General features: G+C 43.8%; 4 protein-coding genes and 1 pseudogene across 4 annotated transcripts; 3 read left to right on the top strand and 2 right to left on the bottom strand.

The window, feature by feature from the left end:
- The first annotated feature begins 8,960 nt into the window (after positions 1–8,960).
- On the top strand, positions 8,961–9,326 carry LOC107539244 (translationally-controlled tumor protein-like; annotated as a pseudogene).
- A 13,065-nt stretch (positions 9,327–22,391) lies between these two features.
- NHLH1 (nescient helix-loop-helix 1) lies at positions 22,392–22,793 on the bottom strand. The gene has a single exon (XM_016215660.2). The coding sequence runs from the start codon at positions 22,791–22,793 to the stop codon at positions 22,392–22,394; it is 402 nt and encodes a 133-aa protein (XP_016071146.2).
- An 11,238-nt stretch (positions 22,794–34,031) lies between these two features.
- Positions 34,032–48,313, bottom strand: NCSTN (nicastrin). The gene is made up of 17 exons (XM_016214776.2): positions 48,195–48,313; positions 46,898–47,002; positions 43,375–43,498; positions 42,820–42,941; positions 42,236–42,381; positions 41,338–41,488; positions 40,912–41,021; positions 40,516–40,668; positions 39,751–39,855; positions 39,496–39,573; positions 38,443–38,615; positions 36,943–37,045; positions 36,631–36,726; positions 36,259–36,346; positions 35,858–36,012; positions 35,405–35,617; positions 34,032–34,837 (listed from the first exon to the last, which is right to left on the bottom strand). Exons 1-17 carry the CDS (start codon positions 48,277–48,279, stop codon positions 34,715–34,717), a joined length of 2,130 nt encoding a protein of 709 aa, XP_016070262.1. The 5' UTR covers positions 48,280–48,313; the 3' UTR covers positions 34,032–34,714.
- Positions 48,314–48,441: 128 nt separating this feature from the next.
- Positions 48,442–94,683, top strand: COPA (coat protein complex I subunit alpha). Its single transcript, XM_016214765.2, has 33 exons — positions 48,442–48,533; positions 51,998–52,111; positions 52,312–52,385; positions 55,969–56,049; positions 56,387–56,463; positions 57,193–57,302; positions 62,407–62,516; positions 63,965–64,064; positions 71,649–71,784; positions 72,566–72,648; positions 74,016–74,166; positions 75,102–75,168; positions 76,294–76,369; positions 78,500–78,582; positions 79,233–79,372; positions 79,942–80,027; positions 80,143–80,281; positions 85,172–85,334; positions 85,437–85,583; positions 86,747–86,936; positions 87,061–87,156; positions 88,866–88,954; positions 89,111–89,234; positions 90,089–90,178; positions 90,350–90,459; positions 90,839–90,916; positions 91,053–91,121; positions 91,679–91,815; positions 92,082–92,268; positions 92,357–92,467; positions 92,788–92,949; positions 93,587–93,781; positions 94,047–94,683. The coding sequence occupies exons 1-33, from the start codon at positions 48,494–48,496 to the stop codon at positions 94,104–94,106; spliced, it is 3,675 nt and encodes a 1,224-aa protein (XP_016070251.2). The 5' UTR covers positions 48,442–48,493; the 3' UTR covers positions 94,107–94,683.
- A 4,195-nt stretch (positions 94,684–98,878) lies between these two features.
- Positions 98,879–104,829, top strand: PEX19 (peroxisomal biogenesis factor 19). Its single transcript, XM_016214756.2, has 8 exons — positions 98,879–98,960; positions 100,405–100,514; positions 100,928–101,093; positions 101,530–101,615; positions 101,828–101,989; positions 102,825–103,001; positions 103,239–103,283; positions 103,445–104,829. Exons 1-8 carry the CDS (start codon positions 98,891–98,893, stop codon positions 103,526–103,528), a joined length of 900 nt encoding a protein of 299 aa, XP_016070242.1. The 5' UTR covers positions 98,879–98,890; the 3' UTR covers positions 103,529–104,829.
- The last annotated feature ends 5,496 nt before the right edge of the window (positions 104,830–110,325 follow it).

Here is a 110,325-nt window from a genome sequence, read left to right on the forward strand (position 1 = left end):
ACTCTTTCTTGTCTGTGAAGTTCTTTATCTGTCCTTCAATTCTCTTTTTTAAACATCTTTATTGTTAAAAGTATTACAGAAGTCCCCTTTTTCCCCCATTGATCCCCTCCATCCCACATCCACCCTCCTCCCAGGCCTTCATCACACTATTATCTGTGTTCATGGGTTATGCATATATGCATATAAGTCCTTTGGTTAATCTCTCCCCACCCACTCCCCCACCGCTGCCTTCCCTCTGAGATCCATCAGTCTGTTTTATGCTTCTATGACTCTGGATCTATTTTGTTCCTCAGTCTATTTTGTTTATTAGATTCCACATATGAGTGACATCATGTAAAACTGAATCAGGAAGAATCGGAAAACACGAGGAGGCCAACAACTGATGAAATCGAAGCAGCAACCAAAAAACTCCCAGCAAACAAAAGCCCCAGTCTGGATGGCTTCACAGGAGAGCCCCACCAAGCATCCTACTTGGAGTGGGGTTTTTTTAGTATATATATTTTTAAATATATCTTTATTGATTTCAGAGAGAGGAAGGGAGAGGGAGAGAGAGAGAAACATCAATGATGAGAGAGTCATTGATCGGATGCCTACTGCACACCCCCCACTGGGGATGGAACCTGCAACCCTGGCATGTACCCTGACCAGGAATTGAACCTCAATGTCCTGGTTCATAGGTCGATGCTCAACTGCTGAGCCACACCGGGGGCACCATTCTACCTCTTACTGCAGCTGTTTGTTTAACATTACCTGTAATGCTGGTTTGGTGGTGATAAACTCCTTTAGCCATTTTTTGTCTGGAAAGCTCTTTATTTCACCATCTATTTTGAATGATAGCCTTGGTGGATAGAGTAGTCTTGCTTTCAGATTCTTGCTTTGCATTACCTTGAACACTTCATGCCATTCTCTTCTGGCCGGTAGAGTTTCTGATGAGAAATCAGCTGACAGCCTTATAGGAGCTCCTTTGTAGGTAAAAAATTGCTGCCTTTAAGATTCTCTCTTTGTCTTGAAATTTTAGCATTTTAATTATGATGTGTCTGGGTGTGGGCCTCTTTGGGTTCTTCTTGCTTGGGACTCTCTGTGCCTCCTGAACTTGTGTGACTTTTTCATTGACAAGGTAGGAAAGTTTTCTGCCCTTATTTCTTCAAACAGGTTCTCTAACTCTTGCTTACTTTCTACATCTTCCAGCATTCCTTTGATGCAAATACTGTTATGTTTCATGCTGTCCCACAGCTCCCTTAAACTGTCCTCCTGTTTTTTAATTGTTTTCTCTTTTTGGTTCTCTGATTGAGTGATTTTTTTCTACCCTGTCTTCTAATTCATTGATCCTATCCTCAGAGTCCACTAATCTGTTGTTTATCCCTTCCAATATATTCTTTATTTCTGCTATGCCTTTCTTAATTTTCTTCATAGTTTTCATTTCTTTTCTCATGTAGTTGAGCATCTTTATAATCATTATTCTGAACTCTATATCTGATAGATTGTTTATCTCCATTTCATTTAGCTCTTCTTCTGGAAATTCTCTTGTTCTTTCATTTGGGAATAGTTTTTTTTATCTTCTGTTTTGGCTGCCTGTTGTGGATTTGTTTCTATGTATTAGGTGGATCTGCTAGGACTCCCAGTCTTTTTTGGGAGGGGGGCGGTCTCTGGTGCAGGCCAATGTCAGACACTGTTTGTCACTGGCCTTGAGTACTTTGGAGCTATCAGCAACCCACACCTTGTGGTTCCCTCTGCTGAGGCTGGATGCATTTGGAAAGGACCTAGATGTGCACCAAGATCTGCTTTTCCAAGCCCTGGTTTCAAAAGCAGATCAGGCAAAGACTCAAAGCACCCAGGGATCCACTTCTGCCTGCAGGCTGATTGTTATTCTCAATCTCTTAATGAGTCTCAGGCTGTAGACCATAGCAAGGCATAAACTCCACAGGATGGGTGAGAGGTTTTCCAATGGGTGGGGCACTTGCTTCCCCCCACCCAGGCAAAAGCTGCCTGATGGTAGAGGTCTGTCTGAGAAATATGTCCTATGGAGGAATGTCTCAGCACAGGAATCCAGATGGCTGCCCTCTGAGCTCAGTCCCCCAAGCCAGCACCCCTAGATTTTCCTCACACACTCTAGTCCACTCTGCCCTTCCTCTGTCAGAGCCAGAGGTGAAGGTGCCTGCACATGAAACTTTGTGTGTTGGCCCTTTAAGAGGTTGCCTGCATTACCAGATGTCTCTCCCTGGCAGACAGAAACCCTGCTGCTTTTCACAGCCAGTTGTTTTATGGGTACCTTTCTCAGTTCTTGTGCTCTGGGCCAGGGAACACAGGGTTGGGTTTAGACCCCAGAGTTCTCAGTGAGACCACCTACATCTGAGATCTCCCTCCAGGACTTCAGCTACTGCATGTGAGAGCCTGGCCAGCCCTCTCGTGCCTCTGCACTTCCTGCCAGTCTCTATGGGGTCTTCACTTTTCCTCCTTGGTTATGAGGGTGCTCCCCAGCTCATTTCAGTTGCAATTGATTATTCAAGATGTTTTTTCTATATTTTAGTTGTAATTCCAGTTTGGTCCTGGGAGAGTGTCAGTGTAGCTTCCACTTAATCTGCTGCCATCTTAGAATCCCTTTTAGGTCATGTTTTCTTATTCATTCAGCTACCCTACGTCTTTTTATTGGGGCATTTGACCCAATTATATTTAAGGTTATTATTGATAGGTACTTATTTATTGCCATTTCTATTCTTTATGCCTATGTCCTCTCTTTCTCTCTATTTCTTCTTCTTCTTACAACAGTCTCTTTAGCATTTCTTGTAATGCTGGCTTGGTGGTAATAAACTGCTTTCACTTTTTTTTGGTTTGGAAGCTCTTTATTTCACCTTCAGTTTTGAATGGTAGCCTTCCTGGATACAGTAGTCTTGCTTTCAGATCCTTGCTTTTCATTACTTTGAATACTTCATGCCATTCACTCTGGCCTGTAGTGTTTCTGATGAGAAATCAACTGACAGCCTTACGGGAGCTTCCTTATAGGTAACTGAGTCTCTCTCTTGCTGCCCTTAAGATTCTCTCATTGTCTTTAATGTTTGCCATTTTAATTATGATGTGTCTTGGTGTGGGTCTCTTCGTACTTATCCTGATTGGGACTCTCTGTGCTTAGTGAACTTGTGTGATGTTTTCCTTCACCAGGCTAGGGAAGTTTACTGTCATTATTTCTTCAAACAGGTTCTCTATCTCTTGCTCACTTTCTTCTCCTTCTGGTACCCCTATGATGCAGATGTGGTTCCATTTCATGTTGTCCCAAAGTTCCCTTAAACTGTCCTCATGCTTTTTAAGTGTTTTTCTCTTTGCTGCTCTACTTGTTTTCTTTTATCTTGTCTTCCAAATTGCTGATTCATTCCTCTGCTTCATCAAGCCTGTTTTTAATTTCTTCCAGTGTACCCTTGATGTCAGATATAGTATTCTTCATTTCCAACTGATCCCTATTCATGGTTTTTACATCATTTTTCATGCTGCTATAGTTCTCACTATGTTTCTTGTAGTTCCCATTAAGTTCCTGTAGTTCTCACTAAGTTTCTTGAACATCCTTATAACCATTACTCTGAACTCTATGTCTGGTAACTTGCTTATCTCCATCGCATTTATGTCCTTTTCTGGAGATTCCTCCTTTTTTTAAATTTGTAGGTTGTTTCTTTGTCTCCCCATTTAGTTGTCTTTGTTTTAGTTCTTTGTTTTTCTATGTATTAGATATACCTGGTATGACTCTCAGTCTTTGTGAGGTGGCCTTTCATAGTAAATGTTCTGTGGGCCCCTATAGTGCAGCCTCCTTGAACTGCTAAGCTGGATGCTCTAGGAGTGACCCTTTGTGGGTTATTTGGGCTCTGTCATTGTAATTGGGTCTTGATTGTTGTTGTCCTGTTCATGGGTGGGATCTCCTCCCAGGCTGGCCAACTGTGAGGCTCAACCCTGACCACCTTTTGCAAGCTGTTGTACGGGTGATAACAGGAAAAACACAACCAAACAAGACAAAACAGAAAACAAACAAAAACATACAAAAGAACCCAACAGCAAAAGCAAAAACAACCACAAAAGGAACAAGACTTAGGAAAGGGAAAAGAGAACAAGAATAATAAACAAAACAAAAAAAAAAACAAAAAAAAAAAAAAACACAAGAAAATAAAAATAAGTTAAAATAAAAGGAATACTAGAAGAGAAAAGAGAAAGAAAAAAGATTCTGAAAGGAAAGAAGGGAGAGAAAAAAATAAAAGTAAAGAGTAGGAAAAGGAAAATGGTAAAAAAGAAAAGAGAAAAATATGGACAGATAAAAGGATAAAGGAAGATAAAGCAAAAGAAAAAGAAGAAAAAGAGAGTATAAAAGATGAAAGAAACAAGAGAGAAAAAGAGAAAAAAATAACAATAATAATAATACCAAAGCAATAAAAAAGAAAATAATAGAAAAGAAACCAACTAAGTGAAGTTCAACTTGGCAGATTTTAGTGCCTACTAGGATTTCCCATTGGATCATGCTCTTATGTTCTCTGAGGCTGTTTTGTATGCTGATTTTGGGCCTCCAGGGATGTACTTTTGTGCTGGCCAAGGTCACAAGCTGTCCAAGTTTGGTTCTTGGTGCCTTGTTTGAGGCTTCAAGCACTACACAGCTTACAGCTGACTTCACTGGGCTTGGCTGCCCATGAGAGGGTCCGAGCTGAGCTCCTAGGCTGGGTTTTTAGCAGCATGGAGCCCTAAGGCAGGGTAGCAAACATTCAGACTTCAGGGAAAATGGTGGGTGTGTACCCAGACTATTTCCCTGTCCTCAGCCGGGTGGCCGCTCTCTCAGGCAGGCTGGGCTGGGCTGGGCTGCTGGAATCCAGGAATTTCTATCAGCTCTCCTGTGATAGGGAAGCACCAACCATTTTCCCAGGAATGTGGGGGGAATGTCCCCACCCCAAAGCCAGCCACTGCTGCTCCCTGAGACTGCTGCCTCCTCAGCAAGGGTCAAGATGCAGGGTAGGGTGCACTGGATTCCAGAGGGTGAGGCCAGCAGTATTCTGGGGGTGGGTATTTGCCTTTCCCCAGGCTTCTGAGGTTGGGAGGGGCTTGTGTCTCTCAGGAAAAATGGCCATTGCGATATTGGGAGGATGACTCAGTACAGGTCTCCCAGCAGCTGCCCTCCCCTGAGTCTTCCCAACTCCTTTCACCCCTCTCTTTCCTTAGGCCCTTCAGTCCATACCACTCTCCCTCCGCCAAAACCTAGTGTGAGTGTCTGGGAACAAAAATCCTGTGCACCAGCTCTTTTAAAAAAAGTGGTTTTGTCTCCAGGCAGCTCAGCTGCCCCTCTGCTAGAAGCCCTGCGGCTGTTTGCTCTGTTTGCTGCTTGGGCAGCTGTTGCCAGCTCCCCCTGTCCCTGCTGGAGTGCCCCCCTTGGGGGCCAGGCCTCCCTCCTTTCTGGGAAACCCTCCTCACCTTTGGCCTTCTGCTCCTGAGAGCTGGGCCAGCTCTTCTCAAGACTCCGCCCTTCCCACCAGTCTAGAGGTGGTGTCTGCCCTCACTTGTTTAAAAGTCTCCTCTTCAGCCAGTCCTCAGCTGGTATTTCAGGGTGAATATTCCCCAATTTAGTTCTAATCCAGTTAGATTCTGGGAAGAGGTGGGAAAAAGATCCACCTACTTCAACCACCATCTTCCAATTCTCCCTCTTACCATATTTTATATTTTGAATTTCTGCTAGGTTATTTTTTAAAGGCATAAAAAGAGGGAAAAATAAGACAAATGGCACAAATAGATAACAAATATCAAGATGGAAAATTCAAACCTGAATGTATCAAAAATCACATTGAATATAACTGGTCTAAACACCCCAATTAAATGGCAGAATTTGTCACATTGCATTATAAAAGCAATATCTAACTGTACAAGAAATACCTTTAAATGTAAAAACATAAATAAGCTAAAAGGAAAGGGAAAATATATATCATGCTAACACTAATCAAAATAAAGTTGAAATAGCTATATTAACAGTAGACAAAGTAGATTTCAGGTCAAAGACTATTATGAGGAATAAAGAAGCTCATTTTATAATGACAAAGAAGTCAGTTCATCAAAAAGACACAACAATTCTAAACACTTATGTACCTAATAACAGAAATTCTAAGTACATGAATCAGAAACTGACAAAACTGCAAGTAGAAATTGACAAACCACAATTATTATCAGAAATTTCAATACCCATCTCTCAACAATTGATAGAAAAAGTAGACAGAAAATCAGTAAAGATATAAAGGACTTGACCAACATTATGAACTAGCTTGATTTAATTGACATTTACAGAACATACCACTCAACAGCAGCAAAATGCACATTCTTTTCAAGTGCACATGGAACATTTACCAAGTTAGACCATATCTTGGACCATAAAAGAAATCTAGATGAATTTTACAGGAGTCAGATCATACAAAATATATTCTCTGACCAAAATGCTATTAAATTGCATGTCAATAGAAAGAAATCTGGAAAATCCCCAAATAGTTGGAAACTAAATAACGCAATTCTAAATAATTGATGGGTAAAAAAAGAAATAAAGGGGAAATTAAAAATTTTTAACTGAATAAAAATAGAAACACAACATTATAAAATTAGCGGGATGTAGCTAAAGCTTTACTGAAAGGGAAATTTATGGCTCTAACAGCCTATATTAGAAAAAGGGAAAAATCTCAGGTTGATGACCTTAGCTTCTACTTTACAAAATTAGAGAAAATGCAAATTAAACCCAAAATGAGTTGAAAAAAGGAAATAATAAGGATCAAGCAGAAATCAATAAAATATAAAACAGAAAATCAATAGAAAGAAATCAATAAAGCCAAAAGTTGGTTCTCTGAGAAAATAGGTAAAATAGATCAATAGAGCCAGACAAATCAGAAAAATAGAGGAAAAACACAAGTGACTAATATTGGGAATGAGAGAGACATCACTACAGATTCTAGAGATATTAAAAGAATAGTAAAGAATATTCTGAATGGCTTTATTCCAATATAGTTTACCCTTTAGAGGAATATGAAAATCCCTTGAAAGTAACAAAATATCAAACTCACTCAAGAAAAAATAGATAATTTAAATCCCCCCATTAAAGAAATTGAGCTGTAGTTAAAGTTATTAAAATATTTGAGCATAAGTCTGACAAAATATGTGCACTAACAACTATAAAACATAGGTCATGAAAATGAAAGAAGACTGAAATAAATAGCAAGATATACATTGTTTACACATTGGAAGACTCAATATTGTGAAGATATCAATTCTCCCAAATTAATCTAAAGATTCAACGCAAATCCCAAACGAAATCACAGCCATCTTTTTTTTAGAAATTGACGGTCTGATTCTAAATGTCAAATGGAAATGCAAAGGACCTAGAACAGCCAAAACAACTTTGAAAAAGAAGAATAAGCTATCACCTCACACCTGTCGGAATGGCTATCATCAATAAATCAACAAACAACAAGTGTTGATGAGGACATGGAAAGAAGGAAACCTCGTGCACTGTTGTTTGGATTGCAAATTGCAGCCACTGTGGAAAATGGTACAGAGGTTCCTCAAAAAATTAAAAATAGCTCTAGCCAGTCTTGCTCAGTGGTTAGAGTGTGAGCCTGTGGACTGAAGTTTCCCAGGCTGGATTCCAGCCAAGGGCACACACCTTCATTGCAGGCTCATTTCCTGCCTAGCTTGGGGCTCGTGTTGGACGCAGCCAATCGATGTGTCTCTCTCACATTGATGCTTCTCTCTCTTCCTCTCCCTTCCACTCTCTCTGAAAAGCAATGGAAAAAATATCCTCAGGTGAGGGTTAAAAAATAATAATAATAAAAATAAAACTACCTTATGACTCAACAATTCTACTTCTGGGTATATATGCAAAGAAATCCAAAACACTAATTTGAAAAGATATATGCACCCTTATGTTCATTGCAGTGTCATTTTCAATCAAGATCTGGAAGCAACCCAAAATGCTGATCAACAGATGAGTGGATGAAAAAGATGTGGTACATTTACACCAGGGACTACTATGCAACTATGAAAAAGAAGGATCTCTTACCCTTTGTGACAGCATGGAGGGACCTGGAGATTATTATGCAAGTGAAATAAGCCAGTCAGGGAAAGACAAGTATCACATGAGCTCACTTATACGTGGAATCCAATGAACAAAATAAACTGATGAACAAAATAGGTCCAGAGACATGGAAGCATGGAATAGACTGACAAATCTCGGGGGGGGGGGGGCAGAAAGAGGTTAACCAAAGAATTTATATGCATATAAGCGTAGCCCACAGACAATAGAGCAGTGAAGGCCTGGAGTGGGTGGGAGCTAGGTGGAGGGGGCAAAGGTGGAAAAATAGGGGACATCTGTAATAGTCTCAACAATAAAAATACAATTAAACAATAGATGAGTGGAAAAAGAAGAATGTGGTACATATACTCAATGGAATATAACTCGGTCATAAAAAAGAATGAAATCTCACCATTCACAACACGGATGGTAGTTACAAAATAGTTATGGGGATGTAAAGTACAGCATAGGAAATACAGTCAATAATATTATTATTATTATGTATGGTGCCAGGTGGGTACTAGAATTATTGGGGGGATCGCTTTGTAAATTATATAAATGTCTAAACACTATGCTTTATATACCTGAAACTAATATAATATTGAATGTCAACTGTAATTGAAGAGTAAAGTAAAAAAGCAGAATAAATTTGAAAGACATGTTACATAAATTCAAGATATAGTGTAGCTTTTGCACCCACTCCCAACCCCAGCACCACTCTGCCTGCACCACGCTGGCTCAGAGCTCCAGGCTCCAGCTAAGGCAGCGCTGCTGCTGTCGTCTCCTTCCAGCCGCCATCCTAATCATCTACTGGAAGCTCATCAGCCATAATGAGATCTTCTCCGACGTCTGCAAGATCTGGGAGATCACAGAGGGGCTGTGCCTGGAGGGAGAGGGAAAGATGGTCAGTAGGAGAGAGGGCAACATTGATGACTTGCGTATTGGTGGAAATGCCTCCGCTGAAGGCCCCGAGGGCGAAGGTACCAAAAGGACAGTAATCACTGGTGTTGATGTTGTCACGAACCATCATTTGCAGGAACTCAATTCCACAAAAGAAGGGAAACTTGAAAAACAAAGACCTGAAAGAGTAAAGCTTTTTATGACTGGGGCTACAGAAGAAATCAAGCACATCCTTGATAATTTCAAAAACTCCTAGCAGTTCTTTATTGGTGAAAACATAAATCCAGATGGCATGGTTGCTCTGCTGGATGGTGTGACCCCATATATGGTTTTCTTTAAGGATGGTTTATAAGTGGAAAAATGTTAACAAGTTTGGAAATTTGGATCTATCATCTGTCATCATAACTGGATGCTGCTTGTCATCTGCACACCAGGACTAGGACAAATGGGACCGATGTTATCTTGGGCTCTTTATTTATTTTGACCTTGATTTACTTGGAGGGTAGGCATTGTTTTTAAGAAAAAACATGTCATGTAAGTTGTCTAAAAATAAAATGCATTTAAACTCAAAAAGAAAGATATATTATAAAGCTACAGTAATCAAGAGAGTACAGTACAGACATTTAAAAAGACAAATAGGGCCGGGCCGGCATGGCTCAGTGGTTGATCGTCGACCTAGGATCCAGGAGATCGTGGTTCGATTCCCGGTCAGGGCTCGATCCCCAGTAAGGGGGTGTGCGGGAGGCAGCCAATCGATGACTCTCTCATCATTGATGTTTCTCTCTCTCTCTCTCTCCCCCTCTCCCTTCCTCTCTCTGAAATCAATAAAGATATATTTTAAAAAACACACAAATAGATCAATGGAACAGAATAGAGAATTTATAAACAGATTCACATGCATATGTTCAAATGACTTTTTTTAAATGTGTTTTCATTGATTTGAGAGAGAGAGAGGAGGGGAGAGGCAGAGAAAAAGAAACATCAATCAGCTGCCTCCTGCACGAAATCCTGGCATGTGCCCTGACCGGAATCGAACCGTCAACATTATGGTGTATGGGACAACGCTCAACCAGCTGAGCCACACCACCCAGGGCCATATGTTCAGATGATTTTTGACAAATGTACAAAGGCAATGCAGTAAACAAAAGATACTCTTTTTAATATAGAAAAATTAGATATCTATATGCCAAAATAACAAGAAGAATATCAATCTATACCTTGCATCAAGCGTAAAAAATAACTCGAAATTAATCATAAAACTAAATGTAATACATAAAACTTCTAGAAGAAAACATAAGAGAAAATCTTCATTACCTTTGAGTTAGGCAAAAATTTTCTTAGCTATGACACTAAAAGCATAATCTATAAAAGATATAAAATGATAAATTGGACTTTACTCAAATTAAGAACTTCTGCTTTCCAAAGATACTTTAAAAAAAAAAAAAAGTATCTTTATTAATTTCAGAGAGAGGAAGGGAGAGGAAGAGAGAGCGATGGAAACATCAATGATGAGAGAGTCATTGATCGGCTGCCTCCTGCACGTCCCTGAGGGGGAATGAAGCTCGCAACCCGGGCATGTGCCCTGACCGGGAATCGAACTGCGATCTTCTGGATCCTAGGTAGATGCTCAGCCACTGAGTCATGCCCAGCTGGGCTCCAAAGATACTTTAAAGAGGTAAAAAGACAAGTCACAGACTGGAGGGAAATATTTACAAATAACATACTTGATAAAGAGCTTGTATCCAGATTATATAAAGAACTCTCAAAACTAAAAAAAAAAGAAAGACAGAAAAGGAGGGGGAAGAAAAATAAATAATACAGGGTATCCCTAAAACACTTTAACAGCTGATAGCTCAATTTTGAAAATGAAATGTATTTTAATAAACAGTCTTTATAATTATTCAAAGCATATGTATACATTTTTGGGGACACCCTATATATAAGTATATTGAAAATGAAGAGGTAAAATTGTTCTTTCAGCAAATAAAAGATGGACTGTTCAAACATGGTATTGGAATAATTGGGTAACCATTTGAAAAAAGTAAAATTGAATTCTTGCTTCATTTCTTATATTAAATGAAAAGCAGATAGGTCAAAGGGTCAAAGGTAAACAATAAGAACCATAGGATAATAATAATATAAGTATAAAAGAAACAATGGGGTGGGTTATTTCCTTATGATCTTGGAGCAGGGAAGGCCAAGGCCTAAGAAACAGAAGCCATAGAAAAAAATTATAAATTTGATGAAATAGAAATGTTCTGCATGGTGAAAGAGTTGCTGTTTATATCCTGTGGATCCTACAATTCTATAACCCTAGAGATCCCATAATCAATTGGAAAATTCCCAAGAATCAAACAAAATAGGAAAAGAGTACCTGTCACTTTACATCTATCTGCATAGCAACATTTAAAAGTTGGATAATATCAAGTGCTAGTGAGGTGGTAGGAAATAGAGATCTTCAAGAGCTACTGGTGTGAGTATAAATGGGTATGTTTTGTAGGACAATTTTAAAGCTCTTAGTAGGAGATTCCAAGACAGCAGCAGATTGAGTGGAAGCTACACGGACAATCTCCCAGGAGCAAACTGGAATTACAAAGAAAATATTTTAAAAAACAAATATATATATATATATATATATATATATATATATATATATATATATAGAGAGAGAGAGAGAGAGAGAGAGAGAGAGAGAGAGAGAGAGAGAGAGGAACCATCCTGAATAATCAACTGCAACTGAAGACAAGCTGGAGGCCCTGGTAACCCAGGACGAAGAGTGGAGTCTGCGCAGAGATGAGCAGGAAGTGTGGAGATGTGAGAGGGCTGGCTGGGCTCCCACAGGCAGCAGCTGAAGTTCTGGAGGGAGATCTCAGCTTTGGGGGTTTCCCACTGAGAATTCTGGGGACTAAATTACAAACTGGGATTTCCAGCCAAGAGCACCAGAACTGAGGAAGGTGCCCACATAACATCTGGCTGTGAAAAGCAATGGAGTTTCTGTCTGCCAGGGAGAGACGGCTGGTAATGCAGGCACCCTCTTAAAGGGCCAGTGCACTAAGTTTTGTGTGCAGCCACTCACCTTGGGCTCTGGCAGAGGGAGGCAGAGTAGACTAGAGCTGTGTGAGAAGAACTCAGGGGTGCTGGCTGGAGGAATAGAGATCAGAGGGCAACCATCTGGATTCCTGTGCTGAGTCATTTCCCTATATGGTAGAGGATCTCGTTCTTAGGCAGACATTTACCTTCCATGCAGCTTTTGCCTAGGGGGAGAAGCAATTTCCCCACAGTGCTGGAAAACCTCTCACCCCACCCTGTGGAGTTTATACAGCCTGAGGCTCATTAAGAGACTGAATATCAGCCTCTGGATGTTTTGAGTCCTTGCCTGATTTGCTTTTGGACCTAAGGCTTAGAAAAGCAGACCTTGGGGGTGCATCTTGGTCCTGTCCAAATACACCCCAGCCCCAGAAGAAGGAACCACAAGCTGTGGATTGCTGATAGTTCCAAACAGGGTGCTCAAGGCCAGTTCACACACAGCATCTGACATTGGCCTGCAACAAACACCATACAAAAGACTGGAAGTCCTAGCATATCTACCTAATACATAGAAACAAATCCAAATAGACAGCCAAAATAGGGAGACAAAAAACAAGCCCCAAATGAAAGAACAAGAGAATTCTCCAGAAGAGCTAAATGAAATGGATATAAGCAATCTATTAGTTATAGAGTTCAGAATACTGATCATAAGGTTGTTCAACAGCATAAGAAAAGAAATGGAAACTATTGTTACCAGGCTGCCTGTCACTGTGTCCAATTCAACAGAGGCAGGGTTGAATCATATAAGGCATTTATTGAGAAGGTTGGCCAACCACAAAGACAGGGAGCATACAAAAATCAAAACCTGTCTTAAGGAGTGGCCTGAGGGATAGGATTATATAGGGAAATGGGATAAACTGAGGCTGGGAATGGAATGCAGCTACGTGCAGTCCTGGAAGTTCTCAGACGTCATCTGGCAATGTCTCCATGAGATGATATCTTGACTCCTTGTTGGGTCGGCCTGACCATGCATGTTGGTCATCTGGTGATGTCTCAATAAAATGATATCTTGACTCCTTGTTGGGTCAGCTTGACCATGCATATTGGTTGTCTTAATAAGATGATATCTTGACTCATTGTTCATAGCTGTGTCACCTCCTTAACTGCTTCATCCAGAATCAAGGAGAGTGTATGGGAGCAAAAACCTAGGAGAAAGAAACTCAAGGAAAAAGAAACTTAAACCCCTGCTCATATAAGTATATGTGTTTTACAATTTATAAGTAATATAATTATATTTTGGATTAATTCAGATGCTCAATCTTTGGAAATTATAAGTGCCCCTATCACTATGAAGGAAATTAAGAAGGACATAGTAGAAATAAAAAAACATTGCAAGGAATAAACAGCAGTTAGTGGAAGCTGAGGATTGGATCAGCCAATTAGAAGACAGGGTAGAAAAAAATCACTCAATCAGAGAACCAAAAAGAAAAAACAATTAAAAAATAGGAGGACAGTCTAAGGGAGCTATGGGACAAAATGAAACACAATAATATTTGTATCATAGGAGTGCCAGAAGATGTAGAAAGTAAGCAAGGGTTAGAGAATCTGTTTGAAGAAATAAGGGCAGAAAACTTCCTTAACCTGGAGAAGGAAAAAGTCACACAAGTTCAAGGGGCACAGAGAGTCCCAAGCAAGAAGAATTGAAAGAGGCCCATGCCCAGACACGTCATAATTAAAATGCCAAGAATTCAAGACAAAGAGAGAATCTTAAAGGCAGCAAGGGAAGAGCAATGTGTTACCTACAAAGGAGCACCCATAAGGCTGTCAGCGGACTTCTCATCAGAAACTCTACAGGCCAGAAGGGAATGGCATGAAGTATTCAAGGTAATGCAAAGCAAGGATCTGAAAGCAACAATTCTCTATTCAGAAAGGCTATCATTCAAAATTGAAGATGAAATAAAGATCTTCCCAGACAAAAAAGAAATGTTCAAGGGACTGCTGTAATAAGAAGCTGAAGTAGAGAAAATGAGAAATGTAACTGTAAAGAAATATAATGGCAATAATAAGTACCTATCAATAATCACCTTAAATATAAGTGAATTAAATGCTCCAATCAAAAGACCTAGGGTAGCTGAATGGATAAGAAAACAAGACCCAAATATATGCTGTCTACAAGAGACCCACCCCAGAACAAAAAGACTCACACAGGCTGAGGAAAAACAAACAAACAAACAAACAAAAAACACTTTTCGAGAATTTTAAAGGAGAGATCACCAGCAATACAGTCACAATAGGGAATTTTAACACCCCACTGACTTTACTGGATAGGTCTTCCAGACAAAAAATCAAGAAAGTAGTGACTCTGAATGACACACTAGATCAGATGGATTTAATTGAAATTTACAGAACATCCCACTCCAAAGCTGCAGAATATGCATTCTCCTCTAGTGTACATGGGACATTCTCAAAGATAGACCACATGTTAGGACACAAAACAAGCCTCTACAAGTTCAAGAAGATTGAAATCATATTAAGCATCTTCTTGGACATTTACACCATGGAATACTATGCAGCTATTAAAAAGAAGAATCCCTTACCCTTTGAAACAGCATGGTGGGACCTGGAGAGTATTATGCTAAGTGAAATAAGTCAATCAGAGAAAGACAAGTATCATATGATCTTACTCATATGTGGAATCTAACGAACAAAATAAACCAATGAACAAAATAGATCCAGAGGCATAGAAGCATGTAACAGACCGACGAATATCAGAGGGAGGCAAGGGTTGGTGGGTGGGTGGGGAGAGATTAACCTAAGAACTTATATGCACATATGCATAACCCATGGACACAGACAATAGTGTGGTGAAGGCCTGGGGGCAGGGGGCAGGGTGGAGGGGATCAATGGGGGGAAAGGGGGACATTTGTAGTACTTTCAACAATGAAGATGAATTTAAAAATTTTTTAATTTCAAATAAAAAATAAAAGCCCTTAGTAAAGTTGCATATGTGTATTAAAGTCTATAATCCAGTTCCATTTTTATGAGTACATTACAAAAATAACCCTGAAAAGGATACATAAAATGTCATATTCAGGGATACTCATTGCAGTAAAGAATTGGGGAAAATCTTATATGATAAATACATGGTGAAATGACCACATGGTATATGTAGTTAAAACTGAACTAATTCACCACATATAGTGTTTTAAATTCAATCTCGTATATTAAAGCATAATATAATCTTAAAACACAAAGTTTAGTAAGGAGAAAAAGGAAAAGAAACAGGATGAGATGAACATCACAATATTGGGGGCATGCAGGAGGCAGCCGATCAATGACTCTCTCATCATGGATGTTTCTCCCTCTCTCCCTCTCCCTTCTTCTCTCTGAAATCAATAAAGATATATATATATATTTAAGTTAATTGCAAAAAAATAAAAAGGAGATTCAAAGAAGTGCACTAAATAAATGAGTAGATGCCTCTGGGAGGGGTGGTAAGGAAATCAGGGTCAGGGACGGGAAAAGAGGCAGTAATAAAAGGGAAGCATGGACCAATTATTTAATGTGCCACATTAAATAATGTAATTAACCATAGCAGCTCAATTTTGTAAAGAACAAAAAGATATGCCGATATAAAAAAAATGTTTATAATGTATTGTTAACAGAAAGTAAGGAGCAGTAAATATTAAGGTAAACAAAGTCTAACAGTAAATATACAAAAAATTTTATTTTTATGTATTTATTTTTAAAGAATAGTTTATTGATTTTTAGAGTGAGAGAAAGGACAGGGAGAGAGAGAAACAACGATGTGAGAGCACAACATCGATTGGCTGCCTCCTGCTTGCCCCCTACGGGATATGGAGCCCACAACCTGAGCGGGTGCCCTTGACGGGGAATCCAACCCACAGCCTCCTGGTGAACAGGATGACGCCCAACCAACTGAGCCACACCGGCCAGAGCTACAATGCAATTTTAAACGCATGCACCTATATACTTATATATATTTGTAAAATCTAAACTCTGGGAGGATACAGCCCAAGTGGTTAATATGGGTTACTTTTGGGGAGGGGTGTGTACATAATTGGTATGTAGGGGTCATACATTTACTTTTAACTCTGTGTACTTTTGTATTATTTGAATTTATTACAATAGGCATACATTATTCCAGTAATTTTTAAAACTTTTTTAAAGTGAGTAATCCTGTGGCTCGCAGTGAAGTGAGGAGATAAGACACAGCTTCTGGAGGGAAATACCGATGGAGAACCCCATCGGAAATGTCGAATGGATTGGAATATATGAACAAATCTGTGTTCTCGAGGTGCACGGTAGAAGACGAATGTTGGAACAACTGAAAAAACCGAAGTGGGAGATAAGAAAAACAATAATTGTCCTCTACTAACCATGTGCTGAGCTTCGTTATGCACTAGCATGGGCTAAGGGCCTTACGTGTTGTCTCTGATAAGAAAACCAATGCTCAGAGATTTTTATGTAACTCATGCCAGGTCACACTGAAACACGCTGATGATGTCAGTACAATTCTTAGAAAGCTAAGGGGGCCAGGAGGAGCCCAAGAAGGACACACCAAGTCGGGAGGTGTCCTGGAGGAGAGGATATCCCTGTTGTCTTGAAGGATGAGTAGGACTTACCCAGGTGAAGTCAGAGCAAAGCAAGGCTCTGAGCTTTTGATGTCCAAAGTGAGGCAGAATCCGGCAAAAACCTGTAACTAGCCCTGTGGTTGATGGAGCTGGAAGGCAGAAGGAAAACCTAGATGCAAGGAAAGGGCTCCTAGGGGGAGAGAAAATGGAACAGCTTCCAGCCTGGCAGCTGTCACTCAGATTCCTACATAAAAATGCACACAAAAACAACACACTGATGTACACACACACAGCAACCGCAGAAAGAGGCAAGCATCTCCAGAGACAGAACACACACACACACACACACACACACACACACACACACACACACCAAATGAAATGGACAAAAGCAGGAAAAAAATCTATCTGAAAATTATAGCCCTTTAACATATGTGAATGATCTCTGGTTTCTCTTTATCCCTGGTCAGCAATCAGCCCTCATTCACCTTCAAGAGACCTCTCACAAAAACTCTGGATGGCAGGTCCCCCGACCACCCTCTGTCCCCAGAGGGTCTTCTCTTTCAGTGTCTTAGCCCCTCTCAGCCAGAAAGGGGGCAGAGTGAGGACGGCTCTGCATGTGGCCAGCAGGGGGCAGTGTTCAACAAGCAATCAGACCAGGCTCACGGAAACTGGCTTAGGAGAGGGATTGGCCCAGCAAAGACCAGAGGTTGTTAGATCAACACAATTTTCTAGTCACATCCCCAACCCAGGCCTCCCTCCTTTTCTGCTTTTCAGCACCCTTCGTGTGTCTCCTCAGCTGTAGTTTGTCCATCCTCAGTTTAGCAGATTTCATAGTTTGGTTCTTCCCAACTTTCCAGAAAACACTGAACTAAGGGAGCTTCCCCTCTGGTGTTCCCACAGCCTCTCCCACTCTATCTTGGTTTCCAAGGTGATCAGGACTCATGAGTTTTCTGTTGGACTTGTGACTGATGCTCAGGACCCCACATGGGGGGCTTAATTCCAGGGCCCCCTCTCTGGGGTGCGTAGGCCCCCACTAGAGCACAGCTGGCCTGGGGCGCAGGGGCTGGATGGCAGGCCCCGTCGCTGCCCCGCCTGAGCGCCTTGTACAGTTCCCCAGCTGTGCAGCGGGGCGGGCTGGCCTGCAACTCACTGCCCTGAGACGCCCTTTGGTGACCACGGATGGCGCTGAGCAGCACCAGGCTGAAGTCACTCATCCTCCTGCCACCCTCTGAGACAGGGCTTCTCATCTTCCTGGGTTTACAGGTGAGGAAGTTGAGTCCCAGGGAGGCGTGTGGCTCGCTCCTTGTGGCGCAAAGAGCCAAGGCGAGTGCGGAGCGCAGCCGCACAGGTGAGGTGCTCTGTGGGCCGGCTGAGCACCCGCCCCGTCCAGCAGCCCTGCTGCTGCGGGCCACCAGCCTCGCCGCCTCCCTTGTCCCCGTGCCTGTGCCTGCGTCCCCTCCCCAAGCAAGCCATGGAGGACTGTCACCCTCCTGTTAGCTCTTTCTCCTGCTCACTAGCCTCACCCAGTCAGATTTGAGGACCCAAGAAAAAGGCCCAAAGGTGAAGGAGCCTTCTCCAGAGAGGGAGAGGGGGCGACAGCCGCCGCGGGGCTGGGGACAGAGGAAGAAGGAAGCTGGGTGAACCGAGGAAGGGGGCACAGGCAGGGCCTCCATTGTGTGGGCACAAAGGGGCCATCTGCCTGGCAGCTACACAAACTGTGTGTGTGTGTGTGTGTGTGTGTGTGTGTGTAGGAGGAGAGGGGAAGGAGTGGCTAAGAGTCCCCCCCCACCATTCTCAGCCCCCAGGGGTCCTGCTATCTGCTCCGTCACTGGGGGTGGGGTTTGCTGAGAAAGGGCAGAGAGGAGCAATTATGACAGACAGGTCTGGGGGATCCGGGCCTGTGGTAACCCGGGCGGAGGAGGGCATGGACAGCTGGAAGGGGCATGACCTGATGAGAAGGGACTAGAAAAGGAAGGGAGGGGTGAGGAGCCAGAGCCCCCTTGCCTGGTCCCCAAACTGCCCCTCCCTCAGCCCGCTGGCCCACGTGCTGGGTGTTGGAGGGTGTGACCTGAGGGCCCCAAGGTGGCCGCCCTTCCAGCCTGCCTTCCGCCCTCCTCCATGCCTCTTAGCCCTGGCGCCCTCACTTTCCCATCACCCCTCGGCCAGGCCCGGGGACTCCATCTCACTGACAGTCGCCTCTCCAGCGCCGGGTCCCTCTCCCTTCCCCCTCTCACCTCCCACCTCCTTCCTGCCTGTCCTTCAGAGCCCAACGACAGCGAGGCCAATTGATTATCTGAAGAAATTCGGAGCTAGCAGTAGAACAGCTGCAGCTGCCACCTCTCACCACCGCCAGGCCCTCAGGGACCCCTAAGGAGGGGCCCTGTAACCCCTTCTGCTTTCCAGCCAGGCAGTGAAGAGCGAGGGGGGCAGGGAGCTCAGGGGACTATGGCTGCTGTGCAGGGGGAGCACAAAGCACTCAGGGCAGGACTGGAAGAACCAGGGTCCAGTCCCAGTCCCCCACTGTGTGTGAGTCCCATTAGCCTTGTGGACAGCAGGAAAAACAAAGGTGTCTGACTGAATGCTTTCCGCGCTCCCTTCCCCCTCTTGCTCCTTGTAGTCCTCTGATCCTACCTGGCCTCGGTTCAGCCCTCCCTCTTGCCATGTTCTGGGGGAGAGCACATTTCAATCTAACCCAGACGGGGAAGGGAAGAAATTAACTCGCCTCCCTAAGTCTGACTCAAACCCTTCTTGCTGCTGATGTCATTCATTCTGGGCTCACTGCAGATGGAAATGGCACCCTTCAGAAACTGAAGGACGTCTTGGAATTTCCCTTGCGCTGTCTGCCTTCAGCCTTCTCCGGTGACCTCAGGTTTGAAAAGGATCTAAGACCACCTAGGCAGGAATGTGCTCAGTGGTATCACTGCCTGTCTATTTGGATGCCTCCTCCTTGAGACTGGCCCTTCCACTGAGGGACAGCTCCAAGTGTTGCTAAGTTTTTCTTGCAGTTACAATCTCTTTCCTGTGCCCTAGCTGGTTTTGCTCAGTGGTTAGAGCATCAGCCCGCGGACTGACCGGTCACTGGTTCAGTTGGGGTACCCGTCAGGGCACGTGCAGGAGGCAACCAATCGATATGTTTCTCTCTCTCTTTCTCTCCCCCTGCCTTCCACTCTCTCTAAAAAATCAATGGAAAAAATACCCTCAAGTGATCTTGGTTCTGACTCCTTGGACCATACAGAATGTCTGTGTGTTGTTGTTTTTTCAATATTTGAAGATGGTAGCATGTTGCTCCTAAACCTACTCTTGTAAAGAAACACATCCTTAGTTTTTTAACTATTCCTTCTGTGAAGTAGTCTCCTGGCCTTTAGCCTTCCTGACCACACAACTCTGAATACTCTCTAGTTTATCAATGTTCCGTTAAAATATGGAGTCCATAGAGCGCCACCTGTCAGGCCAGGTCGTTTCAGGGAGGCAGAGGGGCCTTGGCAGTATAGAACATAAAGAACCTGGGTTTGAACTTTATCTCTGCCCACAACTAGCTGTGTGACCTTAGGCAAAGCCCTCCTCCTCTCTGGGCTTTAGCTTCTTAATCTGTAAGTTGATTTTAGGTGCCTTCCAGGATCCCTTTGGTATTCCTTCAGCACTCCTTTTATCCCTTTCTGTAATTCTCTTAGTCTTAGGTCCTCCACTATGTTCTCCCCAGTATCGTAAGGTTGGGGATACAAAATGAGCCAAGAACTGAGATTGCAAGGAATGTTGACCCAGCTTAGAGACAATAACAGGGAAGGCAATGTTTCATGCCATGGCTTTTTCCAGGGCATGGGCCCACAGACACATGTTTAACTTGGGTTCCATTGGGACACTCAGCTCCTTCTCAGGCCCATAGAGAGCAGGAGCAGAAGCACATCAGAGAGATCAGAAAGTGTCACTCGATGAGTGCCAAGATGGGGTCTATGGGGAGGTCTGGGACCTGTGTTACACCTTCCTCTGTACCTCTTTTCTTTGTGACCCTTTCTTATTTCTGTCTTCATTTACCCACCAGACTGAGCTCTCATGGCCCCATCAGAAGAGCCATCAAGGCCTAGAGCCCTCTGTGTCCACCCCAGCATAACCTGCAGGCCACCTTCCCAACCTAATCAAATGATCCAAGGCATACCTGTGGCAGAAGAGGTTGCTTTAATATTTCTTTTTGTATGAAATCAGAAATGCAACAAGAAGGATTCATACACAGGACATACACAGACCCCTAGGGCCCACTCTTGGGGGTACTAGGAAGCAGTAAGGGTCATGGGGGGAGGCTAGAGAGAGAGAAGAGGCAGGTGGGGCCGGGTGGGGTTGTCTGGGGATGGAGAGAGCTGAGGAAGAATCTGGGAGCCCTGGAGCTGGGAGAGGGGCACCATCCCAGAGCACTAGGGTGTCGGACAGATGGATCTGAGGAAGGGGTTTGGGTGTAATGAGCAAAGGGGATCCCCACACACACCTGCAGTAGTAGAAGGAGCACGAAAGGGAAGGGAGTAATTAGGGAGAAAGCAAGAGAGAGCTGGCCAGGGCTTCCAGAACCCTCCTCACTCTACCCCAAAGTGCACAACTTGGCAATAAATAGTAATATTTATAAATAAATAAGTAAATAAATAGATGAATAAATAAATACATAAATAAATATCCTTGTAGAGCTAGGAGTTTGGTGTGAGGAAGGAGGAGCATGGTAAGTGCAGTGAGATCCTTTCTTCTACACAGGTTCTAGGGCCCTTGTTCTACTGCTGACCCTAAGCTCCAGTGAGCAGATGGGGCTCAGTTACATGGGTAGTGGGGGGAGAAAGCCTGGAGGGGGGGTGAGTGGGGGTCACTTCCCATGCTGAAGGCAGTTTAAGGAAGGAAGGGGGGAGTAATAAACAGGCCCTTGGGCCAGGAGAGCTGAGCATTCCCAGAAGGCAATGATGGGGCACCCCCCACATCTAAGGGAGGAACTGGTGTGGTTTGCACAATTTCATGGTGGGATAGGATGAAGGAAGCAGATGTGAGATCTGGCCCCCCTGTTCCCTGGGATGAGTTTGGGGACATCATCCCCCACCCCAGGATCTAGGTTTCCCTTTCTCTAGCTCTACGCCCAGGGAGGGAGAAAACCGGGAAGGTAGGAGTGGGAGGGGCCCAAGAAGGGGGCCAAATAGCTCAGAGAGGGCAAGGCACTCACTACCAAGTAAGATCCAAGGTCTGCATCCTCAGAAACAAGATAGAAAACAGGAAGACTTTTCCCCTCATTTCATCTACTCAGACTCCCCTCATGGGCTTATCTCCACAGGCCCGGCTGCAAACTAGACTGAGGTCTCGGAGGAAGAGGCCCACCTCACCCTAAGCCCAGCCTCCCCCCTTCCTGTTCTGATGTTCCCTCCCTACCTCGGGCAGGAGAAGCTGGAACAGGGTGGAAAGAGGAGAGCAGGGGTGTCTGGGCCTCTGAAAATTTGTACCTGGGCTAGAAGAGGCAGCAGCCTTTGAGAGAGCTAGGGGGGGACCCATGTGTGGTAGGCTTAGTAAATCCAGCCAGGACTGTATACTGACCTCCCAGGCAGACAATTCTAACAGCCAGGGCCCAACCACAGACTGCAGAAGGTGCCCATGAGAAGAGCCCTGGGAGGCCTGGGTCGGTAATAGAAAGTTGCCTTCACATCCAGCGGGGGGTGGGACACTCTTCCTGGGCCTGGGGCCTGGGGGTCCCCATGCCAGGGTACAGGGCTCAGGAAAAAAGATGTCAGTTCTAGCCAGTAGGCAATGAGAAGGGACCTAGGAGGCCCGGGGAGGGGGGCATCCAGGCCTCAGACATCCAGCACGTGGTTCAGGTAGGAAATGTAGCAGATGGCCAGGCGCAGGATCTCAATCTTGGAGAGCTTCTTGTCCGGGGGCAGCGTGGGCAGCAGCTTCCGCAGCTCAGCGAAGGCCAGGTTGAAGGCCTCCACGCGGATTCTCTCCCGCGTGGCGTGGGCTGTGCGGTACTTGGCCGTGGCCCGGCGCCTGCGCCTCCGTTCCTCCCGGCTCAAGTGCTGCAGGTCTTTCCTGCCAGGCTCCCCTGGCTCCAGGCCGCGAGCCTGGCCCCCTCCGGGCCCCCTGGGCCCAGGCCCGTCAGGGCCCGCCCCGCTCCCATAGTCGCTGAAGCCTGACTCGGGCTCCGAGTGGGTGGGAGGCAGGTCCAGCTCCATGGTGTCTGAGTTGAGCATCATGATGGACGCCTCCTGCCCTGGGGGGTCAGGGTCCCCTCCCCAGCCCTCCCTCCGGGAGCCTGGGAGCTGGTTGTGGGAGAGGCAGGAAGGGCCTGGGGTGGTGGGGTCTGCCACTGAGCTGCAGAAGTCAGAGCCACTTCAGGGTTCCATGGTCAGGGTTCCAACTGGGAGCCTGAAACGGAGAAGAGGGAATTTATAGGGAGGAAGGAGGGCGGCTCAGAGGTGAGGAGGGCGTAAGGAAGGTTTGAGACGGGCTGGGAGGGGGGCACTGTAAGTGTGGGGGTGAAGGGCAGAAACAAGGGGAGGGGCAGGGGAGGGGGACAGCAGGAGAGAGGGGAGGCAGACACGTAAAAGAGTAGGAGGAAAGGTGGCAAGAAGGGAGAGAGTCCAGAAAGCGAGCCGCAGGGAAGGAGAAGTGATGAGGGGGACATGGGGCAGGATAAAACTGAGAAAGAGGAGTGAAGATCTCAGTGCAAGTCCTAAAGCTACATAACTCCTAGAGGAAAACGGGGGGAAACTTTCATGACATTGGACTTGGCAATGATTTCTTAGATATGACACCAAAAGCACAGGCAACAAAAGCAAAAATAGACAAAGAGGACTGCACCAGAATTAAAAACTTTTGTGCATCAAAGGACACAGTCAACAGAGTGAAAGGGCTCCCACAGAACGGGAGAAAAATTTTGAAAATCATTTATTTGACAAGGGGTTAAAATGCAGAATGTTATAAAGAACTGCTCCTCGACAACAAAAGATCAAGTAACTTGATTAAAGCATGAGCAAAAGACTTGAATAAACATTTCTCCAAAGATGATACACAAATGACCAACAAATATATGCAAAGAAGTTCAACATGATTAGTCATTAGAGAAACGCAAATCGAAACCACACTGAGATATCACCTCGCACCCATTAGGACGGATGCTATCAAAACACAGAAAATAGCCAGTGTTGAGGATGTGGAGAATTGGGGACCCTTGGACCCTGTTAGTGGGATTGTGCAATGGTGCAACCACTATTGAAAACAGTATAGAGATGTATATCCAAAGAATTGAAATCAGAAAGAAAAAAAAAGAATTGAAACCAAGATCTTGAAGAGGTAAGCATCTGCCGTTCAATGTCCCTGCAGCACCATTCCCAGCTGCCGAGATACGGGAGCAACCCGAACGTCCACTGACAGATGAGTGAATGGGAAGGAGTGGCACATACGCAGCCAGCTATTATTCAGCCTTAAAAAGGAAGGAAATCCTGTCACATGCTACCGCATAGATGACTCTTGAGGACATTATGCTGAGTAAAATAAGCCAGTCACAAAAAGACATATTGTAGCCTGGCCAGAGTGGCTCAGTTCGCCGAGCGTCATCCTGGGCACCGAGCGGTTGCCGGTTCAGTTCCCAGTCAGGGCACGTACCTGGGTTGCAGGTTCAATCCCCAGCCAGGTTGGGGTGGGGAGGCAACAGATTGATGTTTCTCTCTCCCTCTCTCTCTCTCTCAACATGTCCTTGGGTGTGAGGAGGATTTTTTTTAAAAAAGACATATTGTATGATTCCACTTAAATAAGGTGTCTAAGCAGTCATCTTCACAAAAACATAAAGTAGAATGGTGGTTACGGGGGGAGGCAGGAAGGGGAGGCGTTCCATGGGTATAGAGCTTCAGATTTGCAAGATGAAAATTTCTGGAGATCTGTTTCACGGCCACGTGAATATACTTAACACTACTGAACTGCACACTTAAAATGGTAAATTTTATGTTGTGTTTTTTATCACAATAATTTAAAAAAATAATAATAACAAAAAAAGAAAAAGAAAAAAAATGAGCAATACTGAAGCCATAGCTCCAAGAGAGGTTGGCTGTGACTCTAAACTTGTACCAGTGAAGGGAGAACTGCAAGCCTTGGCCCTGTGATCCCCTCCCTCCCAGGGCCCTTCTCCATGCGCGTGTGTGTGTGTGTGTGTGTGTGTGTGTAGGGGGGTGGGGCAGGGAGGAGGCTGGAATAAACACGCAGATTGCCCATTGTAGAGTGGACTGGGACATATGGAGCTTGGCACAGCTGCCCCAGCTCAGTGGCTCCCAGCCCACACCCCACTCCCAAACACAGCCACCACAGACACCAGATCCTACCACCCTGTCCACTAGAGTCAGGGGAAAGTACCTCCTCTGGCCATGATCCCCCTGCTCTTTCCTCTAGCTCTGATCTCAATAGCCTCAGACCTTCATCTGCAAGGAAGGCTGGAGAAAGGGGACATAATCAGCTTTCTGCTTGGCACTGTCCCACAGCCCAAGGTCAGTTCAGACATGGCCTGAAGAGGAGGGTGTGGACAGCTTGTTGGGGCCACCATCATGGGCCTTGACTAAGGTTTGCTTGTCCCTAGGATCAGAGGAGGCCAGGGCAAGGCAGCAGGAACACGGCCTGGGAAGGCTGGGGAAAGGGCTCTGCGTTCGGGGGTGTTAAGCTGGAGCAGTGGACCACTTACTGTGAGCTCAGCCAGACCTCAGCCAGAAACAGGAGTACTGAGGCTCCCTCACAGTCACCATCACCCTTCCTCATCAGCCTTGGTTCTCCTGCCTGACAGATATTCTCACAGGGGTCAGGAACCCCCAAGCTTGCCCTACCCCACTGCACAGAAGACAGGCTCAATCGTAGTCGACAAATAGTTACTAAGCTGGGGGGGTGCTGTGCAAGGTCATCATCTGACTGACACATACACACACAACAATAACACAAAACAGAAGGTGGTTAGTCCTGAAATTTAGAACACATTCCATATTCTGGGGTCCGAAGGAACAAGAGGGGATGGCAATAGTGTGGGAGGACCCACAGTCAGCACCTTCCGGTACATGTTCAGTTGCCCAACTCCCCACCCCCATGCTTCAGAGTCCAGCTGTGGGATTCTCAGCACATCTATCACAGCCTGATTCTCGCCCTGTCCAGTGCCCGTGGTCCTGCGTCCCTGATCGCTTTGCCATGCCCTCCCTTCCCCTGTCTGCTCCCAACCTGCCCCTGCCCCACCTCCACCTGGCCCCCTGTCCTTCCCAGCTCCAGTCCTGGAAGCAGCTTCTATCTACCCATCAAGTCCTCACCCCAAGATCCACTTCTGCTTTCAAATTTCCAGGCTCCGAGGATCAAGGACAGCAGCATTTCCAAGCATCCAGGACATGACTTCCTGCCCCACTTCTGCCATCCCCAACCCGGCTGAGAATAGGTAGGCACAGAATCGAAGGGGAGAAGTGGGTAAGAGGAAGGTGCAGGGCGGAAAGACACAACGCACTAGAGAGAGGACTAGAGGGAGGCTCTGGGAGGGGACTTGAGCCAGAGTGGGAGGGACACGCCCACCCCTCCCCGGCCCACGGTTCCCCCTTTACCTAGGAGGACCCTGTGAGGGGATCCAAGCTGGCAGGACAGGGGCAGCGCTGACAGCCCCAGTCTCCTCTGGCTGCTCAGAGCTCATCCGTCTGCAAAGTTAGTGACCAGCTTTCTAGAGCTCTCAGGGGCAGCGTGGCGTGGCTGTACAGGCTCCGGGGCAGACGAGGGGGGCGCACATAGTGGGGATATGGGACCCAGGCAGAAGGGGCGGGCTTGGCCAGGTACTGGGGCCACCAGGACTCACGCGCACACACGCACACACTCGCACGCACTCAGATACATACACACCTGAGCTGGCCCAGCCCTATGTATGTATATATATATGGAGATACACACACACCCCCAGCTCCCCATTGGCTGGCCCAGGCTCCCCCCTCATCAATATTAAACGGGCAGGCCAGGCAGCCATTGGCAGAGGGACCTGGGAACCCCCCCACCCTGGGAGCTGGGGGTGGGGGCTGGCCCTGGGGGGGGCAGGCAGTAGGGGAGCAGGGACATCTGTTCTCCATGCATATTTCATAAGCAAGAAATGGAGAGCTGGGGAAGGGGTGGGGCTGGGGCGAGAGCCAGGGCGGGATCGCAGGCGAGCCCCTCAGTCTCTCAGCAGAGGCGCAGGGACACAGACCCTCAGCAAGCTCGGGTTTAGTGCATGGTCCTACCCTAAGTCCCAGCATGACTTTGACAGCTCCTTCCCATGGCTCCTTTTCCCTGGGACGAAGGCTCTCCAGAGCACTAACGGAGAAATCTAGAGAAGCGTAAGTGGACAGCACTGAGACGCAGAAGAGGCCCAAGAGTCCTTGTCCTCGCCAGTCTCTCACCCTTCACAAAGCTGGTGCCAACAGCCCCCTTGCCACGCTGCCTGTGGCTACTATTCAGGCCCTGCCCTCATCACTGTGGAGCACAATCACCCCACACCTTATTATCCCAGCCCCATTCTCCCACCTACCCCATTACCTGGGCAAGCAGGGTCAGGTTCCTGACAGATCCCGTAGGAGTTTTTCTAGGCTGCCCATCCCAGCCTGACCCACTGGGAATAAGGTACTCTTAGGAGGAAAGTCAGGGCTAAAAGGAGCAAAGTGGAGGAGAGGGGAAAACCCTGGTGGGAAATACACTGGGCAGGAGGGCAGGGCAGCCAGGCAGGCTTCACATATACTGGGGCATCTAATGAGCAATAAGAAAACTAGATACAAAATTATATGCAAATGGGCATTGATTAAGTTCATATCAATAGCTCAGCTGCATGTGCGTGTCTGTGTGTGCGAGGGAAGCACAGAGAGGCAACGGGCTAGGTCACAGTATCTGAAGTTCTCTCCCGCACTTAGCTGTTGAATGTCTTCACTGAACCTTTGCAAGCATCCAGAAGGAATCATGGACAGTGTGCTACAGTGAAGAAGGGCCTGTCAGCTGTACGGCCTCTGACAAATAACATAACATCTTGAGCCTCAACTGTCTTTTTCTGTAAAATGGGGTTAATTCTTGCTGCTTCTTAGGTTGCCATGGAGATTAAGCAAGATAATGCAAGTGACAGGCCTGGACCTTAGTAGGACCAACCCCACTTTTAGGCTATTGGAGGCATTTGTCATTTCCCTTGCTGATCAATCTTTTCTGGGCTTTCTCCAGGGTGAGGCATTCCCTAAGGGGAGCCCTGCAATTCCTCCTGAAACTCCCCCAACCCTTTCCACTCCTAGGTCTGGGAGGTGCCAACTCCCACCTGGGCAGGCCCAGACAGGTGCCCAGGCACCAGCAGATGGGCTGAGCTGGAGGGGAAAGGAGGCTTGAGGAGGGGAGTTGGGGGGGCAGGGGATCAGGTGGCATCTCAGTTCTTGCATCATCATTGCCATGGTGCTGATTAAAAACCAATCTCCACCTAATGAGCCCCCAGCAACAACAATTCTACCTCCCCCACCCTCCTGCCCTCCATCCCGTCCAAGAAACTGGGAGACTGAGAGTCTCAGGCGAGTATACCATGAGGGAGAGGGGAGAAACAGACAAATGGAAGATGGAGAGGAAGCAGATGAAATGGAGAGATGTGGGGAGAGACTGAGACAGAGAAAGAGGGAGGGAGAGAGAGGGAGAGAGAGGGAGGGAGGGAGGGAGGGAGGGAGGGAGGGAGGGAGGGAGGGAGGGAGGGAGGGAGGGAGGGAGGGAGGGAGGGAGGGAGGGAGAAGAGCAAACAGAGTCATTGGGTAACAGTCATGGAGAAGACTTGTCACGCAGACATGAGGACATAGGGGAAATGGAGATAAAAAAGAAAGGATGGGAGCAGAATTGCCAGGTTGCCAAGGCTCTGTGGGAGACTCAAGAGATACAAGATATGAGTGGGGCAGGGACATGGGGAGATACCTGAAAAGAGGAGGCAATTATGGAGACACAGGCCTGGGAGAAATACAGACTTGGAGAAACAGAGATGTTCAGGAATGGACAGTTAGATACTGATCCTGGGAGAGATTCCCGAGGAAAGCCCCAAGACACGGTGGAGACATACAGACATGGGAGAGGCAGAACCCAGACAGTTGGGAGAAACCAAAAAAAATACCCCAGGCGAGAGACAGGGTGGGGAGACACATGAACAGAATTATAGAGATAAAGGCCTGTTACTGACCCCAAAGGGTAAGACACTAAGGGAAACAGAACCCAGAGAGACTTTAGAAGCAGAAGGGAACTGTGGCAGGGAATGGGGTGTGGAGAAGGGAGCAACCAGATCCCTGCACCCAGACTCCCTCCTTTCAGGCCCTATAGCTCAGATCCTTGGACCCTGCAACCTCCAGCCTTGAAATATCCAGCCCATGCTCTCCCCAGTGCAAGCTGAGGTTTAATGGCCCGGGGGGGGGAAGGGGGGTGAGAGTGCTCTGGCACCACCTCCTCCTCCGCATCTGTCATCTCAGGATCCTGCACTCTGGGGCCCCCGACCAGTCATCACTCAGGGACTCCATTTTTGCTCCTCTGGGAGCAGCTAAAGAGAACACAAGTGTGTGATAAAGAGGAGCTGAAAGCATGGAGTGGTGGAACCACTAATTGTACTGAACTTGGGGCCAGTAAACCCGGGTCTAAGTCCTGGTGACCTTGAACAAGTCACTTAACCTTGACTGAGTCTGATTTTGTCATCTGTGAAGTGGGGACAGTGTTCCTTTCCACATAGGGCTTTTATCACACAATGCATGGGAAAGTGCCAGGTGAATTGTGAAGTGCTCCCCCAACCTTTACATCCGTGCACAGCAATCTGAAGGTGGCAAGGAGTTTCCTACACATGTATGCGGGGCATTATGATCGAGGGAGGCTGGGAGGCTCTGAGGTCAGGTCCGGGTGCCAGCAGCCCTGGCTGAGGGGAAAGGAGAACCCTGGAGTTGTGTGGGGGTCTTTGCTGTAAGGAGGCAGGAGGAGCAGGGCCTGAAGAAGGGGGGTGCTGATGGCTCTATGGTTATTGTTATTTTGTATCTTTTAGGTGTCCTCTTTTTCAGCCTAATACAATCTTTTATTGTTGTTAATACTCACCCAAGGATATTTTTTCCATTGATTTTTAGAGAGTGGAAGCGAGTGGAGGGGAGAGAGAGAAAGAGAAAGATCGATGTGAGACACAGTGGTTGCCTCCCGCACGTGCCCTAGTGGGCTGGGGATCAAACCTGCAACCCAGGTCCATGCCTTTGACTGGGAATCGAACCTGCGGTCCTTCGGTGCATGGCCGGCGCTCTAACCACTGAGTCACACTGGCCAGGGCAGTACAGTCTCTTTTCATTTCCACACAGGCTTCAAGGTAGGCTGTTGGGAAGAAAGGTTGGTGTGTAGGGAAGACCCTGGGGCCTAGGCCTGGTCCTTGAGGGTGGGGGGAGGGCCTGAGGAGCTTGGAAGCAGTGGGTTTGGCAGGAGAGAGGGTGACATATGTGGGGAGCCCTGGGGACCCAACCAGGCAAGCGGCTGGCAAGGAGAGCAGACAGTGTTAACCCTTGCTGTGCCACACTGCCTGACCCTTCCTGGGATGGCCCGTGGGTGGGGTGCTGTGCTCTGGGTCACAGGAACGAGGTAAGCAGGAGCACTTGTGTTCCTGGGGAGCAGCTTCAAGTCTTGGATCTTCTTACATCTTCGAGGTTCTCTCCTTGCCTGCTTCCACGCGGTCTCGTCTCTCTCCCTCTCCACCTCTCTGTGCCTCTAGGTGACAGCGGGTCTCCACTCTGGCTAACTACACAATCTGTCAGTCTCTGCTGCCAGCCTGGCTGGAAGCCCCCCTTCTCGGCGCCCGAGCCCCTGAGCCCTCTCTTGCCCCTGGCCCCTAGCCTTGAAGCCTTTGTCTCGTAAGGCAGCTTCCCCTTTCTTCTTTCCTCTCCACTCACCTCTCCTCAGCTCAGAGCCCATCTCAGATCTGATTATGACCTCCGACCACTGCACACACACGCCCAGCCTCTTCTCTTCCCTCCCCCATCCATCTGTCTTCCCTGAAGCTCTCTTCTTTGTGTCCACCCATCTGTCACCACCAGCTCAGGGCCCACTCCCCTCCCAGCCACACCCACCTGGCCTTTCTCCCCTCAGGCTCCGTTCCCTCGAGCACTCGGCCCTCACAGGCGCCTCTCCTCCTCCAGCCCTACTAGGTGTCCCTACTTCCATATCCCGTTTCTTCTTTGTCTGCCTCCCCCCACATGCTCTCTTTTATCTGTTTTTCCTTCTTTTCCTCCAGTTTCTCTAACTTCTCAGTTGATGGGGGAGGAGGCGAGTGAGTGGACTCTAGGGCCTAGCCCCCAGCCCCAGCAGCCAGCCAGCCTGGGCCAGAGGTAACATTCACGCACAGTTGCATCACCGTCTCAGGCCTCCTGAGATGCCTGCTGCGCTCCTGGGCGGTTTCCCCCGGCCAGGAATGGGGGCTGCGGCTTCTCTGCTCCACAGCCTGGGAGTTCCTCCCCCTCTGAGTGAGGATTCAGGAAGGAATCCGACCTGAGCCCATTCAGACCCTGACCTTACAAGGGTCTCGGCTTCCCAAGCAACTCCTGCCAAGTTTTTTTTGCAGATGGGTGCACGTGACAGGCCTCTTTCCTATGGCATTATGCCACAATTCCCCAAATTTCTACTGCCTCTGGGTTAGAGGATAAGTGCCCCTCAGGCCTCCTTCTCCAGATTGACCCCAATACCTTAGACAGTTCATGAATTTCAACCTTTCAAATCAGCCCCTCCCGGAAGAGTTTAAGATGAAAGGGAGAAAGGGAGGCCACATAGAACCAGGCATCAGGGCCAGCAGAGGGACCTCAGAGAGCTCCCGACTCACACTGCACAGATGAGAACCCTGGGACCCAGAGAGGGGGGAGTGCCCTTAACAGAGCCACACAGGGCATAGGGCACGCCAGAAACCTGGCCCTGACCTCTTCCCACAACGGGGAGCTCCTTCTTACTGGCCCCACCCAAAGTGAACCCTCCATCCTCTGGATTCAGGTAGAACCTGTTTACAGCACTGATTTTGTTTTGCAAGGAGCACATGCTGCCCACCTGGTTGTTTTATCTGGTATCATGTCCCTGCCTGCCATCTAGACTTTCAGTCTCTGAGGGTAGGGCCTATCCCATACCCTTTGTGATCCTGGACAGTGCCTCATCAATAGCCATGCTCCATAAATGTTTATTACTGCTACAGCTGCCAGTGCAGATATACAGAATGTTCTAGTCTCAGTTCTAATTTTGTGTGTGACCTTAGGCAAGCCACATCATTCCTCTGGGCCACTGTTCCCCCATCTATCAAATAAGTTAGACCATGCACATAATTTCTAAGGTCTTATTATACAGTCCCTGGAAGAAACAAAGTCCTACTGAATAAGGTGGAATCTTGGTGCAGAACCCCAGACTCTGGGTGAAAAATCCCCTCCCAGGATGGACCTTTAGGAGTCATGGGCAAGAAGAGAAGCCGGGGTGAGGCCAGCTGACAGGAAAGCCATTAGTGTCGATGGACGAGGTGTCCCAGGAGGTATAGGCTGGGTCTTGGGGCAGGGAGCTCGGTTACTAAACCTTCAGCATAGGATGGGTGGAAGAGAAGGCACAGTGTGAGCCATCACCGGGAAGGAGTAGGGAGGGAGGGAAGCCCTGTGGGAAAGGGAGGGGCTGGGAAATGTATTTCAGAAGGCACAGGGGTGAGCAAGGCCTAGAGCAGTGGGAGGGAGGCTAAAGAGTTAAACTCAGGGCCCTAAGATGCTGCCAGTCACCCACCTGGTCTCCAGGACACCAGAGGTACCTGGTGAGGAGCCAAACCAGACTCAGAAAGGCAGCCACAGCAGGTCATCTGAGGGCCTGTACCTTCTACGAAGCCTGGCCTCCCTGAGGGCCACAAAGCCAGCCAGTGTTTTGGTTCCGTTTTTGGGAGAGGGTGGGGGTGTGAGGTGGGACAGCATGAAAGGCAGAAAAGCAGCTCACGGCGAGGACTCTCCCAAGGCGGAGACTGATACTGAAGGCCCTGCATCCTGTACCCTTCGTTCTCACCCACCCTGCTTCCCTTTTCAGCCCCATCACTGGTACCCAGCCACCGCCTTGCTTCCTGAAGCCACCAGCGTGAGGAAGTGGTGCCCTGTCCGCCGGGAAACCTGCTGGCTGAGGGAGGTGTGGAGTCAGCCCAGACGACAGAGGCAGCTGCGCTCGGCTGCCGCCAGCAAGCCCAGCTTCTCCAGCTCAGACTGGGGGGGGGGCGGCAGGGCTTATTTCCATTCCCAGAGCCCCAAACATACCCCTGGGGGAGTCTGGAAAGAAACCTGGAGAAAAACCACCTCCTCTCAGCAGGACTCGGACGGGTAAACAGCCCAACTAGGAAGCTCAGAGGGGAGGGGACTCTGAAAACGGCCAGTTCTTTCCCATCTCTGCTGGCCCCAGGCATGTGGGAGGTAAGCCTCTTGGCCACCGTGAGGGAGAGGGCTGGCTTCAGCACTACTCCTGCCAGTTCTGTCCCCTCAGCTGACTCAGCCACTGCCCACCACTTAGCAGTAGTGCCACACTCCAGAATTCTGCCTCCACGAAGACTCGGGAATTAGTCTCTCCAGAGTCCCAAGCCACTCGTTTTGAGCTACAAAATGCCCACCATCAACAGAAAGCCCACACTCCTTAGCAGGCCACCCAAGGGCCCTTGTGACCTGGCCAAGCCTCTCCTGCTGGCCCTATGGCTGAGGGACACTAAGTCCCATCTCCAAACATGACCAGTTTTCTCCTGACTGTGCTTCTACCTGGTGACTCTAAATCCACCTCAAATGCCACCTCCTCTGTGCAGCCTTTCCAAATGCCACCTCGCTGCCCTGAGTCCCACCGTGTACTACCATGGCACTCTGGGTGTCCTGTAATTGTTCCATTCATCACACTGGGTCACACCTAGTCGGAAGTGTATCTGTCTGTCCCCTCACCCCAACTGAGAGCTACTCAAAGGCTATGTTCCCTTCACCACTATACCCTCACCAGTATCTCAAAGTAAATAAGGAAATGTCTGTCAAGCCTGGCCAGTGTGGCTCAGCAGTTGAGCACTGACCTATGATCTAGGAGATTACAGTTCGCTTCCCGGTCAGGGACATGCCTGGGTTGCGGGCTCAATCCCCAGTCAGGGGTGTGCAGGAGGCAGCCGATCAATGACTCTCTGATCATTGTTTCTCTCTCTCTTCCTCTCTCTGAAATCAATAGAGACGTATTTTTTAAAAAAGGAAAGAAATGCCTGTCAAATACACAGGTGGGAAGAAACTGTGAACACTTTCCTTATGTGACAGAAAACAGGGCTCCACACCACAGAAGCAGCCCTGCTTCCGGGACTCCAGCTGCTGTGACAGGGCCTTATTCCTTGCCCCTCACAAGACCCAGAAGAGAAGACATGAGGCGTCAATTTATAGTGACTTCCAGTATGGGGTCACTGAACAAGGGAGCCTGGGACACACAACAGGTTGTGTGGGATACTCTATTTTAATGAAACCCATTATTTATATATTTACACATACATACACACACGCACACACACAAAGGAAAACAAAACAACAAAAATAGATATTACAGCTTAAAAAAATGACACATGAGCACTGTGGGCTGGAGGTGGGATACCCACCCGGCAGCACACCCGCCCTGATGGGCCATCTCAGGGCCTGGAGACAGGACGGCGGGAGGGAGACGCAGGCTCGGCCCTGTCCTCAGGGCTTCCTCTCAGTTGTTCCTGGCATTCGAGCCTTCCTGTCATTCTTCCTGGTCAGGAAGGTGGATAGGTACAGGAGGTAGGGGGGGGAGTAGGGGAAGGTACAGGACAGGATGGAAAGAGTAGAGACGGGATCCTGAAGGAGATTAAGTTAGGCGGGATGGCGAGGAGTTAAACAGGAGCAAGATGCTTCTGTTTGTCATCCCAGATTCCGACAGGGGGAGAAAGAAGAACCAGGAAAGGGAAGACAGGAAGGGGAGCTGGGGAGGGGAGGAGACTTGTTTATCTCTGTCTCTTTTGGGCAGTTCCACTTGTGTATGTTAATCCCAGTCTGAGCCAGGCCCAGAGAGGTTCCAGTGACAAACTAGTGGTTTCTGTCCCAGTGGGACAAATGATCTAGGAAATGAACCACAGAGCTGGCAGGAAAAGCTGGGGTTCTCCTCAGAAAGACACAGCATCCGGCTCCCGTGGAGCAATGAAAAGGACATCAGCTTTGGCGTTGATGCAGTAGGTGACGACCAGAGAGAAGATTAGGACGCCAAAGCCCACCACCAGGGTGATGATCTGTGGGGGAGAGGGGCGTTCTCAGATTATCCCAGTGCAGTTTGGGGTAATTGCTTGGGGCTGGGAGCCAGGACATCAGAATTCTGGAGCTGGCTCTAAGCACCAAGTACTGAACAATCACAGGCAACATCTCCCCAATCTGGAGACTTAGTCTCCATTTTAAAAGAGAAGCGAAGTACCTCTACTCGTTTCTGTCTTAGATTTAAGCATCTTGAAGGCAGGACCCATAACTCTGATTCTCTAGTGGCAATTACATTACTGACTTACTTGTGACAAGTAATAAATACTGGATTGACTCATCCCGGCTATGCAGGTGGGAATGCCAGTGGGAGGGAAGCTGTGGAAGGGCTACCTGGGACCACAGAGTTAGGTGTCTCCTTGGGTATCTATGAGAGCACATCTCCAGAATGAACCCAGAATCAAACTGTCAATGAAAACAAGCTTCCTAATGGGGCATACTAGCTGACAGGGGGCAGATTTATAGTACGTTTTTGTGGCAAATCTGGGGCAAACAGGAGATGAAAGTGGTCAAATAGATCTCTGCCACCACCTCTCTCCCCATCTCACCTCAAGCTCTTTGCTGGCTATCAGAAATATCCGGGCGTGGATGTCTTTCCAGCGGCTCTCAGTCCATGTAGAGTACTCAGTAGAGCCCCACTGCCCGAGTTCAAAGGCAGGGGACAAGGCCCTGGCCAGTCGTGCCGTGGAACGTACACACCGAGGGAGCCGGTCTGTCTTGTTGGAGTTCAGAGGGCCCTGAACCCACATGTACTCATACAGCTGCACAGGAAGACAGGCCAGGGCATGGGCTGAGGGGACGGCCCTTTCTCACTCACTCCCTTTACCCTTTAGATGGTCCTTTTCACTCAGGCTGCTGCCTGTTCAACACTCAAGTTCAAAAGGCTGCATCCCTCCGCCTCTCCATCCCAAGCCCTTGGGTCCAACTGGGCCTTGGAGATCCTCCAATTTTCCCAAGGGAAAGGGACCCTTGGGGTACCTCCAACACCCGCTACCACTCACATCCTTGTTTTCATTGGGGGATTTACTTGGATCCTGGCACTGCTCGCGGGTAAGGTCGACCACCTTGCCAGTCAAATTTGCCAAGGCACACTGTACAACGTAAGTGGTGTTGGTGGGGCTGGAGACAGCGATGTAATGCTGCAGAGGCCCGTCACCTGATTGGACGCCACAGGGAAGGGAGGAATTGGTGGGGAAAAGGGGCAGTGCAGATGGTAGAAAGAGCCCAGGATTGGCCGGAGCCAGGGAAGGGAAGAGCAGAGAAACAGAAAGAAAGGGAAACATGGGGAGAGGGGGCAGAAAGAGAGGAAAAAGAGAAAAAAAGTAGAGATTAAAGCAAAATGATGACTTTTCCAATATCCCTTTCCTTGGCGAAGGGGCCCATTCCCACATCAGGTACTTACCCAAGTAGGACCTTAGGTCCTGCCTGAGGATAGACTGGAACCATGAGTTGTTGGCTCTAACCAGGAAGCCATAGAGCAGGCGGGTAACCTAGGGTTGGGACAGTGAGAAGAGAGAACTTTGTGACTTGGACCCCAGGGACGGAGTGATTAGTGGAGGTCAAGTCATGGGGTAGAAACTAGAATAGCCAGATAGATTCTGGGGTTGGGGGGACAGTGGCTGGCTCACGAGGGCACTGATGAGGCCCAGTTAAGAGCTCTCTGGGGTGCCAGGTGTCCTTACAGGCACTTACAGGAATGCTGAATTCCAAGGTGTGGGAAACTAGGCAAGGGACATAAATGGACAGAAAGGAGCCAGGGCCCATTTGTTCTTACTGTTTGGGGATCAGCCTGAATAGTGTTGCTGAATTTCGTTCCTCCTGCGAGCTGGTACAGTGCACGTCCCAGCACCGTGGCCACATCTGCAAGGGCCTGTGGTAGGTGAGGAGTGGGGCTGAATGGTCCACCACTTCTAACCCAAACAGTAACATTCTAACCATCTTCACCATGTTCCTCCTGTTCCCACCCAGCCCAGGCCAGTGTGTTCCCCCTGTTCCCACCCAGCCCAGGCCAGTGTGTTCCCCCTGTTCCCACCCAGCCCAGGCCAGTGTGTTCCCCCTGTTCCCACCCAGCCCAGGCCAGTGCTACCTTGGCAGTGTCTGTCACAAAGCTCAGGTCCTCTTCAGGGCTCTGCCACTCAGGGTAGCTCACATTGATGTTCTCAGCGGTGTCGTACATGCTCTCGTAATAGCTGCAGGGGAAGCCAACATGAGCCTTGGCCACACTCAGCTGGGCCCTGCCCCTTCCCTCCCCACATGGTCCTTGTGCAGCAGCTTGGTATTTCATTTCTCATCACTCAGGAAGGGTAGAGAGATTAGGATTCCATACTGAAGAAGGTGTGGAGAATGAGGAGGTAAGAGTGAGGGTGGCAGCGGTTAAATAAAGAGACTTTTCTGACAGATGAGGCAGAAAAGGCGCATGAAATTGGAATGCAGGAATCTCCTCCCCAAGAGATCTTTAAACATAACAGACCCTTTTCTGGCATTTGGGCTGGAGATCTAGGAGGACGGCTAAAATGACTTTCAGGGAAGCCTGCCACACATTATCAGAGCAATCGTGTGATTGTTCCAGTGAACGTTTATATTGAGGGTAGCTGAAAGTAGAGGGGAATCAGCACACCTGTTCACAGACCTATACTACTACACTAGGCCAAACCACCCGATGTTCCTTGGGGAGCCCCAACGAGACAGATCCTAGAAGTACGGCTAAGAGAGCTCCCAGACACAACCATCAATAAATGCCTGTCCCACACACAATCAAGTCAGCCATGTGAGTCCAAAATGTGTTCAAATGATGAATCCCAAAGTGGTATGGATGATAAGCTGGGGGAAGAGAATTGACCCAATGCACCAGAATTGTCACTGCCCAAAATAAGTGAGAAGTTGCTAGTTGGCTGCAGTCAGAGAACCAGAGCTTAAGCATTTTCATTCAGAAACTACTTTGACCTGTTGGAAAAGGAAAGGAGGCTGGGGGCTTAGCAGTCCAGCCTGAGTAAGAAGTTCCCTGTTAGCCCAGGGCTCAAGTTAGAGACAGTTTAGAGGTGTCGAGAACCAGGAAAGAGGTGACTAACAGGCCTCACCCCTTATCTCTGGAGCTCCCTCAACTGTAGGGGGACACTATACCTTCACATTGAACCACATGCACTCACCCCATGGCAAGAACAAGCAACATTTCAGTGTATGGTCTTCGGCGCTGTCGGGGGGCCCCAGACAGTGACAGCTCTGTCTCTTACACCTTAAGAACACTATCATCATCCCAGCACTCTTGTGTGAGATGTTGCCTTCTACCAGCAGCCCTGGGGCATTCAGGCCCTTAGAGAGCTTGGGGGAGGTGGAAGCATGGCAAGGATGACTGTGCAGGAAAGGGCTAAGGTGAGAATTGTTTCCTCAGGTGAACATTAAGTCAAAGGAGGAGACCAGGTTAGATATGAATAGGCCGCTGAACAAACACAAGCTGACCTGAGGTTTTGGAGAGGCTGGTGTGGGGAGAGGGGAGAGCAGTGATCTTCCCTGACACGGAAGACATCTCTCTGCAGACCCCTGACTGCAGAACAGACTCTGAGAAGGGGATGCATGCTAGGTAACTTGCCGGTTATGGAAAACAGTGGCGTGGTCGGCAAGAACAACACCTGAGATGTTTCGAGCTCGAAGAAATCGTTGTAGAGAAGATGGTGGGAGAGGCTGGGACTGGGCTGGCCTCCGGAGGACCACATCAGGGACGCCAGTACCACTCTGCTCCAGTGTGGTCAGGAGATGCTCCACCTGGGGGATGAATGGGGTTAACTCATGGGAAGCTGCGGAATGGCAACTTGGGAGGTCTTTTAGGCCTGAAATGCATTTTACTTCAAGTTCCCAGCTTGGGGAGTTGCTTTAAGCCTCCTAGGTATAAATTCCTCAAGTGTTTTGGGATCAAGGCCCCCTGAAATTCCTGCAGTTCCTACCATCCTTTTAAAATTATGGCGTGAAAATAATAATAATAATAAAATAAAATAAAATTATGGCATGATGAAGGAGAGGCCTGTGTTTTTCACATTTGTAGGTATATCCCACTATTCTCAGAACTCTGTCTTATCTTTAGTAGATGCTTCACTTATTTGTTGTGCAGAATTGGAGGGACAAACAGTAATACAAAACAGGCAATCTAGTTGGTAGGGGCTGTAGGAGCCCAGAGGAGGGATAACACTAAAGCTGCAATGGTAGGAAGAGACCTCATGGAAAAAAGAGACCTAAAGCTGGACATTGAGAGGAAGTAGGAGCTTGAACAAGTAGTGAGGAAAGTGGAAGACACTTTGGGTTGGGAGTCTGACATGCCAGGAATGAGGCAGCATGGCCTGGACAACTGGACCAATGGGACAGCAGTGAGAAAAGGGAGCCAGTCACTACTCTGACCTTGATGGGCAGCAATAGTTGCTCGGCATCAAATGATCAGAGAACTACCCATCCCATGGAACCAGTGACATGAACTGAGCTCGTGGTTCTTGCTGGGGAGCTGTAGCAGCCGTGGTGTTCACCCTTTAACCAATATCTAACTTAAGGTCCTGTCTCACAGGCCCTGGGGCTGGTGGGGATGGGGCCAGGGCAAGGAGGTGCCCATACTCTGAGCCATTGAAAACAGAAGTGAGGGGAGAGATGCTCCGATTACCTGGTTGCGTACTGACTCATTCTTCTGAGAAACAGGGTCTGTGTGCATCCAAAGCTCTAGTGACTTTCTTAAGGCCACCTGGGGGAAAGGTGAGAAGCAACACTTACAATCAGTCTGCCGTTCTGGGAGAAAGGAGTTCTGGGATCAAAAGAGAAGGCAAGGAAAGAGGAGATGGTACCGGCAGTGAGGGCGACAGAACCAAAGAGGAGGAAACTTTAAGTAGAAAGGAAGGGGGTGATGACACATGCTGCACACCTGTCTCAGCTCCACGAACGAGTCAATGTTTTCTAACTGCACAGGAAACTTGCCCTTCTCCATGTCATAGACCATTCTCGAGCTGCCAATGTAGTCAAAAGTTTCCTGAGAGGCAGAGATGGGTGGGAAAGGGAACAGAGATTCCAAAGGGTTAGAGCAGCCTTGGTTCCTCGGGGCTGGATCAAAGCTCTCAGCACAAAGGCTACTGTTTCCTGGCATCTCAAATGCTGGCTAGCTTTTGCAGTCAAGTGACCGTGTCCTCCCCCTACCCCGCCTCCCAGCTATGACTATCCCTCAAATGTACATATCACATGACTTTCTGAGCCTAAAAAAGAGTAGAGCAGCCTCAGTAAGTCCTGAGGCAAACATCAGCTGCTGTGCTGCTTCTTGCCCCTCCCATACCTCCACCAACTCAGCCACAGCTGCTGTTCCCTTATTCCAGGGCCAGGCTGTGGGCAGAGTGAGTCAGGAGCCTCAGGGTTCCTGAGAGGAGGTGACAGTAAAGGGGTGCAGGGAATAAAGTATAAGAATGCCTCAAGTAGATGGAATCAGTGGTGGGGGGGGGGCAGTGCACCACTTCTGGGTCAGGATGCAGAGCATTCCTAAAATGGGGGGCTCTCAAGGGGAGATACTTGCAGACACTTCCAGAAGCTCTCTGCTGAATAACAACTTAAGTATTGAGATTTTCCCAAAATGGTGGCCACTCCCACCTTTGTCCCCCATCCCCCATTCCTGGCCACTCCATTCAAACCAGAGAGCCCTTACCCCTTGGAAGAAGACAAACATGACGTTGCGAGGCAGGGTGGTCACATCAGGTGCCTTGTGCAAAGCTTCAGCTGCAGCCAGCTGGGTGACGAAGGAGGCAACAGCACTCTCAGCCCCGGGCGCCACATTCCAGAAAAAGGAACGACTGTCCAGCTGGGTCCAGTAGAAAAGGCAGGGAGGTACACTTTGAAAATGGAAATTAGGACCAGGCCCCAGGATCCCTCCCATTTCAGTCAAGTGAATACTCATGTCCTGAAGTCCAGAGTCCCACAGCCCAGATCCCTCTCCGTGTGAGGCTCTCCACTGTAGTAACTCTGAAACCCGATATGCGCAACAAAGGCTTGCCTGCCCTTTCTGTGCCAGCCCTGCCCACCCTAGTCAGGGGCCAACACTCACCTGAGTGGCGGCAACCACAACCCTGTCATCAGGCTCTAATGTCCCAGATGTATTTATAGGCTTAAGCATGCTCCATACGTTGTAGTCGGACAGGGGATCACAAACGATTTCTGAGCAGGACACAAACAGTGAGACATCAACTGGTGTAAGGGAGAAGGTAGCTAGCTAAAAAGAAAGCACAGGAGGCCTCTCTGACCAGTGCCCCATGGACTCTGTAAGCCACGATCTCTATCTCCACTGCTCCATACTGGTTTCTCTGCCACTGCCCACTTCAGGGACAGGTTGCAATTGTTGGGAACAGTTTCCACTTCTCCCACCAGTGCTCCCTGCCTGTGCCCACTCCTTCTCTACAGGCCTCCCAACATTCCTGGGCCTGGGCTTCGTACCCCCACCCACTACACCCAGCATGCCTCGGGTCTGTCCTACCTGGGTTGATGCTAAAGGTGCTCTGGATAGAGCTGCGCCGCATGCAGGTGACAGTGCTGATGACAGCGTGCATGTGTGAGAAGAGCTGCATGGCACACAGCGGGAAGGCTGGTGCTGAGCCATTCTGACTCAGGTTGTGATCTCGATAGCACTAGAAGGGGAGATGGACCCCACTGAGGCAGCTGGCTGGGAGTCCCTCCCATACTTCCCAGAATGAGGAGGGCCCCGCTCTATCCTGAAGCCACTCCCACACCTGTCCTGAGCTATAGTTGTCTGGTGCAACCACAGGATCTATAAGGTCAAAGAGAAAAACTCATCAAGAGGTGTGAAGAAGCACAGACTCAATGACTTAGTTGGGGGAAGATGAAATTAATCAGTATCAAATGACCCGGCCCAACCTGGCATTTCAGTCACTGTTTCTAATACGATTTGCTGTAAAGAGCACCGAACTGAAAGACAAACATCAAATTCAGGACAGCTTGGACATTACCTCACCATGTAACTCTGGATGAATCTAACCGCTCTGTTTGTTAAAAAGAAGCTAGACTAGAATTAGAGATTAGAGATGAAAAGAACTTCAGAAGTTACTGAGACAAATCTCTTAATTCCTAGTCCAGTGCTCTTTTTATCATACTCGGGGTTCTTAACCAGGGCTATATACCTTGTTTCACATTAAATATCCTTCACATTTTCTTCCAGTCTAAAAACCTTTAATGCAGTAAAGGCGGGAGAGAAATGGGAGAGGGGAATGTAAGAAAAATAAATTTCTTGGCTCTTCTTGAAGCAACTGTCTTTCAGAGGCTGCACTAAATGAGAATGAGATTCTCTCCAAACAAGGGAAGAACCTAAAAAATAATTCTTTCTAACTGGAATAACTAGGAACTGGCAGAATCATTACCTGCTTGATGACATTGGTTTCATTTTCATCTTCAAGAAGAAATATGGGGAAACTAAAGTCTTCATAAGCCAAGCCATCGCCCAGGTAGTTCCACTGTATTTTTCTGCAGTGTGCAAACTCTGGCCCATAGGAGTTGGAGTAAACACCTGAAGAGGAGGGTGGGGGTAGGATGTTGGGACACCAAGCACTTAGGGACCAAGTGAGGAAGGCTAAGATATTATAGGGTTGGGACTAAGAGTTCCAAAGGAGGGGAACTCAAAGAAGCAAGCACCAACCTGTCATCACCCACAATAAAATAGACACTGGTATCAGGGAGCCCTAGGCTGGCCAATTAGGAATCTGAGCACGTGACAAAAAGCAAGAATGGAAGGTTAGTGGAAGAAGGGGAAGCCAGAGAGGGAAGGGATGAATGGCAAAGACCAGGAAACACTATCTTCTGTTTGAGAGTCAGTTATTCACATTACACACAGACACAGACACGGAAACAGAGATACCTCCCTACCACGCCCCCCCAAAGACATGAGACTTATACAACAATGAGCTCTGGGTGATAGCAGGCTCTGCAGATCGTTTGGGGCTCTTACCAAACCTGTCATTGGGACACTGCACGCTAGGAGAAAAGCCTGAGGCGGGACTGGGCTTGGCCAAGGACACTGCAAGACCAGCAATTCGACTGGTGCTCCCCTTCAGCTTCTCCATCACCTTCCTAGAACAGGGAGGGAATGACATGAAGGAAGACAGGAAGGTGATCAGGCAGCCCAGTAGCCTGTCCCCAAGGATGGAAACTAACGGGGACCTAGGGGAATCAAACTGTTGACTCCCTTCTCGCCTTTCCAGTCTCTGACTTCTGAGAGGACTATGACTCAACCTGAGCCCAGCGCTTAATCTCACCTACCCTGGGTTTGAGTGACCCTGTGCACCCCTCCTTCCTCCCTGGGGTCCTTACTCACTAGAGTTCTATCTAGAAGGTCACCGAGATAATTCCTTTTGATGGTGCATCTTTCCTTGTGAGGAGCAAACCACCCCCGGGCCTGATCAGACCAGGGAAGCCAAGGAAAGTTTTCACTCCCAAGTGTGAGGACTGTTGCCTGAATTTTCCCCTCTGCATGCAGTCTTCAGCAGATGCACACAGTTTTTACCTGGTAAACAGAGTGCCCTCCAGCAGAACCACGTAAGGGGGGTTGGGGCCATCAGTCAACACCCACTGCAGGTCCTCTTCTCTCTCCACTACGTGGATGACCCCCGTGTCCCCGCTAATGGAAGCTGCCAGGACAGAATGGGTCAAATTAAAGCTCCCACAGTTGCCGATTCTGACTCTGCCTCGCTGACTCTGCAGGTCATCTACCCGCAAACGCGTCACAAGACATTTGGGTTAATACAGCCACATGTAGACTTGAACAAAAGCGCTGAAAGGCCTGCTCCACCCGAGGACCACGGGGGATGGAGGACAAGAGCCCGAGAGGCCCATTCAGGGGAGGAGGCCACTCACCAAAGGTCAGGAGGGCTCTGCATGTCCTTGCCCTCTGCCCCTACCTCACTCAGCTACACATACAAGACCCTAGGTCAGCAGGCACAGAGTGCTCAAACCTGTATTTTCTCCAGAAAACGGGGGCCTCTAAATCTCTAGCTCATTGTTCTACCACTGAATCTTCCTCTGTGAAAACACATGTGCAGATTCCATCGGCTGCAGTAGCTTCCCTAGATCTTCATTCCTTTGCCCTATTTGAGGGTAGCTTTTGGCCAGTTTTAGGTAAAGTTCATCATGAACTCTGAGGTCTCTAGAACAGCTTCCCAACTGATGGGTCTTAAGTGGATTAGAGATGTGCTGATATTGATTCCTCTCATTTCTGGGGACCTAGGGTTTCCAAAGGTTACCCCCAGGCAGGAGCGGACTCACCCATTACCCCAGGATGCCCTATAAATATCCATTTCTATACGTGCCAGAATGACATTTTCTATATGTCTCATGACATGACAAAGATTGGAAAGCAATGAAATAGAGAAAGGATGACCCAAAGTCCAGAATGCCTTGAGTTCTATGTAGCAGTACCCCTTAGGTTCCTAGTGATCCACATAGAGACATCGTAGGGTCTCCCCATGAGTCTTCTCCTCAATGAAAATTGGATGTTATTCATAAATTGTTTTAGAGCAGTAGTTCTCAACCCTTGCTGTGTATCAGAATCACTTTGAAGTTTTAAAAAAATACAGATACTTGGGCCTTACCTCAAATCTACTAAATTAAAATCTCTAAAGGTGAGGCCCAGGTATGTGTATTTTCAAAACATACCACATGTGGTTCTTTATTATACACAGTCAGGAATGAGAGTTATGGCTATAGACCAAGGTACTGAAATGTTGTAACTTGAATGAGACAAAAACCATAAGTGCTTTCAGATTGCCAGCCAGGTAGTATTTTTCTCCCACGGGGTCTGATAAAATCTAGACATGGGAGCTGGTCCCCAACACTCAACTATGTCTTAAATATAGTAAACACTTAAGTTCATGTTGATAGTGACAATAATGAAATATAGAAGAATAAAAGACTCTGGAATAACTTTGGTAAAGAAAGTTATGACACTGAACTTTAAACCTACCAATAAAAGTTTTAAGTCAAAACAAAAGACAACAGTCCTTACCATAGCATTTAAAACACGGGAAAATGAACAGCTAGCCTGGCAAATAAAACATACATAACTTCAAGTAGGATAGGAAGAAGACAAGCTATGACACTGAACTTTAAAAACCTGGATTCTGCCCGGCCGGGTGTGGCTCAGCAGTTGAGCATCGACCTAGGATCCAGGCGATCAGGGTTCAATTCCTGGTCAGGGAACATGCCCGGGTTGCGGGCTAGGCAGCCGATCAATGACTCTCTCATCGTTGATGTTTCTATCTCTCTCTCCCCCTCCTTTCCTCTCTCTGAAATCAATAAAGATATGTTTAAGAAACAAACAAAAAAATCTGGATTCTAATCTGGGTTCCACTGAGTGACTCTGTAATCTTAAGTAACTTGCTTACTTTCTCCAGGCCTTCAATGAGAAGAAGTTTTCCAACCCCTATTTATCTCATACTATGGGGACACATTAAAAAAGGAAAGAAAAGAAGGAACTAAAAGAAACATGCATAAGCGCTTTGAGCACTTTAAAACGGTAAAACAGAAACAGAGCGTTATAATTAGAAAATCAAACTGGATCTATTTCTCTTTAATTTTATCATGCTAGCAACCCTAATTAAAGATATTCAGATATGATGAAGGAAGGCTTATAAGTGAATAGGTTGAAAAGGAAATAAGACCTTAATGAGGAAGTGGCCAGAGTCCAGCCCCTCCCTGCTTGTTTCTCAATACTAGCACTTGGCTACTGCTCTGCTTCCCACAGGGCTGCTCTAAGAATATGCAGCAGAATGACTCATTCCCAAAGGTGGTATCTTGGAAGTCAGCTCTAAGAAGACAGGCTTCTAGCTTTTTGTACTAGTGTGGGGTTCCAGCAAGACCAGAAGTCTGATCTCAGCCCACAATGGACCTGGCTCCCGTCTACCCACAGACCCAGTTTAAGAACTAAGTCCAACAAAAATTTTATTTGGAACTGTCTGGAACCAGTTAACCTACTCCCAGCACCTCCTATAGCAGACATGGGACAGTGAACACAGAGTATAGCTCAGGGAAGGATGGGTAGAAAAGTAGTAACTACCACCTTAAGCAAGTCCTTCCCTTCTCAGTGTTCCAGTTTTTCTCCTACCAAATCAGAAGGTTTCAGGAAATCACACAATACTGTTGAAAGCACACTACTTACTCAGCATCATTAATAAACATCTACTAAAGGTAGTTTGACCAGCTTTGTGCAGATATATGCTAATTGTTTTTATAAAAGTGAAATCAGAGGTGACCAATTTGATGACAAAGGAGCCAAGATCTGATTCTGTTTCCTGCTTACCTGAAATACAATCTGACAGAGCTACTTACTATCCACAGAAGAACAAAATCTGAAGATAGCAGGTTAAGCAAAAGGGGAACTGGGATTCAACCTTTAGATCACAATTTTTTCTATAAAACTTTCATAGTTTTATAACCATGTTGTCATGGTACCCTGTTTTGGAACACATTTACAAAGCCTGAAGACAAATCTAAATGCTTTACTAATTCCTCTTGCAATTTATATGGCTTTCTCAATGCCTTCTCTCCAAATAGTTCATTGCCTTTAAAAGGCCATTTTGGTTCCAAAAAGATCATTCAGAGTGCAAGTGATGACAAAATATGAAATTTCTTTCTCCTTAGAAAATAGCATAGTTTTATACTTAACCTCCTGGGTGGTTAAGAGTCCTGACTTAGAACCTGGACCACCAGAACTCAAATCCTGGCTTCATCACTTAATAGCCGGATGATCTTGGAAAAGTTACTCAACTTGTCAGTTTCATCACTTGTAAAGTGAAATAATAGTAGCTATATCATGAGAATTAAATGAGATGCATGTTTAAGTAGTGCGCAGCATTTACTAAATGTTAGCTCTTCCTAATTATCTTGCCTGGTTGGACAAATGATTTGCTACCAGCTCCCACCCACATAGCTTAATTTTGTGCTTAGACTCCCAAGCAGGACTTAGATCTTTACATCTAGGGCACAGACTAAAGTATCAACAGCCACAAACAGAAATCCCAACCTCAACTCACAGTGACAGCCAATCTGATGAGTGGCATTGAGCAGACGGACACAAGGAGCTGTTTTATTTAAAGGGATGTAGATCTTCCTCTCCACTGAGTTTCCTCCACACAAACCTGATCAGAAGATAAAGTGTTAGAAAATAATTGAGAGATGATAGTACTAGCCTCCATCCTGTCATTAGCTCACTGTATGGCTTGGGTATAACATACTTTCTGAAATGGGACTAATGTCCATTCTTCTCACTTCTTGGGCACATTATTGGAACACATAAACGCACCCAGCTATGTTCTTCAGAGGTCTATTACAAATTCTACATAGAGCAACTGACAATGAAGCTAAGAGAGAGAAAACTTCACTTGTCAAAGAAAAGGCAGTTAACCTCAGGTGCATCAGCTTCTGGTTGCATGGGTGACCACACTTCTACTTTTCTAGTCTGTATGTATATTACAAATTAGTTAATAGAAAGGGTTCCAGTCTAAAAATATAGATTGCAATTTTAAAAATCTTTCTGAGACATTTTTCCAGGAGTCTGAACAGAATTGGGAAAAAACTTAAGCCACACACCTGTCAGTTAATGTCATCAGTAGCTGATTTATGTGTGCGCATAGCGTGAGGCGGCTCTAGTTTCTCCTTTGGGGAATCTTTGAAACCAATGTGAATTTGGGGAAAGGTATGGTCATGGTTATATACAGGGATGATTGTATTTTAAGGCTTGACATACTAGAAAGCCAAATACCATTATACATGCCTAATGTTCCTTGAATTATTCCACGGTCTAAACAGTTAAGAGTACCCATATCCATCCCACTTTTGTCTCATTTTACTGATGAGACAAACTGAGGCAAAGCACAGGGACGCGTTTTATGGTGGAATCAACAGAGAAAGAAATGAGGAATCTACTTTCCTAAGAAGTGCTGCACTGTCCCCACAGAAAGGGGCTGCTTTCCTCTTGAAATGTCTAAACGCGTTGGGGAGGAAACTAAACTGATACCTGCCTGTCCTTTAAGATTGTGGGTGGGGTGGCTGGGGCCCTGGGGAAAAGGAGGCATCCGGATAAAGTGGGAGAGAGGCCAGCAGGTGGCCGGCAGGAGGAAATGGGGGGATCCGACGAGCCACGGGGGGGAAGGGACCTTCAGGTCCAGGTGAAGGGGAACTTCTGTCGGGGGAACGAAAGAGAAAGAGGATTTACGGGGTGGGGGGACAGAGGGGTAGCGGGAACCAAAAGGGAGACGGCGGCGATCGCGGCTGGGCCGATCCGGAGGGTTCTCCTCTTAGAGTGGAGCTCACGGGCGGGGGTGGCCTCACCTGCCAGGAGGATGCAGAAGGACAGAAGGCGAAGAAGACCCCGACTTCCCAGGTCCGCCACAGAGCCGCCCCCAGCCGTGGCCATCTTGCCTCTCGGCGGAGCGGAAGTTTCGTTCCTCCGGGTCCGGCGGTGGCCTCTCTAGGCCCACTCTGGCTCCGTCTCGGTAGCTCGGAGTTCCAGGGACCGGAAGTTCCTGTTGGGGGCAGCTTCCGGGAGCCGCGGCTGACGTGGAGGCAACTGCAGGGCAGCGGGGAGTGGCGGGGCTCGGCTGAGGACGTCGGAGCCGCAGGCCTGCAGGATGCTAACCAAATTCGAGACCAAAAGCGCGCGGGTCAAAGGTAGTAGAGTCGAAGAGGGGGAGCGCGGGGGCTGTCAGGGGTGGCGCTGTCACGGGGGAAGAGGGTAGACGTTTCTGCCGAATCGGCCTCCGATACGAACCCAGAGGAAGGTAGGCCAGAGGGAGGTTCGCCCTGGCGGACGGTTCTCCAGCCCGCTCTTCTCTAGCTTGTCCTTGCGGTTCGTGGTCCCCACACTTCAGGAGGTCCCTTAGGCCCGTTCCCTGTTCGTTTCCTTCCCCTCCTCACCTGGGCTGTGTTCAGCTCCCAAAGGCCCTGTACCTGTTGACTTTTTGATGACCGTGTTGCAGGGAGTGTCCCGGGAAATTGAGTCTCGACCTCTGCCATTGGTATCCAAGTCAGTATCTTTTTCGGAGATGAGCAGTGGCTACCTCACTTGAGGCCTGAGCTGCAGCAGATCAACATCGAGTGCCTCCACTGGCTTTCATTTCCTGCCTGGAAACAGGACATAAAGGCCTGTGACCCCAGTAAAGTTGGACTTTTAAAAGGTCGCCAGATAAACAATGAATGCATTTTTTGTATTGTTCGTAGTTTATCTGAAATTCAAATTTAACTGGACATCTTTATATTCTAAATATGTCAAACCTAGAGTTTGAGTATCAGTGGATGGGGTGGAGGGCAGATGAATGAAATTCTAGCAGTAGTCTCTTAGAGTGTTAAAATGGGAAAGGCAGAGAAATAAGGTCTTCTGAAAGTTGGGAAAAAATATGTACCTTGAATATTTAGTGGTTAGGAATTTGGCCTTTGGAGTCAGATGGGCTTGCTTTGGAATACCAAAACATCCATTACCTTGGGCGATTTACTTAACATTTTCTAACTCTGTTTCCTCATCTGTAAAATGTGAATAATTAACATTTTCTTATAGAGAGAATTAAAATGAGAAAGTATATGAAAGGTGCTCATTGCAGTGCCTGTCATAGACTCAGGCTAAAAAACTAGAGGCCATTTTTAATGTGAGAATAGATTCTGAGCAGTTTCTAAATCTTGTGGGAATGTGATCATGACGAGTACCATTAAGAATTCCTGGATAACCTAGCCGGCGTGGCTCAGTGATTGAGCATTGACCTATGATCCAGGAGATCTCCGTTTGATTCCCAGTCAGGGCACATGCCCGGGTTGTGGGCTCCATCCCCAGTGGGGGCTCTCTCATCACTGATGTTTTATCTCTCTCTCTCCCCCTCTCCCTTCCTCTCTCTGAAATCAATAAAGATATATTAAAAAAAAATTCCGGCATGGTTGAAATGGGTCTTTATAATCCTTGTATTTTCTGTTCTCCTAATTTTTTATTGGGCAATAGAGAAGGAAAGTGGGGGGAAAAGGTGTCACAATATTTGAGAGTTAATATCCATTAATGATTGTTCCTATGTATCATAAAGGAAAAAAGTGAAGAATAGACAGTTTTGAAGAAGAAATGTTCAGCCTGGCCAGTGTCATGCAACAGTTGAGCACTGACCTGTGATCTAGGAGATTGGATTCGATTCCTGGTCAGGGCACATGCCCGGGTTTTAGTCTTGATCCCCAGTAGGGTGCATGCAGGAGGCAGCTGATCAATGACTCTCTCATCATTGATGTTTCTGTCTCTCCCTCTCTCTGAAATCAATAAAGATATATTTTTTTAAAAAGAAATGTTCAGCAAATAAATGAAAATATGCACCTCATTGTACACCTAAAACTAATACAAAACAGTATTGAATATAAACTAATTTTAAAAACAGGGAGAAAATTAAATCTTGATAAAATTTTTAAAAAAGAAAATATATACCTCACCAGTAATGAAAGAAGTGTAAAAAAGAAAAAGAAGGTGAGAATACCTTTATTTTTTGGTCTTGGGTAAGTAAAATAAAACAAGTAACTGATAACACCCCATGTTGGTTAACGTGTGTAAAATGGATATCTTTAAAAAATGACTGTATATTTTTTTATTTTTTTAATCCTCACCTGAGGATATTTTTTCCATTGCTTTTCAGAGAGAGTGGAAGGGGGGGGGAGAGAGAGAGAGAAACATTGATGTGAGAGAAACACATCAATTGGTTGCCTCCCACACTCATGCCAACCAGGACTGGGGATCGAGCCTGCAACTGAGGTAGGTGCCCCTGGCTGGAATTGAACCCAAGACCCTTCAGTCCACAGGCTGACGCTCTAACCACTGAGCAAAGCCAGCTAGGACATGACTGTATATTTATACAGTCTTTTTGCAGTCAAATAGTATCTACCAAAACTTTAAATGCACAGCACATACCCTCCTGTTCTGAGCAATCCCACTTCCGGGTCCTTAGCCTAGAGCAGTAATAATGCAAATAGGCTATACGTGTAGAAATTTCTCAATTTGGCCCTGTTTTCTGATAGACAAAAGTGTGAGGGGAAAACTTTAATGCCCATCATTAGAATAATATTAAGTTGATGCATTTGTACCTTGCAGTTAAAATGAGGTTTTGTTTCTATGTACTTAAATGTAGTGAGATCCATGATGTGTAGTTAAATAATAAGTTTGCAGGAGAACATTGTTATCTTCATTTTCAGAAAGTGATACGGTCTTCATTAAAAATTTGAAAGGATACACTCCAAACTGTTAGCAGTTGTTACTTCCTTAAACTTCCATTTCCAGTCATGATGGAGTAATAGAGATCAGGTTTACCTTCCCACCTTAAACAGCCACACAACTGAACAAAATGTATAAAACAAAGGATTTCAGACATTGGATGACAGGCACTGCAGGAGAGTGATTCTTGAGAGAAGGGAAATAAACAAGATGAGTCTTTCGATTGTTTTTAGTTTACTACCTGGAGAGAGTTCCAGGCTGCAGTAGAGAGAGGGGGAAGAGCTTTGTGCTCTCACTGAGGAGGACAGAGTTTAGAGCTCAGGGAAGCCAAAACAGCTAGAATTTGCTGGGCAGAACACTGGAGAAGGGAAAGTGCTCAGAGAACATGAGTTCTGCAGGGAATCCTGTCAGGCCTTGAGTACTAATGCATGTGAGGAAAGGACCCAAAGCCTGGAAAAGAACCACTGGAGAAAAGGCAGAACACTTCCCGGAGCTCACACAGGGCTGGAAATAGTTTGTGTTCTACTAGCCAAGACAGAAAGACTTAATGCTACAAGGCATCATAGAAAGACCTCCAAAGGGTATCGCCTTAACAGTCATGCCAAATTAGACCTGCACTAAAGTCTGCTGTGGATTTATGCTAATAAAACTTAAAAGCAAGCTTTGAAAGGATTAACTGATTCCAAGGAACTTAATTACATCCTAAAGCAAAGCCCAACAATATTTGAAGCAATATAACAAAAATCACTCACCTTATAACAAATTCACAGTGTCTAGCATCCAGTGAAAGGATAAATGAAGCTAGAATTAACCTAAGCTGGTCCTTTTTCTTATCAGAATTGACAGGAGGTGGTGTTGTGGGGCTTGCTTAGCTAATTGAATCATCCTCTGGTTTTTTTCCCCCCAGGGCTCAGTTTTCACCCCAAAAGACCCTGGATCCTGACCAGTTTACACAATGGGGTCATCCAGTTATGGGACTATCGGATGTGCACCCTCATTGACAAGTTTGATGAACATGATGGTAAGATAATAGTTTCTAGGAGGAAGTTAAAGATAGAAGTATTTATTGTCTTCTGGAGTAGTTTAAGCTTTGTTTGACATTAATTCCTTTAGTATTAAATAATGTGGAGGGGATAGAACTGAAAAATCCTGAATAAGAATCACCTTGGAGATTAGGAAACATAGCTCTCTTTAACATATATTGCCTACCTTCTTCTCCAGGTCCAGTCCGAGGCATTGACTTCCATAAGCAGCAGCCACTGTTTGTGTCTGGAGGAGATGACTATAAAATTAAGGTATAGCGGGTCTGTCATTACTGGATTAAAGGACAGAGGATGTGGGGTTTGGGAATTGTGGAAGGGACTAAAATGCGGCAGTACATCTTACTCATACAGAGCTCATGATTTTGACATTTTGCAGAGCACTTATTCAGCAACATTTATTGAATGCTTACTGTGTACCAGACACTTTTATTTTTTGGGAATCCAAAAATAAGTAATGGTCTCTGGTCTTAAGGAGATTTTATTCTAATAGAAGAGATAAATATATACCCAAATAACAGCTGTACAGTTTAGTGAGTAATACAATAGAGATAACCAAAGTGAAATAAGGGAGCGCAATTCAGGTACAAAGACAAAAAAGCATGACATAGCTGGATACATTTGAAAAACTATAGTTAGTATTGTGTGGATAAAATCTGGAGAAAAGGTGACAGAAAGGAGTGATCTTTAATATGAAGTGATCATGGAGTTTGCATGCTCAGGAGTTTAGATGTTATACAGATAACAAGGAGCCATTAAGGCGTTTATATAGAAGGGTGATATCAGATTAACACATTTTTTAAAAAGAGTACTTCAGTGGTAGTATAAAAAAGAGGTTGGATGAATTGGGCAAGACAGGAGGCAGAGATACCAGTTAGGAGACTGTTGTATAAGTCACATGAAGATGAACAGAGTCTAAGCTTAGGCAGTAGCTTTGGAAATGGAGAGAAATATTGATGTGAACACTCAAGGAAATGAATCAGTAAATCTTTTGCATGGATTTTGGAGGGATAGTAAGGGAAAATAAATGAGATTATTTATATCAGGCTTCTAGTTTAGGTCACTGGAGCCTACCATTATCTGGGAAAGGAAAAATAAGAGGAGGTACAGTTTTCTGAAGTGAAAGAGGATGGGGTTTCATCCTTGGACATTAGGATTTCAACATATGAATTTTGGGGAGGACACAGATGAGTAATGAATACTGTTTTGGCTCTGACGTGTTTGAGGTACCTAAAGAACAGTCTAGTGGAGATTATGTCTGCACTGGAGATATATTTGGGAGTTGTCATCATGAAGGAGGGAGCCAAAGCAGACGTAGTTAGAACATATCACTCAGGAGTTACTGAATGAGAAACTCATTTGAAAGGTAGAGGAATTAGAGTTAGTACAGGGAAGAATGATTTGAGAGGTTGGAGATGAACCAAGAGGAAGAAGCAGAGGCTTCTTGGATACCAAGGAAGGACGGAATTTTGGGAAGAAGAAAGTGGTCAGAATAAGATAAACACCAAGTAACCTTTGGAGTGCTTATTTAGCAGGGCATTAGTTATCTTAGCACTTTAGCACTTTAATGTGAAGTGAGGAAGCAGAGACAGAATATAGGCCGTTTAAAGCTTAATTGTGATAAAGGCAAAAGCTGCAGCCAGAGACTTTGAACCTGTATAAAAAAACAAAACAAAATTTGCTCTCTTCCACAAAAAAGTTTTGCCAAAACAATATTTTTAAAAAGGAGTTATTGTCCACTTATGTGAAATGTCCAGAACAGGAAAAAATTATAAAGCAGAAAGTAGATTAGTGGTTGTCTAGGGTTGGGAAGAAATGAAGAGTGACTGCTAATGAGTATAGTTTTCTTTTGGAGATGATAAGTTGTTCTAAAATTGATCATGGTGATGGTTGCATAACTGTGAATGTACTAAAAACCATTGAATTCTATACTTTAAATGGGTGGATTGTATGGGATTTGAACTATATCTCAATAAAGCTGTTATGAAGTAAAGGAATTGTCTTAGCTAGCTGGTGGTTTTAATTTCTGTTTCTCTGATGAAAGGGGGATTATCTAGAAAAGTCATGTCTGTGGATCATTTTAGTGTTTGCTATATCCAGATTTGCAAAGAGTAAGATAGGAAGCTCAGCAAATGGTCAGTCTACAAATCCTATAGGTCTTTAAGGATTTAGAGTTCTGGAGTTTAATAGAGGATTATCAAGGAGCCAAAACAGTTTGAAGCTAGATGTATGAAAGTTTAAAACACTGAACTTTGTAAAAGATAAAAGTCTAATTACAGAGTAGTATTTGTGGTATGACCTAGTTTTTGTGTGAAACTCCAACTCTGTTGTATGCATTTGTATTTTATTTATAGCTGTTTAAACAGATGAAGTGGTAGGTATTGGGATACTTTCACTTTTCTCAATTCTACACATACCTGTTAAGCACCTACTAAGTGTTAGTCACTGTATTATGTGCTAGAGGTATAGTGTTGAGCATAATAGACAAGAACCCTGCCTTTAGGGAGTTTATATTCTTTTTTGAAAAAATATGGAAGAGAGAGGGGGAGAGAAACATCTATCAGTTGCCTCCTGTACACACTCCGACCAGGGACCAAACCCACAACCTGGGCATGTACCCTGACTAGGAATCAAACTACTGACCTTTCAGTGCATAGATGACTCTCAACCAACTGAGCCACACTGGCCAGGGCTGGAGCTTATATTCTTGTTTGGACAATCATCCTGCTTTGGGGTTGTTTGAATTTTATAATTTACCAAAAAATATATATATACATTTTTTTAAATTTTAAGTTAAAAGAAAAAATAGTAACAGTCTGGCCCAGAGAGATTATAAACAAGTGTTAAATGTTAAAAAAGAGACTGGCTGACATGGTTCAGCAGTTGAGCATCAACCTAGGATCCAGGAGGTCACAGTTCGATTCCCAGTCAGGGCACATGCCCGGTTGCAGGCTCAATCCCCAGCAGGGGGTGTGCAGGAGGTAGCCAATCAATGACTCTCATCATTGATGTTTCTGTCTCTCTCTCTAACTCTTCCTTCCTCTTTCTGAAATCAATAAAGACATATGTTTTTTTAAATACTGCTTAAAAAAAAGAGAAAAAAAAGCATCTGACCTCTCTCATTTTTGTACTTTTTTTGGGTAGGAAGCATGAGCTGCCTTACATTTATGGTCCTGATTTTAATGTATTCTTCAGTTGTGCCTATTGATGCCTGGTACTTTAGTAGTTCAATCAACTTTATATCTGAATATGATGTTTTTCTGCTTTGTTCTGCCTAACTGAGCAATGTGATATTTTTCCCTAGTAATGAGTTAAAGTCTGTTTGCATGGTAGATGAGTATAGATCATGAATGTATTGGCATCATTTGCCACCAAGTTAAGAGTCTAAAAGAAGATGATGCCATATGTTGTATTAATGTTTCCTTTGGAGGCATGGTATTTGTCCTACCCTTTTTTTTTTAACCCTGAGTTAAGATGATCAACAAAGCACTGGGATCTGTATTAAAGCTGAGAACAATTATGCAGTAGAAAGAAGAGCTTCAAGTTAAGCCTGAATAAGCATCTTGTCTCATGTTATTAAATAGAGATTGTTTCTCCTTCAAAAAAGGAAAAACATTTTTCATAGTTTTAACTTTAGGTTCTCCCTAGCCTTTTTTTTTCTTCCTCACATGTTATTTGGTCTTTTCCCCTCCAACTTTAAACAAGACTCCCTATCAAAGTTCTCACCTATTTAGAAGTGCCCAAATACAAATCCAAACTTGTCTATTGAGAAACCCAAGCCTTTTAAATGCTCAAGACCCTCAGGACCTATTCTTTTGCTGTATTTCTCTCTTTGCAGGTTTGGAATTACAAGCTCCGGCGCTGTCTCTTCACGTTGCTAGGGCACTTAGACTACATACGTACCACATTCTTTCATCATGTAAGTAGCCATGGTGCCTCTGGTTTTAGAACATTCTTCAGTTTCCCTGTAGGAATCATCTTTTTGTTCCTCAAGAACCCATACATTTATAAAAGAATTATGTTATTGGAGTGACTCTTTTAGGATCTCTGTGGTATTGACCTTTCTGCTTTGTTTTCCTTCTGTAAAAGAAAGCACTCAGGGTTATATTGAATTAAATTAGAAGCAGCACTCCCTTTACTAATATAGTCGAGACATTAGACAATGGAATGTTCCCTCGAAAGAGAGAAGTGGCTACAAGAGCCTGAAAGAGCATGTTCGTTTAATGTTCAAGCCCTTTATCTGGAATATCTTTCAGGAATATCCTTGGATTCTGAGTGCCTCAGATGATCAGACCATCCGAGTGTGGAACTGGCAGTCTAGAACCTGTGTCTGGTAAAGCAGGAAACAGAGGGCTCAAAAAGTGTCTTTATTCTTCCTAGTGTTTTATAATCAACTTCTCTTCAGAATAATCATCTCCCTCTCTAATGGACAGTGTCTGCTGATTAATTACTGATTGTATTTGTAAGATGCTTTTACATACAGAATGATAAATAAAGAGGCAATCTTGTAAGTAATGTATAAATATGGATTTTCTGAACATTTCTTACCAGAGAAAGGAGGTAATATAGCTAGGCTTTTAGAACAAAACTTTTAGCTGGTTTTCAGTTCTGTTTTTGTGAAACCTGAGTCAAGGTCTAGACCTCTGTCGTGCTTTGTGTTTGGCCTTGAGCTTTCCATGAAGATAGATGAAAGGACCATTTTAAATGATGCCCCTTAAGAGGGATGGATATTCCACTAAAATTTAACAGATATTTTCCATTATGAATTACTAAGATTTCATTTATTTTGATATTTTAATATGTCTTTAAGAGGAGAACTGTGCCACCTCAGTTCTCCTGGAATCGGTAATATTAAATACTAACGGACTAGAGGTAAGAAGAGAGCTATTGTTAAAACAGCAGACCTTCTTATTATTAGTTCAGAATTGTTAGGATGACTAGTCTTTGCCTTGAAAAAAGTATAATTGAACTTTTGTTGAACGTGGAGAATGGTATTTAACATGTAGAAGTCTAGTGATTCCTGCTTCTAATTTGATACTGTCTTTTTTTCTTCTTCTTACAGTGTTTTAACGGGGCACAACCATTATGTAATGTGTGCTCAGTTCCACCCCTCAGAAGACCTGGTTGTATCAGCCAGCCTAGACCAGACTGTGCGTGTTTGGGATATTTCTGGTGAGCTGCCCAAGTTCAGAGGAAAACCTAGTCATATCTGGTGCAAAACTGCAATTGCTTAAAATAGTGAGGATAGTTGGCTTGAACAGGAAAATTTAGAATATTCTCTTCTTGTATAATAGCATCCTTGTTTCTGAGGATATTAAATCTGTTTTCATGGTTCTTCATGTTAGAAGTATTTCTTAAGAAAAGTGTTTGCTCTAGAAAATTTATTTAATTTGAAGAAATTTGCACTTTTTAGTTAGATCAGTTTTAGTTAAAATTTATATACCATTGGCAGTATTTGATTATGAATCAAGTTTTACACTAAAATTTAAAAAAAAAAAATCTTTGACAAAAACAAATTTGGGGAATAATTAGTACAGGGAAACAACTCTTGGATACTGTGGCCTCATTTAGAAATTGGAAAATCTTTTATATTTCTTCTAGAGTAAGGAGCATGGGGAGGTGGAACAGGAGATAGGACAGTTGGGCCCTCTTCAGCTAGGGCTTTTCCCATTGCAGTTTTTTGTCAGACTGGCTAGATGTTTTGAAGTACATGCATATGTTACCAGCCATGCCAACAGGAGTTAGGTACAGGCACTGTGAACCTGTGCTCTCTTCTCACTGATAGTGGCTTTTCGTGGGTTTTCACCATCTACACATTCAAAGCACCCTCTCTGTCTCAGGAAATAGGAGCCTAATGGGGTTAGATCCTAGCTTATGCTGTTCCAGCTGATCCAGGGTTATTTATTTATTTATTTATTTATTTAAAATATATCTTTATTGATTTCGGAGAGAGGAAGGGAGAGGGAGAGAGAGTTGAAACATCAATGATGAGTCATTGACCGGCTGCCTCCTGCACGCCCCCTGCTGGGATCGATCCTGAAACCCCAGGCATGTGCCCCAACTGGGAATCACACTTCGATCTCCTGGATCCTAGGTCTATGCTCAGCTGCTGAGCCACACCCAGTTGGGGGTAGTTATTTAGAATAGTCTTTCCCAGCTGGGATTCTGTCAAAGAATTAAGGCTACTCAAATACTTTGACTGTTTTCTCAGTTCTTCTAAGAATGGTATATAGCTAATGCCAAAAAAGCTAATTTGTTATATGCATAAATTGATCCTTTTGCCATTAGGATTTAATTATTTCCTTGAGCACCAGGTTGAGAAGGGCCTTATGGTGCTCTAAGAGTTTATGCCACCTGTTACTAGCACAGCACTTTCCCTGTGGCCTAGCTAAAGCAGTTTGGGGCAGTTAGGTGAATGGGTTCTCCTTAGTGATCATGAAATGCTCAAGGCAGGAAATCCTTTTCCATTTTGTACACAAGAGAGCATTTTTGCATCAGAATTAAGGGCCTTAAATCAGAGAAGAGAGAGAGTATGACCTCAGTTGGGGTTGATACTTGCTCTTAAATGTGTGAAGTGCATGGATTACTGTGTAATAACATTGCAATTGCTTTCTTTAGTATCTGTGCTATTGAATATTTTGTGCTAACTGCTGTACTAATATTAATGCTCTCTTAACCATTCCTATGTGTTTTTCTCTACTCAAAACCATCCTGATTTCCAAAACCCCTTAACCAGAGTGGAAGGAGATGCTTTGGTATTAACCAAATGGAAGGAGCTTTGGGTTAGACGTTTACATCTTTCCTTTTCTAAAAATAAGTATACCCTTTTTAGCAGTTATTTTGTCTGAGTTCCAGTATGTATGAACACAGGAAGAGGAATTATCTTTCAGGTCTTTTAGGGACTGGAGCTAATATTTCTAGGAGAGGAAACATTAGTTCTGAGTCATAAAATGAATACCCTTACATTTAGAGAACTGTTCAAAATTCTAATTTTTGTGAGTATATGAAAGGGGATACTCTAAGCCAGGTAAGCAATAAGAAAACAGATCTTTCAAGGAAAACCTGTCTTCTTGATACCTGTCCCATGAGAATTGAGCGCCATGGTGCTTAGCTTAATCTGAATCTTTTGTGTTAGCCTGGCAAAAAATATTTACAATATAGATATAGAAGATAGGTGGCTTTTTTACCTTAAGCTTCCAAGGAAACTGAAGTTACCTTAATGTGCTTACAACTTTGTGTGTCAAACCCATGCAATTCAGGCTTAATTTTTGCAATGACTATTAAAAAAATATTAATTTGCTGCTAACTTCTGTCCTCATCTGTCTCTCTCTTCTTACTACTTCCCCTGGTCCCCGTTGGGAGGTGTGCGTGAAACTGGTCTATTCTGAGAGTGTCCTCTCCTCCCTCTGGATTTGAGTAGCTGCTGTAGAAATTTTCCATCTTTCTAGTCCTAGTGAATGACTTGTTGAGGGCTCAAATATTTCTTCTCTAAGTATTTTTTTTTAATCCTCACACGAGGATATTTTTTCCCCCATTGCTTTCAGAGAGAGTGGAAGGGGGAGAGCGAGAGAAAAACATTGATGTGAGAGACATCGATTGGTTGCCTCCCACATGCACCCCAACCAGGGCCAGGGATTGAACCTGAAACCGAGGTATGTACCCTTGGCTAGAATCGAACCCGGGACCCATCAGTCCACAGGCTAAGGCTCTAACCACTGAGCAAAACTGGCTAGGGCTCTAAGTATCTTTTCACTGCCTGTCAATATTCATCTGTCTGTATTTACCCTTCCCTTTTCCTGAATCATTACAAGCAAGTCCAACAAAGGCTTCCATCCTGTCATACAGCTTTTCCTTTTAATGTGTTCGTTGAAGTTATTGGAGGTGAAGTTCTTCACAGCTATCTGTTTTTTATATCTTTCTTTGAATCTGTTTCATACCCCAGACTCAGAAAAAGTTGACAGATCCCATTAAAGGGACAAGTGAAATAAGTGAAAGGAAGCACCCCTGTGATAAGGTATTTATGAAGCTTTGAGTGAGAGAGTGCTGCTTTTTTTTAAAGCATCGGCTTTATTTCTCTTTACCTATTGGCTAGATGCTCATCTTAGACAGGGGACAAGATCATTAAAAATGCTGTTTTTGGGGTTTGATCGGCTGCCTCCTGCACGCCCCTGACTGGGGATGGAGCTCACAACCTGGGCATGTGCCCTGACCAGGAATTGAACCCCAATCGCCTGGATCCTAGGTCGACGCTCAACTCCTGAGCCACGCCCGGCTGGGCCGCTGTGTTCTTTTAAGCACTTGCTTCTTTCATACTGATGTTAATGTGCCACTCTAATAGAAGAGAGATTATGATTCTAATACAATAGAGATAAATATTATCATTAAACTTAAATGTTTGTATTTTCCTACAGATGCCAAAATTTAGGCTTAAAAGTATTTTGGCTTTATTTTCTTTATTATTATTAATATTATTATTTTATTGATTTCAGAGAGAGAGGAAGGGAGAGGGAGAGAAAAATAGAAACATCAATGATGAGAGTCATTGATTGGCTGCCTCCTGCATGCCCCCTGCTGGAGATGGAGCCTGAAACCCGGGCATGTGTCCTTACTGAGAAGCTAACTGGATCATAGGTGGATGCTCAACTGCTGAGCCACACTGGCCGGGCTAGGCTTTATTTTCAATGGTAGCTTTTATTTTTCTCCCTATTATAGATATTTGGTTTTTATTTTACAAATGCCAGGTAGTTCCATTTTTCTCTTTGCCTCCCAAAATACTTCAAAAGATAGGATTTGAGTTCCAATTCTGTTATTTATAAACTGGTATAATTATTCTTGCTTGCCTGTCTCAAAAGGTTGTTATCAGGATTAAATCATAACATATGTTAGAGCACTTTGAAAACCACTGAGTTCTTTTCAAATGTAAGGCAGTAATGTTGTAATTTTGGTCTGACTGTAATACAAATAGTTAACTTATAAAGATAAGTTTTGCCATAAATGTGAGTCCTATACAAATAAGACTCTTTTTTTTCTTTTTAATAATTTTTTATTTTTCAATTACAGTTGATGTATTACAATATTGTATTAGTTTCAGTCATCAGACATTTATATAACTTACTAAGTGATTACCCCAATAAATCTAGTACCCATCTGATACCATACATAGTTATTACAATATTCCTGATTATATTCCTAGTGTTGTGCTTTATATCCCCATGACTATTCTGTAGCTACCAATTTGTACTTCTTAGTCCCTACTTTTTTCACCCATCCCCACAACCTTCCTCCCATCTGGCAACTCAAAATGTTGTCTGTCTCTATGAGTCTGTTTCTGTTCTGCTTATTAGTTTATTTTGTTTTTTAGATTTCACATTTAAATGAAATCACATGGCATTTCCCTTTTTCTGTCTGACTTCATTTAGCACAGTACCCTCTAGGTCCATCCATGTTGCTGCAGATGGCACAATTTCATTCTTTTTTATGGCTGCAAATAAGCCTCTTTTTATTCTGGTGTCTTTTTTCCATTGTTTTCAAATGATAGGCTAATTCCACCAATGAAACTTTCCTTCAGACATTTTAACGGCAAAGTACATGTATTCAGATCTGTCACCAGTCTTTTAAGCAAGAGCTTAATAAGACATGAAAGTTTGAATTACTTTGTCCCCTGCCCAAGAGGCAAGTAGAAGACATGAGTACACTTTTTGTGTAGTTTGTAGTTTTACAGTATCTGCCACCAAATAGCTATTTGATGTTTAATAGGCTAGTTTCCTTAACTCCTTTGGAACTTCCCTATGAGTTGCCTAAAAGCTCCCAGTTTGAGAAACACTGAGCTATAGCCTCCCCAAATGGCTTTTCTTTGAAAATTCTTTGAGATGATGGAAGAAAAGTTGCTATAGATTTCATAGAGTTGAAAGTGGAAAAGTGGAAATTGAATGTTTACCTTGAGGACACATTTTAAGAACATATCTCAAGTAGACAATTCTTGAGGTGAGGTTTGTTGAAAAAGTTAGCTGTGTTAAAAGTTTGGATTGTCCTCTTGATAAGAAATTCCAGTAGTGGGTCTGTTAAGTGTTAAGGGAGCAGAAGAGAAGACAGTGAATGTACTTCAATATTTTGAACATTTTTAGAAAAAAAGAGTTAGGAGCCCTTAAGTATCTCTTCTTCAGTCTTTCTCAATTTCTTTCTCTCTTTTTTTGTACCTTTCTGTGCTTATGTTACTGTGCTCTTTTTGGTAACATTATGTTTTATATCTTTCATCCCACTCCTTACCCCTTCAAAGGCCTAAGGAAAAAAAACTTGTCTCCTGGTGCAGTGGAGTCGGATGTGAGAGGAATAACTGGGGTTGATCTGTTTGGAACTACGGATGCAGTGGTGAAGCATGTACTGGAGGTACTTACCTTTACAGCCATGGGCTGGATATGAGCTCTTTTCCAGGGAAAGTGACAGTATGTTATTCATGTGTTCATTCCTTCAACAAAGGTTTAGGCTGTGGTTATGAAATGCTAGGCACTGTTTTGAGGCACTGGAAATAGAATAGTGGGTGAGCCATCAGAAATGAAGCTTACATGCCACCTAAGGGAGATTATGTTACCTTAAAGAACAGTGGGAACAGTGAAGGGGAAAGGGGACATCTGTAATTCTTTCAACAATAAAGATAAATTTAAAAATAAATAAACATGGAGAAGTAATTTTTAAAAAAACAGTGGGAAAAGAGGGAGAGAGCTGTCATAGGCTCCTTCACCATCCCAAAGCAGAGCCCATTCTCAAGCCCCTTGTAAGGGAGGATGGGGGCGGGGGGGTAGGGATTTAATCAGAGTTATTGAGAACCAACCATGTGTAAGTAATTTTCATGCCCGGTGGAAAAGTACAAAAGCATAAGATAGAAAATAGATTTTTTTAAAATATCTAATTTAATCTTCAATTATCCATTGAAGTAGAAATTGTCCACCTCATTTTGCTGAAATAAGATTTAAAAATTGAGATTTAGAAAAATAAGCAGTTTACCAAAGTCCATGTGTATCTAGTAAATTGATTTGAACTTGGATCTGTCTGACTCCAAATCCCACGTGCTTTTCACACTGTATCTCACAAATACTGCTAATTTGAAACTGCCTTATCTATGATTATGTCACAGTACAGAGTACAACTATATAAATAGGCTATAATATATCTTCAAATCAGCAGTACTTAAACTTTGTGGTCTGAAGACCACTTTTTATACTATTAAAGCTTATTGACCCCAAAGAGTTTTTGTTAATGTAGGTTATAGCTGTTAATTTTTACCATATTTGAAATTAAAACCAAGAACTTTTAAAATATAAAATATGTAAGTATACATTGCATTAACCATTGAAGCAATCACATCACATGTCATGTAGCCTCTGGAAAACTACACTTATGAGAGAATAGTAATGAAAAGGCAAATAACGTCTTAGTGTTATTATGAAAATAGTTTTGACCTTACAGATTTCCTAAAAGGGTCTTGATGATCATCCAATTTTCCAACTACACTTTGAAAAATTTTTCATTAAGTTATAAAATTGGTCTGTATTCTTGAGATGCTATAGTCAGTTGAAGAAATTTATAAATAAATAGACAAGTAACAAAAAAGGTAGTATATCACAAATGCAAATGAATAGGGGAGTAGAAGAACTCCTATGAGAATTTGGGGATAATATTGGATAGATTGTCATAATAATAATCCCTTTAGTCTTTTCACATGAAGAATAAAAACCAGACATACTTCTTATAATCAGCATGGTTCATTAGTTTGCTTTGAGTAATGGACATAAAGCTGTTTTAAAAAAACCACTTCTTTCTGTGTTTTTTTTCCACAGGGTCATGATCGTGGAGTAAACTGGGCTGCCTTCCATCCCACTATGCCTCTTATTGTATCTGGGGCAGATGACCGTCAAGTGAAGATCTGGCGCATGAATGGTAAGTGAACAGTGATGGTATTACCATGATTAAAAAATTGACTGCTGGCCAGCAAGGTGAAGTAGCCAGGATTTAGTGACCCATTTTCCTATGTTAGGTGGTTTTGCTAATCCCAGGAGAATGAAAATTTCCTCATTTCCTGTTTTCTTACGATGGTATCCTGAGTTTGAGGAGTATGAACACAGTGGAAAATAGGAGTTTACTCATTCAACAAATGCTTATTTTATTTATTTTTAAATTAAATTTATTGATATGACATTGGTTAATAAGATTATATAGGTTTCAAGTGTAGATTTCTCTGATATGTTATCTGTATATTGCATTGCGTGTCTACCATCCAAAATCAAATCATTTTCCGTCACCATATATTTGGCTCCCTTTGCCCTTTACTGCTCCCCCACACCCCTTCCCTCTGGGAACCACCATACTGTTGTCTGTGTCTATGAGTTTCAGTTTTATATCCCACATATGAGTGAAATCATATGGTTCTTAGTTTTTTCTGACTGTAAGATCTTACACTTAGCATGATATTTTCAAGTTCCATCCATGTTGTCACAAATGGCAATATTTCATCTTTTCTTATGCCCGAGTATTATTCCATTGTATATATGTACCACATCTTTATCCGACAATCTGTCAAGGGACATGTTGGTTGTTTCTGTCTTGGCCAGTGTGAATAGTGCTGCAATGAACATAGAGATGCATGTATCTTTGGGAATAAATGCTTTCAAGTTTTTCAGGTAGACACGCAGAAGAAGGATTGCTGGCTGGGTCACATGGTAACTCTATTCTTAATTTTTTGAGGAGCCGCTGTACTGTTTTCCATAGTGGCTGTGCCAGTCTGCATTCCCACCAGCAGTGAATGAAGGTTCCTTTTTCCCCACAACCTCTCCAACTCTTGTTATTGCTTGTCTTGATGAGAAGAGCCATTCTAACAGGTGTGAGGTGGTATCTCATTGTAGTTTTGATTTGCATTTCCCTAAGAGCTAGTGAAGTTGAGCATCTCTTCATGTATCTGTTAGCCATTTGTGTGTCTTTTTGGAAGAAGTGTCTGTTCAGGTCTTCTGCTCATTTTTTAACTGGATTGTTTATTTGTTTGGTGTTGAGTTATATTGGTCTTTATATATTTTGGATATTAACCACATGTCAGAGCTGTTGTTTGCAAACATCATCTCCAATTCGGTTGGTTGCCTTTTTTTTGGTTGGTTTCTTTTGCTGTGCAGAAGCTTTTTAGTTTGATACAGTCCCATTTATTTATTTTTGCCTTGATTTCCCTTGCCTTTGGGGTCAAATTCATAAAATCTTCTCTAAGACCAAGGTCCATGAGTTTAGTACCTATATTTTCTTCTGTGTAATTTATTGTTTCAGATCTTATATTTAGGTCTTAAATCCATTTTGAGTTAATTTTTGTACACGGACAAACTGTAGTCTAGTTTCCTTCTTTTGCGTGTGGCTTTCCAATTTTCCCAGCACCATTTATTGAAGAGACTTTATTTTTTCCATCATGTGTTTTTGGTTCCTTTGTCAAAAATTATTTGTCTATCCCAGTTGGCATGTCTCAGCTGTTGAGCATCCACCTATGATCCAGGAGATCATGGTTCGAGTCCCAGTCAGGGCACATGCCTGGGTTGTGGGCTCAATCCTTAGCAGGGGCGTGCAGGAGGCAGCCAATTGATGACTCTCACCATTGATGTTTCTATCTCTCTCTCTCTCCCTTCCTCTCTCTGAAAGCAATAAAAATATTTTTTTAAAAATTATTTGTCCATATATATGTGGTTTTATTTCTGGGCTTTCATTTCTGTTCCATTGGTCTGAGTGTCTGTTTTTCTCCCATGCTGTTTTGGTTATCATTGCTCTGTAGTATCATTTGAAGTCAGGTAGTATGATACCTTCAGCTTTGTTCTTTTTTCTCAGGATTGCTTTGGTTATTTGGCACCTTTTGTGGTTCCATACACTGATGACTTTTTGTTCTATTTCTTTAAAAAATGGCATTGAGATTTTGATGGGGATTGCATTAATCTGTATATTGCTTTGGGTAATATGGACATTTTAACTATGTTGATTCTTCCAATCCAGAAAAACAGAATATCTTACCATTTCCTTGTGTCTTTGTCAGTCTTTCTTAACAATGCTTTGTAGTTTTCAGTATATAGGTCCTTCACATGCCTTGTTAAGTTTATTCCTAGGTATTTTATTCCTTTGGTTGCAATTGCAAATAATTATTTTTTTAATTTCTTTTTCTGAAATTTCATTGTTAGTATATAGGAGTACAGTAGATTTTTGTACATTGATTTTGTATTCTGCAACTTTACTATATTTGTTTACTGTTTCTAATCGTTTTTAGGGTTTTCTATATAGAGAATCATGTCATCTGCAAAAAGTCACACTTTTACTTCTTCATTCCCAATTTGGATGCCTTTTATTTCTTTCTCTTGCCTGATTGCTCTGGCTAGGACTTCCAGAATTATGTTGAATAAGAGTGGTGATATTGGACATCCTTGTCTTGTTTCTGATTTTAGAGGAAAGGCTTTCAGTTTTTCACCATTGAGTAAGATATTTCCTGAAGGTTTGTCATATATGGTCTTTATTATGTTGAGGTACTTTCCTTCTGTACCCATTTTATTGAGTGTTTTAATGATAAGTGAATGTCGTATCTTATCAAATGCTTTTTCTGCATCTATTGATAAGATCATATGATTTTTACCCTTTAATGCATTGTTATATTCAGTTTGCTAGTATTGTGTTTAGGACTTTTGCATCTGTGTTCATCAGAGATACTGGCCTGTAGTTTTATTTTTTTGTCTCATCCTTGCCAGGTTTTGGTATCAGGGTTATGTTGGCCTCATAAAATGTGTTAGGAAGTATTGCCTCTTCTTCAATTTTTTGGAAGTGTTTGAGAAGGACAGTTATCAATTGTCTTCGAGTGTTTGGTAGAATTTATTAGTGAAACCATCTGATTCTAGACTTTTATTTTTGGGAAGATTTTTGATAGTTATTTCAGTTTCCTCACTTGATCAGTCTACTTAGATTTTCCAGTTCTTCATGATTCAGTATAGGAAGGTTATATCTTTCTAGGAACTTACCCATTTCTTCTAGGTTATTGAATTTGGTAGGATACAGTCTTTCATAGTATTCTAGTATGATCGTTTGTGTATTTGTGATGTCTGTGGTAATTTTTTTTCATTTCTGATTTTGTTTATATGAGTCTTTTCTCTTTTCCTTAGTGAGTCTAGCCAGGGGTTTGTCAATTTTATTAATCTTTTCAAAGAATCAACTCTTGGTTGTATTAATTTTTGTATCTTCCTTTTCTCTAGTTCATTTAGTTTTGCTGTAATTTTTATTATTTCCTTTCTTCTATTGACTTTGGGTTGCTTTTGTTCTTTTTCTAGTTCTTTAAGATGTAACATTAGGTTGTTTATTTGCAATTTCTCTTGTTTCTTGAGTTAGGCCTATAATGATATAAACTGCCCTCTTATTACTGCTTTTGCTGCATCCCAGAAGTCTTGATATATTGTATTGTCATTCTCATTTGTCTATATATACCTTTTGATCTCACCTTTTATTTCTTCTTTAACCCAGTCATTTTTTAGTAGTATGTTGTTTAATCTCCACATATTTGTGGGTTTCTTTACTTCTTTTTTGTAGTTGATTTCTAATTTCAAAGCATTGTGGTCAGAGAGTATGCTTGGTATGATTTCAGTCTTCTTAAAGTTGTTGAGGCTAGTTCTGTAAATCAACATATGGTCTATTCTTGAGAATGTTCCATGTGCACTGGAGAAGAAATGCATAATCTGATGTTCTGGGATGAAAGGCTCTGTAAATGCCAATTATGTCCATTTGGTCTAATGTGTGATTTAAGGCCAATATTTCAGGGTTTTTTGTTTGTTTTTTATTTATCCTCACCCAAGGATATGTTGTATTGATTCTAGAGAGAGAGGAAGGAAGGGAGGGGGAGAGAGAAAAAAACATAGATGTGAGAGAAACATTGATTGGTCACCTCTTGTACAAGCCCTGACCAGGGATGGAACCTACAACCTAGGTATGTGCCCTGACCAGGAATTGAATCTACCAACATTTGGTGCATGGGACAACACTCCAACCAACTGATCCATCCAGCCAGGGCAAGGCTGATATTTCTTTATTGATTTTTTATTTGAATGATCTATGTAGAACTGTCAATGGAGTATTTAGGTCCCCTTCTATGATTTTTTTTTTGTGTGTGTCAGTTTCTTTCTATAGTTCTGTTAGTAGTTGCCTTATATATGTTGGTGCTCCCTGATTGGGTACATATATATTAAGAAGTGTTATGTCTTCTTGATCGAGTGTCTCCTTTATCATTATAAAATGTTCATCTTTGCCTCTGTTACCTTTGTTATCTTGAAATCTGTTTTGTCAAATATAACTATGGCCACACCTGCTTTTCTGTGGATGCCGTTTGCTTGGAGAATCATTTCCCACCCTTTTACTTTGAGTCTGACTTTGTCTTTGCAGCTTAGATGTGTCTCTTGAAGGCATATGGTTGAATTTTGTTTTCTGATCCAATCTGCTACTCTGCCTTTTTTATTGGTGAATTCAGTCCATTTACATTTAGGGTGGCTATTGATGTATGAGGATTTCCTATAGCCATTTTATCTTTTGTTTTCTGATAGCTCTATGCCTCCATTGGTTCTTTTTCTTTGTGTGTCTATTGTTTTTGTTCAGTGGTATTCCATTCTTTTTTCCTCTGTTTTCTCTTTTTTTAAGTTATGTGTCTCAGTTTTGGGTTTTTTGTGTGTGGTTACCATTAGGGTTATGAAAAAGAAAATTTCATATATACAGTATTCCTTTTTCTTTTGAATACATGTGATCTCCATTTTTCTTTGCAAATTCTTATCCCCTCCCCTTTTATGTTTTTGTTGTCACAAATTACCCCTGTCTATGCTGTAAGTTTGTTGGTGATCTTATTCGTAGTTTTGTTACTTTTTTTTGTTTGTTTCAGGTAGAATAACCCCCTTGAGTATTTCCTGCAATACAGGTCTTCTGGTAGTAAATTCCCTCAGCTTCTGTATGTCTGGAAAAGTCTTTATTTCTTCTTCATATCTAAAGGATAACTTTGCTGGATATATCATGCATTTCTGGTAATTTCTCTCTTTCAGTCATTTGAATATTTGGTTCCACTCTCTTCTAGCTTATAGAGTGTCTGCTGTGAAGTCCGATGATAACCTAATCTGCTTTTCTTTATAGGTTACTTTCTTCTTTTCCCTGGCTGCCTTGAGGATTTTTTCTTTATCATTAATTTTTGATAGTTTTAATACAATGTGCCTTGGAGATGGCCTCTTTGTATTGAGGTGTAATAGGTGTTCTGTTTGCTTCTTGGGTTTGAGTATCTAGCTCTTTCCCTAGGTTTGGAAAGTTCTCGTCAACTATTTGTTTGAATAGGCTCTTTGTTTCCTTCTTCGTCTCTTCTGATATGCCTGTTGTTCTTAGATTGCTCTTTCTGATGGAGTCGGATAGTTCTCATAGAGTTCTTTCATTTTTATTTTATTTTTATGCTCAAGTCTCTTCTTCCCTCTGCATCATGTCTGGATTTCTGCCTTCTGTATCACTTAATCTGTCCTCAGCTGTATCTCCTGTGCTCTCTGATTCATTCTTGCTCTCTTTTATCTCTAGTTCATTCTTGCTCTCTTTTATTTCTAGCTCATTCTTGCTCTCTTTTATTGAGTTGTTCATTTCCAGAATTTCTGTTTGGTTCTTTTTTAAAGTTTCAGTCTTTTTGATAAAGTACTTGTTTTGTTCACTGATTTATTTTCTGAACTCATTAATTTGCCTGTCTGTGTTTTTTTGCATCTTGCTGAGTTTTTTTCGGAACTGCAATCTTGAATTCTGTTATTGATGTCACATATTTCCATGTCTTGTTTGTTTTCTGGAGATTTTTTATTTTCTTCCTGAGCTACCTCATTACTTTGGTATTCATGGTATTTGATGGATTTCTTCTCTGTCTAGGCATCTATATGTGAGAAGCACTTCTCTAGATTTTTTCTATTGCTTTGCAGTAGTTTCACAAGTTTTTTAGCTCTCTTGCACTTTTCTGGCTTTTTAGATCTCCACAGGGTGGTGGAAAATGGCCTGTGCCCCCTGGGAAGGTGGGTGCCTTCCGTGTGATCTGGCTACCCCAATCCCAGGGAACCAGCCCCACAGGGAATGTAGTGCGCGATATGGTTCCATATCCGTGAAATACCAGTGCTGTCCTCTGCAGCCAGATGCTGCTGGCAGTGTAGCCAAGATTTGTGGGCATAGAGTGAGCTGGGGGAGCCCCGCCGCCTCTTTTGTTGCTTTGCCCTCCCGGCAGTGGTGACCAGTGTACCTCCATGGCACACCCTCTGTGCCTTCACCCAAACCTGGGATTAGTCACAGCATGCATCTGTCCCTCAGGGAAAAAGTGATTCTGTAATACAAGTTCTTGGGTTTGCAGATAATGTACTTTGCAATCCACCTTGAAGGGTGAAGGGAGATGAGCTCTGAGAGGTTAGGGGGTGGCCAGTCTCCATGGCCTTGTTTCTCTGTCTGGAATGCTGATTGCCAGACAAGTGAGGCCACACCTCTGTGCTTTCTCCCTGCGCAGGTCACTGGATTCAGCCACAGCTCGTTCTGCTGACTCCTGCAGGAATGCTCACTAAATCTCTTTGCTCCTCCTGGCTGAAGGGAGTGCCAGCCACAACCTGATTCTTCCCCTCTTAGATCTGAGCCCTGCCATGAGCTCCTGGCTGCAGGGCTGCATCCATGGCTCCTCTCAACTTTTCTCCCTTTTCAACTTCCTGGTGAATACAGTGAAGCTTGCCCACCTTTAGATATTTCAGTGTACGGATCTCTCAGATGTGATTGTGCGTTGAGCAGGGACTCCTTTGTTGAGATATAGCTGTTCAAATTGTTGAAACTTCAAGAGGAGAGACCAAAGGGATCCCCCAGGCCACCATTCCTCTCACATCACTCTAACAAATATTTATTGATTATCTGCTTTGTAGTAACCATTTTTCAAGGCTCTAGAGCAGGCTTGGGGAACCTTTTTTCTGCCAAGGGCCATTTGGATATATATAACATCATTCTCGGGGCATACAAAATTATCAGCTTAAAAAGTAGCCTGCTGTATTTGGTCAAACATTTAATTAACTCACCCCTAATGTGATGGCTGGAACTGCTTCTCTTTGGTGAGGCTTTGGCAGGGCCAGACCAAATGATTTTGGCCTGCGGGCTCAATGTTCCCCACCCCTGTTTTAGAGATACAGCGGTGACTAAAACAGATAAAACCCCTGCCATACGGAGCTTATATTTATTCTCTAATGGCAGCTAGTGACAAGTAAAACTGGGTAAGGGAATAAAGAACGATGGAGAAAAGGTGCTATAACTGATAGGAGGCTCAAAATGAAAGAACAAACAAATATGTAAAGATTCAGAGGCTTAAATGAAGACAATTGCCCTGTTAAAAAGAAGTTGCTAATTTTGTACTTTGTAGTATACCTAGCATTTGGTTAGAGGATCTTATAATTCCAAATCCCAAACTTATAGTAGTAGAAAGTTGTGATGACCTAATTCTTTTTTGTCCTTCAGAATCAAAGGCATGGGAGGTTGATACCTGCCGGGGCCATTACAACAATGTGTCTTGTGCTGTCTTCCACCCTCGCCAGGAGTTGATCCTCAGCAATTCTGAGGACAAGAGTATTCGAGTCTGGGATATGTCTAAACGGTGAGGGCATTACAATTTTGTGGAACCAAACCCAGGGGAAGCCCCTTTTTTTCTCTTACCCTCTCTCTTTAAAACTTACATTAGAATATTTATGTTTATTTCTCATTATCTTTAGCATGTAGAGAAGTCAGATCATATACAGTCATACCTTGGAGATGATGTGGGTTTAGTTCCAGACTACTGCAATCAAGTAAATATGGCAATATAGCAAGTAACACAAATATTTTGGTTTCCCAGTGCATGTAAAAGTTATATTAACCATCATCTGAGCCTGTTGGAAAAATAGCGTCGATAGACTTGCTCAACGCTGGGTTGCCACAAACCTTCAATTTGTTAAAAACTCAGTATTTGCAAAACCCAATACAGTGAAGCTTGATAAAATGAGGTATGCCTGTATTATGATAACTTGAAGGGACCTAAAGATCAGCCTGCATTTACAAGTTTTGTATCAAATAGAAATCTCCATGTGTATTCTTTTTCTCCTCTAAATTTAAGCATGTGTCTTCTGTAGCTGGAGAAATAAATATGAAATGAAAACAATATAGTAGAAAATTACAACGAATAGTGAGAAATTGAAATATCAAAATAATAGCTTCATTTTGGAGGTTCCTCTTTCTGTTTTTTGGTAGAATTTGTCATGACTGCCTTTACTTAGGATACGCAGTATACTGTTACTGATTTAAGTCCACATTCTGGCCTACCACTTAATACTCTTATATCTGATGGGCTGAAGATTCCTTGGCAATTAATATTTTTCTTTGTGCACCTTTTATTTTCCTAGAACTGGGGTTCAGACCTTCCGAAGGGACCATGATCGTTTCTGGGTCCTAGCTGCCCACCCCAACCTTAACCTCTTTGCAGCAGGTAAGGGTTGCATCTTCTCTTTTTTTTTCTTGTTTTAATTTAAAGTTTATAAGATTTGAGAGTCATTCTCCATTAGCTTTGTTTACAGTAAATGCATCGTAGATGATAAGGAGAAATATAATTCTCAGAGCCATGTAGTTGAGGCTTTTTTCCTTTTTCCCTCCTTACCTTCTTGGAGTAGTATTCTTTCAGTGTTTTTTCTTCACCAAGAGCCATTTAACAGTAAAGCCAACTAGTTCCTAGGAGGTTTAGGAGGCCAATACTGGACACTTGGAATTCTCAGACTGAGGAGCTGGAAGCTGAATTTTATTCATTTAGCAAATACATGCTGAGTATCAGGCCTCTTAGTGTGGGTGCTGATGTTATAGCATAAAATAATGTGCTGATTTAAACTTTTATTTTCAGTGAAGGGAGATAGTAGACCATAACAATGTATAGTGAAAAATGCTTTGAAGAAAAATTAAGCAAAAGTAAGAAAGAGAGGGAAGAGTGTGGGGATTATGCCGCAGACCATGAGGTGAGGGATACTGAACATGTTTGAAGAACGTGCCAGTAGGAGCACATTGAGTAAGGGGCTAAGTATAGAAGGTAAGACCAGGCCAGATTGGGCATGTTACTCTGACTGCAAAGTCATTGGAAGTGACAGAATCTGGCTTATGTGTGGAGAACAGACTGGAAGGGAAAAGTTGAAGTTTTCTTTAAGAGATGTGTGATGCCAGTAAGGAAAAAGTAAAACATCTGTTTAAAATAGAATCATCAAGGCTTTTAACACTCGCACCATTTGTTCATCAAATATGTTTATGTTCTTATAAGTTAAGGACTGCGGAAGGATGGAAAGTATTGTAATTTCTGCCTTCAAGGAGCTCATAGCATTGTGGGAGTGGTACACCTACACAATTACAGTGTAAGATAAGTGCTATAATGGAAGTTTGTACAAAGTGTTAAGAGAACACAAGAGGGCATGTCTAAATGTAGCAGTGTGATAGAGTATAGCAGGTCCTCAGATAAGAATAACATCCTTTTGTTCAGCATTTTGTTATAATGTTAAGATGCCATGGGAACTTAACTTTTGTTTATATCAATTACCTTATGGTAAAATTGGTTTCATTATCCATCGTTTTGCTTCAAGTTTCAAAACCTATCAACCATGTTAAATGAGGACTTACATATTAGGAAAGGATTCATAGAAATTTATTTGAATAAAGATTCCAAGAATCATGGTAACTTGGGCAAATAAAGAATGCATTTAGATATCTTAAACTTTTTTTTTAGCATACATATATAATTCTAATCCTTGTGTATCTTCTGTTTCCAGCTTTCTTTCTTGCCTACAGCTAACTCTTTCCTCTCTTCTCTCTGTGCTCCAGGCCATGATGGTGGCATGATTGTGTTTAAACTGGAACGGGAAAGGCCAGCCTATGCTGTTCATGGCAATATGCTGCATTATGTCAAGGACCGATTCTTACGTCAGTTGGATTTCAATAGTTCTAAAGATGTAGCTGTGATGCAGTTGCGGAGGTAAATTAGACTTGTTTCCTCCCTTCAAACCCCCTCATCTGTCACCATGATGCAATACCCACAAACCGAACTCTGTTCTTTTAACATTTTGGATCTCCTGTCACAGATCAAATGCCCGTTGGCTGAGGCCGTTCAGTTTAAACCCCAGGAGCATGATGGACAAGGAGGTAGCCATGAGGGGCATGAGAGTTCCCCTGTTGAGAATGCCAGTGACCATGTGGACAGGAAATCATACTGCCACACTTTGCCAGCTCTCTTGCAAACCAGAGAAAGCTTCCTGGTAGAGAGTAACCCAACTTGATGCCAGGCCTTTTTGCCTTTATTTGGCATTTCTGTAACTCTTCTTTGCTTTCTAGCAAAATGCAAGTCTAAGCCAGACATATGTCTCTGGAAATTCTTTAACTCTGAAGATATGATAACCTCTGAGGTGCCTGGCAAAAGAAACTGTCCTCTTAGAAAGCCAGCTGCATCATCATGCTGAAACATTCATGGTTGCAAACTTTGGCATGAGGGCTTGATAACGACCCTCTAGCATGATTGCAATAAAAAGATAGGTTTATGTGAATAGGAGGAATTAACCAGAGACAAATCACCTCATGGTACTCTGTGGCATCCACTGCAGTTTGTGTAGGAGTTTGTATCCAAGGAAAACCAATCCTACTTACTACAGTAGTGCTAACCCTACCTTCTGTTGAATAATTTGACTTGTAGTAGGGTTTGCTTTTTTAAAAAACCATTTGCCCAAAGCAGAGAGAGGGAAGTCCCAAGCTTTAAGGGAAGGAAGAGAATAGATACACTATTTATTTACTTTTATTCCTGATTATAAAAGTGACAAGTATATGTGTAAAGATTAGATAAGTAAGAGGTGTAAGAATAATTCCTTTCTTCTGTCCTTATGCCTCTTTCCTAGTTTCTCTTTTTTTCTCTCTATATAGTGGTTCCAAGTTTCCAGTGTTCAATATGTCATACAATCCAGCAGAAAATGCAGTCCTACTGTGTACTGTAAGTAACCATCAAGTGCTACTAGGGCCCCTGCATTTCCCATAGGTCTCTTTCTTGTGCTATAAGAATCTCTAATGTATTCTTAGAAGTTATTTAATAGTTGTTTTGAGAGAACTAATGCAAAACAGAGGCTCAAACCAAGTAGGCTTCAGTTGTCATAAACGTGTTAAGGGTTTGTGAACTTATATCTTTCATAAGGATAACACCTTCTAAACTAATGGAGCATCGAGATGAATGACCCAAATTATTAGAAGTAATTTGAGAGGATGTTTAGGGCTATATCTTAGGGAAGAGAGATGCTTATCTTGATCCCTCAGTTTGAATGAAAATAATAGAGCTGATTTTGAGAGGAGTTCTTTTCAGTGCAGTTGCCTTCAGGATCATCAGATAGAATCATCCTCATTTCTTGCCATTCAGAAAGGAAATGACATTCTAATTTTAGAGTGCTGGTTGCCAAGTTAAAAAAGAATGAAAACCACCCAGCTGGCGTGGCTTAGTGGTTGAGTGTTGACCTATGAACCAGGAGGTCACGGTTCCATTCCTGGTCAGGGCACATGTCTGGGTTGGAGGCTCGATCCCCAGTAGGGGGTGTGCAGGAGGATCAGTGACTCTCATCATTGATCTTTCTCTCTCTCTCCATCTCCCTTCCCTCTGAAATTTATATAAATAATAAACAAACAAACAAAAACCTTTCTTTTCCCATATGACTTCTAGTGTCTAATCCCAGTCCTTTTAACAGTGTCGTATTTTCCTCCTGGCAGTTTTCTTTAATGTCTTTTCTTCTCAAACATACTTTTAAGTTGTTGAGTATACTCAGGTGGGGCACTGGAATATTGGGGTCTTAGTCTGTTAATTTGTGGAATAGAGAGCAATCCTTGCTTTCATTCAAGTAATACCTCCATCTTTGGAGGATTAAAAAAAAAAAATGAAGTGATAGGAATGCTGAGTTCTTTGGCAGCAAGCCCTATAAGTTTTAGCTGTGGAGACATTCAAATGCCATCTGGATGAAGGGTGAGAAAAGCATAGTTTCATGTTGTTGTTTGTGTAATCATACTGTTTTCTCTGTCAGAATAAACTGGTATCGTGGGTGCCTCTCACTAATAGTTTAATTTTTCCCTTCTACAGAGAGCCAGCAATTTAGAGAATAGTACCTATGACCTATACACCATTCCCAAGGATGCTGACTCTCAGAATCCTGATGGTATGTGTTCTATTTATCTACCCAACTCTACTTCCAGCTCTCTTCTCCCACATCATCACTGCTCTTTGAATTTTTCACATTCCATCCTCAGGCTGTGGCCCATCACTCACTGCTGTGGCAGGTGGCACTGACAATTGCATCACAGGCGACCATGGTGTGAAATATTCATGTTCCTCCTCCATTTTATTATTCCAGCTAGATATATATATTTTATAATTTGGTTATTAGAAACTCTCCATATTCTCTTTCAGCACAGCATGTTATCCTAGTTTATTGTCAGCTGATATGACTTTCACCCTGGTAATTTCATTTATTTAAAATGTGGTTCCAATCTTGCAGTGTCTCATCCTGGGACTAGGGATTTATGCTCCCCATCCACATCCAGATCCGCTTTGCTTCCTTTTGCATGTCAAAAAGATGAGGCTGCTAACAGCCCCACATTCCACCAGGGATTCCAGGATCCAGCTGAGACCCCTGCCTACCTCTTCCATCACCACCATATCTTGTTGATGTCTTTACTGTTAGAACTTGCTGACAAAACATTGTCAAGCCTGGCCGGCATGGCTCAGCAGTTGAGCATCGACCTAGGATCCAGGAGATCGAGGTTCAATTCCTAGTCAGGGCACATGCCCGGGTTGTGGGCTTGATCCCCAGCAGGGAGACGTGCAGGAGGCAGCCGTTCAGTGACTCTCATCATTGATGTTTCTATCTCTCTCTCCCTCTCCTTTCCTCTCTCTGAAATTAATAAAGATATTTAAAATAACAAAAAACATCAGAATATATTTGAGTCTTGCTAATGCTCCTTTCAGTGTGCTTCCTCTAGTTGTTTTATAGGTCAGGTTTATTCCTTAGGTCCCTACTCTTACTAGGATACTTTCATGATGGCTTAGACTCCATCAACAAATTCTGATAAATATTTTGTTAGCTCTGTCCCTATTGTGGGTCCCACTGTGTCATTATTGTTGCTAATATGGTTCACTCTCTTAAATGTGGTTATGCAAGAAAAGAGAAAGCCTATGTGTCTTTTGTATCCATAAAACAAAGTCTCTCCTATAAATTAATCATTTAAGCCATTTCTAACTGAATTTTGTGATTTGGCCCCTCCCTACCCACCCCCTTGCTTTTTCCCCCCCATGTGTTTACAATAAATAGAGTTTAAGATATCTTAGTTTTGTCTTGCTAATTTTATTTTCTCTTTTACATCTTTTGAGGGAGATGGATAATTAGTAAAGGAGTAGAGGTGCATTCCAATGGTAGGCATCAGAGAGGAGAAAGACCAAAGCCTGAATAGTGAGGTTCCCTGGCCCCTAGAAAATGAGAGTGTTGGTTGTCCTAAGAATTAGTTTTATAAATAGCCTGTCACACTCAGGTGCCAGAGATATACAAAGCAAGGCTGGCAAGCACATTCTGTCCAGTTTTCTGCTGATACTAATAGATAAAAAAATATTGCAGCACATTCTTTGGTGTATCTTTCTTGAAGTTTTCCAGAGACTGGAATGCCCATTCAGAATTCTAATCAGCCATTGAAATGTTTGGGAACTGAGAAACATTTTGTAACTTTCTTCATAGTAATGAGAATGATCGATTGACATTTATGGAGCAACAGCTTGGTCTAAATACTACCCAGCATAGATTTTGTTGGGAGTGCTCTGCCCCACCCTGGTCTATTAGGAGGTCTACATTTGCATGTTAAAAGCAGCAGAGCAGCTGCATCCTGGGGAGGAGGCTCTGTCTCTACTGCAGCTTGTTGAGATAGGAGGTCCTATGACACTGGCAGTCTGCTTGCAGTGTGCCAACAGCTTGGCCAGCGAAGCCCTGCTCATTAGCTTGATGGAGTGTGCTGTCTCCCAAGATGGGCGGTCCTTCTGCCAGTACATGGTGTTGGCTGAAATGCAGTCACTTGGCCTGGAGAAAAGAGGCTTGGCAGGGGTGGAGGTTGGAGTTTGGAGGGGACTGGTGGGAAAAAGTCACTGACAACAGCCCCCCGGTTATGGCTGAATTAGTTATGAAGCAGCTGAACTGGCAAAGCCAACATGGCAGCCAGCAAGACTGGCAGCTCCATGGCACCTGACTCTGTCACCTGCCAGTGGCTCACCACATGCTCCCGCCCTTTGGTTTTGTTCTTCTCAGCTCCTGAAGGGAAACGATCCTCGGGCCTGACAGCCGTTTGGGTTGCTCGAAATCGGTTTGCTGTCCTAGATCGGATGCACTCGGTGAGTTAAGACTAAAAGGAGAACCTGATTTGGGGAGTGTAGTGGCAGTGGCCTTTGTATTGCAGAATAAAGAGCATTTTTCCCCTTACTCTCCCCTGGCCAGCTGTAATCCTTATGTATCAGCTCTACCTCTATCCTTAGTCCTACCCCAATCCCCTGTGGAGAAATGGCCTTAAATTTTATTTGATTGGGTTACTGTGGCCCTGGGCTTAAGAACCAAGTTAAAGTCACTCTTGACAACATCAAATTTGAAAATAAGTGGGCTGGATGAGGAGTTGACCCTCTGCCTTATCCTACTACATTCATTTGTACTTAAAATGTAATAGGTCCTAAACAAGATAAACACTACTTAAGCCCAGAAGCACTATCTCTTTCTTTGGTTGATTAATTAAGACTTTATTGGGGGTGGAGGGTGGCAAAAAAGGCTTTATTGGACTTCGCAGGATAGTTCAGTTGGGGAAAAAACAACTATCAGGGCCCTTGGAGAGAATCTTGGTTAGAGAGTCTGCCTAGAGTGTTGATTGACCTGGACAGGAAAAAAACAAACTTTGTTTATTGAAGCTAAGGAACAATGCCTGAGGGACATTGTCAGCTGTTGTCATCTTAAATACACACACTTCTCTTAAACCCCCTGCTAATTGTCATTTCAGCTTCTGATCAAGAATCTGAAGAATGAAATCACCAAAAAAGTTCAGGTGCCCAACTGTGATGAGATCTTTTATGCTGGCACAGGCAACCTCCTGCTTCGAGACGCAGAGTCCATCACACTCTTTGATGTACAGCAGAAGCGGTAACATGTCAGGTGCCCCTAGGTAGACAGGCGTGTAGCTGGGGAGAGTGGACATCTTTAGTGGGAGCTTTTTTTCCCCCAAGTGAGTTTGCCTCTTGGCTTGACCACTTCTTGTGCTATAACTCCAAGCCACATTTTTTCCTCTGTGATCACTCCATCCTGAACATGTGCACTAACATTGTAATAAGGGTCTTATTTGTTTTGGAGCATTAACTAACCTAAACAAAGACTGCTCTTGGGATTTAGAATGTTAGGGACACAGGGATGAAAAACTCAGTTTCTGTAATTAAAGGAGTTTATAGTCAAGTGATGAAAACAGACATACACTCATCCCTAATAATATATGGAAATAAGGCCATGTATTAATATATTAATAAGGGAGTTGAAGGAGGAAGTGTACAATGTGAACCAAAACGTTTAAGTCACTGAGCTATAATACAGAGAATGTCTATTTGGTACTCTGTAAGAAATTGGAGTTTACATTATTTTGGAGATGAGAAAAAGGTAGGTCATAACCTGGGACAAAGGAATCAAGTCTACTCATGTTTGTCCTTCTCTTTCTGTCCCAGAACTCTGGCATCTGTGAAGATTTCCAAGGTGAAATATGTTATCTGGTCAGCAGACATGTCCCATGTAGCTCTACTGGCCAAACATGGTAAGTCTTTATTATATCCATCCTGATGTGGAGACCAGTCCCTCCCTCCCTATCCCTGCAAGTCTACTTCACTCACCCTATCCAGCAGAGCACTCATGCCCTTTGCCTCTTACAGCCATTGTGATCTGTAACCGCAAACTGGAGGCTCTGTGTAACATTCATGAGAACATTCGTGTCAAGAGTGGGGCCTGGGATGAGAGTGGGGTATTTATCTATACCACAAGCAACCACATCAAATATGCTGTCACCACCGGGTAAGTTAATTACCTAAGGTACAGAGTGGGAGAAGATATCTTCTTGAAATCACTGTCCTGTCTGGAGATGTAACTGAGCTCCTCCCTGAACTTTCTCATGGAAAAGCTTTGTCTAACATATTAGACATATATGTGCTGGGGGCATCAGAACATTCTTTTTTACAACTCTTAAAATTGTGAAATCTGATACAAATATAGAAAATTATTCAAATTTTACATATATAGAATAGCAAATGGTTATGTAAATATCTGTGCAACTGTTGCCCAAGTCAAGAAATGGAACAGTTCTGACATCCCAGAAGCCCTTTGCCACATGGTCATTATTGATTACAACCCCCTTCATTCTCCACCCAAAGATAACATTATTCCAACTTTTATGGTAATTTCTTCTTTGCTTTTCTTTGCAATTTTATCACTCAGTTTGTGTCTGGTTCTGAACGTCATATAAATGAAATCATACTGAATATATTATTTCATATTTTCCTTACTTTGTTCAATATTTTGTTTAAAATTCAGTCATCCATGATGTATCTCTAATTTATTTTCATTATTGTATAATATCCTAGTATATGAATATACCACAGTTTGTCAGTTCTACTCCAGAGGAATATTTGAGTGATTTCTAGTTTTAGGCTATTATGAACAATGTTCTTTTACATATTCCTTTACATGTTTTTGGTACATATGCACATATTTTTCTTGTGCGTGCTACCCAGAGGAGACACTGCTAGGTCATAGAGTATGCATATCTTTACATTTACTAGGTAATGTGAAATTGCTTTCCAAAGTGGTTGTACTGTAGAAGTTTCCTTGTCATCTTGGCCAACATTTGCCTTTGTCAGACTTATTTTTGTCTATCTGGTGCATGTGCAACAGTATCTCATTGTAATTTTACTTTGCTCTTCTCTATTCCTAATGAGATTAAGTAACTTTTCATTTGGCTGTCCATCAGAATTTCCTCTTCTGTGAATTCCGTTCAAGCCGTCGTCTTTTTTTTTTTTTTTTTTTAATGAGTTATCCTTGTTAATTGTAGGAGTTCTTTATATACAGTTGACCTTTGAAGGCTGTGGTTAGGGGCATCACACCCCGCCCACCTCACCCCCATGAACTTGAAATTCCTTGCTTAACTTTCAACTTTCCAAAAACTTAACTACTAATAGCCTACTGCAGGATCTGTAATGATAAACATCCTCTTTTTTGTTCCTATTATTGCCATTTTCTCTTTTTTCTTAATTAGTTTCCCAAGAAGTTTATCAGCTTTCTCCACCTTTTGCCTTTATTAAACTTTTCTATTGTATTTTTTTTACATTTTATTTTTTTATTTTTAAAAATTTATCTTTATTGTTGAAAGTATTACAGATGTCCCCTTTTTCCCCCCATTGATTCCCTCCACCCCACATCCACCCCACTCCCAGGCCTTCCACATAACAATGTCTGTGTCCATGGGTTATACTTATAGACATATAAGTTCTCTTATTAGTCTCTCCCCCACTCCCACCTTCCCTCTGAGATTCCTCAGTCTGTTCCATACTTCTGTGTCTCTGGATCTATTTTGTTCATCAGTTTATTTTATTACATTCCACATATGAGATCATGTGGTACTTGTCTTTTTCTGACTGGCTTATTTCACTAAGCATAAGACTCTTCGATTCCCTCCAGGCTGTCCCAAAGGCTAGGTGGTCCTTTTTTATAGCTGCATAGTATTCCATGGTGTAAATGTGCCACAGCTTTTTTATCCACTCATCTTCTGATGTGCACTTGAGAAGGATGTATATTCTGCAGCTTTGGGGTGGAATATTCTGTAAATGTCAATTAAATCCATCTGATCGAGTGTGTCATTTAGGGTCACTGTTTCCTTTGTTATTTTTTGTCTGGAAGACCTATCCAGTGAAATCAGTGGGGTGTTAAAGTCCCCTACCTAGTGTGATTGTCTTGCTGTCGATCTCTCAAAGTCCTCTAGAAATTTTTTAATAAATTTAGGTGCTCCTATATGTTTATCAGGGTTATATCCTCTTGTTGGCTCTATCCCTTTAGTATTATGTAGTGATCTTTTTTGTCTCTCATTATGGTCTTCATTTTGAAGTCTATTTTGTCCAGTATGGGTATTGCTACCCCAGCTTTTTTCTTTTTTTTTTAATTTCCATTTGCATGGAAAAAATTTTCCATCCCTTCACTCTCATCCTGTGTGAGTCTTTTGTTTTCCAGTGGGTCTTTTGTAGACAGCATATATTTAGGTCATGTTTTCTCATCCATTCAGCCACCCTATGTCTTTTTATTGAGCATTTAATTCATTTACATTTAAGGTTATTGATAGATACCTGTTCCCATTTTAATTCTTTATGCCTATGTTTCTCTCTTTCTTCTTCTTATTACAGCAGTCCCTTTAACATTTCCTGCAATGCTGATTTGGTGGCAATGAACTCCTTTAGCCTTTTTTTGTCTGGGACCATCTATCTTGAATGATTGACTTGCTGGATAGAGTAGTCTTGGTTTCAGATCCTTGTTTTGCATTACCTTGAATACTTCATGCCATTCCCTTCTGGCCTGTAGAGTTTCTGATGAGAAGTCAACTGACAGCCTTGTGGGAGCCCCTTTGTAGGCAACAGATTGCTTTTCTCTAGCTGCCTTTAATACTCTTTATCTTGAATTCTTGGCATTTTAATTATGATGTGTCTGGGTGTGGGCCTCTTTCGATTCTTCTTGCTTGGGACTCTCTATGTCTCCTGAACTTGTGTGACTTTTTTCTTCACCAGGTTAGGGAAGTTTTCTGCCCTTATTTCTTCAAACAGGTTCTCTAACCCTTGCTTACTTCAACCTCTTCTGGCACCCCTATGATACAAATATTGTTACATTTCATGTTGTCCCAGAGCTCCATTAAACTGTCCTCCTGTTTTTTAATTGTTTTTTGTTTTTGGGTCTCTGATTTTTTTTATACCCTCTCTTCTAATTATCAGATCCAATTCTCAGAGTCCACTAATCTGTTGTTTATCCCTTCTAATGTATTCTTTATTTGTGCTGTGTCATTCTTAATTTCCTTCATAGTTTCCATATCTTTTTTCATGTTGTTGAGCATCCTTACAATTAGTATTCTGAACTCTGTATCTGATAGATTGCTTATCTCCATTTCATTTAGCTCTTTTTCTGGAGACTTCTCTTGTTCTTTCATTTGGGGCTTGTTTTTTGTCTCCCCATTTTGGTGGCCTGTTTGTGTTTGTTTCTATATATTAGGTAGGCCTGCTAGGACTCAGTCTTTTTGGAGGGTCTCTGGTGCAGGCCAGTGTCAGATGCAGTTATGACTGGCCCTGAGTACCCCGTTTGGAGCTATTAGCAACCCTTGGCTTGAGGTCTTCTCTGTTGGGGCTGGGTGTGGTTGGACAGGACCAAGATGCACATCAAAGTCTCCTTCTCCAAGGCCTGGCTCCAGAAGCAGATGAGGCCAAGACTCAAAGCACTCTGAAGTCTGCCTCTGCCTGCAGGCTGATTAATCTGATTCTCTTAATGAGCCTCAGGCTGTTGAAACTCCTCTGGGTAGGGCGAGAGGTTTTTCAGCAGGGTGGGGCAACTGCTTCCCCCCTCCCCCAGGTAAAAGCATCAAATTGTCTGCCTGAAAAAAATGTCCTCTGCAGTATGGGGGAATGACTTGGCACAGGAATCCAGAGTAGTGCCCTCTGAGCCCTATCTCCAGAGCCCACACCCTAGATTCTCCTCACACAGCTTTAGTCCACTCTGTCCTCCCTCTACGGGAGCCCAAGGTGAGTGGCTGCACACGAAACTTTGTGTATTGGCTCTTTAAGAGGGTAGCTGCACTTGCAGCTGGGAGACAGAAACCCAGCTGCTTTTCACAGCCAGATGTTATGTGGGTACCTTTCTCAGTTCTGGTGCTCTGGGCTGGGAAGCCCAGCCTGTGGTTTAGGCCCCAGAGTCCTCAGTGGGAACCCCCCACAGCTGAGATATCCCTCCAGACCTTCAGCGGCTGCCTGTGGGACCCCAGCCAGCCCTCTCGTGCCTCCGTACTTCTGCCAGTCTCTATGGGGTCTCCACTTTTCCTCCTTGGTTACGAGGATGCTCTCCAGCTCATCTTCAGTTGCAGTTGATTATTCAGGATGGTTTTTCTATATTTTAGTTGTAATTCCAGTTTGGTCCTAGGAGAGTGTCAGTGTAGCTTCCACTCAGTCTGCCACCATCTTTCCTATTGTATTTTTGTTTTCTGTTTCTTAATTGCTACTATTGGCTTTATTTTCTTCTAAGTACATTATTTGGTTTAACTTTAAAAAGAACAAAGTTTTTGAGATAGGTGCTTATTAATTAGTCTTTCTCCTAATATATGCATTAGGGCTCATTAGTTTTCAGTATTTCTTCTAATATAGTATATGCATTCGACACTATAAATTTTCCATCAAGTTTTGTGTTAGCTATACCTATAAGTTTTAATTTGTAATTTTTTTATTTCCATTTCGTTTATTTTATGCTTTTTATCATTTATTTGTATGTCAGAATTCTTCATATCTACCTCTCTTCTACTTTCTCTTATACCTTATAAGGAAGGAATTAACTGTCCACAGTGACCTAGAGATTATATATCAGAACTTGAATGAACTTTTAGGTCTGATTCCTATTGCCATGTTTGTAAACTCCCAAATTAATAGCTTATAATGAAAGATCATACTGTTTGCCGTATCTTTCCCATTTCATACAAAAGAATAAAATAAGTAAATATGGCATTTAGTTCTGCTGTATTTTGAATCACTTCCCATCTATACCATTGTTCAAATGGCACTTGACCAAAGGGTAATGAGAAGATAAAAGTCTGTGTCTAGGCTTGTTCCATTTCTTTACAGGCTGCGTTTTCCCCCTTACTCACTGAAAGTTGTGCTCTCTAACTCCTCTTAGGGACTATGGGATCATTCGAACTCTGGATTTACCCATCTATGTCACAAGGGTGAAGGGCAACAATGTATATTGCCTAGATAGGGAATGTCGTCCTCGTGTGCTCACTATTGATCCTACTGAGTTCAAGTTCAAGCTGGCCCTGATCAACAGAAAATATGATGAGGTATGAAAGAAGAAAACATGCTAGGAGCATTGAGAGGGGAAGTATTCCTTTTTTCCTATAAGTAATCTCTATTTCCTGTCCTACCCCACCCCAAATGCCTAGGTACTGCACATGGTAAGAAATGCCAAACTGGTAGGCCAGTCTATTATTGCTTATCTCCAGAAGAAGGGCTATCCTGAAGTGGCACTGCATTTTGTCAAGGATGAAAAAACTCGCTTTAGTCTGGCACTGGAGTGTGGAAACATTGAGGTGAGGACAATGTGGTTATAAGCTCTGTATCAGTGTGGAGAAGGTCAGAGGGTTAGGGTGGCATTGTGAAGGCATTATTCTGGACTTGCTTCTTTAGCCAGTATAATTTGCCCATCTCTACTTTTTCCTGTCTGCTTCTGCCATGTCATTTCTATTATTTTCATGCTCACTTTGTCTGAATTCAATAATTTCTAGTTTAGGAGCAATATAGCATGGAATTAGAAAAATCTCATTACTTTCTTGACATTTGACTTGCTGATTGGCTGCTTAGATGAATGATTACTTATTAAATGTTGGCCTAGAGTCTGCAGGCATTATTATTATTTTTTTAAATATATCTTTATTGATTTCAGAGAGAGGAAGGAAGAGGGAGGGAGAGAGATAGAAACATCAATGATGAGAGAGTCATTGATCGGCTGCCTCCTGCACACCCCCAGCTGGGGATCGAGCCCGCAACCCGAGCATGTGCCCTAACCGGGAATCGAACCACAATCTCTGAATCCTAGGCCTGACACTCAACCTCTGAGTCACGCCCAGTCAGGCTGCAGGCATTATTTTTTATTTTTTTAAATATATCTTTATTGATTTCAGAGAGAGGAAAGGAGAGGGAGAGAGAGATAGAAACATCAATGATCAGAGAGTCATTGATCAAGCCCGCAACCGGGCATGTGCCCTGACCAGGAATCGAACCCTGATCGCCTGGATCCTAGGATGATGCTCAACCGCTGAGCCACGCCCAGCCGGGCGTCATTATTTTTAAATGGGGAGAGAGCTTAGGAATGTTGACTTTTCAGTTTGGAACTTCCTTCTTTTATTATTCCTCCTGTCTTTCCTAAAGCTCCTGTGGCTCTTCAGACTTGGCAAGTAGGAAATAATGTAGCTAAGAAAGAATTGGCTTTATGGAATCAACAATTGCTAAGAGATAATTTTGTAAAAATATAAATTTCTGAGGAGGACAGTGTGATGTAATTCTTTTATCTATGGCTCCAAAGGGATTATATTTGTTAGTAGGATTTTCAGTACAATTAGATTGAAAGTTAGGTGTGATTGAAAGTATAGAGAGTTCCTTGGGAGATTTATTTAGAGGCAAACACTTTGACTATAGTCCCTGGTTTAGAGCCACAGTACCCATCCTGTTAACTCTGACCCTGGGGATTTTTTAGATTGCTCTGGAAGCAGCCAAAGCCCTGGATGACAAGAACTGCTGGGAAAAGCTGGGAGAAGTGGCCTTGCTACAGGGGAACCACCAGATTGTGGAAATGTGTTATCAGCGCACCAAGAACTTTGACAGACTTTCCTTCCTGTATCTTATCACTGGCAACTTAGAGAAACTTCGCAAGATGATGAAGATTGGTGAGGCCACAGAAACTAAGGGTGGGAAGAGGGGTTTTTGGGGGAAGGAGGAAGGTATAGAAGAGAGAGAGAGAAAACTTAAGAGAGAAAACCTAACTTGGTGTCTCTTACTGACTTGGTGCAGCTGAGATCCGAAAGGACATGAGTGGCCATTATCAGAATGCCCTGTACCTGGGTGATGTGTCAGAACGAGTGAGGATCCTAAAGAACTGTGGGCAGAGTAAGTATCTATCCAGACTCACCAGCTCCTTTGGGGCCTTAGGAAGGATTTTCTCTTTATGGTGAGTTATTTATGTATAGTGGTGAGGGATTTGCCTTCATTGTGCAGTTTTTCAGAAGAGACCATATGCTCCTACCACACTCAGAAGACTTTCTTCAAAGCCAAATGGAGGTACAGCCAGAATATTCAGTCTGTCCATGCACTCTTAGGAAAGTATTTAATGGTCATGGAGGAGTTAGAGGGTTTTAAAAGGTCCTGGAGCGAGCACCCTAGTTAATGCAGTTGGTTGGATACCATTGGAATTTTATTCTTTTATTCGGTTCTGGAGGTTTTGCTCGCTTATTTATTTATTTATTTATTCCAAGGATATTTTTTAAAGACGTCACTATATACCAAGCATTATACTAGTACATGAGCTACATTAGGGAACAAGAAATATAAAAGATGTGGTTTGGACCAAGGTGCTAGCAGTGAAGGGGTGCACAATGGTCAGATTTAGCAGATAAAGGTAGAATCGACATGGTTGGTTGGTTAGTTTATTTTTTAATCCTCACCCGAGGATATTTTTTCCATTGCTTTTTCAGAGAGAGTAGAAGGGGGGCGGAGAGAGAGAGAGAGAGGGAGAGGGAGAAACATCGATGTGAGAGAGACACATCAATTAGTTGCCACCTGCAGGCACCCCCACCAAGGCCTGAGATCTAGCCTGCAACCGAGATACGTGCCCTTGGCCAGAACGAAACCCGGGACCCTTCAGTCTAGCAACTGAGCCGAACCGGGCAGGGCACAGCATGGTTTATTGAAGGACTGGATGTGGGATGTTTAAAAGAGGAGTCAGTTTCGGGCCAGTGTGGCTCAGTGGTCAAACATCAGCCTATGCACCAGGAGGTCATGGTTCAATTCCCCATCAGGTCACATGCCTGGGTTTCGGGCTCAATCCCTAGCAGGAAGCATGCAGGAGGCAGCCAATCGATGTTGATACATTGATGTTTCTATCTCTCCCTCTCCCTTCCTTGCTCTCTAAAGTAAATAAATAACATATTTAAAAGAAGAGTTAGCAATGATTTCCAGGTTTTATCAACATTGATGATAGATCTTAAGGATAAGCAACTCTTACTAGTTATCTATTGTTGTATAACAAGTTGCACCCAAACTTAGTAGTTTAAAACAATAAACATTGACTGTTTCAATATGCAGCATGGCTTGCTGGGTGCCTCTGTCTCAGTACCTCTCATGAGGCTGCAATCAAGATGTTGGCCAGGGCTGTAGGCATCTCAAGGCTCAAGTGGGGGAGGATCCGCTCCTGTGCTCATTACATATCTGTGGGCAATCCTCGGGTCCTCACTGACTATTGGCTGGGAGATGGCATTTTTCTGCCATATAAGCTTCTCTGTAGTGCAGTTCACAATAGTTGGTTTTCCTCAGAGCAAGTGAATAAGAGAGGGTACCCAAGACAGAAGTTACAGTATTTGTACCCTAATCTCAAGATTGACGTCTCATTACTTCTCATTACTTCTGCCATGTTCTGTTCATTAGAAGCAAGTCAACAGGTCCAGCGCTCACTTAAGGGGAGGGGATTTTGCAAGGACTTGAATACCAGGAGGCAGGGATCACTGGGGGGGGGGGAGGGGGGAAGGCATCTTTGAGTCTGCCCACCTACAGAAGCATTCACTTGGAAATGTACCTGAAACCACAGAGTCTGTTTTCTCTAGAGTCACTGGCTTATCTCACAGCTGCTACCCATGGCTTAGATGAAGAAGCTGAGAGCCTGAAGGAGACATTTGACCCAGAGAAGGAGACAGTGAGTCTTCATTTACTTGAGTGTCTCTGATCACAGGATTAACTCTGAAATCTTGGGACATATTAAACCTATGAATGTCACTGTCCTACCTGAGGCTCTATAACCTTCCCTACATAATTCCTGAGAGGTGTTTGCTTTTACCCTTCTACCTTTCAGATTCCAGATATTGACCCTAAGGCCAAGTTGCTTCAGCCACCTGCACCTATCATGCCATTGGATACCAATTGGCCCTTATTGACTGTGTCCAAAGGGTTCTTTGAAGGCTCCATTGCCAGCAAGGGTAAGTGCTCAATTGTCCCCTAGCATTTTTGTTGTCTATTTTATGAAGAACTGTCCTGGAGAATACCATCAGCTCTCCTGTCCTTTTCTCTGATAAAGCCTCATGGAGCACTGAGATTCCAAACAGACTTACGGTATATAGTCTTTTAAAATCTAAATAAAAGCGTTATGAAATCCTTAACATTTGGAAAATAGGCGGGGGAAAAGAGAGATATCTCTTAGTCCATGCTTCTAACAACCACTGTTAGCATTTTGGTGTATTTCTTTAGGTTTTACCATATATGTAGTAATACTCTCCATTTAGTATTTTACTAATAACATACAATGTTAAAGGTACAAAGTCAGCTACCTCAAATTCTGTCATGTGAGTATATGCAGATGTGTGCCATCGTCCCCACCCTTAACCCTCCTCCTGTCTTGGATATATCTACTAAGTCATCTCTCTTGACTTAGAGCCTAAATAGACCCTTAGGCATTTTGTGCCCAGCTCTGCTCTTTCCTCCATCTCCTTTAACCGACCCTGTGTCCTCATGCCCTGTGCACACTGTAGTGATAACTTTGCAAACATCCCAGCAAGAAATTCTAAAGTTTGTAGCCAAAGGTTGGTAAGTAAAAAAATGGTTAAGAGGCAGTTTTTGGTAGCAGGAAAGCCAATTGTTTCCCTCTGTTTTCTGTTCCCTCTCTCTGTGAAACCTACTGAAACTAGCATAATTTATATATTACAAAAATAAATAATAAACAAAAAGTGGACAGAACCTTATCGCCTGCTTTTGTAAGGATCCCACTTGCCTGCAGAGGAGGCCATATCTCAGACTTGCCTGACTGTAACCAGTTTCTTTTTGTCCTGTCCTGTAGGGAAGGGAGGAGCACTGGCTGCTGATATTGACATTGACACTGTTGGTACTGAGGGCTGGGGAGAGGATGCGGAGCTGCAGCTGGATGAAGGTTAGAATACTATTCTAGGCCTGGTCTGGGCAGATGGGGTTAGGAGTGGGTAGTGGGCAGTTCTGCAGAGTTCCAAACCATGGAACTAATAAGGATCTCAACATTTTGCTTTTCTTTGGCTAAGATTGTGTCACTACAAGGATCTATTCTGAGCCTGGATTTTCCTTACAGATGGGTTTGTGGAGGCTTCAGAAGGTTTGGGTGATGATGCTCTTGGGAAGGGACAGGAAGAAGGAGGTGGCTGGGATGTAGAAGAAGATCTGGAGCTCCCTCCCGAGCTGGTATGTGGGATTCTTACCCTTGTAAAGTTCTCTCTCTTTCTCCCTGTGGAAGCCAACCCCAGTCCTGAAGTCCCCAAAAGGAAGGGGCTCTACACTTCACTCATCTGCTATTTTATCTCCCATTTGAAAGAAAGAAGAAGAATGAGATAAGGGTTGTGCCAGTAGCAGCTTATGAAAAGGCAGCAAGCTTTTTTGTCAGCAAGCTTTTGGTATATCATTTTGTTACTTGTGAAGCTGCTCCTATTTTGAGGGTCTTCTCCCACAATCACCACCCCTCCTCTCCCATGGAGACTTGGAACAAGGTTTCGGGCTCTGTTTAGATTTATCAGGACAGAGTGCTTGAATGGCTTAAAAATGACTCACTTTTTGTTTTCCCCAGGATATAGCCCCTGGGGCAGCTGGTGGGGCTGAGGATGGGTTCTTCGTGCCCCCCACCAAGGGAACTAGCCCAACTCAGGTAAGCAGGGAAACGGCCCTATGGGCTGAGCTGGCTATATTTGATTGATGTGTAAGGAGTACTGTTACAGAGTAGCTTAGCTTGGGAAGAATAACAGCAAGATTTCACTTGGCTTGGATTTTCTGTTTCTTTTTAGATCTGGTGCAATAACTCTCAGCTTCCAGTTGATCACATCCTGGCAGGCTCTTTTGAAACGGCCATGAGGGTATGTCTTAAAGTAACTTTGGCTTTTGTTGAATGTCTCAACTAGGGTCCCAGGGAGATGGTTAACTCACCTTAACCAAATGGAAATTATCCCACCCATAAGGGCAGAGACATGTATTTATCATGGAAACCCTTGGTCTTGACTGAGGGAACTTGTCGCATAACGCCTTCCTCTTATCTGCTTTCCATTTGGCTTAGTAATCTCCTAGGGTGAATCCTTCCAGCCATCTTCCACTCACTGTACAGCCTGCTTTCTGGCTCACATCAGTGAAGTAAGCATCCCTTCATGAACAGGGATATGTTTTGAACACTAAGCCATGTGTTTAATAGCAATAATAACAACCACCACAACTGTAACAACATTTACTCACTGTTGACTGTGTGCCAGGCACTATCCTAAATGCTTTCATAGGTATTATTAAATGAGGTAGGTCCTATAATTAAGCATAATTTACTGATGAGGAGACAAGTACAGAGAAGTTAAGTACCTTGCCCAAGGTACTTAGTTTTTATGTGGTAGGACCAAAATCCTTATGTTTTTTGCTTCCTCTGTTTCAGCTCCTTCATGACCAGGTAGGGGTAACCCAGTTTGGTCCCTACAAGCAACTGTTCCTACAGACCTATGCCCGAGGTCGTACCACCTATCAGGCTCTGCCCTGCCTGCCCTCCATGTATGGCTACCCTAATCGCAACTGGTAAGGCCCCTTGCTCCTGGCTTTTATCTCTTTCAGCATGGCATAGATATTTCAGGTGCTAGCCTCAGGGACAGTCACAATTACCCCAAAGCTGAGGTTTCCTAATAGGAAAAGATCTTTGGCTTGCCACTCTATGAAGTTTGGTTTACACCTTCTGCATCCTATCCCCAAACTACTTTCACAGTGATTATGTTGCCAGAAAAAGAAGTTGAATCCTCGTGAGCTCCTGATTATTGTCTGTCTTCTTCCTCCTTTTCCCTTTCTAGGAAGGATGCAGGGCTGAAGAATGGTGTACCAGCTGTGGGCCTGAAACTTAATGACCTTATCCAACGGTTGCAACTGTGCTACCAGCTCACCACAGTTGGCAAGTTTGAGGAGGCTGTGGAAAAATTCCGTTCCATTTTGCTCAGTGTTCCACTCCTTGTTGTGGACAATAAACAGGAGATTGCAGAGGTTAGGAGGGGTATAGCTACTTGTCCTAGTCATGGGCACCCCACATTCTTGCCTCTGTACCATGACCTTCCTTTGCCCCTCCTTCCAGGCCCAACAGCTCATCACCATTTGCCGTGAGTACATTGTGGGTTTGTCCATGGAGATAGAAAGGAAGAAGCTGCCAAAAGAGACTCTGGAACAGCAGAAACGCAGCTGTGAGGTAAGATCTCTGACCCTCTGAGCAGTAAAGAAGCGTCCTTCCCATCATCCTCCATTAGGTCTAAATTCTTTAATTCCAAACCCAGATCTCAGTCTGGGGAGTAAGAGAAATTTGGTCTCATTTCTGTGAGGAGAGAATGTATTTCTCCACCCTTCTTCCTCCTCTCATCAGTCTTCCATACTAGAAAGCAGAAGACTTCTCTGCTGTATAGCCAGCCCTGTTTTTATCTGTGTGTGTTTTTAATGCATGTGTACCAGCTATGAATGACCTGTCTCAACTTTTGCATCAGCCTGGCATGTGCTCCTCTTTCTGTCCACCAGATGGCAGCCTATTTCACCCACTCAAACCTCCAGCCTGTACACATGATCCTGGTGCTGCGGACAGCCCTCAACCTCTTCTTCAAGCTCAAGAACTTTAAAACAGCTGCCACCTTTGCTCGGCGCCTATTGGAACTCGGGCCCAAGCCGGAGGTGGCTCAACAGGTAGATAGGAACTCCTTCAGTGAGCAAAGAGAACTAGATCTGCTCTTACATGGAGGAGCAGAAGACCAAGGCCCTTGCTGCTGACAAAGCACTGATGATATTCAACAAAAGCAGCCATCAAAATGTTGGCTCTTTTTTACTTATTGGCATTGGTACCTCCTTTTGTTCCTGGAAACAACTAATAACTTATTCAGACATGACGCCAGTGTGAGAGTGACTGGCAACCTAGAATAGCTCCATTGTACCTGAAAATAACCCTATGCCTATCCTTAAGCTCCATATCTCCTGTTACCGTCACCACTAGCCTCCACATACGTGTCCCATTGTATTCTCCAAAAGCATTCTTGGGCAATGAAAACCAGTTCTAACTCGTTCAGGCCTGACCCTGATCATTCTCAGACTTGGTAGAGGAGTATGGGTCTAGATCCATGGAGCATCTTTGGTATTGAGAAGGGGAAAGCCTGATACCACAGGAGAGGTCATTGTTACCCCTTCATGTATGTCCTGTACAGAGGATGTAGTCTGTGTTCCACACAGTTTCATCCTGCGTCAAAGAAACTAAACCATGAAGATGAGATCATTTGAGTTATGTGAAGCTTTCAGTTCTCTTAAATAAAATATTCCTTCCCTCTCTCAGACCCGAAAAATCCTGGCTGCCTGCGAGAAGAACCCCACAGATGCCTACCAACTTAATTATGACATGCACAACCCTTTTGACATCTGTGCATCATCTTATCGGCCCATCTATCGTGGAAAACCAGTGGAGAAGTGTCCACTCAGTGGGGCCTGCTACTCCCCTGAATTCAAGGGTCAAATCTGCAGGGTCACTACAGTAAGTATTGTCCTCAAGAAATGCATCTAGGATTTTGAGGGAAGGGGAAAGAGAAAGAAGCACATTGGTCCTTTTTCTCCTACATTTGCCCCTACCTCCTTGAGGCAGTGATACTGGGTAAAGCTAGAGCTTCTCCTGCTGCTCTTTTTCAGTTACTAACAATGACAAAGCACTTTACTGTGCTGGTTGAAGAGTGGAGAGAGTAAGCTTTCTAGGCTTCTCACCCTCACAAACCCCTAACTTTTTCCTGTTTCCTCTTCCACAGGTGACAGAGATTGGCAAAGATGTGATTGGTTTAAGGATCAGTCCTCTGCAGTTTCGCTAAGGCCCCCTTTGTATGTATGGGGTCAGTCAACATATTCCCCTCAAACTCCTACGCCTGAGAATGAGTCTCTATATCCTTCTCACTCCCTGTTCCTTAACTACCTTTCAAATGGACATTTAGCTTTCCCTGCCCTAAAATCAAGTGTTCTTTTCTTTTGTTCCATGGCTAAGCTTGACTTTTTTTTTTTTTTTTTTTTTGCCTCTGAGGACATTTCATTCTCTCAAGGTCATTACAGTTGTGGTCACAGTTGGACCTGCCTTCCCAGCTTAGCTCTTGCAAGGAACAAATGAAAACTCAGTGGTGAACATTTGTTTAGTAAATTCCTTCAATATTAATCTAATCTTTTTCTTCCCTACTACCTTTGTATCCTTTTTGCTAGAAAGGATCCATCACAGCAAACTCAGCCATCCCACATTCTAAACTTCTAGACAGGTACCCTCTGTATGCCCAGAAACTTAAAGTCTGAAAAGAAGCTATTTGGTTTTCTAAAAATGCACATCACTTTTTATCTATTTGTTCTTTACAATCATTGTTCTTATTTTTTGTTTCTCACACTAAATAAAGTAAATTACTGTGAGACTTTTGTGGCCTGCCATTTATTTCCTGGACACTTTCATGTTCCTACTCAGTTCATGTAGCTGCCCTACCAAAGCATATCTTTCCTTCCATAATTATTTTTAATTACAAAAGTAGTAAATACCCATTGTTTAAAATAAGCACACATTTTTCATAGGATATATTAAACTGCTATGAGAATGGTGGAAAACAAATAACTCCCCTGTTCCATTATTGACGGCAACCTTTCATCTGTTGTTAATTATAGCCAGTATCTATTGAGCACCTATCATGTTTGTCACTGTTTGAGATGTTTTACATGTAACATACATATATAAGATTAGTTAGAAATAAATGCATCGTATTATGATGGTTACATTGCCAATATAGTATTTTGCTTGCTGTGTGCTAAGACTGAGTAGAATGACATATTGTGCCTTGGATTAAAATATATACCTATTTTCATTTTAAAATCATGTTGTCAATACACAGTACACTCATATAGTTAAAAAATCAGTAAATGTAAAAAGCTGTTCTCTGATGTCTTTCTGCCACCCCTTTTTCCTCAGCCATACAGTTCCTATCACCTTCCCCCAAAAAAGTCACCACTATTATTAGCTTTCTTATCCTTCTGGAGATTTTTATCTGTCTATGAGCAGGTGTGGACATGTTCTTCCCTGTCCCCTTGATATATATATTTATGGAAGTATGGCCGTGGCAGGTTTGGCTTAGTGGTCAGAGAATCAGCCTGCTGACTGAAGAGTCTCGGGTTTGATTCCTGGTCAAGGGCACCTACATGCAGTTCGATCCCCAGCCCTGGTCAGGGAGCATGTGGGAGGCAACCAATTGATATGTCTCTCACCTCCATGTTTCCCTCTCTCTCTGTCCCTCTGTCCCTTCATCCCTCTCTTCCACTTTCTCTAAAAAAAATTAATGGAAAAAACATCCTCAGGTGAGGATTAACAAAAAAATAAAACATGGAAGCATACTGTTTAATGATTTAGCACCTTGGTAGTTATTTCACTTAACATATTTTAGAGGTTTATTTCTCATATCAGTATATTAGAGAGCTTCACTCTTTTTTTACTTCTGTGCATAGTGTACCATGTATGATTTACCATAATTTATATAAATTGCTTTTTTTTTTAATTCTTTTTAATCCTCACCTGAGGATATTTTTTCCATTGCTTTTCAGAGAGAGTAGAAGGGAAAGACAGAGAAACATCACTTGGTTGCCTCCTTCACATGCCCCAACCTGAGTGGGAATTGAGCCCGCAACCGAGGTACATTGCCCTTAACTGGAATCAAACTGGAGAACTTTCAGTCCAAGGGCAGGCGCTCTAACCACTGAGAAAGACTACCTAGGGTGTAAGTTGCTTTCTTGATGGATATTAGGGTTATTTCTAGCCTTTGGCTATTATAATCAGTGCTGCAATGAATAACAAGCCTACATTGTACAGGTGGGGAAGTGTGCTTGGAGGATGAACTAGAAACAGAAGCCCTCTGTCCAAGAGCACAGGACTTGCCCAGCCTGTGTGGCTCAGTGGGTTGAGCATCATCCCCCGCACCAGGAGGTCGCCGGTTTGCCTCCCAGTCAGGCCACATGCCCAGGTTGTGAGCTCAGTCCCCAGTGGGGGGAGTGCAGGAGGAGGCTGATCAATGTTTGTATCTCCCTATTTTTTTAAAAAGATTTTTAAAGAGCACAGGCTTTTATATATTTTTAGCTTTAGGGTTGCTTTTTGCCCTGCCAGTGTTGCTCAGCGGTTGAGCATCGACCTAGGATCCAGGAGATCACGGTTCCATTCCCGGTCAGGGCACATGGCCAGGTTGGGGGCTCAATTCCCAGTGGGGGGGGTGCAGGAGGCAGCTGATCAATGACTCTCATCATTGATGCTTCTATCTCTCTCCCTCTCCCTTCCCCTCTCTGAAATCAATAAAAATTCATATTTTTTTAAAAAAAGTTGCTTTCTTAAACATAGTATCCCCAAACTATGCCTGCCTTACTTTGATAACAGTTTCTCAAGTTATAAACATTCTTTCTGTAAATATATGCAAGTTGGTGATAAATTTTGGCCAAAGAAGTATCTTTTGTAACTTTAAAAATTAAATTACAAAATTAACTTTGCATATAAACATAAACATTATTCTGAACTGGGGGATATGAAAAAAGTGAGTAATCCATGTCTCTTGAAGTTTATGGAATTGGGGGAACAAAATGGATATACGTGCAATTATTGTGAATACCAGGTAAGAATTCGAAAATGGTTAATAAACAGTGTAGATAAACAGTGATAAAAAGAAAATGCTGCCCGGCCAGGCGTGGCTCAGCGGTTGAGTGTCGACCTGGGATCCAGGCGATCAGGGTTCGATTCCTGGTCAGGGCACATGCCCAGTTGCGGGCTCGATCAATGACTCTCTCTCTCATCATTGATGTTTCTATCTCTCTCCCTCTCCTTTCCTCTCTCTGAAATCAATAAAGATATATTTTAAAAAAAGAAAATGCTATAAATTACTGCTTTGCAACATTGTCCACTGCACATTAAAAAGGCAGGAGGTAAAGAAATACTGAAATAAGGTGTTAGGGGTATCTAGTAAAAAAACAAAAGTAAAAGCAAGTTTAAGAAATAATGCAAAAGAAGAACCATGCTTGGTTTCAACTCCATCCTAATTTTCTCAGTTACCATAAGTATTTTCCTTATCAGCATGCTTATATTACTACATTAATGAAAAGCCAATTGAAATGCCTAATATATTTTTAACGTGCTTGATATAACTATAGTCATGTTAGAGACACACATTTAAGCAGTTTGGAGTTAAATGAGGAAGTTAGCCGGTAATAGATTGTTACAGGTGTTGGGGAGAAAGAGGTTAATCCAAGGACTCGATTATAGAATATAATTGAAAAGGACCCTAGAGTCCCAACTTTACTGTTGCATATTTGTAATCTGAGGCCTAGAGTGGTGAAGGGTTTTTAACAAAGTAATTTAGTGAGAGTTGGGACTAGAATTTAGGTCTTCAGACTCCCAGTTCAGAATGTCGTCTCCACTTGTGCTTGGAAGAATACAGTAAGTTTTGCACAGGTATGATTTTACAAGTCTATGCCCTGTCTGTAAAGGAGAAAGGACATGCCAATCTGGTGCTTGAAACAGTATTCAGGTGTGTGTTTGGGAAGCTAAGGATGAAAGTCATGACATGATTTTTTTCATTTTAATGCGATTTTTCCTTTTTAAGCTTTATAGCACTTTACCCTTACCTCTGTTAAAACACCTTTAAGACCTTGTGCCATTCTTACTGTGTGTGTCTAGTACTACCTCCAGCCTAATCCCCAGCCAGCTTCTTTACAGCTGGTCCTGATGTATCTGTCCTCCACTGTGCGGGTCTTAAACAACAGTAGATGCCGTCTAAGTGCTAAAATAGATTTGTGTCTGAGGCAGTGTATGTATTCTGTCTGACAGATCTGACTAGAACAATCCAGAGGAGGAAGGGGTTGTCTAGAGTTATCTCTATGTGGGTCTCCACAAATTCACTCCATTGGAGGTTGGGTTTTGTACAGAGAAGATGGATCAAGGAAGGCAGAGCTATGACTACTACATTCAAATTGCCCTTTTGCTCAGTTCAAGGTCCCAGAGTCATTTTTCCTGCCTGAATTGATTCAACCAGCATAAAGTTCTAAGTTCCCTGCCCTGTATCCTTCAGTCTAACAGTTCTAGTGGAGAACAGGAAACGAGATGCCCATTAGATTCTGCAGAGAAATGCGCTTCATAGAAGGGTCTGGGAGAGCCAGTAAGCGGCGACTAAGTTTTAGGCCCTAGCCTAGGAGCTGAGAATGCAGCTCTGAGACCGGACGAAAATCCTTGCCATCAGGGTGCTGAAATTGTAGGGGGAGAGGGATAGGCGAAGGGGAAGGAAAGACAACGTGAGCAATATAAATAAGTAAAATATATAGTATGTCAGAGTGCTGCGAAAAATAATAGAAGAGCTGCTTCTGTGGATAATGCGGGAAGTTGAAAGAACGGACAGGCCAGTAAAAACCCTAGGAAAAGATAACGGCAAGATCCCCTCGGTTGTTAAATGGTTCTGCCGAAAAGAAAAAAAACTCCAAAGCTTCCTGTCCCTTTAAAAATGACGACCCTGCCCTAACCCGCGTTACCATTGGTCGCAGAGGCGGAAGGGGTGGAGCGCGGGGCGCCGCGGAGTCCCGCCTCCTACGGCGCTGCGGCGGTAGCAAGATGGCTGCCGCGGAGGGCGACTGTGGGGCCGGAGCCGACGCGGACCGGGAATTGGAAGAGCTTCTGGAAAGTAAGAGCCCGTAATGGAAAGACCCGAGGAGGGCGGGTGTGAGGACCCATCCAGGGCGTTAAGTGAACCTGAGATATTTGGGGCGGAGCGGGGGAGGCTGTGCAAAGATCGGACGGAGGCGGAGGGTCTGACTGCGAATCGGGAGAACATCTCAGGTTCTCTTCCGCGGCGGGAGCTGGGGAGCTCTCCTTGGGCCTCTGAGGGCCCAGACCGCTGGTCTGCCTGCGGGGGGGAACGGTAACCCAGAGGACGGCGTTTCCAGGTCCGGCTCCAAAGCCCTTCACTTTAGATTAGTAAGGTCTTTAAACCTAACTTCCCGCCCGCAGAAGCGTGCGGTCCTGGGCTACTGCGAAGCGGACGCTCACGGATTGCTTGCTTTAACTCTTTACAAACCCCTAGTGCGCCCTTCTGTGCAGTGTCCTGTCCTCTCAACACAAAAGACACGCCTCTCCTTCTCCCAGTCCTTGCACCTTTCTCACAGGCCCCTTTCCAGTTCTTCCCTCCGTCGCAGCTGAAGCCGACTCCCTTCCCATTATTTTGAAAAACTGAGGCTGGGAAGGTCTCAGGGGAAGAGAGTTCTCCCTCCTGAGCGAGGGTGGATGTTCTTTCCTTCCTTGGCCATGCCCTCCGCTCCTCTTGGTGTCTTGCCCAGAGTGAGCCCAAGGCTCTCCCCCTGGGTCTGGCAAGCAGAGCGGTAGTGAGGACACGCTTTTCAGGGCAGAGGTGAAAATTTTTGTCTTGCCCAATCTTTTTGTCACAGAGAGATAGGCAGGCGGAGGATGGACAGAAACGGCGAACAGTGCCAAGTGACTGACTCGGCACGCAGTCCTCTGCAGAGGCGGCTCGAGGGAGCTCTAGGAGCTTTGCCCAGGGAGGGCCGAAGTGGAGGGTGAGAGAGAGTTTAATGCCCTTCCATTGAGTGCAGTTTGTACAGTTTTTCAAACTGCCAAGTTCCCTAAATTTTTCTCTTTTTTTGAGTCTCCCTGTGGGAAGCTGGGTGGGACATGTTGTGGATTCTGCTTTCTTGGCAAAGATTATTTCCGTTAGGGCTCCAGAGTGAGTGAGTTCAGGGGGATTAAGGGTATCTGTGTTCTCTACTCCTGTTGGATATATGTATAGGATTTGTAGGGAATCATTAGAGTGTGGCAGGGAAGGCACTATGTAGACAGAGATGTTTCTGCAGAATTTCTCTTTATTATCCTCCCAGTTCTGAGATGCCTGTTCTACCTTAAGGTGTTTTCTCCCCTTTGATTGCAGTAAATTAGGTAATGGGGATGGAAGTGGGAGGCTTACTGAGGAGTGGGCCAGAATAGGGAGACTCAAAAAAAGAAAAATTTAGGGAACTTGGCAGGTTGAAAAATTGTTCTCCCAGTGCTTTGCCAGAACCCCACCCCCAGCCTCCTCATCCATCCCAACACACACACCATGTCTCTTGTCTCTAAAGGTGCTCTTGATGATTTCGATAAGGCCAGACCTTCCCCAGCACCCCCTCCTACCACCACGGCCCCTGATGCTTCAGGGCCCCAGAAGAGATCGCCAGGAGACACTGCCAAAGTATAAATTTCACCTGCTTAAGGGGAGGGGAGGGGATGGCATTCAGCTCTGAGCAGAGGTGGGGCAGGCCCCTGTGGGCCAGAGGGGAGGAGGGTGACTTGACCTCACATTGCTGAGTGCTCTTGCAGGCCTTAGTCCTTGTGAAACTGGGACTTGAGGTGGAGTGGATCTCAAGGAAATTCTTTGAGAAAAGAGCAAGTTTAAATTATTGGTTTGGGAATGCCACTCCATACCTTTCCCTCAGTGGCTCCATATCTTTTTTGCTATCCTCATAAGAGAAGTGGTTAGAATGTCCAGTAGAGGTGGGTATGAGAGGGGCACTGTATTTCCCAGAGCCTCTGCCTGTGGCTTTTGTCAGAGGTCAGAGGCAGTGTGGTGCCAAGAGATGCATTTTGGCCACTCCTCTCCTGCAGGATGCCCTCTTCGCCTCCCAAGAGAAGTTTTTCCAGGAACTATTTGACAGTGAGCTGGCTTCCCAAGCCACTGCAGAGTTCGAGAAAGCGATGAAGGAGTTGGCTGAAGAAGAGCCCCACCTTGTGGAGCAGTTCCAAAAGCTCTCAGAGGCTGCTGGAAGAGTGGGTGAGGCAGGGCCCAGACAAGTGGAAATATCTTAAACCTCTTAAGTTATCGTTGCTTGAGACCACCAAAATTCTTAATAAAGTTGATAGCTATCATGATACCACTGCCATGGGGTGGAGAGGAGATGGGAGGAGGGATAGGAATCGTGCTGGTGAAAGGGATGAAAGGGGTGAGATAGGGGAACCATAATAGGAAGTATTATTGAAAACTGATCCTTTCAAAGGTTGTGTTATCGTGGGTGTCATCATGGAGCACAAACTAACACACAGTCCATGTAGATTTGTGAAAATGACTGAAGATAACCATAGAGCATTCAAAAATTTGGAGTGCTAATGACTCCCTAGTAAGTGCTCCATATCCAAGCTCGGTCTAGGTCAGTCTAGGCAAGCAAAGAGTTAAAATCATAAATGACCTTGGCTCTTTTGATCTCTCCTAGGTAGTGATGCAACTTCCCAACAAGAATTCACTTCCTGCCTAAAGGAAACACTAAGTGGACTAGCTAAAAATGCCACTGATCTGCAGGTAAGGGGGAGGAGGTAGGGAACCACAAGGGCCCCATTCTCAGACACTTCACCAGCAGAGTCTCAAAGACAGATTCTCTTGGGTATCATCTCAAGTCTGTCCCTGCCTCATTGTTTTGCTACAGGCAAGTTTAAATAGTTCTTTCCCACCTAAAGGTAGTAAGCATCCCAAGAAGGCAGTATACTTGCTCACCTCTCTCCTGTCCTTTCTAGAACTCAGGCATGTCAGAAGAGGAGCTGACCAAGGCCATGGAAGGGCTGGGCATGGATGAAGGGGATGGTGAAGGAAACATCCTCCCCATCATGCAGAGTATCATGCAGAACCTACTGTCCAAGGATGTGCTGTACCCATCACTGAAGGAAATCACAGAAAAGGTTTGTGAGCTTCTGTTTCTGCTTTTCCTCCTTATTCTCCATTGTATCAACTTCTGCGGACTACTTTGTCTGCTTAGAGCCCGCAGAGAGAGAGAAACTTGAGTATGCAAGTCCATCTGTTTTTTTCCCATGATTACTTATTTGGATTGGGGAGAGTTGGAGAGGAGTTGTGTCTCTAAGAGAAAGCTCTATCACACTGAGGATATTTAAGGTAAAGGGGAAATCCTTCAGCTCCTGTTTGCTGTAAACTGGTTTAATATTCTTTAGTTGTCTGATCAGACCCTTCTTGCATTTCTAACTTTGTTCATTTCTCTAACAAGGTTTCACTGAGAATTTACTGGCCTTTTGCTATGAACAACTTAAGAGTAATTTAAATGGTGGTCTTTGCTGTGAAAGAGTTTATAGTTCTATTAAAAGAGATAAAATACAGGAATGGAAGCTTTTCAGTTACATAGAGCAGCATATAATCAAGTGTGAAATGAATAGTGCAGACCAGGATCTGGGTGGACCAAATACAACTCTTACATTTTTAAAGGATGTAAAATCAAAAACAAAGAAAAAAGAAAGTATGTGACAGACCATATGCGGCCCTTAAAGCCTAAAGTATTTACTCTCTGGCCCTTCATGGAAAAGTTCGCCATCCTCTGGTGACCAATGCTAACTAGCATAGCCAGGTGATTGGCTGGAGTCAGTGCTATTTCTCATGCTGAACTAGTTTCTTTAGCTTTTCTTTTATGTTCCTCTCCCCTTGGCACTTTATTGTTCTTCATATTTTATTGCCCTTCGTTTTCCATTGTTCACATAATTCTTCCCCACCCATTTTCTCTTTTCTTAGTATCCAGAATGGTTGCAGAGTCACCGGGAATCTCTACCTCCAGAACAGTTTGAAAAATATCAGGAACAACATAGTGTCATGGGCAAGATATGTGAGCAGTTTGAGGCAGAGACCCTCACAGACAGTGAGGCCACTCAGAAGGCTCGTTTTGAGACGGTGCTGGATCTTATGCAGCAGGTGAGGCCTCCTCCTGCTGTCTGTCCACTGGTGCTGTCAGGTTGGGTGTTTGGTGGAGGATGCATCTGGAAAGGAGGCCACACTGCCAAACCTAGGTCGAAAAGGAAGCACAAGAGAGGCCACATAGCATAGTGCTCAGGAGAAAGCAGAGAGACCGTAATTCAGATTCTTGTTTTTAGCTCTGTATTGTCTTTTGGGATTTTCTCTGTCTTATGTTCCTCTTTCCTTATTTTCCAGCTACAGGATTTGGGTCATCCTCCAAAAGAGCTGGCTGGGGAGATGGTGAGTATATCTTCTAGATTTTAATCTGAGCCCAGGTTTCCAGAATTCTTTAACCTTTAGTGATTCCACCTGAGGTGATAATTGTAGCTACTGGGGATGGACCTTCAGATGCTCTGACCTGAAATATGAGCAGTTATCTGAGTCCCTTCATCTCTCTCCAGCCTCCAGGCCTCAACTTTGACCTGGATGCCCTCAATCTGTCGGGCCCACCAGGTGCCAATGGCGAACAGTGTCTGATCATGTGAAACACAGCACGTTTCCTCCCTGATTTCCAGCCATGGGGAACATCTGGAGTCAACAGAACCACTGGGAGCTGAGGCAGGAGTGTTGTCTGCGGGAGTAGTCTGCCAGTTGCCCTCTGTCATCCACCCAAGATGGTGCCATACCAACAGGCTTTTTCCCTGTCCTTCTAGGAATAAGACCTGTTCTGCAGGCCACTTCTGTGAGCCCCTTTGATTGTGGTTTCTGCTGCTAGCAAAGGCCCAGCTACCTACCAGGTGAACGAAGGCATCCCTTTTAGGGCATGCCTCTTCCCTCAGCCAAAATAATATTTAGCCACACTGATGTTCACCTTTGTACCCAGGATCTTTGTGCCTTGTCTCCACTCCCCTTTCTTGGACCTGGGGAGCAGGAACAGAATCTTGGGACTCTGTATTTCTTTAGTTCTCTTGGGCAGGGCCTTTGGAAATGAATGGGGAGAAACTTAGCCTGGGCTGGAGCTATACGTCTGTCACCATGCCCTCTTGCCTTCAGACAGACCTTTCTGAATTCTCTGAAGGGAAAGGAAGTGAGGCTTTTGCCTCTAATCACAGTAGGATTGAAAAAGAAGTCCTGGGATTCTCCTCTCTAGGTGCTGAGTCCTCAACTCCCTTTTCCAGCCCAAGAACCCAAGTTGCTGCCCTGGTTCTTTGTACAATGCTATGTGATCTGGGTGAACCCAGCCCTTGACCTTCCTTTGCCTCTCCTCTTATATCCCCTCTTTCGAAAATACCTGTTTATTTCAACCCTTCCCTGAGCCCAAACTGTGACAAAAAAGGGCCCATCCTGTTTCCCCTCATCTAGTCCATCTACCATTCTCACTGTCCCCCTCTCTCCCTGGCAAACACATGTAAGGTGAGGTCTAAGAAATGAATGACTGTTCTTCCTCAGATACATTTTGGCTTATTTGAAACAACTCCTTTGAATCCTGTCCCTTGATTCAGGGAGGTGGTTTGGGAAAGGGTGGGGTGTAGCCTGGGTCCTTTTTCCAGACTAATAAATATTGTAAGTGAGGAGCGTGGCCTGTTTTTCATCCAGGTCTTTTTCTGATCTTCCTCAGCTTCTGTAAGCTGCAGTGTGAGTAATGTTAGCAGACTAGTTCTGCATAATATTGCAGTGCTGGGTTCCACCCACTACCACCCTTCCCCAGCTCAGTCTGTACCTCATTTGCCAAAGGAGACTGAATGCCCTTCCGTCATTTCCTCTGAGTATTTCAATCTGGGAAGTCTTTCATTTGTATTGACTTTAACATCTCACATTATTTTTATTAATATTAGTAATATATTAATGTGTTTTCTAAATTATTTTTCTTTGAGCTGACCTTGCCCTTCTCTATGGGAGCTAGTGGATCTATGGACCTTGGCTGCCAGATATTGATAGATACTCTGGTCAGACCAGCTGGCTGTCCTGGTTCAGCACTCAGAAAATAACTACAAAGCAAGTTCATATTCATCTGAGTCACTATGAGCTCCTGACATGTCACTTTCCTCTGAGTTAAGCCTTTTCAACCCGTAAGATCTCACATGTTTTTGGTATTGTCAGGGAAGGAAATGTTATTGAGGCCTCAGGCTTTCGGGGATAGTCTAGCTACTGTTCCTTATCAGAATGTGGAAGAGCAGAGGTCTGAATCTGGGACACCTCTTTGTAAGAGAAGGGGAAGGTGTAGTCAGACTTGTGATGATGGTCATGGACCTAACTGGCCAAAATTCTCTTCTTATAGCTCTAGCCAAAAACTGGATGAGGGGAGAGAGGAGAGAGGTAAAATCAAGTGCGCTGCCCCTTGAACTATGTGCCTACTGCAGTGCCAATTTTCTTTTACTAATTCTTTTTGCTGGGTTGGCCAGGGCTTACTCGAGGAATCTAAACAGATGCCCTTGTCTACTTTAGTTTTGTTCTGAAGCCATTTATTTTCATTTACATTTTTATTGAACATGAACAAATTGACTCTGTTCTAAAAACACTACTTGATCCCTATCAGGTTTGGCTCAGTGGTTAGAGTGCTCGCCTGCAGACTGAAGGCTCCCGGGTTTGATTCCCAGTGAAGGGCATGTACCTCAGTTGCAGGCTTGATCGCTGGCACTGGTGGGGGTGGGTGCGCGAAGCAACCAATCGATATGTCTCTCTTTCTCCCCATCTCTCTCTCTCTCTCCCCCTTTCATTTTCTCTGAAACGCACTGAAAATAATATTCCTCTGGTGAGGATTAAAAAATAATAAAACACTAATTATTTTAAGACTTGTGAAAGGATGGAGCAGTCCTTCTTAAACTAGTAAAGGACCAGGTTTTTTGTTTTATAAATATCCAGTTCTTCATACCATCAGTGTGTTCCTGTTGCCCATAACAAGTGTGCACTTTACACTTGGTGCTCCCCACCACAAAATTTGATAGCACTCAAACTGATCAGTCCCCAGTCATCAGGATAAGTCCACTGATCATGCACTTGAATATCACAACGTCAAAATGCTAAAAAGTTTCTAAACACCCAAAATCTAACTCATCATGTCACAGAATGGTGTAAAGAAAAAAAGTTCATAGGCTAGTATAAGTCTTCAAACCACCTTTGAGTAGAACTGCTCTGGGCCCTCCCCAGTCTCTTAGTAGCTCTATAAGTCTGTCCTAGGTGAGGGTTGCCCCCAGCAAACTTTTTCTTCAGCAAGAATGTGTCACTGTAAGGACATCTCTAGTATGTTTCTAGCCTGCCTTTTCTGTTACTTAAAAATATCTGTTACAAAGCTTGGGTTCAAGCTAAATGCAAAGTGTTTATGCTGCTCTCAAACTTTTACAGTGCCCCTCTGTTCCAAAATTCTGTATGTTAAGAATTTGTGATTGTTTGGTTTCAGAATTAAGAATCAAATTCATACAGAATTTGTGATAACAGGGACACTTTCCTGTGACTCTGGAACATCCTGGCAAGTTCCCCATGAGGGTGCTTATAATAAGCTTTTGAAATGGTTTTGAGGAGCTTGGGAAAAATGATGGCCCACAGTAAATGAAATTGAGGTGACAGACCCTATGAGAAATGATCAGAAGGTTTAGAAGAAGTGGGCATATAAGAAAGAATGTCTGTTACACTGGAAAACCTACCAGCTGACTAATTTTTATAAAGGAAAGGCACTAACAAAGTTGGTAACCGACATCTTTGAAAAGTTTAGAAGTGATTGTCTCTGTTGGTGGAGGCTGATGGAAGGGGGTGTTATTTAAAATCTGGTTTCTCTCTAAGTAGTGGGGATGACAGGACTCGGGCATAACAGAAGCCAAATGGCAACATTTAACTCTCAGAAGCAGGGTGGGTGAATTCCCATTAGGGCAGCATGGTCCAAGTAGAGTTGAGTAAGGGAATGCGGGTGGTCCTACGGACCAGATAGATGAGCAGTAAAGAAGGATATTCATGTATGTATAATTAAGAGAGACTACCCAGCTGGGTGTGGCTCAGCTGTTGAGCATCGACCTAGGATCCAGGAGATTGAGGTTCGATTCCCAGTCAGGGCACATGCTCAGGCTGGGGGCTCAATCCCCAATTAGGGGCGTGCAGGAAGTAGCATATCAATGACGACTCTCCTCATTGATGTTTCTCTCTCGCTCTTCTCTCCCTTCCTCTCTCTGAAATCAATAAAGATATATTTTTTAAAAAAGAGAGAGACCAAGAATGGGCAAACAGAATGCTGAGATCAATAACAATGAAAAGTCACAGTTCCTGCCCTAGCCAGTTTGGCTCAGCGGTTAGAGCCTCGGCCTGCGGACTGAAGGGTCCTGCATTTGATTCCAGTCAAGGGCACATACCTCGGTTGCAGGCTTGATTCCCAGCCCTTGTCAGGGCTCATGCAGGAGGCAACCAATTGATGTGTCTCTCACTTCCATGTTTCCCTCCCTCCCTCCCTGCCTCTCTCTCTGAAAAGCAATGGAAAAAATGTCCTCAGGTGAGGATTAAAAAAAAAGTCACAATTCCTTGCCCAGTTTCTAGGCTGCATTTAATGACATTGATAAGTTTTGTGACTTTAAGTGACATGACCATATAATGAAACTAATTTTACCATAGGCTAATTAATACAAACAAGTTAAGTTCCTGCAGTATCCTATCAGGAGGAATTCCATGGTGAGAGACACACTCCACTGGGTGGGAGATAAACCCTGCAAGAATGTAGGGCCCTGCCACATTAGGTTTTTGAGTCTAGCATTCTGAAACTTCTCCAAAGTAAAAGATAAGTTACTGCATCTTGTGCCTTTTACCCCAAGAAAGAAGCACAGTGCCTCGCTAGGCCTCTTCCATTTCTGGAGGCAGCATATTCTGTACATGGGAATGCAAGAAAGGCCTCTGCCACAGGTCCAGGCTGTGATAGCGGGACCATCTGACCTGTAAAATTCCACAGTACTAGATGTATCTGTGGAATGAAAAGATGCTGTGTGGATTCTCTGGCAACCTACAGTAGGAAATCCCTACTGTAGGTTGCCAGTACAGACCTCTAGGGTTCCGGAGTAAGGTGATGTCATCTGTAGTAAACTCACCATTTTAAAAGTATGTCTTGGCCTGCCCATGAAATATCAAGTGACTGTGACCAGTTATCCATATAACCAACCAGCTAGCTGGTTCTTGTCAGATCTGCCAAGTCATATGATTGGGTAGGTACAATAGCAATCCATCTTACAATGGAAATTATACATTTGAGAAAGAAGGCCAGGCAAACTTGGTGGGCACAAGTAAGTTGAATTGAACAAGAGTTCCCAGACCTCCGTATTACCTACATCTATGGCACTGATACCTTTCTCTTAGTCTATACTTAAGGCTGCATAAGAATTCTTCAACCATTTGAGGAAGAAACACATCAAGGTCTGGTTCATGGAGGGTTGGCTTGATATGTTAGGGCAAACCAAATGTGGACTACTGCTCCTTAGCAACCCCATGCAGAGTAGTCCTGTAAGACAATGGAGAGGGGAAATTCAGAGTAGGGCTTTGGGCAGTGTATCTGATCCCGTTGTTTAGAGAGAGAAGTGGCCTGAGGCAAAGATATACATTAATGTATTGTCTGTGGGCTAGTTGGTCAGGGACCCAGATGGAACAAGATAGGGAATGGTGGAAAACAAGGTCTGCAGTAGAGCATTTGGGATGATCAGCGAGAGTGGACCTGTTAAAGTACTCACCAGAACAGTGCTGAATAACCAAGTGGATAGCAAACTTTCAGGACCACCTTTCCTATCCCAGTTTTTGCAGCGTTCTCATGAATAGAATCATCACAGTGGCAGAGAGGAAGGCTATATATTGGCCTATTAGCATGGACGACTCTCTCACCTAAGGCTCACCTAACTAGTGCTACAGTGGTACCTTGGTTTTCGAACGTCTCCGTTGATGAACATTTCGGTTTACGAACGCCGTAAATCCGGAAGGAAATGCTTCAGTTTTCGAACGTGCCTGGGAAGTCGAACACGGCACATGGCTTCCACTGAGGGCAAGATCCTGAGGCCTAGCTGTTGGCTGTGGATCCTTCGGTTTTCAAACGTTTCAGAACTCGAATGGTCTTCCAGAACGGCTTACATTAGAAAACCCAGGTACTAATGTACTTCTAGAAGTCCAACCTGTCAGCAACAAAGAACAACGCTAATCCCCTAGTTCAGTACCATTGCTGAAAAAGAACAACCAGCCACTTGGTGACAAGTTGATTATGCTGAACCTTTTCCATACTGAAAAAGGCAGCTTATGCTGATTAGGACTGATATTTTGCTTTGCCTATCCTATCTAAAATGCGTCAGCAAGTACTACCATCCAAGGACTTGGAGATATGTGATCTACTGGCATGGAGTCCTACATAATTATGCCTTGGGACAAGGGACCCACTTAATGGCAAAGCAGGTGCAGCAAAGGGCACATAACAGTGTGATCTGCTGTTCCTACCAAATATTTTTCCACCTAGAAGCTTCTGATCTGGTAGAGTAGTGGAACGGCCTTTGAAGGTACATTTGTGGTACCAGCAAGGATGGGGTGCTGTTCTTTGCAACACAATATAAACTTACATGACCATAATAGAGTGTTTTACTCCAATAGGTAGGTATCATGGGCTCTGGAATTGGGGTAGAAATAGGAATGACTCAACATTACTCCCAGTCACCCACTTGAGGATTTGTGCTTCCCATCCCTGCAATTTTAAATTCTTTGGGTCTGAAGGTCCTGGTTCTCAGAAAAGGGGATACTTGTACCAGATACAACATAAGAATCTCAAATTTAAAGATACGGTTGTCATCTGGCCACTTTGGGCTCCTAATGCCAAAAAACTATTGGAAAGAAAAATGTTATTGTACTGTCTGTAGTAACTGACTATTAGGAGGAGGTAGGACTGCTGCTACAGTATGGACACAAGAGGCAAGTGTTTGATGCACATGTAATCAGTAAGTACACAATTATGGCCTGATAAGAGTTTGATATCCAGGGGCTTAGAACCTCCTCTTCTAAGGGTCCCCAGAAATTGTGACAAGAATGCTGGAGAAATTGCCTGGATAGAGTGAACTTAATGTACAAAGCAAATGGATCTGAGCGACACTAGAGGTTGACTGTAGTAGACACTGTTGGTACCCTGCCTAGATCCCCTTTACCAGGAAGTATGAATGCTAGCTGCTAATAGCTCATTGCTGCATCCTCTTGAGAATTGCCCTTTGTGCCAACAGGAGCCACTTCTGGAAGGTTTGCCTTCCCAGGAATAGCAGGCACTACAGCCCATTGTATGATGTCAATTTCCACAAAGAAATCAGCAGGAATTCTGCTAGGGATTGCATTACCAGTGATAATACGCAATAAGTGT

This window comes from Miniopterus natalensis, chromosome 19 (genome assembly GCF_054644295.1).
Source record: "Miniopterus natalensis isolate mMinNat1 chromosome 19, mMinNat1.hap1, whole genome shotgun sequence".
Taxonomy (NCBI): Eukaryota; Metazoa; Chordata; class Mammalia; order Chiroptera; family Miniopteridae; genus Miniopterus; species Miniopterus natalensis.

Bases quoted from the DNA above. Each gene is read 5' to 3' on its own strand.
- NHLH1 (XM_016215660.2), bottom strand. From the start codon at position 22,793: ATGATGCTCAACTCAGACACCATGGAGCTGGACCTGCCTCCCACCCAC.
- NCSTN (XM_016214776.2), bottom strand. From the start codon at position 48,279: ATGGCCACGGCTGGGGGCGGCTCTGTGGCGGACCTGGGAAGTCGGGGT. The intron at 39,574-39,750 runs GTGTGCAGCATG...CCTTTCCCCCAG, and splicing joins CGTTCGTGGAGCTGAGACAG to GTGGCCTTAAGAAAGTCACT. The intron at 36,727-36,942 runs GTAGCACTGGCC...CACCTACCACAG, and splicing joins TTGTGACAGACACTGCCAAG to GCCCTTGCAGATGTGGCCAC.
- COPA (XM_016214765.2), top strand. From the start codon at position 48,494: ATGCTAACCAAATTCGAGACCAAAAGCGCGCGGGTCAAAG. The intron at 90,179-90,349 runs GTTAGAATACTA...TTTTCCTTACAG, and splicing joins GGAGCTGCAGCTGGATGAAG to ATGGGTTTGTGGAGGCTTCA. The intron at 91,816-92,081 runs GTAAGGCCCCTT...TTCCCTTTCTAG, and splicing joins GGCTACCCTAATCGCAACTG to GAAGGATGCAGGGCTGAAGA.
- PEX19 (XM_016214756.2), top strand. From the start codon at position 98,891: ATGGCTGCCGCGGAGGGCGACTGTGGGGCCGGAGCCGACGCGGACCGG. The intron at 100,515-100,927 runs GTATAAATTTCA...CCTCTCCTGCAG, and splicing joins CGCCAGGAGACACTGCCAAA to GATGCCCTCTTCGCCTCCCA. The intron at 101,094-101,529 runs GTGAGGCAGGGC...GATCTCTCCTAG, and splicing joins AGAGGCTGCTGGAAGAGTGG to GTAGTGATGCAACTTCCCAA.